The following is a 121896-nucleotide window of genomic DNA, read 5'->3' on the forward strand; positions in this document are numbered from 1 at the left end:
TCCTGTTCATACCATTCTGACATTGTGTCATCAAAGCTGCTGCTTCTCTGGTTAGCCACTAGAGTGAATGCAGTCACAGCAAATTAAAGCAACAAGATTTTTTTTTTTTTTTTTTTTTTTTTTTTTTTTTTGGCTCAGCTGAAATTTGCTAAAGTGTTAATATAAAAAATTTTAAAGGGTCAAATGGCTTGAAGAAACAAACACACACTAAAACTTTGTGCTAAACATGAAGGAGAAATAAGGTGCAGAAAACTGAAAAAAAATTAGTTAAATATCTTTGAATATGAAGAGATTTAAAGTTCCAAACCCAATGGAAAATCTTTTAAGTTTGGGGTAAAGTGGGACTTGAACCTGCTCTCTCTGCATTCATGGTCCAGGGTTTCTACCACTCAGCCAACAGGAGTCTCATACAAGCAGTGAGGTTTGCATGCATACATATTGGAGAGCTCCTCCAAGCTGAATGCTTGTAGATGAATGATTGGAGCTGAAATGCCAGGAAATGCTTCAGAGCTGAATTCTGATTGGCTGAAAGAGTTAAAGCAGCTGACAAATGCTGAAAATGAATTTTAAATGCAAAACAGTTGAAATTGTCAAGAAAGTAGCTAAATTAAACTTGATTTGCTTAAAGGGCAGAAGAACAGCCTGAAGAAATTTTAACAGCAGCTGAAGAAAAACCATAAAAGACATTGAAATGGGTAAAATGGGCCACCATGAGTGAGATGGCTATGGCAGCTGATGACCTTGGGCCATTTTTACTGTTTAAGTTTGTGTAATCAAAGTGCAATTCCCATGTGCAATCAGTAGGTGAGCACAGGATTGCCAAAGAGTTAAAAGATCTCTTTCTTCTTCAACTCAAGTTTGTTTAATTATCCCTCACTATAAAAGGTTGTATTAAAAAAAAAAACAATAAAGCCTGAAGACATTTAAACTGCAGCTAAAGAAAAACCAGAGAAGATATTAAAAGGGCACCACCATAACTCAAGTGGCTATGGTAGCAGATGACCATGGTCCATTTTTCATGTTTAAGCTCTTCCCGTTTTGTCTAAATTAAATGCAGCTTCTCTGTGTAAGCAGTAGGTGATCACATGAATTGCCAGAAGCTACAAGGTCTTTAATTGTAGTTCATGAATTTGACAAGTATTGAATGCCAAGAATCAGCCTGAAGAAATTTAAACTGGACTTGAAGAAAAACCGTAAAACATATTGAGAAGTTAAATCCAAGTTTAGTACTGTAGTTTAATGTCTTGCAACTGAAGGCTTTCAGCTGAATTGCTGTCATTCCTGAAATATTTGGGAATCTTGTTGCAAATGTTAAAATACACTGAATGATTCTCCTAAACATGAAGAAGAATGAAAGTGCAGAAAATTGTGGACAGAATGAATCTGCTGTTGTGGCAGCCAATGGGAGGAGCCACAGAAGCAGGGACTTATGGGAGTGTTTATGCTGATGTTTGGGGGTTTTAGTTATTGGTGTTTATCAGTTATTCAGTGATGTCTTGTTGGTTTCAGTGTGATTGTTGGTTTGTGATGTCAATGTGTGGTTATTGAGGGTGGCTGATAATGGGCCACCATGACTGAAGTGGCTATGGTAGCTGATGACCTCTGGCCATTTTTCCTGACCATGCTGTTCTGACTTTGTGTTATTAAAACTGCTGCTTCTCTGGTTAACCACTAGGGTGAGCGCAGTCACAGCAAATTAAAGCAACAACTTTTTTTTTTTTCTTTTTTTTTGTTTACCTGAAACTTGCTAAAGTGTTAATCTAAAAAGTTTTATAGGGTCAAATGGCTTGAAGAAACAAACACACACACAAAAACTTTGTGCTAAACATGAAGGAGAAATAAGGTGCAGAAAACTGTGAAAAAAGTGAGTTAAATATCTTTGAATATGAAGAGATTTAAAGTTCCAAACCCAATGGAAAATCTTTTAAGTTTGGGGGTAAAGTGGGACTTGAACCTGCTCTCTCTGCTTTTTCTGCATTCATGGTCCAGTGTTTCTACCACTGAGCCAACAGGAGTCTCATACAAGCAGTGAGGTTTGCATGCATACATATTGGAGAGCTCTCCCAAGCTGAATGCTTGCAAATGCGCCAATTGAAAACACCTGCGAGGTGCACTGCTTACCTGCTGAGGTGCGTGCACTCTGGCCAAATTTGACTCGGCGCAACTGTCAAATAAGTGCTTCTAAATCAAAAACCGTAGCTCCTATCAAAATCATTTTTGAACTGTGAGCACCACAAGGACCTGCTCTAAACAGTGGTGTCATTTTTATTTTCCTGGGCTCAAAAGTGTGGTTGTGGGAGCAGTTTAAAAAAGGTGCTCATTTCTGCTTTGGAGAAAATCACCTCTCAGAAATTACTATGGAGGTTAATGAAGGAGTTGGAAGGTACTCTCTCTGTTTGAATGCTTACAGTTTAAAAAGTGTACATTTGACAGGGTTTAAAGACACATTTTTTGAAAGTAGAGAAGCAGCTCTACATTTTGAGCAAAAAATCATGGCTGTAGAGTGAAGAGTGTGGACACAGCGGCAGTTTAGAAATAAATTTTCCATCTGAAAGTTTTGAAGTCTCCCACTCTACTAATCAGGCTCCCACTCTAGCAAACGCAATACACAACCATTATAAACTCTGAAACGCCTGAAAAACCTCCTCACACTTAAATGCTCACTGTGCTTAAACCGTAAAAGATTTTAAAACACAAAGTAATAGCTGAATAGCTGAAAGGCTTGGCTTCATTTTAAAGCTTAAATGGTTTCTCTAGCTTAAGGTATGCTGAAGTTATTAGCTTTTAAAGCCTGAAAGGATTTTTAAAGGATTTGAAACTTCCCCATTCATTTTCAATGGGGCTAAAAATTCAGAAAAATATTAATATAAAATCAATGCTTAAAGATTTGAACCAGAAAAGTAATAGCCCACTTCTCCTGAAGAAGCTGAACGTTTTGATACCTTAATTGTTTTTGTAGCTTAAGCGGTTTTTGAGTTTTTAGCGGTCAAAAAACGTACGGAAGAACATATAAATAACTAGAAAAAGCATTTCCTGAAGAAAATGCACTGTGAATGCTGCATGCTGAAAGATTGGAGCTGAAATGCCAAGAAAGGCTTCAAACAGCTGGAACTTTATTTGCTGAATGAGCTTCAATGAACTGCTGAATACCTGAACTGCTGAACTGTTGAATACCTGAACTGCTGAACTGCTGAATTGCTGAACTGCTGAATACCTGAACTGCTGAATTGCTGAACTGCTGAATTGCTGAACTGCTGAATTGCTGAATACCTGAATTGCTGAACTGCTGCATTGCTGAACCGCTGAATTGCTGAACTGCTGAATTGCTGAACTTCTGAATACCTGAACTGCTGAACTGTTGAATACCTGAACTGCTGAATTGCTGAACTGCTGAATACCTGAACTGCTGAATTGCTGAACTGCTGAATTGCTGAATACCTGAATTGCTGAACTGCTGAATTGCTGAACCGCTGAATTGCTGAACTGCTGAATTGCTGAACTGCTGAATTGCTGAATTGCTGAACTGCTGAATTGCTGAACTGCTGAGAAAACTGCTGAACAGCTGCTAAACTGCTGAACAGCTGTTAATAATGCTTCAAACAGCTGAAACTTTATTTGCTGAATGATTGGAGCTGAAATGCCAGGAAATGCTTCAGAGCTGAATTCTGATTGGCTGAAAGAGTTAAAGCAGCTGACAAATGCTGAAAATGAATTTTAAATGCAAAACAGCTAAAATTGTCAAGAAAGTAACTAAATTAAATTCGATTTGCTTAAAGGGCAGAAAAACAACCTGAAGAAATTTTAACGGCAGCTGAAGAAAAACCATAAAAGACATTGAAATGGGTAAAATGGGCCACCATAAGTGAGATGGCTATGGCAGCTGATGACCTTGGGCCATTTTTCCTGGTCAAGTTTGTCTAACTTAAGTGCAATACCTATGTGCAACCAGTAGGTGAGCACAGGGTTGGCGAAGAGTTAGAAGATTTCTTTCTTAAATTAAGTTTGTTTAATTGCCACTCACTATAAAGAGATGTGAAAGTTAAAAAATGATAAATGCCTAGAGACATTTAAACTGCAGCTGAACAAAAACCATCAAAGATATTGAAAGGGCACCACCATGACTCAAGTGGTTATGGCAGTAAATGATGATGGTCCATTTTTCATGTTTAAGGTGTTCCCACTTTGTCTAAATTAAATGCAGCTTTTCTCTGTAACCAGTAGGTGATCACATGAATTGTCAGAAGCTACAAGGTCTTTAATTGTAGTTCATGAATTTGACAAGTATTGAATGCCAAGAATCAGCCTGAAGAAATTTAAACTGGAGTTGAAGAAAAACCGTAATCATATTGAGAAGTTAAATCCAAGTTTAGTACTGTAGTTTAATGTCTTGCAACTGAAGGCTTTCAGCTGAATTGCTGTCATTCCTGAAATATTTGGGAATGTTGTTGAAAATGTTAAAATACAATGAATGATTCTCCTAAACATGGAGGAGAATGAAAGTGCAGAAAATTGTGGACAGAATGAATCTGCTGTTGTGGCAGCCAATGGGAGGAGCCACAGAAGCAGGGACTTATGGGAATGTTCTTTTTTGTTGGTTTCACTGTGATTGTTGGTTTGTGATGTCAATGTGATGTCAATATGTTGCTATTCAGTGTGGCTGATAATGGGCCACCATGACTGAAGTGGCTATGGCAGCTGATGACCTCTGCCCATTTTTCCTGTTCACACCGTTCTGACATTGTGTCATTAAAGCTGCTGCTTCTCTGGTTAGCCACTAGAGTGAGTGCAGTTACAGCAAATTAAAGCAACAAGATATATTTTTTTTTTGTTCAGCTGAAATTTGCTAAAGTGTTAATATAAAATAGCTTGAAGAAATAAACAGACACTAAAATTTTGTCCTAAACATGAAGGAGAAAAAAGGTGCAGAAAACTGTGGAAAAAAATGAGTTTAATATCATTGAATATGAAGAGATTTAAAGTTCAAAACCCAATGGAAAATCTTTTAAGTTTGGGGTTAAGTGGGACTTGAACCTGCTCTCTCTGCTTCTTCTGCATTCATGGTCCAGTGTTTCTACCACTAAGCCAACAGGAGTCTCACACAAGCAGTGAGGTTTGCATGCATACATATTGGAGAGCTCTCCCAAGTTGAATGCTTGCAAATGCGCCAATTGAAAACACCTGCCAGGTGCACTGCCTACCTGCTGAGGTGCATGGACTGTTTATGCTGATGTTTGGGAATTTTAGTTATTGGTCCTCATCAGTTATTCAGTGATGTCTTGTTGGTTTCAGTGTGATTGTTGGTTTGTGATGTCAATGTGTGGTTATTGAGGGTGGCTGATAATAGGCCACCATGACTGAAGTGGCTATGGTAGCTGATGACCTCTGGCCATTTTTCCTGACCATGCTGTTCTGACTTTGTGTTATTAAAACTGCTGCTTCTCTGGTTAACCACTAGGGTGAGCGCAGTCACAGCAAATTAAAGCAACAACTTTTTTTTTTTTTTTTTTATTTGTTCACCTGAAACTTGCTAAAGTGTTAATATAAAAAGTTTTAAAGGATCAAATGGCTTGAAGAAACAAACACACACACAAAAACTTTGTGCTAAACATGAAGGAGAAATAAGGTGCAGAAAACTGTGAAAAAAATGAGTTAAATATCTTTGAATATGAAGAGATTTAAAGTTCCAAACCCAATGGAAAATCTTTTAAGTTTGGGGTAAAGTGGGACTTGAACCTGCTCTCTCTGCTTTTTCTGCATTCATGGTCCAGTGTTTCTACCACTGAGCCAACAGGAGTCTCATACAAGCAGGGAGGTTTGCATGCATGCATATTGGAGAGCTCTCCCAAGCTGAATGCTTGTAAATGCGCCAATTGAAAACACCTGTGAGGTGCACTGCTTACCTGCTGAGGTGCATGCACTCTGGCCAAATTTGACTCGGCGCACCTGTCAAATAAGTGCTTCTAAATCAAAAACCGTAGCTCCTATCAAAATAATGTTTGAACTGTGAGCACCACGAGGACCTGCTCTAACGAGTGGTGTAATTTTTATTTTCCTGGGCTCAAAAGTGTGGCTGTAGGAGCAGTTTAAAAAAGGTGCTCATTTCTGCTTTGGAGAAAATCAGCTCTCTGAAATTACTATGGAGGTTAATGAAGGAGTTGGAAGGTACTCTCTCTGTTTGAATGCTTACAGTTTAAAAAGTGTACATTTGACAGGGTTTAAAGACACATTTTTTGAAAGTAGAGAAGCAGCTCTACATTTTGAGCAAAAAATCATGGCTGTAGAGTGAAGAGTGTGGACACAGCGGCAGTTTAGAAATAAATTTTCCATCTGAAAGTTTTGAAGTCTCCCACTCTACTAATCAGGCTCCCACTCTAGCAAACGCAATACACAACCATTATAAACTCTGAAACGCCTGAAAAACCTCCTTAAACTTAAATGCTCACTGTGCTTAAACTGTAAAAGATTTTAAAACACAAAGTAATAGCTGAATAGCTGAAAGGCTTGGCTTCATTTTAAAGCTTAAATGGTTTCTCTAGCTTAAGGTATGCTGAAGTTATTAGCTTTTAAAGCCTGAAAGGATTTTTAAAGGATTTGAAACTTCCCCATTCATTTTCAATGGGGCTAAAAATTCAGAAAAATATTAATATAAAATCAATGCTTAAAGATTTGAACCAGAAAAGTAATAGCCCACTTCTCCTGAAGAAGCTGAACGTTTTGATACCTTAATTGTTTCTGTAGCTTAAGCGGTTTTTGAGTTTTTAGCGGTCAAAAAACGTACGGAAGAACATATAATATATAATAATAAAGATTACAAGAACAATACTGTGAATGCTTGCAGCATTCACAGTAATAATAATAAAGATTACAAGAACAATACTGTGAATGCTTGCAGCATTCACAGTAATGAATGACACCCTCAGAGAGGCTCAGGAGCTGGGTAAGTGGAAGGAGAGGACCGCCCCTGCATGTACCTCATCCTTCTGTAGTGATGTGGCACTGACTCCTGCTGGCACTATAGAGCAAAGACACTGATGAGGATTTCCAGAGGTGCGAAGCACCTGGAGCATCAACATCCAGTAGGATAATATTTTGTAAAATATTCCAGCTTAAAGGTTTGCATTCAAAACTCAAGTAAAAAGAACATATGGAGTGAAAAAATATATTTTTGCTTTTTCATAAGCCTATTTGATATCATGCACGTGAATAGTTTTAGACTGAATTTAAGTCATCGCCTGCATTAGAACTGCACTGCAATCTGAAATGTGAAGAAGCAAAGCAGTAAAAACATATAAGTATTAAATTTCCATGATTCTATTAATGAAGCAGTAATTTTACACTGAAGATCATTTTTCTATTTATTGCATTTAAGTGGCCAAATTTTCTTTTTACTTGTGTAGCTTTTAGGATCTTTTGACAATATATCCTGTTAGTCAGTGCTGAAATGAGATTTGCCGTACATTTTTGCTAAGATTACCACTTGAACACTTCTAGCTCACATTCATCATTGTTTGAGTTAGCTGCATTCGACATGCCGCTGATTTTTAATGGTTACTGCAATGTGATCCCCTTGTTTTAAGGCTTATTTTTCTCTTCAGATCAGACTTGTTCTAAAAACAATACTCTTGTGACATACTTACTCTTGTGGAAACAAGCTCAAATAATCAAAGACGTAAAATTTTCAATGAAAGAAAAAAAAAAACCGGGAGCAGCCCATCCTCAGGTGATGATTGCATATTAACCTATTATAACAGATTATACCAGTAATATTTCCATGTGAAAATTAACTAACCCGCTGAAAATAAAAACCTACCAGTTATACCTGAGCGGTCACAAGCTGGAATGAGGCCCTGTGAGTGTAAACTATCTAAAATGGATGTCCTGCCAAAATGGTGGAACCTGCACTGTTTATGATGAAACCTTTCCAAGGTCGCTGCATCACCTTTTCATCTGTGGCAGCATTTACATGTTTCTGTTCCTTCAACAAGGTTTTACATTTCAACAGAGCAAACCCCAAAAAGGACATTTTGAAAATTTTTATTCAAGAACATTAAGATCAACCATTGGAGTCAGAAAAGCAGAAAACAGAAACATAACTTAACAGAACTTTTCATCAGATGACTGGGTTCACATCATCCATGTTTTTGGGATGCATCAAACTTAATTTTTTTGACCTAATAACAGTATTTTTTTCTGTGTGGCATTTTTTACATCATCATACAATGTTTTTAAAACATTTGGAAAGCAGTTATTTCATTAGTTCAACATTAAAGTACAAGGCGATAAAATGCAAATCCATATTCTCCTGCAAAATTTTAAGCTTTAGCTGCCTTATGTTTACAATTAGAGTCAAAATCCAAATTGCTGGAAACTGTTACATCTGTTACTTAGAATTTCAAAACAAATCTTGATTAGACTTAACTAAAAATGCCACACCTACAGGATACGGACGGTATTTGTTTTTAAAATCGATATAAAATGGATATGAATGTGAAAACAAAATTTTGTTACATCAAGTGCAAGCCAAAAACAAAACTATAAATGACATTTGTAATATAAAACTTGGTAAAAAATACTTATTTAAAACTGTACAATCACCAAGTACACAGAGTGAGCACATCAACCATTATTCATTTGGCTTCAGTGGCTTCAGCCTTGGGCTCCTGCAGACAGAAAGAACGGCAACAGCAATGTCAAAAGCATCATTTTGGTCATATGACAATATATTCTTCTATATCTGTATTCTATGTTTTTCCATCTTTACCTTTGCACTCTCCCGTGAACAATTAAAACACTCAAATAAGCACAAAAGACCTGAAAAAAAGTAATAATATCTGATTTAACATTTGTTTAATTGTAGAGTGAACAGAAACAAACCTCAGCCTTGGTGCTCCCATTCTCAGCAGGTTTGGCCTTCTTTGTTTTGGGTGCCCTCTACAAAATAAAAACACAATAAATTAAAACCACAGAACTGAATCAGGTAGACACGCAGCAAACATCTTACAGAGATGTTCCCATTGTAAGCATGTGCCTTCAGGGTTTATACCTTTGCAACAGCTTTTTTCTTAGCCTCCACTGCTGCAGGTTTCGGTTTCTGCAAAACAAGAAGATATTTTAATCCATTAGACACATACTGTGGAGTCTATGTGAAAACAAAAACTTATTCCAAGTTAATAAACATACACTTGACAATAGGTTTTGTTATTTCTACATGTCACAAGCAGCAATTAGGGAGTAACTGAGATTTTGATATAATGCAATTCAAATACCCAAGTGATTCCTATTTAAAGTGGTTCATATTGCTTCTTACAAAACTAGCAGATATTTAATAGTAACTGCAAAGATAAACAGCACTAATTCAAATATAGTCGATTGCGTTCATTAGAGACTTACTGATGCCAGCCGTGCAGAGGTTCTCTTAGGCTGTAGAGACACAAGGAAGTGAAACTTAACACACACCATCTTATTTTGCATCAATAGCAATAATTTTGTTTATATAGGACCTTTAAATAGTATGCAAGCATGCAAAAAAGTAAATTAAAACAGAAAGCAAATCAAAATGATACAAAATTGCAGTAGTTTGGATTAATACATTAACTAAGTACAACAGTCATCATCATAAATAAGGCTATAAAAAATATTAAATAAGTAGCAAAAAAAACAAACAAAAAAACATTAAAAACCAGCATTTTACCCATAAATATTAAATGCAACTGCAGAATCACCATAATATCAAATATATTTTAAAAAAGTGTTTATTTTAGACAAACCTCAGAGGAAGCAGGTGCCTGTAAGAAAAAGAACAGAAAAACGCATTAAAAACCGAAAAGCAGAATTACATAAGAATAAAATACACAGCAGCCCAAATAGCACAATATTTGAATAAGGCATAAAAACTTCCTATATGCACTGTTTTGTCTCGTATAAAGAGAAAAATGGTCGCAGAAGATCTAACACAAACTTCTCTACACCGCTCTTACTTTTCAAGTTCACAAAGAGCTTTCCCGCGCATATTTGAATTCAAATTTGGGCAGTCCTGTCACCATGACACCGCCTTGGCGCCTTGACAGCTTCCTTTGTTTTGTATCAGTGCGCGCCTACAGACAGCTGTTGGGAAACTGATAAGATTACTACTTTACTAATCTGTAGTTACACGACAAATGCAGCTAAAAGCGAGCTTGCAGAGGTTTAAAGGAAGAGGGGGAGAAAAAAAAAATTATGGTTAAATATAGGTTCAGATTTCATGGGGGGAAAAAATGTTATCATATTTTAAATCGTTTAATATGTATCTTTTTATAGTAACGCCACACACCCGAAATTAAACGCATTAAAAGGGAGACAAAATGTAAACAATCAAGGAGATTAAAAAAAAAAAATCGTATTGTTGCATTTGTGTATTTTTCCCCTCGCTGCGCACTTCCAAACAGAAACCCAAAGCCATTTGATTTTTTAAAAAATAGTGGACTTATTACTATTAATAAACGTGTTAAATGAGGATGCGTGATCAGGCCTGGCTCTTATTATTCAAAATCAGAGCGGGCAAAAAATAAATAAATAATCGCCACCTCCCCTCCCCCCACTCCTTCCTCAAATTTGCAGCCTGCGCTCGAGCTTATTTTGATTGCTCGACAACAGCTCAGTTCACAGTTATCGTTCACTAATTCAGATTACAAGTTACGCATTAAAACATCGGCGCGTTGGCTGAGAAAAAAAAAAAAAAAAAAGACATTCACAATCCCTACTAGAAGTTTGTTACTGCGTTTAACCCAGCAAGATTTGTGCCCTGCCTACTGCCAGAGAGGTGGGGGGGGAAAAAAGATGGTGTCAGAAATTTTGCACAACGCAATGTCAACGCTTGGACTAACAAGAGCTTGGGCGTTGGACAACAAACAAACAGATAAAAAATGTATGCAATCATACGTGTCTAAGTCGTTATGACAATTGTAAGTCAAGAGCAAGAATTTCAACTTTTATTTTCGACGAGTGGGAGGATGCTTGTGCTGCTCTCCACTGTCAGACCGCCATTGCTAAAGCGCTTGTTAGGGATGATGACGTTCTTAAGCAGAAATATGAGGCGCAGCCTAACGTTAACTTCACGCTGCAAATACGGATCCAACGCACAGACTTAAAATAAATTCAATTAAAAGATCTTACCTTTGCTTTGCCCATGTTCTCAGCGGGAAACGAGGAAAAATGTTAGGAAAATACAGCCGCGAAAGTGGCTTTTTTTCGAAGAGATAACACACGCCAACCAAGCGCTCGCAGCGGAAAATGGCGAATGTATAATGCAAACGAATGTTCTTGTAGTTTATACACTGAAATATAAGAACGAAACCGGTTTGAACCAGTTTTGTGTTTCGACTCTCGCCATTGGACGGAAAAGCATCACGTGGGTTGAGGCGCCTCCCATTTGTTAAAAAGGCAGGCGGCAACTTAAAGGAATACCGACCACAATCGCGGGGTGGCGCTGTATGAACGATTTCGATTAATTATCTTTACTGTAACCGAAAAAATAAATACGCAGATAGTAGCACCTCAAAGTCACTGCATCGTTTGTTTTCCCGTTTGTGGGATAAACTGAACATTTCTGCTGGTAAATCTCGCCATAACCGAATTTCTACGTTGTAGCTGATTCCCCGCGTTGCAATTGACCAATCACGTTGTTTGATGTCACAGCTTTGCGACTTGAGGCACAGGACGGTCGTGGGTGAAGATCAGATTATGGTGCTTTCTGGCAGCTTGTTGTGGATGAATAGATCTATTTGGCTTGGCCTGGAGTCTGAAGGTTGAGTCCTGTATAAAACCAAAAATGTTGTGTTGTTGCTATTACTGGGGGGGTCCTGGAGACAAAACTTGTACGTTGTGTAGGGTTAGTTTGTTCCATCTTTGCATGCACAGCACTATAGGGCACACCAACTTTGCATACATTTTCACATTTGACTAGTTTTCCATAGCTTTTGTGGTTATATAAGCATTTTCTGAGTCTTTTATTTCTAAGTTGCAATGCTTTACCATCACAACAGCACAATTTGCCAGCTGCATTGATGGTCCTGAAGCAACATTAATTATGTTGTATGAACAACACATGATATCAGACTAACTAGTTCAATGTACATTGGCCTACTATATGGACTAGTCAGTCTACTTTCACTATTTCTTGTAATAGTAAGAAATAGTGTTCTGTTACCATGTTTTGGAGAAATGTGCATTTTAGTCCATTTGACTTGAATAATTATTTCTTATAATTCTTATAATAATTTCATAAATAAAACTGGAATGGGCATGCATGAAGTGCGAAAAACACACACTATAACTGGTGCATGTTTAGAAAATGAAAGCTACTGGACCATATTTTAAATAGTTAAAATTAGGACACTTATTCAACATTAAAATAATGTTCACATAAGTAGTAATCCAGTATTGTATAACTGATGAGCAGTACATTTTCATCTGATTGTTCAGCATTCTCATTTTTTTGATTAGATGCATTTTACATTGCATTAATTTTCTTTTCAGCCTTGTTCTCTTAGGGGAACATAGGGAGAATTTTTGTATATTTGTTTTTCCCAAACAAATAAAACCCAACATAGTGCTGGAAAAAAGTAAAAGTCTGCTTGTGGTGTATCACCAAGCTGCACAATAGCGATTATGAATGATTATTTAACATTTGCAATACATATCTTATTAGTAGCTGATAAGTTGTAAGGATCAATACTTCCAACAGTTAGCAGCAGAAATTATATCGGTATAGCTGTATGTGTTGAAAGTTGTCTACTTGTCAAAAGAACCCATTAATCCAAACCAAATACAGTGAGTTTCTCCCAAGGGTCTAAAAATCAATAGCCTAGACCAACAACAACAAAAAAAAAAAAAAGTAGAAGAGAACAGTAGAAAAGAAAATAGATACCAGATACCAATATATTGAGAGCCAGATGGAGACAAAAACTTAGACGTGCAGTATGTAAGTACAAAACAGTGAATTTCACATCATTTAATAATATATGACATACAGTAATTTTATTTTGTTCAAGAAAGCTGGTCAAAATATAGTTATGTTGTCAAGATCACACTCAACAAACAACACTTTAAGCTTGAACAACGGTTTAAAAGTTCTGTGGACGAATGTTTTAGAACCAAAACACAGGATCCGTGGCGTCCGCTCACATAAAACGACCTTCCAGTCAACAGCATGCATTTGACAGACAATTTACACAATTATTTAACTACATTTTGACCAGATATTTCCACCTATTAGACTTCTTAAATCTACAATCATAAATAGCAGGATTATTCTACAGCCCCATAGGGGTAAAACTGCCCTCTCGTACAGATCAGCAACAAAATAAAACCGCTCCCATTTACTGCTTGTTCTTCCCTTTTCCACAGAAGCCCTTTTGGGAAGAGGATGGGAGAGGTTTCATCCCCGCTTCAGAGGATTTGTTCTTCTGTGCCTTCTTAGGATGACACAGCTTCACTGCATAAGTCATTAAAGAAAGAGTCTCGTTTGTGCTTCAGTGCTTCTAGGAAGTCCTGAACTCGTTCTTCTCGGCAGGCAGTGTAGTGCAGTAACGCCTCCTGTCTTCTCTGGGCATCGACGGGTTTTCCATTCCCATGGTGCTGCGAGAGCTCTGCTACACAAACACGGTCGGCTTCTAACTGCTGCAGAGCCTGATGCTCTCGATGGAGGTCTCTGGCTTTCTGTAGTAACACAAACACACCAAATTAGATATGCATTAAATACTTTAATCGCCAATTAAAATCGTTTTGCAAAGTAACACTAATCCAGGGTAATTGTGAATTGTTATAGATTAATGTTTTCAAGTCATAATCAGCAACACACAGCCCTCACTAAGCCCTTTTCAGATATAGAATACATAACACTGCTGGCTTTAACAATATTATTCTAAACTGGTGGCATTCCGGCTTTCAGACATACTAGTTTGCTTTCACAAAAATGTTCCTTAAAGCTTCTTTCAGGCATAGTTAAAATTGTACTTGTGGTATATTGTGTACTGTGTGTAAGATTTGGCAGCACATTAAGTGATAAATAATGCAGTGAGTTTTCCTATCATAGGAGTTATAATAGTGATTCCCATTAATCTGATCCATCACAGACTGTCTTCCCTGTCATAAAGGCTTTACAATAAAGATGTATGTTATAGGCATTTCCATTTGTAACAGATTTGAAATTGCAGTGCAAAGTAAATGTGTGAAAAGTCAACATACATGAAAGGTGTGCACTTGCACTTTTTGCCATTTAGGACTCTCCAAAACATTAATGTCTTTTCTTGAACTAAAGATCCCAGGCTTAAGATACAAACCAAGCCTCAGGTGGTCACAGGCTCGTGTACTCCCAGTGCCAGCTCCATGTTTGATCTCCTAAATCAAACATGCAGAGCCATCTGTTGCGGTGATCCCTTGGGAAGGAAAAAAGGGACCAGCAGAAGGTATCTTTCCTAGCAACTCACAAAAATGCAGGACGGACATGCAGCTGTAATCGCGCACCGTCTTCATGCCCTGTGTCTCACCTGGTTCTTTTTGTTTGCATTTGGCTTTGGTTTGCAATTACACTCAAGCATATTTGCCAACAAGTCCAGACACCGCTTTACGCCACTGATACTGACTTACACACTTCATGTTTATTCCTATTAAGTTAAATAAATATTTGTTCATTCTTTATTCTGCTGTGCCTGTGAGTCGGTCATATCAGCGACCAGGGTGCAACATGAAGCAGATACACTCAGCTGCATCACATTAATGAGAAACAGAGCATGGCTGACAGTGGGTGACAGGGGTCATGATTACAGTAGTACCTAAACGGCCGAGTTCAATACCAAACAGCAGTATAGTTCAGTTTTGATATATATGTGACACTACATTTTTACCCTGCTTCTAAATAATGGTAATAACTGTCAAGGGCAAAAAAAAAAAAAAATGTAGCAATGTGTTCATATGTTAAACACAAGCAAACTATACCAATAGCAGTTACACAGGACCTTTAACCACATTTAAAACCTCCCCCAGCACTGAAATGAAGGAGGCCACAAACAACAAGCATTACGACTTCAAAAATCCGCCATATTCTTCCGCTCTCAGTGCACGCCTTTCCCATATACAGATTCACACTTTGAGGACAAAGAGCTGCCTCGTACCGTGCCCAAGCATTTTTGTCCCCAAGTCTGCCTGACCCGTGCTCACACTGTTCTTGATGATCTGGACAATATGGAGTAAACTTCACTTTATCTAAACAAATAAACTCCTCTCTCACACTCGCTCTTTCTTACTTGCACAGGTGCTTTTGTAAATGGCACAGTTTTTGGTGTAACTGGGGCAATTCTTGGAAGCAGTGACACACGATCCCCTCACATTATAGATTTCTTAATCACTGAACACAGCGATTTTTCACAGAGAAAGCTATAACTGCGGAAGCATTGGAATTCTATGCTTGGACATGATTCATGCAGTGCCTGAATGAACCTGAACCTGGGCACAGCATAGCGTGACCACTCTTGTCAAACGAACTGGACTTCTGAGTGCCAAACATGCTCGGACACAGCGCACGGATGACACGGTGCGAGTACACCCCAATTCTGTCTCAGTATTATGCTTACCTGGATGGATTTGTGATTCAGCTGATACTGCAGAATGGCTTCACACAGGTTCCAGAACGAGTACTCTGGCCACAGAACCGACTGAAACACTAGGCAGGAGTGGGATGTCTGCAGAGGGGATACTTGTCAGAGCCATGAACCAATTTAGAAAAAAACATCTTAGGCGCAAACATGTCGTTAAAGACTCATATATATAAAGATAAGTGTGTAATACAAAGAATCCCCTCTGAGTCTGTTACAGCTGACTATTTTTTCCTTGTAAAAACCAAAGTATTTCTCTTCCCTGATGGTCACTACAGATAAACACTGATAAAGCCAATTAAATACAGACTGTACAGTAACTGTGGACAGAGACTGAAACACAGATTTGTTTCTTTTGGCATCAAAGACGGTTTTGGGAGATTATTTTCATGAGCAGAAAGCTTTGTTCAAAATGACGTTTGAAGATGAATGCAGTGACCAGCACGTCCTGCAAAACAAGCCTAACCACCACGGCTGCAATCTTCCAAAGTCAGAAAAAAAAAATATTACTCATCGAGGGTTTGGCCTTTCCCCAAAAGAAAAATCACCAAGCCTGCGATAAAAATATGTTTCACCTTTTTTTTGTTTTTGCTTTTTTATGTGGGCTAAAATTTAGTTAATTGACATTTAGTTACTTTTTTTTTTTTTTTTTTAAAGTAACACCTCTCCGTCCCTGAACAGTGTGCAGTGTCACTGTGAGCCAGGAAAAACCCTGCTCCTCATTCATCATCATCATCACTGAACATTCAGGCAAGCTTTTAAATTTAGTACCTCAATCATTCTGTGATGTTTTCATAGTTTTAATGAAATCTTCCAAGGGGCATATTAAAAAGAAAAACAACAGTCATCTTCAAACATAATTAAATTAAATTTTATACACACAGCTAGCAAAAGGTCATTTCAATGTGCTTTATATTGCAATATTCTATACAATATTAGGGACATCCTGATGGGAATTGTTCAAACAAACAATTCTTATGTAAATTATTGCAAATCATAAGTTTGCAGTAACTCTTTCAAGCGTTTGAAATAAAGGGCAGGTCAGTCTATAATTGGCTAAAACATCTGGATCAAGTGAAGGCTTTATACTGTAGGTAAAAAGTAATTACAGACCTTAAAATTCTGTAGTATGTAGTCAAACGCACTGATCATATTTACAATCGAAAAATTAATTAATGCCAACACCTCACTGAAGAGCCTAGGGGGTGACTGGATCGTTTATATGAAGCAAGTGTCAGACTTTGCTTAGAGAGCTCAGGAGGAGAAAAGCAGCACAAACCAAGATCAGTTTCTAAAACTCTTGCACTTGGTGAAACACCTGTGGGAAAGATGTGATTAATGTTGTGCCATCAGTTGTTTATGCCACCTATCTCATCCTCACCTGCCAAAGAAGAAAGTCGCTGAGGCGCACCTCTCCAGAGGTGCGAATGAGCAAATCGGGATTGGGAGAGTTATTGCTGTACAGACACTCACTTAGCAAGGCCTCCGATACGTCACTGCACACCACAGAAACACAACCAGCTTGTTAACACAGTGGCACCCCTGAATACCTTTCTATACAGTATTTACCAAAGGATGACAAGATGAGCTTAGTGCTGTCTCCTTTACCTTCCTTTGATCAGGCCTTGCTCTACTCCCCAGGCCATTTCCCTGACTGCGTTGGTGATTTCATATCTTGATGTGTAGGCAAAGCACACATTGACAAAACATCTACAAAACAAGAATTTGCAGTGCTGTGGTCATTTTTTATTGTATAGTATAAAAGAGCACAGCACTTAACCAAAAGCATGAACTACTAAACATACTTATTGTGATTCCTGGTTGTGAGCACAGCTTTGGCAATAAGTTGCTGAAGGTCTAGTGGCAGCATATTTAAGTCGCCCAGCACTCGGATGCAAACACCATGCTTCTCCAGGTTTTCACTGTGAAACAAAACAGGAAGACATTTAGAAGAAAGGCATGAGGATAAACAGGCTACACAGAAAGATTACTCAGTTTCTACAAGGCTGCTGAAATGTGTCTGTCTGGATTTTCTCCCCAGAAAAGGACCCTTCACAGGAACTTTCAGTGAGTGCTCAGTGTGTGCAGCAGACCTGAAACAGCCTGATGTCTGTGCGACGGTGATTTGTCATAAAGCAGCCTCATAATTTGATTATGTCAAATATGCGATACACAAGATACATTATCCAATATACAAGATTATGTCCAGTATAGCGCACCACTGGACAGATTACTCCAATAAATAAAGAGCAAAACATGAACATTTGACATGAACCACAAAGTCTTGTGTGCAACAAATGCAGACGAAAGGGCAACATTTGGCAATGGATTAAATGTTTCATACTTGTGTTGAAACGTGAAGAAATGACTTGGAGATTAACCACGCTAACTTTAAAAGCTATCTGTGGCAGTTATCAGTTGCTTTAAAAGTTAACTACATGCGCCACAATGACCACAGATAAGAGAAAATGAGAAAATAAATCCAAAGTTGTTGAATACATTTTCTGACATATTGCAGTACAATGAAAAAAGTCAGCACTATTTAAAATAGCAATGGAAATAACTGAGATTGTGCACTCCCTATTTATAAGCCAGCCATTCTTCCTCTTGGCTATCCCACCACCACTGACTCAATGCCTAATGCAGTAGTAAATGTTTCTGTGTCAACACTGTTGTTGTGTCTGCCTGAACCAAAAAGAGATTTCCATTCAATCCCACCCTAAAGGTGAACCCAAAGGACCTCGTGCCTCAGAAGTTGTTGTTACAAACACTCATTTACTTTAACTTCAGATTCAAGCTTGAGCACTCCACGTGTGTGTGTTTTTTTTTTCTTTCTAAACTTTACTTTAAGGAAGCTGTGAATCATATGATTTACACAGTGTGACCACAAGCAAAAAAGCAAAGTGGAAAACTCAACTTGAAACTCACCGTTCCTCCAGCAGCCTTTCAAACTTCTGCCTGGCCAGCTCCATCAACCCATCCACCTCATCTTTAGTGCGCTTGAAGTTCTCAATGCTGAAGGCGTACACCGTCACCTCTGGGATATTCAGATGCTTACACCAACGTAGTGTCTGGTGTGGAGAAGACAAAGGATTTGACAGACATCAGCAATTTATTTCAGCCCAAATCACATGCCTTTCCCAGCCCCAAACCCCCAAATTCACCTCTGCCAGCTTGTTGAAGCCCTGCATATGTCCTTCCTGCCGTTCCATGTTTTTCTTACGTGCAAAGCGTCGATTTCCATCCATGATGAAGGCCACGTGTTTAGGTATAGGTCCTGCCTGGAAGATAACAGTGGGGTCAAAAGAGATGCGGGACGACAGAAAATTGAGGTGTGTGACAGAAAATGCATTAATAACCTGTAATCTATAAAACCCAAATACTGTCTGTTTCTAATGTGAATATAAATTTTTGCTAGATAGTTCAAGTGCAAATAAAAAATAGAAGTTAAGAGTGGATGAAAACAAATCTCTATCCACTAATGTGTTTGCATTTTGAATCGTTTGTTCTGAAAAAACAAGGAATTTGAAGATGCTGATTTGAGCTCTGGAGAATTACTGTGAATATCTTGGATCGCTTCTGAATAATTTATCAACATATCAAGTGTAACAGCAGTAAAATAATCAATAACAATAATGAATAACTGAATCCCTGTGGCCCCTCAGTGGATCTGATTGCATTGGGTTACAGAAAATAGCACCAGCTTCTGCCCCTTAGGTATTTATATCAGTCAGCTGCTTAAGAACTATTATTCCTAATTTCTAATTTAGCTTTTTAATTATCTCTACAGTATTTTCTGACTCTTTTAAACATCTGAATGAAAAAAAAAATCCTGCAATAATTTGCTCTTCTTTTAAATGGCTCAATTTGCCACTAAATTTCTCATTCCAGTAGTATGAAATACATGCCTTTGACTGTAGTCAAGACACCGGAGAAACTGAAACACATTTCATGCAAATATATAAAATATAACATCTTCAAGCAATTTCCTCTTTATTGAGACCCTCTGCAGACAGGAGGGCTCTGCAGAGGGTCACCAGGACTGCTGAAAAGACCATCGGCTGCCCCCTGCTCCACCTGAAGAGCACTACCAACTCTCGCTGCATTAGCAGAGCAAAGAAAATCTTGGCAGACCCCTCTCACCCTGGTCAACATCTGTTCAACCTGCTGCCATCAGGGAAGAGTCTCAGCTCCCACAAAGGCAGGACGAACAGGATGAGGAACAGTTTTTATCCCTGGGTCATCAGATTCTTGAACACTACACAATTATACACAAGAGTAGCTTCACTGATTCACTCCTCACTTCTTCTTCTGACTGCCTCACTGTGCTATATTAGTACGTTAAGTATATCATAACCCTGCTCTGTGCAATAAATGGCATTTGCGCAATATTGGTATATTTTGTATATTTGTTACACATTTATTCCCCTGTAACTGCTTGTGTTGTTCGATGTACATATACATATTGGTTTTACAGTATTCTGTGATTTTCTTGTTTAAGTTTTATAAGGAAAGGCACTGAACTGTGGCAGCTGCTACATTTTTATCATACTCCGTGTTGGATGACAATAAAAGCTTTCTATTTTATTCTATTCTACCATATAGAATGAAACTGATATTTAATCACCATCTAGCAACTTGGAAAAATTCCAGATTTCATTTAGTGCACATAATATCCCCAGAAATGTCATGTTTTAAAAAGGGGGTTTTCCTTCTTTCTTTTCCAACGATACATAGCACCGCGAGTGAAAAGCAGAAGACAAACACGAGACTAAACAAGACAATCACCTTATATGGTACAGATTTACCCTACCTTTAGGATATTAGCAGAAATCTTTTCAAGCAGGGTCAGCTCACCTTCTTTAATCCACGACATTTTCGTGCTGCTGAAAGACATAAAAATAAAAAAAAAAAAGGGGGGGGGGGTGTGAGAGCACACATATCACACACACACACACACACACACACACTCCTTCTTACAGGAAAAAAACCCCACTGAGTTTCAGTTTTCAGGGCGAGGAAGACATGCGGATCTCGTTTTAACGTCCCATTTTTAGAAAATATTGCATTTCATTTGCAGCCACTTTTAGATTTCACCGTTCACTGCCATCCCGGTTCACGAGACATGCAGAGAAGTATCCTGCCGCGAGGCTGGAAAAGCACCAACGTGCGCTCTCATCGCCCAAAAAACACTTACACTGCTTCATTCATTCAAACTACTGAGGCACAAGCTGTTCTACTCACAAAATGCGATCATTTTATCCCACTTCACATACCTTCCAACTCACAACCTTAACGATGACGACCTCTTCCGTATTGGAGTTAAGTGACGTATTAGCGTGGTGACGACTTCCTGTCAGCGTTTAGTAAATTTTCAAAGCATGCGGATGGACACGCGCTCCGTTTCAATCAAAGTACGGCTGTGATTTCTTTAAGAAAGGGAAGTGGTCTTCTCAACGTTTACTGAAGTGAAAACGCTGCAATATGAAATAATTCACGACAAGCAAAATTTTTCTTTTTTTTTAATGTTAAATTGAATATAAAAAGCTAAAAGATGCAACTATGGGATAGCAATTTTTTATTTTATTTCTTTTGCTAATATAAATAAAATAATACAAAATAGTAAACACGTCAGTGAGGGTTTTATATATATATATATATATATATATATATATATATATATATATATATATATATATATATATAAAAATAAATAACTTTATTGATTCCAGAGGGAAATTCACAACTGACAGAGCTCATCTGCTATTTGTATGAGAATTGAAAAGCCTGATCGCTGTGGGTACAAATGATTTTCTGTATCACTCTGTTTTACAACGGAGAGAGAGATGAGTCTTCCAGTTCTGATGTTTTTGGTTCCATAAATATGTTATAAAGTGGGCGATAAGATTTGTTCAGGATGACTTCTAATGTATTCAGTGTGTGTCTTTCCAACACCTCTCTCAGCGTGTCCATTATGGCTCCCATTACAGAGCCAGCTTTCCTCACTTGTTTGTCCAGTCTCCTTGCCTCCTTGTTTCTGATGCTGCCAACCCAGCAGACTGCACCATAGAGCAACACCACTGCCAGAGATCTTAGTTTTCGTGACAAAAAGTAACAACTCTGCCCCTTTTTGTATAGGACGTCTATATTCTTGTTTGTTATCTAGCTGTATACCCAGATATTTATATTTTGTTGCCACCTCTATGTCCACAAACTTTCACAGGCTGTAGAGGGGGCCTCAATGTTCAGAAATCTGTTGTCATTTCCTTTGTCTTAGACGTGTTCAAAATGAGGTGGTTTTTGTGACTCCAGTCGCAGAAGGCATTAACAAGATCCCTATAATCAGATTGCTGTCCATTCCTGATACACGACACAATGGCAGTATCATCCAAGTTATTCTGGTTGTGGCAGGTCTCAGAATTTGTTTTGAAGTCTACTGGATACAATGTGAAGAGGAATGGAGCCAGGACAGTCTTCTGTGGAGCCTCCGTGCTCCTCATTAATGTCCCAGAAACCTGACAAACTGTGGCCTTTATGTCAAGTAGTTTGTGATTCAGGAAATTAATCTACACCAATCTCTGTGAGCTGGTCTTTGAGCAAATTTGGTTGGATGGTATTACAAGTGCTTGAAAAGAACATAACTTCCACATAAGCACTAGATTCCTTCAGATGAGCTAGGGCTCAGTGAAGCATGTACAGCATCATTTATTCTAATGTGTTGTTTGTATGCAAACTGCATGGGATCAGGTTTCCAGCTGTAGACTCAGGTTAAAGATCCTGTGGAGAGGTTGACACAGTTGGGCAGCATAGTCCTTAAGCAGCCTTGGACACACACCATCAGGACCAGCAGCCTTACTCAAGCATAGTTTTCCTAACTCCAATCTGACCCCTGCCTCTGTGACAGACAAGGGTGGAGGAACAGGTGTGAGGGTGGAAGTAGCTGCCACATTAGAGATGCGAGGAGATGGGGTAGCTGTGGTGGAGAAACACACTTGTGGGGGAGAAGACTGAGAAGCAGTGAAGATGCCCACATGTTGAGGACAAGACGGAGAAGAAGACTGAAGCGAAGCGATGGAAGTGGCTGGGTCTGTTGTTTCTTTTGTTGTATCCAGAGATGGTGTTGATTCCTCTCCACACCTCATGAATGTTGCTGTTTTATAGATTCCTTTCTATCTTCTTTTGCCATTTTCAGTCTCTTCTTCAGCTCATGTTGCGCCTGTTTGAGCCGTTCTCTGTCACCGTCCCTGAAAGCTACCTTTTTCTGGTTGAGGACTGCCTTTAAGTTACTTGTGATCCAGGGTTTGTTACTGTGGAAACAGCACACAGTGTTTGTAAGTATGACTGTGTCATATAGTCACAGCAATATAAAAAAGCTTTCACTACTCTTTCTAGCAGTTTTATTTGTTTACTTTTTAAGTGAATAGAGGAAAAAAAAGCCATTTATAAAACAAACAAATAATTGCTTACTTTTTTTTTGTTTAAGCCACCTAACGCTGACCTACGAATCATTCAAGCATAAAAAGACACCTAACTCAAGGAATGAGCAATGGTTGTCCACACATAACAGACAACTTAGCAAATTTTAAAAACAAATATAGATTGTATCTTTACACAAAACAAACAAACAAACAAAAAAAAACATAATTTGCTCCCATTTCTTTAGTTGAATCTATGGAAAAATGCCAAAGATAACACAGTCTGACAGGCATAAAATAGTATTTTTGTATCAACATGGTGACATGGTCCTAAAAAGCTATTAGCTGAAAACTTATCTCACCTTGATGTGCAGTGTGTCCTTAAAAAATGAGAAAACTGGATAAGTGGGGACAAAAGAAGCAGGTCAATAAATAAACACACACACACACACACATGTATTTTGATATCTTAACAGATGATGCATCATAATCAATCAATGAAGGACAGAAATAAAATGAAAATAAATACTGCATGGTAAAGTATTTAAAAAAATAAAGTCTTATTTCTCCTGAATTTGTTTCTTTTAATTTGCAAAGGTAACCCACAAAATCATTAAAGCATCAGAGCATTAAAATGTAGGGAAAAAAAGGATCGTGTTGGCAAGTAAAGCGTAGCTACTAATGACTCAGAAAGCAAATATGTAACAATCACTAAAAGATTTTACCAGTAATGACAATACTGATCTGCAACAACTGCTAAAACAGGTGGGAAAAAGACAAGTCAAAGGCTCAGCGTTCACATGTCAAACATGTAGGCTCATCGATTTACCTTTAAGATTAAATGTAATATTTGAAGACTGCAAATTGCACACATGCAATAGTTGTTAATGTGAAAATGAGTCAGACAAAAGGTCCGTTCTGATCCACTGGTTGGCTTCGCAAAGTTTAATATCAAGTGCCATTCCTTTCAAAGTGTTTTTCTGATTTTTGACAACTTGTTCAAAGACTAACATGCTATTGTTTAGTCCCCCAAATGCAATGTGAAGCATTATTTTTGCTGCTTTTTTTTGAGGCGGGGGGGGGGGGGGGGGGGGGGGGGGGGGGCACATATTTTTCTAAAGACCTATCAGAACATTCATCATCTGTTTTGTAAATGGATGGTAAAATAAATCAATTTTAGAATGTGCTTTAACTTCTTCACACTAACAGAAATACAGGTTATTATGCAGTAGTTTTACTGGTCTGTCTTTAAAATCAAAATGCGTTGCAGTTTGACACCTCTGATATTGTAACTTCATAACCATTGCTTTAAATGTATGAATTTATTTCAGAATGTGGTGGCTGTATTTTAGAGGGAAATACATGTCATTATTAGTTTCAAACCTCCGCTTTGAACACAGTCTCAGAAACGTGGGACATAATTTGGCCGTAATTGCTTATCTGCAGTGTAGTTCTACCTTCGACCTCTGGGGTGTGACAGCAAGTTCATCAACACTTCCCTCACACTTTTCAATGGCAAAGAAGAAGTTTCAGATTTTTTTTTTGAGGGGGGCGAGGGGCTGGCCTTTTTTGTTCCGCTGGAGAGTCCTGCTTGAACGGTGAGCAGGAGCACAACAGAACGGCAAGAAATTACAGCGCCGCGGACAATCGGCTAAATCACAGCACCGGGAAGGATCCGGCTGCGCCGCCGAGGAAGAGCGGTTCGAAATAGGACGGCATCGCCCTGCAGCTGCGCCGTTACTGGCTCTAGGGTCAACGGGCAGACGAGCAACTGGCAGCTATCGCCGTTAGCCTTAACTCCTCTGCGGGTCTGGGGGGGTTCTGGTAGGGGCAGGGGGCGGGGGTACACCGAGAAAGGAGAAGACTACACGCCGAAAGGAGGGGGCTGGAAGTCTGAGACGCTTCCAGTCTGAAGGGGGCCGGCGGTTTGGCCACAGCACCCCCCGGACTAGCTAGCTTGTACCCGCGCGGCTAAGTGAATGGGATGGAGCCGGGAACGTCTGGCGCTGGTAGGTTTATTTTTACTTCAGTGGTTTAAAATGCAAGCAATCCGGGTGTATACTGCGGTCCAAGCTGCAGCTGATAAAACGAGACAGCGTAGCCTGGCCTTAGCGTTAAGGGGATCTGCGAGGATGCTTGGTGTCAACCCTCTCTGTTGCATCGCAACGTTTAGAGAAGAGAGGGTGGGAGATGGAGAGGGGCTATCTTGCTGTCTGCATGCACTACACTCCATAGAAAGCGTTATTATCTATCCAGATTTTTAGATGTAGACGAGCCTTTTTGGAGTCTAACATGCGCGGGGGCAGGGAGGTCGTGGGAATCTTGGTGAGGAGGGACGAGGTGAAGCCCGCCTTCAAGCAGCAGCAGCAGCAGCAGCTGGCTGCGCCCGCAAGCCCCACAGAGCTTGACCAGTCTACCTTTTCACTGACAGGTTGCGATTGCTAACATAGTTAAGGTTGTCAAAAGAGTTCAGCACAGTGTCTTTACATGTTCACATTACAGACAACCTCGGGCCCACCATTTGCAGAGGTAAATGAATTATTTATTCATGTGAAATAAAAAAAAAACACGAATCTTCCTCTTGCTGCTGAAGATGACATACTCTGATTTTAGACTGAGGGAAGCACATGCAGATCATTATGTTTGTGTTGCGGTTTCAGTCTGCATCTGCAGTCCTTATCAGTTCCAGTCAGATCAGAAATGGTCTTTATTTGGCAGTTTTCTTGGTTGACACCGAGGTGTGGAGTCGAGCAGTTATAGCACTCACTAGGCTTGACTTAATGCCCAGGTCTGAAGTCTGTTTAGTGTGGAAGAGGGCAGGGCATTAATAATACAACCATGAATGTTTTACATTTGTATAAGGCATGGCTTTCATAAATATTTTTTAGTGAATGTGAAGTGTTGTGACTCTTATAATTTACCACGTGAACTGTTAATGATGGTAAATCCTCTTTGGATTTCTTCAGGCTTGTGTTTATGCAAAGGAGGCCTGATACTGAAATCACATCATCATTCCAGATCCTGAACCTTGAAATCCATTGAATAGGCTTGTTTTAATTTTTGAAGTTTGAGGGGGGGGAAGGGTCTCCGGGCCCTCGGGCCCCTCATTTCAAAGTCTCCTTTTGTGTTTTTAAGTGTGATGATTCAGTTTTGTATTTTGAAAGATTTATGTGGTTGCCACATTTGCTTCATGGTCAACGGCCGCATACTCACAAAGACACAACTGGTTTGGCCAAAACAATCGATGGCTAAGTGGCAAGTGCCTTGTAATTTGTGTACTTGGCTGATGGGGACCAGTCTGTCCAATTTAAGATTTTGGAGGTTCATTATTCTTTTTTTTCTTTTTTTTTAACTTTTAGTTACATTTGAATGTTATCACTAGCTAGACATGTGCCATTACCAGCAATTTTAATGTTGAATTGTTTAAAAACTACATACTGATTTCAGGAAATGTATTTATTTGTTAGAGAAATAGACACGCTGTGCAGTACTCACTGAAAGTGTGCCTAAAATTTGTTGTCCTGCAAAACTGACCAAGGGACTACCAACAAACCAAAACAAAATACATGCCATCCCAGGTACAACTTTAAAATAGTCATTCCCATGTGACTTGGTCTTTTGCTTATTACGTCACTGTCAAGGCTTTAAGTAGCGAGGGTCTTCATGTTGTCATTCAGCGCCAAAGCTCTGCTTTAAGTCTTACCGCCCGGGAAAGACTGCTATTGTGTTGGGATATGTGAGAGCGCTGGCTCCGCTTCTCACCATCTGCCTTCACTGGCACGAGGGCGAAGTGTGTGTCATTGTGTGCAAGTGCGCAACAATCACAACACGCTATAGACACTCAGCTATTCACACACTTACATGCTGTCTTGCACATAAAGTACGTGCGGTCACCGCATGTCTGGTGTCTGTGTTTACAGTGTTTGTCAGATGTGTTTTAAGAACTTGTGATTTTACACTTTGATGTTCAAATACACACACACGTGAACGGGTGACAAATTAAAGGAAAAACCTGAGTACTTGACCCGTACACTGAGGATATCTGGTGGCACTGTTGTGCTGCTGGCATGGTTTGGGTCCAAAGAGGGAAGAGACACTGCAAATAAATACTCTTCTGAGCTCGATCACCTTTATCTTATGATTGCTCTCATGAGAATGATCTCTTTGAGGATGACAGTACCTCCCTTCCATAGAGAACAAGGAAACACTGGATAGGTTAGTGTTAAAAATGATGTGAATCATATGCTGTGACTTTTACTTGCAGTCGCCAGATCTCAACTAAATTGAACACCTACGCTGAATCTTGGACCAAAGTGTTGGACATTGCTCCACCACCATCATCAGCGAACCCCATAAGGGAATATATTTGGAATGAATGGTGTTTCATCCCTTCACTAATCTTGTTAAATGATCCAGTTACTGATTGCAGTTCTAATGGTTGACAATACTTTCTATTTTCCTTTAATTTGTCATACACACACAGAGCAGAGAACCTGTGTTTTATGGCCATTACTCTTCCAGTTAGTTTAGCACGTTCTGAATAGTGAACATATGATGGAGTGGCTGTTTTTAAAGCAAGGCTTTTCCAGTTTAGGATGCAGATGCCTTGGCCTGATGTGGGAACATGCTCAGTGCAGGACCACAAAGGCCAAGGTCTCTTCAGCATGACCACAGCAGCACCCTGCCTCTTCTCATCTCCTCCAACAGCCGTACACACACACAGGTCCCCTGATATCCATGACAATGCTGTGTTGCCTTGGTGTCTCCATGGTGAGGCTGGGAATGTATTGGGGGGGGGGGCCTCCCTGTGTTTGTGTGTATGAGTGTGTTCATCATAGCAAGGGCGCTCCCTCTGTCGTACACCCATGAATTTGTGTCTGCGAGATGGAGGAGCAGGGCAGCTGGGGTCTTTGTTTTGGTGAAGGAGGGCTGTTCTCTGGGGACCCAGAGGTTAAGGCAGTGGGCCCCTCTCAGGCAGGAGTCACAGCTAGCACCCATTCTGGGACCCCCTCTATGTTAGACCTCCTGACTTGATGAGACTTTAACTTTTAGAACATGAAACTAGTATGGACATAACGTGTACTGTTTAAAAAGACAGCTTCAGGCCTAGATTATACAAGCTGGAGGCAAACTTAACCTACTCCAATGAAAAACGGACATGTGAAGCGTCCCCTGCACACAGACATTAGTTACATTTGAAAGTAAAACCCACTACCACTGAGATGCTGGCTGTATTGCGCTAAAACTCTGACATGTTCAGTTTAATCTTACAAGTAAAGTGCCCTAGTGCATAGCATGTAACTCAGGTTAGGATTTCTGTGGCAAGTTCTTTTAATGCTTCACTTATTGGTGGCTGGTTTTTCTGAATATGCACCATATATGTACCCAAACAACTTTATACTTCACACTGTACTTACCCAAGTACCCAACAGTACATTATCCATCTGTGTCATTAAGGAGAGTGAAGAACAAACAGACATGCATACAGAGATTCCTTTATTATAAAAAGAGAAGCAGAAAAATTCTTGCAGAATATCTGAAATAATTCACTGATTCTCAAAATAGCAATTATTTTAGCCACATGATTCATCTATTTTTCCCAGTTCAGTACAGTAATTAAATGGTATATATGTAGTGTCAAAATAATTATGTTCACAGCGGTGCCTCTGAAAATAATTTCAGATCAATCCAAACCTCCAGAATACTGAGCTGACGATAGAATTCACTAAAAAAAATCTTTAACTTATAGAAGCTAGATGGCACCTAGCCATTTAATTGATTATAATTTGCATGATGTGATCAAAAATCATGACGATGTGATGATTGAAGTTGAACTGCAAAAATCTTCGTCATACTTTTCTACATTTTTCTAATGTATTCCTGTTTTTCTCCCTTTTCTCCCCCACACTTTGACCTCATGTGGCTGTTCTTTGTCTTGTCAATATTCCCCTCGATCACCCCTTATCTTCCTCTATATACCTTTCTCTCTCTCTCTTTCCTGTCCCCAAATGCACAATCTGCTCCTTAACTTTTTCCTTGTTTGTTTTCTTAACTATCTTTCCTCTGTTGGCCTTCCTGTCCCTGCGGGCGACTCTTGTGGCTGCTTGTCATGCCCTCTTTGCCCCTGCCTACGCTTCCTTCCTGGCTCATGCCCACATTTCTCGCCCTCCTTGCCCTGTCCTCTGCTGTTCACAACCGCTTCCTTTGCCACCTCCTCACTTAAATGTTGATTCTTTGCTTTACCTTGGTTTATCCTGTCTTCACTGTTGTTTTGTGTTTGTACACTTTTCTAAATTCAAACTCTCTTTGATTTGAACCATATTTACTCTACCTGTCCTTTTCTGTGGCTCCTTATCTTGTTTCTGTCCAGTGCCCATGGGGGTCTTCCCCCCACCCCTGCAGCAGGTGTTCCATGCCCCTCGCCGGCCAGGCATGGGTACCGTGGGCAAGCCCATCAGGCTGCTGGCCAACTACTTTGAAGTGGAGATCCCAAAGATGGACGTCTATCACTACGAGGTGGACATTAAGCCTGACAAGTGCCCACGACGAGTCAACAGGTAACAGAAGATGTGACAGCTATTGTTACATCTTCACTCACAATATTTCTCTTTACTGTGATGTCCCACATTAATTTGAAAGATCACTACTTGTCATTTGTTATAAGCAGTTATTAACTTGTAACAGCGGTGCACGCATTTGAAGAAGTAATCAAGCAGATGAATTGCCTCCTGTGTGGTAATTGGATAATGAAAGCCCAACAGCCACCAACCAGTAATCTGTGTGTTGTCAGTCAGGAGGCAGTGATAGCAGCTGCTTCAAGCATGAAAAATGTATTTCTTTATAACCACTATTTACAAAGATTTTCTGTGTTTTTTGTCTTTGGGGAAAAAAAATAAAATGCTGCCAAAGCAAAGTTCTTCCACGTTTAACATCACCTTATGTGGGGAAAATAAATGTGGATTTGTGGTGCAAATAAATAGATATGAGGTTTAAAAAAAAAAAAAAAAAAAAATTGCCCAGCCAAAAAATTTGTATGTTTTTTGCATGTGTCATATATTAAAGAACAGCGTTTACAGGAGGTTGTGTTGGTATGAAAATCATTTTTAACTGCAACTCTGAGGACCTTGAAGAGCGCAAGCAGTGTGACAGAAGTACATGCATTTGTGCAGAACTGAGCCAAAATAAATAATTTACCATATCCTCTGTATGCGTTTCAGTTTTATATTAAGCAGACGGCAGTTTTCCACTGTGTAGTAGCTGTACTCAGGTGACAGGACAGATGGTTGACTCAAAAGTGAAACTGTCTTACCTGACTTTTTCACCTTGTTGCTGTTTTATGCTGCAGAATATGCTTGAAGAAGCTCTTGAGATGGGTGGCTGAATGTTATGCTTTTTTTTTTTTTTTTATCTGTAACAAAATTAACGTGATTTGTCACATTTGTTACTTTAATCCAAGAAATAAAGTGACTAAAAATATATATTTAAATTTTAGGAGAGAAATGCACTCTTTTTGGCTTGCAAAATTTTCATGGCTCCCCCCCAAAAATCAGTCTTGTTTCTGGGGGGAAAGCATGTCAGCCTGCCTAATACGTTTTGTCACGTTTGAGCCAGGTGAAAGGCCTGAATGCTATTTGTTTCACTTTGTACAGTGGTCTCTGCTTTTTATACCACCCTCAGATGGTGTCATGCCCCTGACTTTATGGTGGCTGTCAACAAGATGGGATTGGCCATCAGTTTCCACAGTTGTGTTATGTGTGGAGTCTTGTGCCAGGGGCTGGCTTAAAGCCTGAATCAAATATACAGCTGTAAATGTCAAGGATTCCTAGACTGATGACAAATTTACTCCATTTTTTACATCGTAATTTTCTGCAGCACAAATTATCATCCAACAGCCTGATCACATTAGTAAGTCAGACAAAGACCGTGTAAACTTGGACTGAGTTGATGTCAGATAATTGACAATAAAGTCACACCAGAGTTGACTGAGTTGGTTAGGCTTGAAGAACAATGGTAAGTTCAAAAAATGGTAAGGTCAAAAAATATTCTAAAGAGGTGACCTGAAGAGTACTAAGCTCAGATGTGATCATAAAGTAACAAACATAACTGGACAAACCAACAAAGCAAAAGCAAACTGAACCGACTTAGCAAAAGGGAACTTGTATGCTGACTGATTAGACAAACTTGGAGAACAGGGGAAACCACACTTTGCACATTCCAGTTTGGACTTCCTGTATTTAGGATCCCTACAGTCACAGGCCCATCTTTTCATTCAGGTGACGTGAGCAGCTAGTGAAACCCACAGCACCCTTTTTAAAGCCAAGAGAATGTTTTATATCTAGACCATTTAACTAAATGTGTGCTGAAACAAATACAACCAATACAGAAAGCTATTTTCTGCTGCTTCTTTGTAACAGGGGTTCACCACAGCAGGTAGCGCCACATGTTTGATTTGGCAGTTTTACACCAGAGGCCCTTCCTGACACGACCTTTTGCTTGCTAAGCAAATGTGTAAACCACTACACTATGGGAGGCACCAAAAACCACAATCAGTAGAACTTCACTAAATTCTAAATAAACAGAAGTTTTGCAAAATCAATAATTATGTGTCATCATTTATTTATCTATACTCAGTGTCTATCAAAACTAAAATGTGTCGCACAAATACTGGTGCATGGGGTTACCAGCTCGTCATGTGGCTCCACTTGCGGCCATCACACACGCCCTCTCTAGAGAAGCCTCGCTGGAACAGTGGGAGTAAGTGTTGCCGTTGTTTTTTCCAGAGGTGTGCTGCACTTTGAACCAGAATGGCTCCGTGGCAGGCTCCATTGGGTGATCTCCCATTCGTGTCTTTCATACCGTCTAGTCCTTGTAGTGCTTTATGATCACAGCGACAATAAAGCTTTGTAGTGGTTTCAAGAAATCATGGGAGGACTGACAGATCAGCAGAAGCTTACAGAGATTATCAGATAGGTCTGTTCCTGCACTTTTTTACAGTCAGGTGAATCATCAACATTTATACAAACATTGGCACCTCTAGCTTTACCAGTCGCAGGCACATGGTAAAAAAATATGGCAATCTGCAGATGACAAAATCTCTCTAGTTTTAATAATTTTGGTTCATGAAAGAATTGTAATTGACCTGAGGGAATATGAACTCTAAAGTGGTCCTCTGGTTTGACTTTACCTTGTTCTTGTTAATGGTGATTGCCCAGATCTGGATAAGTCTGTGTAAGTGGGCTCAAAGACAGGAAACGTGTCCTATAATTTCCCTTGTGGGATCAATGAAGTATCTATCTTATCTATCTGAAAAATAAATTGATTTAAGAACAAATAGTTAAATGGGTGGTCATCAGTGATGGGTGGACATATGCCTTTCAAGTTGACCAAAAAAGAAAAGGAAAAATCAACCAAACTAAATAGCCTGGAGGAGGAAGAGTGGTTGACAGGTCAGGGCCATATATTCTATCTAAAAATGTTTTAGCACCTCTCCTTTTAAGGCTACCTCTCTATTGACTGGGAGCCCTTGCAGCGTATGGGTGGGGCTTCTGTGCCCAGTGTGACTGAAATGACCATATTAAGATATCTCCTCTCACTGACATCACACAGAGCTCAAAGCAGAAAAAAACACTCTGAAATTGAGCCTTTAGAGTGGTTTTAGCCGACAGGATTTACATACACAGACGCTAAATTGATTATTTGAAACTTTTGCCATGATCATTAAGAGGAGCCGCTCTTTTGTATGTTTCCAAATGAGAAAGCTAAATCACATTGACCATTTTTTATTTCTGTCTGCTTAAACAGGCATGGTCCAGTACTAGTATCCTATAAAGTGTTTGATTACACCAGTGAAATTTTGTTAAAATCCTTTAACATCTCAGCAAAGGTTTCCAGAGAACACAGGAAGAGAGTCCTTCAGCTTTCTTGTCATTTTTAACAAGGCTGTGACCATAAACAAATAAAGTAAATTGGTATTTTTTTTTATTTGTAGAAGGTATTCAGAAAATCTGAAACTCTAAAGGAGGATCCCTGAAAATTGTGGGTTCTAGTGCCATCTCTAATATTAGGAGAGGATCATTGAGCTTCATTTCCTTTTAGGTTTGAAACACAAAAGGTCCAAGAAGGCATACAAGGGTCAAGCCCTTTGACCTTTTCTTTTTAGAAGGACCTCCTCATCCCCCACACTTGAATGAAGGTCAAGGCACCACCTACACCCACACTCTTTTTGTCCTTTCCTGTCCCCCTGTGACCACCAGATATTGAACTCACCAGCTGTATCCTGCCTACTCAATATCAATATCATGTCAATAACTGTACCTCCTGATGACAAAGGTTTAATTGGTGGAGTGAGATTTGCTCTGTGTTTATTGCACATTAATCTTATGTTGTGTTTGCATGTGTTGCTGCTTACAGAGAGGTGGTGGAGTACATGGTGCAGCACTTCAAGCCCCAGCTCTTTGGTGACAGGAAGCCAGTGTATGATGGCAAGAAGAACATCTACACGGTGCTAGCACTTCCTATTGGGAGTGAGAAGGTAAAGGTTTGCAGTGGTTTTGTGTTACACTGTCACTCAGTGAAGTCTGGCTTAAGCCCCGTTCAACTGGGAATTTCTTAACAGGGAAGCAGTTATTTGAATGATGGTGAAAAGATCTGCTGTGGTTCAGGTAGCAGAGTAGGATAGTTTGTCCGCTAATAACAGTGTTGGTAGTTTGATTCCTCCTCATCAATCCTTGGCCATGACACTGGCTCGATTAGGTTAGTTTTGAATGAGGATTATATACAAATCCCCCAAGGTTGAAAGGTTCTATAAAACAGCAGAGCGTGTACCACATATGCCTTTGCCATGTATTTTAAAATAATGATTTCTGCTATTTCTATACTTAAAGGATCTATTTGATATTTTGGGAAATATCCTTAGTTACTTTAAGTAAATGAGTTAAAAGGTGTCTGTCTTGAAAACATCAGGACCAGATAACCTGACTTTCCATGACATAAATGCAGGAAATGAGGAAGCACATCTTTCCAAAAGTATCTCTGCATCTTGTCTGTGGCAAGACAGGAAATCACTGTTCCCGGCCAAGAAATAGTCCAGAACATACCTCCTTCCAAACTCAACTTCTTTAATCATTTTGCACTTTTTTTTTATACACATAATGTGTCATTAAGTGAGATTTATAGGGTCTCTTAGGATTTTGCACTTTTGGACAGAAACACACCAGTTTTCTTCTAAGCGACCCAGCTGCTTGGTGTAGTTTTGTACTTTCCATACAGCTGTGAGAATGTGCTTGTCCAGTGCTTGTTTAGAAATGGACTGGTTCTTATATAGTGCTTTTCTACTCTACTCGAGCACTCAAAGAGTTTTAGACAGCATGCCTCATTCACCCATTCATACAAGCACTTTTTTCTACCCCTCAGTGCTTTCTAACATTCAGACACATTCACGCTCCACTGAACATGTTGGAGAGCAACTTGGGGTTCAGTATCTTGCCCCAAGGATACTTTGGGATGCAGACTGGAGCAACCAGGAATCAAACCACCAACCGTCTGATTAGTAGATGACCTGCTCTACCTTCTGAGCTACAGCCATCCTGAAGTAATTTCTTTAAACATTCACACTATTATTGTGGCATACAGTTGCACCTACAGATATTGAGAAATGCAAAAAATATGGCAATGTAAAACCATGCAAGCTAAAGCTGATGTAATGTCAGCTACCAGTAATTTACTGCTACCTGAAGATTTGATTTTGTTGCTATAGGTCTGTCTTTATTTCATTTGTTCTTTCCCTTTGCTCTCTGCAGGTAGATTTTGAGGTGACTATTCCTGGTGAGGGCAAGGATCGAATCTTCAAGGTGTCCATCCGTTGGCTGGCCAAGGTGTCATGGCGCCTGCTGCAGGAGACTCTAGTCAGCGGCCGGCTGCAGGTCCCCCTTGACTCAGTTCAAGCCCTGGATGTGGCCATGCGTCACCTGGCCTCTATGAGGTACATCATATCAAAGTTTCTCTTTTAGGTACACGAGTACTCACAATCAATATTGACACTCCTGTCAAACATTCTGTTCATATAGATGATCAACAATTTTTAAGGTTTTTGTGCATCCTGAAAATATTTTGTTTAAAAATTATGATTTTTTTTATTATTATTTTTGTTTGCTATTCTAAATGTACAGCTAAGCAGTGTTTATGGAGTCTTTCCCTCCACCTGCATCAGACCATCATAGCTCCAGGCATCAGAATCACTAAACAAAAGACACATGTTAGCTGACACCTGTGTGAAAGTGTCCACTGAACAATGCTAGGCAATGTAGTGGTGATAACTGGATTGAGGACTTAACCAGAAAATTATCAAAACAATGTTTTTAAGCCATATATATCAGATGCATGATAGAGTATCCCATTTTTAATAACCAGAAAAACAGCACTTTTTATCATACCTTCCATTTGGGTGTTGCAAGTTTTTTGTTTTCCTTGTCAGGATGATCTGTTCTGAAACATCAACTTTACTGGACATGAAGTCATGCTGTGGTCATGCCCTGAATTTGGACATTGATTTCCACCTCTTCAACCCTTCTAATTAGGTACACACCAGTGGGTCGTTCATTTTTCTCCCCACCTGAAGGATACTACCACCCACTTGGAGGGGGAAGGGAAGTTTGGTTTGGCTTCCACCAATCGGTGCGCCCCGCCATGTGGAAGATGATGCTTAACATTGATGGTGAGTCACTGCAGACAAGCTCACCAGAGTGTGTGTAGTCAGCCAGTGATCTCAGTGGGTTTTACTGACATTGCATGACTAGACAGAAAAACAGGAGACAGATATTTTGAAAAGGAAAACCTCCGCTCTGACAAAAGATCATCTGAACCATCAATATTTTATAAAAAGTTATGTCATAAATGTATTCTGGTGCTTTTTTTTTATTGCCTGTTTGTAACACTCATTTAGCTGTGAAGAAAAACTTTAAACAGTGACAAAGGCTCATCAAAGTTACAGACTTTAACGCACCTTTGTTCTTGGCCGGTTTCTTTGGGCTTATTTTTACTCTCTGTCTCCCTCTAGTGTCTGCCACGGCCTTTTACAAAGCCCAGCCTGTAATTGAGTTCATGTGTGAGGTTTTGGATATTCGCAACATTGATGAGCAACCCAAGACTCTCACTGACTCACAAAGGGTCCGCTTCACCAAGGAAATTAAAGGTAAGCTACTCAAAAGTGTGAAAGTATCTTCTGAAGAAAGGAAGAAAGATAGAAAATACTTTGAGACTTCTGTTTCCTTAAAGTGTACACTTGCTGGACACTTTTTAGTTACACCTTGCTAGTTCTAGATTGGGCTCTCTCTTGTCTCAGAACTGCCTTAATTCTTTGTGGCATAGATTCAACAAGGTGCTAGAAATATTCATCAGAGGTTTGGGCCATATTGACACGATGGTGTCACACAGTTGGCTGCACATCCATGATACGGTTCCACCACACCCCAAAAGGGATCTTGTTGGATCTGATGACTGTGGAGTAAAGTGAACTCACTGTCATGTTCAATAAGCCAGTTTGAGGTTCTTTAAGCTTTGGGACATGGTTTGTTATTCTGCTGAAAGCAGCCATCAGAAGATGGGTACATAAAGGTCATAAAGGGATCGACATGGACAGTAACAATACTCATGTAGGCTGTGGCATTTAAGCGATACTCATTTGGTAATAAGGTGCCCAAAGTGTGCCAGGAAAATATCGCAGACACCATTACCCCACCAGCAGCAGCCTGAACTGTTGATACAAGGCAGGATGGATCCATGCTTTCATGTTGTTTATTCTGACTTTACCATCCAAATGTTGCAGGTTTGACTTGTGCATTCATAGATGCTCTTGCGCATACCTTGGTGGCTTAAGTGTATCATCTGCCTCCATCGCCCTATCCCTAGTATCCTCTTCTGTCACACCAGCCCTCTGCATGTCATCCTTTACTGCAGCTCCATATTCAAAATCCCTTTCCCAGTATATCCACTGTCCTTCCTCTGCACATGTCCATCTCAGCCATACCCATCTCACTTTGTCTTCAAACCACTCAGCCTGAGCTGTCCCTCTGATATACTCATTTGTAATCCTGTCCTTTCTGGTCACTCCTAAACAAACCACGTCAGCCTAAATAATCTAAACTTCAGCTTGGCCTCCTGTCTTTTTGTTAGTGACACATCTCCAAACCATAGATCATAGCAGGTCTCACTACCATCTTAAATCTTCCCTTTCACCCTCGCTGCCATCCTTCTGTCACAAATCACCCCTTACACTCGTCTCCACCCACTCCACGCTGCCTGCACTCTCTTCTTCACCTTTCTTGTGCATTGTCCATTGCTTCGGATGTTGACCTCAGGTATTTAAACTAATCTACCTTCACCCCTTTCTCTCTAGGGCATACTTCCACCTCTCCCCTACTCTCACTGCATATCACCTTATTTGTAACGAATGGTTATTTGAGTTACCTTGCTATCAGCTCAAAGCAGTCTGGCAATTCTTCTCTGACCTCTGATCATCAAAGCGTTTTAGCCCAGAGAGCTGCCACTCACTACATATTTTCTCTTATTTGGACCATTCTCTGTAACCCTAGAGATAGCTGTGTGTAGAAATCCCGGTAGATCAGTCCATCAGCCACCAACAACCATGTTCACAGTCACTTAAATCACCTTTCTTCCCCATTCTGATGCTAGGTTTGTACTTTAACAGGTCATCTTGACCGTTTCTACATGCCTAAATTACCTGTTTTTGTGGCATGTTATTGGCTGTTTTGATATTTGCTTTAATGTGCAATTGGAATCGTATATCTAATGAAGTGGCTGAGTGTATTTCCTCATTATACACATAAGAAAAGCTTTTTAGAACTTTCTAGACCTTACATATACATTATTGCCCCCTGACATGTACCTTCTCACTTGTTGGTGCTTTTTCCTTTCACAATAAGCTCTTTTTAATTTCTTTCATTTTGATTATTTCCTCAGTCTTTTTGTGCCATCGAGTTAATTCTTGTGTACCCCACTTATTGTCGACAGGCCTGAAGGTGGAGGTGACCCATTGTGGCCAAATGAAAAGGAAGTATCGCGTATGCAATGTCACCAGACGTCCTGCAAGCCACCAAACGTAAGACTTTCCACATTTACATTCATTTAATTTTTTTTCTTTTCTTCCACACATCTGCATTATTAAAATATCCTCAAACTGACTGTATGCATTTTAATTGTGAATGCAGATATGAATCATCAGTTAGATCTGAAGACCATTCTAATGCTTGTTCAGCCAAGTAGTTAATGGGACTAAACTGGAGCAGGAACCACATTCTTTGTGCATTTTTTGTGTCTTTGAGTCCCAGATTTTACAAAGCAAGTAAAAAAAAAAAAAACTCTTATAAAAATGATACTGTTTTTTTTAATTTTTTTTATTGGTATGTAGTTTTAAAAAACACATTTCTCTTGTTCATGCTTTATTCTCTACCTGAAATTTACTTGACAGCTTTTTCTATCTTGTTTTATCCTATTAGAATAATATATGTTAAATATGTATTCGTATATTGATATTGCTGTAAGACAGCACTTCCTTTTTTATTCCACTGAAGTGCTGCAGCTGGTAGCTGATGCAGCTACCACATGTTGGACTGTTCACCAAAAGTCATCATTGCTAAGTTTGCCCCAAACCACTGGAAAGTACCTCAAGTTGTCTCAGAGGAGCTAAAGGAGTCTCTAGTTCTGCAGGTTAAATGCAGGTTCACACAAGTTTCTAGGTTGTCTGTAGAGGTTGTTGTTGTAGAAATGCTCTATGATAATGGTAGAAACAAAGTCCTTTCTAATGCATATATTTCTCAGTATGTCATTAAATTAACATGTTACACTGCTAGGCTATCATTTGTAACGGTGGCGTGGTGGTTAGCACTGCTGCCTCACAGTTAGAATACGATCTAGAAGGCCTGGGTTCGATTCCACCTTGGCCCGGGCCCCTCTCTCACTCTGTCTGGAGTTTGCATGTTCTCCCCGTGTCTGCGTGGGTTTCCTCCCACAGTCCAAAGACATGCACTTACTGGGGTTAGGTTAATTGGCCACTCTAAATTGCCCATAGGTGTGAATGTGAGTGTGGATGGTTGTCTGTCCTTCTGTGTTGGCCCTGCGACAGGCTGGCGACCTGTACAGGGTGTACCCTCCTCTCACCCTATGTCAGCTGGGATAGGTTCCAGCCCCCCTGCGACTGTGAACAGGATAAGCGGAAGAGGATGGATGGATGGATGTTTGAAAGATGAGCAGCTTTGCTTAAAATAAGGACAAACCTGCTATTCTTTCCTCTTTTTAATATCAAGCTAACTGAGGCAGCTAGCCTAAAATGTGTCATTTTTAACTACCTTTGACAATAGTAAGTCATTTATCAAAATAATTTGTACGTTTTCAGATTTGGACAGAAAAATATTGTACAACCCTCAATAAAACAGACAAAACCTGCAGATCAGGGGTTAGCCAGTGATGATAATGGTGCTCATGTTTTTTTTTCCCATACCAGGTTTCCCCTTCAGCTTGAAAGTGGGCAGACAGTAGAATGTACAGTGGCTCAGTACTTCAAGCAGAAGTATAACTTGCAGCTCAAATACCCCCACCTACCCTGTCTACAGGTGGGGCAGGAGCAGAAGCACACCTACCTACCTCTGGAGGTGAGGAAGTGTTCGTGGATGGCTCAACTATGATGTAAAAACTAAACTGATTGTTTAAAGTAGAGCATGACTAATGTATCGGTTGACCAATATAGACTCATCATGAGCATATCTGTATTGGTGTATATGATTATTATTATTCCTCCCAAACTTTTTAAATAATAGTACATAAGTGAGCAGGCAGTCATGCTGTTTTTTTTAAAAGTACATTGCTTTATAATATGATCTCAACAAACTGCACATGTGTGAAAGTGTAAAGAATATTGGCAGATACATATACGATTTAAAAACTTCCTGACATACCCTAATTTAACCTTCAAGTGACTGAGTGGGATCATTTCAGACCCCAGCCGTATATTTTTATGTGTCTTTGTGATATTTTTAGTCAGAAAAATGTTTCCAATCCAGTTCTACAACTGTCCATTGGTCCATTGGTCTGGTAAGGATAACACACAGTTAGGTGGGACCATTTATGACCCCAGAAATCTCTGTGTTTTGTAATATTATTAGCTTGATTTAGTTTAGTACTTTTTTTTTTCTTTTTTTTTTACTTCTAATTAATAAAATGTCATATTTGGCAGTGGACCATGGCTGACAATATCAGAGTAGCAAGATTTACTGCTGCAGAAGCCTTGAAGCATTTACTTAATGACCAAAGTAACAAGGGAAACAGGTCATGAGCTGGATTAACTCCTTTTTGCATAAAAATTATACCATAATTAATCAAAATAATTAATCAAATCATAATTAATTAGATTAGAACATTTCAGAATATTTGTCATAGATAGAGGAAACAGTATAGGTATCATAAACACAATTAGAGACATAAAAAAGTATTACTGTATAAAATATATATATTAAATGCTCTGTCACTTTAGGCCCTAAAATAGCTTGGTTGTTTAAGGGTTAAAGACCATTCACACAGACTCTAAACTATTTTTCTGTCTTCCATGATTAGTGCATATGGATAACCAGTGTTTACACAATCATGACTGGATTTACTCATTCCAGGTGTGTAACATTGTAGCCGGTCAACGATGCATCAAGAAACTGACAGATAATCAGACCTCAACTATGATTAAAGCCACAGCTCGTTCTGCACCCGACAGACAGGAGGAGATCAGCAGGCTGGTGAGTTGCAGAGGGAACTGTTGGATGGAGGCCACACATCATTTAGGCATCAGTCATTTACAGTGCAAGGTAAAGACAGTGAGATATAATACAAGTCACTCTCTCTTCACTCTCTGCAGATGAAGAATGCCAATTTCAACCTGGACCCTTACATTCAGGAGTTTGGGATCAAGGTGAAAGATGACATGGCTGAGGTGATGGGCAGAGTTTTGCCAGCCCCCATTCTGCAGTACGGAGGACGGGTAAAGCACGGTTCATTCATCAACCCGAACATATTGATTTCCATTTCATCAAGAATGCAGCCATTTAGTTGGGTGTTTTTCACACATAGCTGCCTGTTAACAAATTAAAGCTGAGAGCTGAACCCTCGACTCTTTCACTGAGGGCATTTGGTGGCTCTGTTATGCTCTGTGGGCGGTTTCCTGGTATAGTTTGGATACACTATGGAAGGTTTACTGCAAGTCAGTACAAAGAGTGATCACCTCTGTCCTATAAAGAATACCTGACAGGAGTGATCTCTTTGAGGAGTACAGTGACCTCATGCAGAGGGCACAAGGAGTCACCAAATGCTTCAGTGTGTGTTAGTTCGTGTGAGTCATATCCCATGGCCCACTTGAACACCTATGCAGGATTTTGATGTCTCAGACAGAGCTTTCCACAACATGAGGGGGAGATGTTTTGGAAAAATGGTGTTCTTTCTCTGTAGTCATGCTCCAAGTGGCGTTCACACAGGAAGAGACTCGTTTCGACATGTTGACCAGAAACTGGGGAGTATCAGTGAAATTCAGTGACTAACTGTTAGTTATGTGAAGTAGGAGGGTAGTGAGTTAAACTATTCTCAACTTTGAGGTGAACTATTTAGGTGACAACCAGTGGGGACAAAGGATACTTTTATGGCAGCATGTGATGGCCCAACACGTTACTGGATACTTTATATCTGTTTTCTCTTTCATTTGTCACCAGTCTGTACTCCTTCTATAGATGTGACCTGATTTGGCTTAAACGTTTTCCTCTGGTTCTTTCTTTTTTCCAGAATCGTGCCATAGCTACACCCAACCAGGGAGTGTGGGACATGAGAGGGAAGCAATTTTATAATGGCATTGAGATCAAAGTGTGGGCTATTGCCTGCTTTGCCCCCCAGAAACAGTGCAGAGAAGAGGTGCTCAAGTAAGTACTAATGAGCACAAGCAAATGATTTCATTGGGGGGGGGGATTAAATAATTTCTGCTCATGGCTGAGTTAGATATATTTTTAAATTAGCTGTTTCACGGAAGAAAAACAATCCTTCTCCACCTCTGTGTATTCCTCCTATGTGGAATATCCCAAAGACATTGAATAATTTGCATTTTTAAACCCTGACATACGTGTAAACCACTGAAATCAGAGTGTTTGTTTGCGCTTTTGTGGTTTCATCTTAGGAACTTCACAGACCAGCTTCGTAAAATCTCAAAGGATGCTGGGATGCCAATTCAGGGCCAGCCGTGTTTCTGTAAATATGCCCAGGGAGCGGACAGCGTGGAGCCCATGTTCAGACACCTGAAGAACACCTACTCTGGACTTCAGCTCATCATCGTCATCCTGCCGGGAAAAACTCCTGTCTATGGTAATTTTTATCTTTCTATTTGATACATGTGGTTTGCCACAATGAGAGAGGCTGCTATATTGTCTCAAACCTAATTAAATACTGTTGTCTAAAGTAGTTGGTAAACTCCAAAACATCTGAAGCATTCTATCAAAGGGGAGTATTGAAATGTTATACTTGCAAGAAATTACCTGTTCTCAAGAATCATGATTTTTTTTTTTCCCTTTAGCGGAGGTAAAGCGTGTGGGTGACACCCTGCTGGGAATGGCCACGCAATGTGTCCAGGTTAAGAACGTGGTGAAGACGTCACCGCAGACTCTATCTAACCTCTGCCTCAAAATCAATGTGAAGCTGGGAGGGATCAACAACATCCTGGTGCCTCACCAACGGTGAGCTTCTTTTGACTTGTTTTTAATGAGTTGTACATGTTCACAGGATCTTTATTGGTGATGGGTCATACTGTCACATAGGTACTAAGCACTCACTGTGGCAGTAGACTTGAGTTTTCCAACAAAATTGTGCTGGATGACATAGTGACCCATCTCAGAATTTCAGTACGTTTCGGTAATATGACTCATCAAACGCAGCCCTTCACTGCCTTTGTGAGCATCACCTCCTCCGTGTGCTCTCTCTCAGGTCAGCAGTGTTTCAGCAGCCGGTTATCTTCCTGGGAGCAGATGTCACACACCCCCCTGCTGGAGATGGCAAGAAGCCCTCCATTACTGCTGTAAGTCTCAGAGATTACACCTTCATTAAGCAACACTAACTGACTTTAAACACAATCTCAGGAAAAGGAAGGGAATGTGCAGTCATGGTGTGTCACAAAGCCTGGCCACTGTTCAGATCTGGGCGTGCAGGTTAAACCCATGGGTGGGCACTACTGCTGTGCTTTTGGCTCTGGTAACTTGTGAACAGCCTTTTTGATTATTACTTGTTACTGACTGCAGTTATTTACATGATAAAAAGACATAATGGAAATAAGTTTAATGAAGCCCTAATTTTTGTTTGAAAAAACTAAACAAACATTCACTTCTACTTCAGTAGAGAAGCAATGTTCGGGTTTTTTTCGGAGAAACTGTAGCAGAGCGTGCCTTGGTTATCATTTGGTATAGATGTGGCAACAAGTCAAAGTAATATACAGAGTTAATGAGTATTAAGGAACCTTAATCTATTAATTAATTAAAGTATATCTGCTTTTAAGGACAACAATCCTTAGATGAAAAATGATGTATCCTGTGGTCTTTGTTCATGCATTACTCTCAGAGTCACCGGTAGTACAGCTGTTGTAATGTGAAATACTGTAATAGTTAAAAGTTAAAAAAAAATACAGTAATTGTTAAAAATGTTTCTTGTGTTCTGTGATGGCAGCCCCGATGCCTCGTTGGCCGTGGCGCTCCTTTTCATAGGCAAATCCAAAATAGCAAGGGCATGTAAATAATGCAAATGACCTCAAGATGTCAGATAAAACAAACGGTGTTGTTGCTTGGTGACGGGGGGGCTCGACGTGCTCAGTAATGCTGGTGAGAGAAGAATACTGCAACAGTAGGTAGTGGGTTTGAGGCAGAAAAGCTTAAAGCTGTTTCTGATATCGTTGGACCAAAAAAAAAGTAAAAATCTGTAATAACCTTTCACTATATTGTAATTCAGCTATCTGAGAAGGAACTTGCGCCTCCTCTGGGGGCTGTTTTTCTTCTTTTAGAAAATGTTTTCAGGTGCATTTTCTTACGATTATTGGGTTGAACAAAAGTTTTTTTTTTTTAATTGAAACAGTGTGCAGCAGCCTTTGGGGTACTTTTTCTGATGTTTGGTCGACGTGTCAGAAGTGTTAACTCAGTCAGTGGGAATTTGCCAAATTAAAAAGGCAGTACATGTGATGCATCCGCTGCTATAGGTGCAATGCTTAGGTAACAAAACAGGGTGTTTAAACTACCCACATTTTGCTACAATGAGTGATATGAATGGTAGTAGTGCAGTGAAAAATGTGCCTGTGCTTGTGTTCTAATGACAGGGGCTTAGCCCACCTCCTGCTGCTCTCTCCTGTCTGTCCTGTTTTCATATCTCCTTTTTTCTTTTTCTAGATTTCTCCCTACTGTTGATTTTGATTGTAACACATATATGTTTCCTCTGTTATGCTTTTGGCTGTTGGATAGGGCTATATGGTAATTAGGATTTAATTTAATGTTTCTCTCATACTAATTGGTGCTAAACCCCCATACTCACCCTGCGCGGACAGTCTATTTCATTAAAAACACATACAACTGATATGACGTTTTGCTTCAACGTCATATCAGATACATAACACATGAGGCTGGACGAAGGGAAAAAAAACGAGGAGTAAGAGTGGAATTAGTGAGGTATAAAGGGAAACAAATGGCTCATCACTGACTCACATTCAAAAAGGAAATGACGTCAGCTCTCGTCCGCCCTTGACCTCAGCTCGCCTATGGTTGGCTGTGTTGTTGCCTAGCAATTATGACGAATAACTGAGTCATGAAGCGTGAGGACAGGAAAAGAGAGCAGGTCTGCGTTGATAGTAGGAACTGAGAGGAAAGCTGATGAAAAATGGTGATCGTAGTGTCGTGTAAGGATTTGAGGCAAGAAAATTAAAAGGTTGATGTGGAGCATCGCACACTTCCCAGCTGCAGCCTTTAGGGGATGCTAATGCTCAAATATGCACAGGAGGAAAAATGACTCGTGCATGTGAATCAACACTACGTTACAATTTCTGCATAGATTTTTATATAAGTAAAAAGTTCAGTGACAAAAGGTATATTGGCTGTAGCCCTTTAACATGATTTTCTTTGTTAAAGTGTCCTTAAGAGTGAAATCAGTGATCCTGATAGCATCATGTTCAACTGCTCTTCTAGGTGGTAGGCAGTATGGATGCCCATCCCAGTAGATACTGTGCCACAGTGCGCGTCCAGAGACCCAGGCAGGAAATCATTGAAGATTTATCTTACATGGTGCGTGAACTGCTAATTCAGTTCTACAAGTCAACCCGCTTCAAGCCCACCAGGATCATTTTCTACAGGGATGGCGTTCCCGAGGGACAGTTGCCTCAGGTACGTGGGATGCTGTGATTGATCTTCATGACACAAAATGCATTTTAACGTTTTTCTGTCTGACTGCTAATAAATGATGCTGTTACGTGCAGATTCTCCACTATGAGCTGTTGGCCATCAGAGATGCATGCATAAAGTTGGAGAAAGACTATCAGCCTGGTATCACCTACATCGTGGTGCAGAAACGTCACCACACACGTCTCTTCTGTGCTGATAAGTCTGAAAGGGTAAACTTGCTAGTCCCCCCCCCCCCCCTTGAATTCTTCCTCTTTCTGCTTTGGCAGGTTTCACGCTTGCTTACCTGTTTCTTCTCCTTGTGTTGTCTTTTGACAGATTGGGAAGAGCGGGAATATTCCTGCAGGGACTACAGTGGACACCAGCATCACTCATCCCTTTGAGTTTGACTTCTACCTGTGCAGTCATGCAGGAATACAGGTATTAATAACAAAAAATTAAAAAAAAAATTAATTTCACATAAGAGATTATAACACAATAAGAATGAATCCCTTTAACTGCTTTTTTTTTTTTTTAACCTTTTGGTTATTTTGCACGAACATCTATTATTCATTTGCCATTTTCTCCTCTGTCCTCAGGGTACCAGCCGGCCGTCTCATTATTACGTCTTATGGGACGACAATCGTTTCACAGCTGATGAGTTGCAGATTCTAACCTACCAGTTGTGCCACACTTACGTGCGCTGTACCCGCTCAGTCTCCATCCCTGCGCCAGCCTACTATGCGCGTCTTGTGGCCTTCCGTGCCCGCTACCATCTGGTAGACAAAGAACATGACAGGTTAGTGTGGCTACAAAAGATAGACTTCATACGAGTTTCTAACATATACAGTAAAAAAAAATAAGGACGTAGTTTTTGTTTCTGAAATCGTGAAGCTATTGTGGTAGTGCCTTAACCTGCATTCTTTTTAACTGTGGTTGAAGGTTATGGGAAAATAGTTGTAAATTATGGCCATTCTTAGAGTAATAAGGAAGGATTATCCAGCGTGTGCTCATTGGTTAATAACTCATCAATCACAAGTTGTTCACAGTCAGACACCCCCCCCCCCCCATGCTCATTTTCAAAACACTCAGCTTGAGGCTTAATAATAGAATGACGATGATGAATAGATGACATCACAGGTTTTACCTCCACCTTTTATACTGTCTGCGGTTTCTCGCTGCCGACTTTATTCTTACAAACACACAGAAAGCGTAACTCACCTTTGCTCGCTGTCTTACCACCCTCTCGTCTCTCTGCAGTGGAGAGGGCAGCCACGTGTCTGGTCAGAGTAACGGTCGGGATCCCCAGGCGTTGGCTAAAGCTGTTCAGATTCATCACGACACTCTGAGGACCATGTACTTCGCCTGAACGCTCCCAACCGTCACCGCCATCGTTCCCTCCAACCTCATTTCTACCTGAGTGGGCAAACGGCCCACTGCCACCACCTCATCCCCATCCCTTACTCCCTACAACTGCCCACTACACTTACTTCACAGCAATCAGTCACTCAAATCCAAGAAACACAGACCCCCGTCTCCTGTAAAACACAGGCAGACTCTGCAGCCTCATGCACTCAAAAGATTATGAATATTACTGTTGTTTTTACTTTACCGGGACTATTGATCTTTTTAAGTTGAATTTTTAAATCATGGGTATTATGTAATTGTATTGTATGCTACCTTCACACTCCTATGTATGTAAGTATGCAATACGGATGGGAGAAAAATAGGCGATAAAAAAAAAAAAAAAAAAAAAATCCTAAAAACTTTTTTAACTGCCACCACGATGCTGCCTCTACCCATCCAAATGCCGGATGCCAGTATTGCAAGCCCCTTATTAAGGGGATCCTCTTTAGAGGTGGTACTGAGCACGCACACTTACATGCATCATTTTAATGTTATCATGAACTACATTCATGTTTTTTAATGTTTTTGAAAAATGTTTTTTTTTTTGTTTTTTTTTTAAAGAACAGCCTTGAGGAGTCCGGGGTATGGTACATTAGCACTTAGTGTTAGCATGTAGGTGCCACCAGTCCTGCACATAAAGAGTTTGTTAGTACATGCGAGGCTAGCCCTCTGGTCTTTATATTATAGCAGACAACGAAAGAGCAGGTGTAGCATATCGTAGATCCAGGAGAGGAGTCCTGCCACACACCCTGTCCTGGTTGGCCAGTCCCTTAGAGATTTAGCCTTTAGAGGCAAGTTTAGCATAACAGTAGAGGGACCATTTGCATAGTGTGTATCAAATATACTTGCACCCCATGCACCTAAACCAGCATTATTAACCAGCCAAAAGTGATGCCAACCTATGGAAAGGAGGCACTCAAACAGGAAGATAATCTTTTATTTCTCTATACATTGCTCTTTTAGAATTTACGAGGCACTTTTAAAAATTTACTTTATTTTATTTTAATTCAAAGTGGTGAAACTAGTCTTTCGCAAGACTCGACAGTCTACTTTTGAAGTTTTTACACCCACACTTGCGTAGCTTTCAGAACAAAGGCAATAGGCAAGGTCAACACTATTCAGTAGATTTGAAAGCAGGCAAATAGTCTGTGATCACTTAAGTGCTGCAACGCTAAAGTCGCCTTCAGCGGTTGACCTTGCTACGATCGGTCCGCACATTCCAATGTGTATCAGTGGAAATGATGCCAAATGGTGCACTCCACACATCCACCTGCACTATTCTTTGCGTACCTATACCCACCTATCCTGCACCAGTCTCCTTTTTTACACAGAGCTCTTCCCCTCTGCAGGCACTTACAACTCGGCCTGGATAGCAGAAGCACATACATCCCTGCACTCTCACTCTCCCTCTCAGCATGTAGAGACATACCTGTTCAAATGCACTTGTCCCCTCGTTCCCCGTTTAAGCCAAACTCATCAGCCTTTCCGCCGTCACTTTCTGTCCTTGCCGTCTGTTCTCATTTTTCACATGACACACCTGCAGCATCCCCTGCTCCAATCCCCTATGTTGTGTTAGCCAATCCCTATTGGTGCTCTGTGTGCATGGGCGGCACAGATGGGGGATTGCTACATTTGACAGGGTGGGCCTCTATTACGACTATTTAACATGCCCTGCCTTTACATTGAGTCACTTTCTGGATTTGTGGAAGAAAAATGCATGTAATTATTTTTTATGACTGGATATTCTGAGCCACCTTACTTTGGTTTTCTTAGAGGTAGGAGCCTTGTGCTCACCACTGCCTGTCAGTCGTTTTGCCTCGATTGTGTAATGGTTATAAAGACTGCTTTTTCCTTTGTCATTATTATTATGAATATTGTGACTAGTGTCAGAGTGTATCCTCAAGAGGGCACTGTGGAGACGGTCCCAAAATTCCACCTCAGTTGCCCTTTAAGCGCCTCAAATCTTGTCTGATGGTCAGAGCCCCTTTTTAGTCGAAAGGGATCAAAAGATAAGAGATCAGATGAGTCTGATTTTTAAATCATGTTTATGAACTTGCATAATCAAAATGCCTTTGTACACCGTTTTACTGATCCTTCATTGTGTCCAAGGTGATTTGTATATATGAATATATAATATTAACCTGTTATGTATTTTGGCCCACCAGTTGAGGGGCCTTTCACTGTTGGGGCCAGTCTTCTACCCCTCATTCTGCATTTAAAAAAAGAAAAGAATGGAAAAAAATCAGTCTGGGGGACATTTCCCCAACACCACTGAAACCAGATGCAGTTCTTCACTCACTGAAGCCACAAAGCACCTTGCAAAGGGGGGGAGACGAAATGGCAGTCACCCTGGAAATGTATCATGTGGACATGGGAGAGTTCGCTCCCCTCCACACAGCCTCACGGTCTGACTAAGCAATATTGAAGCCACTGATCAAGAACAGTCCTTGTCATAGCACTTCCCAATAGATTTGAATGAAAGGACGTGGAAACATATTATTTTGGCTCTGTATGTGATAGTATGGGAACTCTGTTGGGGATGGTTATTTTTTAAAGAAAATAAAATTGTTTTTTATTATTCCTGTTGTTTTTTTTTTTTTTCTTTGATTGTAGGTTCAGTTTAATGCAGTTTTGTCTCAAAAGCTTTTACTCAAGGCAGAACAGTTCATATAATGGGATTTATCATTATAACAGAGATGTTTATGTCTCAAATCCACCATAACTGCTAATTCTTAGATTTTAATGTATGGTAAGATGAAGAAAAAAACCCTCCAAAGTCTGAAACGCAAATTTATTCATAAAGGTGGGATTACCTTTGGGTGAGGGCGGAACTGGTCGTTATGACGTCTGGTGATACAGGGCCCACCTCTTCCTGTCGGTGTCAGAAAGGCAACTTCACCATATTTAGCTGGCTTGCCGAAGCCTTGCAGAGTTGATCTGTCAACCAGACCGGAGATCGTGACACTTATCGGTGCATACAACGCGGTGCTGACAGCTTTATTTTTGGCACCTGGACAAATACTACAGAGGACGACGTCGTCAGGATACGGGGCTCGGGAGAAGAGGCCATGTCAGCAGCTGTTTTTAACGCAGTAAAAGTAGCCGTCGTCTGACAGAATTCCAACTATCCTACAGCCTAGCTAGTCAGCTAGCTAATTAGTGTTGCTTTCCCGACGCTAGATTTGCCGTAGATACGAATTTATGACGTCTCTTTTAATGATCAGATATCGGTAGGGATTCATTTGGACTCCATGACCTCGCTGTGATGATATCCTGACACCTTCTCAACCACTTTTCCCCCCCTGCCTGGCTAGTGAGTTAACTTGGCTAACTAGCAGGTTTTCACTGCCACAGCGCCGTGTTGAGCAGTCAGCAGCTTTCGCCGTGGCAGTGAAATCCGATTGGATACGTTGACCGTGTGCAAACGGCGGTTTGCGGAGACTCAAAAGACCCTCGGCCGGCGGTGCGACCGTGCCGGAGCCCCCCCTTTGGACACCACACAGAGAGACCAGGACCCTCGGCCACTCAGCGCTGCAGAGGCGGTGCACAACCGAAGGAGACACCGGATTGAACGGAGGAAGACTCCCAAACGTTTGACAACTGTGATCCGGGAAGTGAACCGGGCATTGACCTCATGAATGGAAATCGGAACTACAGGTAATTTATTCAGTGTCTTTACTGATTCGTTTGCTGCTTCGCTGTAGTCGTAGGAGTCGCGTTTTCTGAGAAGTGTTAATATTATTAGCTAACATTGGTGAAATGAAACATCGGGATGTGGGGCTTTCTTCAGCTGAAGGCGTTTAACCGTAACCAGGGAGTTTTTTTTCCGCCCTGCAGTTATTTTGCCTAAACATGCGTCACAGTTGAAATGGTTTCATTGAAAAACGCCAGTCATACCGGGCTGCATTCAGAGGTTAAATATTTGCCTATCTATAATACATCTCTACCGGGTGCTGAGGAGAGTTCTCAGTGCAAACTCATCAGCCAGCTGTGTGGACAGCTGCTGAAGATAAGCCCCTGCATTAAGAGAAGCCTCCAACCCCAAACCTAATGTGGCTTGTGACAGAGCGTGAAGTGCCCTTCCAAGACTTCCCAGGTCTTGGTCAACAACTGACCCCAGACTGACCTTTGTATGTTTTAGGAAGCACATCCTCTTCCTGCATCCACAGTCTAAGATTTGCATCGTCATGCCCATGCTTTGTTTATAGTTTTTATTTTTTATTTTTTTTGTAACCTTTCCTAATGAGTTCAGTTGTGAATCTTAATACCTGAGAAATTTGGTTTAAATTGGCTTTAAAGACAAGAAAACAGTGTTATTACACAATTTTATCTGCATTTTTTTTTTTTTTTTTTTAAATCTATGACCTTATGTAACCTTGCGCATTTTTGTCTAGCATCGGAGATGTCACCTGGCTGCATCCAGTTTCTTTCTTTTGGTGTTAGTGGCAGTTAAACAGTCGGAACCACCTGGCCTTTGTCTCAGCTGTAACGGAAGCTTTCCACTTATGTGGCCATAAACTGAATGCTAGGTACTCTTGATCAGCCAGTGACACATGATACAGCAGCTGGTTCACTGCCCTCCTCCTCCTTCTCATCTTCAGAGGAGATCCCTCTCTGCTCGTTATCATCTCAGATCCTCCCAGGTGGGACACTTCCCAGCATTGCTAGCAGAAGGGACCACAAGGTGTTTTCCAAGTAACAAAGTACCTGCAGTACAGTTAAACAGTAAAATGTGTATTTGAACTAGATTAAACTCGGTGTGTTCTCACAGGTCAAACGACTAGTTTATCTCCTAACTTTGTACAGTTCCTAACTGTATCTCCTAACTTTGTACACACACACACACACACACACACACACACACACACACACACACACAAAAACCCCCAAAAACCAACCCCCCCCCCCCCCCCCCCCCCCCCCCCAAAAAAAAAACAAAAAAAACTGGGCCTGTTTGGTAACTGGCCTACCTTGTGACCTGCCGTAGCGCCGGCGCTCCCGACTGCTTTTAAATGTCGGTAATATTGTAACCACATATGATAGAGCAATAAGTCTTTGTGCATATAAAACCAGAAGATTTACAATTACATATCATGCATTCAACGTGTCCCAGAGCGCTGTATCCTTCTTCTAAGGGTTCGCAAAACTCGCATAGAAAGCGCTAACAACAAAACGTACTCCATGTGCTCGAGTGTGTGCATTAGCATGCACTGCTATGGAGTTTCTGTATCTAACATAATAGGTAGATACAGAAAATGGTTTTCATTTTCTTTGTGGGTTAGTGCACTCTTTAGCAACCTTATGTAGTTACTATGGATTACCTTGATACATATTATTATTATTATTATTATTATTATTATTATTATTATTATTATTATTATTATTATCATTATTATTATTATTAGGGCTCTGAAGGTTCTATTGATGTATAGTTAGTTGAAATATTCCACACGATGGTACTACAGCATGTATAACTGTAATGATATGGTCTGGCGGACTTGTTCTATTAAAGGTCTCAAAGGCTATTGGTATAATTCTGTCTTTTGTGGAGCTTTTGTAGCATGGGTACCTCTGTATCACTCTGTGCTAGAACCATATCAATCAAGCTCCTCAATCAGCAGACTTGGACACTTGCCATGAGTGTATTGGTGTTTGCTCAGTGTCCTCTGAGAACACAGCAAGTGCAGTTTCATGCAGAGCATACTGCTAGCCAGTCTTACATTAAGTGTGTTAAAGAGCGTGCTTTCACTTTGGAAGACATTAATGCATCAATACAAACAAATAAACTGAGGCAGTTTTATGGTATAAGATTGTGGGTGCAGGGTATTGATATTGTGTCTTCACACTGGTTCACACTTCCATATCACTAACTGCCACAGTCAGCCCTATGTTTGGGTGAATAGCTGAAAGGGGGGTCCTCCATCCATCCAGTTAGTGGCTTGGAGAGTGGTGCAAAAATGCAAATTGATCCCATCATGCGCCAATTTAGAAACTGACAGCAACTCATGTCTTCAGTCCTGGTCTGAGCAGCAGCTCATGTGGTGTGGAAACCGTGGCTTTGGAGAGCTTAGAACGACAGGTTTAATAAGTAAAAGGCTTTTGAGTTTTAAATAAATCCATTATGATGTGTCGAACCCACAGTATGTCCCCAAACCTTTTTTTTTTTTTCACTTGATATTAAAATATTTCATTATGGTTTGCTTTTTAAGCCAGAATTAGTCACAATGTTCAAATCACAGGCACATTTATGGAGGACTCATATTTAAAATAATCTGTATTTTTTTTTTTAAAACGCAGAATGCAGAGATTTGAAGGTTTCAGTGGCACTGGGGGTGTAACACATCTGAATCTGAGACTGCAAACCGCAGCACAAACATCTCTCCGCACTATAATACCCATGTGCATCTGTTGGTGCCTACCTCTGAAGTTTCACAGATTGTTTAAAGACTGAACTGGAAATGCATCAGTATGATGGAGGGTTTTTTTTGTAGGGCGCTATACAAGAGAGGCTTTAAACGAATGGTGGATATTTTGGGAAATATATTGCTTTAGTGCTGTGATTTGTTGTGCACTCTCTTGTTTGTCCGCCAGTCATCAATCTCTCATGTAACTGTTGGCCAAGAAGGAAATAATCACATCAAACACATCGCTTTGCACCCAAATTTTGCCAGTTAAGAATGGAGAATTAAAAATAGCAACATTTTAGGTGAGGGAATGCAAAACTGAAATTCTCAAGCAGGACTTTGCCCCCTGTCCTTATCAGGCATTTCAACAAAGAACCTGTATGGTTTTTGAAATGAATTGTGTAGCGTTGTACAGTATGTGTAACACTGACAGTGAGTGTAGGATGTCTAATTTATGGACATTGGCTCTTTTGCACAGCTTGCTTGCTATCTATTTATGGACCAGCGCTTGCTGTGTTTTTATCAGTCTCTAATCAATATATGAATTATAATATTGTAATTGCAATGGGCTTTATTGTGCATGGGCTGATCAGGCTCACTGGTGTGCATCATCAAAGGCCCGTTCAGGGAAACCCCCTCACATTAAGGTGTTGCTGCCTGAAGAGAGCCAAATGATTGTTTAAGTCTATCATAATGAAAATCCTGTATGGTGGCTACAACTAGGGCAGCTCAATTTATGGAAAAAAAATAATCACAAACTTTTTCTTAGTCGATGCTGAGATCATAATTATTTAAGATAATTATTATTTCATTGTGAACTGAAGTAAACCTGCCGTAGAATAAATAGCAGGTAGTGAATTTGTACTTTATGAAAAGGTCAAAACTGAAGGGGAAAAAAGATGTGCTGAAGGGCAAATCAAGAGTTACTGAGCCACAAAGTGATTTTATCTTGGTTATCTCATTTTAATCATCACAGAAGGGGTGTTTGAAATTAAGGTTTCATCCACTGCAGTCCCAGTGGAAGCAACTGCACACATAAACATAGTGGGCTCACTAAAAGATGCAGTTTACTGGAAGACACCTTCCCCCCACCTTCCACCTGTCACACTACACTGTGCAACCAGGTGGGATTTGAGTTGGCTGGAGATGAGTCAGCTTCACATGAAAGGCAGCCTCAGAAGTGGGTTTTACTGTCCATTAATGCATTAATAGGACATGAACTAGTTTAATGAAGAGTGACTCTGAGAAATTAGTTTGTTTGTCCTGCCAGCACGCTCTCTGGTAGGTTGCTTCTCTCCATTTTGGTCCCCACTTGTTTTTCTCACACTTGTGCATTTCCCGCTCTTTTTTTTTTTTTTTCCCCTTTAAATTCAGACAGTTACCACCCCCATTCCCTCCCGAGTTAGTGCTTCTGTTTCGTTCTCTGTGCCTCAGTGGGAAACTCTGCCTTCGCTGTCATTCTCCTTGTAGGCTGATTCTCTGTGGATTTTCAGCAGACAGTGGGGTCGGCTTTGAGGGAGGGCTTAGTACTTGATTTGCAGTCTCTCCTCATAATACTCAGTCCATTCAAGCAGCCTGTTGACAATAGGCAGCCCCTGTCTAAAACCCCAGCCACCCATAATGCTAACTATCGGCATATTGTTGCTGGTTTCTATGGAGAATGCAGTTTAGCATTACTTTTTAGTTGTATTATAGGAAGATTTTATTTTTACCGAAGAAAACGTAATAACCTTTTTTCCTTTTTTTTTTTTTTTCACTTAAAAAAAAAAATCAGAACATATGCTCTTAATGTAATATTGAAATTGTTAATGTTAGCATCAATATTTTAACAGAAGCAGAATCTGCAGGAGTGACGATTCAGTCTGTTTTTCTCCAACTCTCTCTCTCTGACCTTCGTTCTTCAGATGGGGAAAATAAAGGTTGCTTTACTCAGGACTTTGATTATGTTCCCCAAAATCCAACAAGTAAGCGCTCCAAATAAGATGTCAGAACCATTTAAAGCCTGTTGCCCTCTTATTTTCATTAAAAACTAGTAGGCATGTGTTGCAGTGGTACACTGGGAGGCAGCTCAAACTGACGCATGTTTTGGGCTTGCAAATAGTGGGTGTGTATTTGAGAGAAGGGGGATCCGGAGGAGGAGGAGGAGGAGGAAGGCTGGAGGTTTGTGATGTGTCACAGAGATTAGAAGCCAGAGCAGCCAGACCATGCTGCTTTTCCACCTCTGCCTCCCCCTGCTTTTTTCCCCCCTTCCTGGGATCTGTATTTTGGGGGGAGCTGCAAGGGGCTCATTTTTGGGGGAAATTATAGACAGGAAGAAGGGGACTGAGATAGGGAAATCTGTGTGGGGTTGTTGTTGTTTTTAGCAGACAGAAATCTGCTAATCAGATCCAGAAAACTGTCTTCATTATTCCGTTCCGCACTCACATGAGAGTTGTCAATACGCAGTCACGTAAGTTAGAGGTATATTTTCATGGAAAAGAGGAGGCTGATTTACATGCTTCTCAGCTGATGTAATGACAAAATATTTCAACAAAACCAGAGGGAATCATTTAAGAGGCCAGTGATTCTCTTCCTTTTTAACCATCTGCTGATGTGTTAGTCTCTCACCAGAGGACCACAGCAGTTCTTCAGTACGCTCAGTTACTTCCATTCTTATCAGGGCTCTGTGTTTGATTTATCTTTTTGGCATTTTTAGATGTATATCTTGAGTAGATATAAAACTTTAAGCTGAAATTTTGGATGCTCTTTGTAGCAGTGTGGAAAATGGTCTAAATGAAAACTGTACAAAGAGGCTAAAAGACGTGTTGATGCTCGTTTTGTTTACCACAGTTGTATAAAGTTATTAACTGTTGTCCATAATCTTTAATAAATAATTGTTCATTTAATTGCAGCTATTTTTTTTTTTTTTTAATTTAGACAAACCTATCCCTTCGATGTGAGCAGGTTTTTATTAACACTATAACACAACATCACATGTTGCTCTGTTTTGGTTCTAATTAATTAATTAAAGTGCTTGAAAACTCTGAGTGAGAGAGCAGTCATGCTGTAGCCCAGGAACACATGAAAAGTCAGCAGCTCCTGGCAGCATCCGCTCTTCCACTCAGGGTGGACTAGCAAGACAGAAAGCTCCATTTAATCTGCCTGAATAAATTCTCCCGGTCATTTTAACAGAACTGCTACTTTTTGTGTGTGAGTGAGTGAGTGTGAATGAATGTGTGCATAAAGTATGTGTAGCCTGAGTCAGACAGCCTAACGCCACTGAGTCAGAAGAGCTTTCTCATAATGGATGATTCCTAACCCCCTCAAAATCCCCTCACCCGCTTCTTTCTTGAAATTTTGTCACACACACTTTTCCGCAAAACTGGGGACGCTGTATTAACTGTAAATGAAAACAGAATGCAATAATTGAAACCCCATATTTGATCAAAAATGGTACAAAAATAACTAATTGCCTATTGGAACTTAATGAACCTGAATTTAAAAATTGGAAACTGATGCCAGTAACAAGGTTAACTAAAGCTAAACTAAAACTGCATGTGAAAAAACATTTTAGTTAACTGAAATAAAAATGAAAACCATTTCCTAATCTGGAAATGAACTGAAATGAAACAGATTTAAAAAAAATAAAAAAATAAAGTCAATCAAAATTAATTAGAAAATCCAGAACTATAAATAACACATATTAAAAAGGTTGGAACAGGCGGAGCTTTTCCCTGAACAACACCAGCTGTTACAGTTTTGAAAGTGTTTTTTTAAATTGTTTGCTTAATAATTTGCCCCCCCCATGTCTGTTTTATTTTTTCAGATTTTTCCTTTCTTTCATTTTCATAATTTGCTGATTGTCTACAGCAGATTTAGCACTCAAATTCTTTCTCCACACAGATGTAATATGCATATTATGTGGTGTGGCATTTTCTTGCTGAAACAAAGAAGACCTTCCCTGGAAAAAGGGACACGTGGTGCCCCAAAACCTGTACAACCTATTGTTGTGCAGGGAAGCCGTGGGTCCTGGCATTCATATGGCTGCCACTTTGGCACAAATGACCCAGCTAAATATTATTACAGACCTTTACCAACACGGCAGTGGCGCCTGCACTCCCTTCAAATTCTCAAGATCCCATTTTGATTGACTGTCCGCAGGATCGCTTGAAACGTGCCACATACGTTCCCCTCTGCAACCCACAGCAACCAGTCACAATGTCTCATACACCGCAGAACATCCCCAGAGGTCAGAGCCGTTTTCATGATACAAGAGGAACCAGTACCATCTTAAGGAAGTGGCTTAAATGTGGTTGATTGGTGTGTGTCATTCAACATTAATAGTGTGGATCTCCTGATCTCCTGGCCTTTCTTTGTGGCGCTTGCATGTTCTCCCTGTGCCTGCAGGTATTCTGGTTGTTGTGGTGTAGGAGGTAGAGCAGGTCATTCACTGATCAGATGGCTGGTGGTTCAATCCCTGACTTACTTGCCCTCCTACTCTGCAATCCAAAGTGTCCTTGGGCAAAATACTGAACCTTCGATGCATCCATTGAAGTGGGATTGTGTTCTTGATAGTTAGCAAGTGTTTTTAAAAAAAAAAAACACAGAGTAAGAGCATTGTATGTGAATGAATGAATGTGGCATGTAGTTTTACTACATACCACAGTGCTCTGAGTGCTCAGAGTAGAAAAGCACTGTATAAATAGCAGTCTGTTTACCATTTTAATCTGGCTTCTTCCCACAATCCAAAAAAACATGTATGGTAGGTTAACTGGTGATTGTGAATTGGCTGTCAGCACAAATGCAAGGTGGATTAAGCACTTATGAATCTGTGTGGAAAAGGCAAAATGTGCTTTCTAGTGTAAAGTGCTTTGAGTTGTCTGTATGATTAGAAAAGCTCTGTATTAATGCCAGCCCATTCATTTTATTCCCTCAGAATCAGGCTTTTAAACTGTGCGCTGGGACTGAGCTGGATGGTCCCGATCTGTATTTATTTACAGTTTGTTCTTTGCAAGTTAGAATTGTAACCTGCATGTGTGAATGCCGGGGTGTACCCTGCCTTTCACCCTGTGACAGCTGGGCTAGACTCCAGCCCTCACACGACCCTGAAACGGATAAGCAGGATGTAAAGGATGGATGGATTTGTGAATGCAGTGATGAAATATGTTTGCTGATAGTGGGTATGAGAAATGTTCCTGAGCCCATGCAGTGATTTCCACTAGAGAATCTGATTTTTTTTTTTTTTTTAAGTGACATCCTGCCTTTTTAAATACATTTTTTTTTTTTTTTTTTTTTTTTGCATTTTTGGCCACAGCGGCTTTTATCACCAGTGGAGAGAGACAGGAAATGGGGGAAAGATACAGGGGGCAAATTGGCGACGGGCCGGGACTTGAACCTGCAACGCAACGCGGCATATGTATGTGATCGCCGGCTTCACCACAAAGCCACCCAGGCGCCCCAATACATATCATTTTAAATGATATTTTCCTATAGTTCAGATGTTGAAAAAATCCTTTGCTTCTTTACTTTTGAAAGGGTCACCTTCCCTGGGTTTGCTTCTTTATACCAGAGTGCGCCCATTATTGTTTCCAGCTTTTCAGACCCTGGCTGGTACAAAGAAAAAACAAAAGAAAAGCCAAAAAATATTTGCTTAAAAAAAAAAAAATAAAAGCTTTGCATTTGTGCTGTTTTCAGTTAAACACATGGTATTAATGATTTAAAATAATTGCATTCTGGTATTAATTACATTTTACTCAGCATTTACTCTTTGGCTCACATTCTGCATTAGTTTTGTCCTGAGTGGGAATTTTAGCATTTTTGAATGTTGTCGTGACTGACCAGGGACTTGTCAACCTGTCAGCATGTGGCAGCTTGTTAGTGTCTGTCCGTGGTAGAGAGTGGCAGCGACTCCCTTGGGTGCCAGATGCAACACTCTTGAGACTGATGTGGGGGGAATAAAGAAGGGAGGAGTCTGGCTGTGTGTGACGTGCATCAATCCTTCCCTGCTCACTGTCAGTCTTTGTGTGTGTGTGTGTGTGTGTGTGTTTCTAGGATCTGCCTGCTGGGACTGACGCCATTGTGCCTGGCCACTGAGCACTCTCCCTGTTCCCACAGCTCTGGCTACTCAGGATTAGAAACACAACAGCTGTATTGTGTGTGTGTGTGTGTGTGTGTGTGTGTGTGTGTGTGTGTGTGTGTGTGTGTGTGTGTGTGTGTGTGTGTGTGTGTTGATGTGTGGGCTTGTGTGGACATGTGCATTCGTTAGTAGCGTGGATGTTTGTGTACTGGGGGATGTGGCTAAGGGGGTTAGCAGGGACTGGATGTCAGCCGAGCTTCTCACCAGCTAGTTATTCTGGCTCTGAGCCCACTGTGTACAGTGTGACTGTGTTGTGCTGCAAAGCGGCAGAGTGAAATGAGTTCACATTGCTGAGATGTTTCTTGAAAATATTCATACGCTAAGAAAGGCATCCCAATTATTGGTTTATAATGTTTACTTGAGTCTTATTCCATGTGGACCGTTGCAGAGCAGTGCAGCACTGATGGCTCAGTAGCTTTGTTTACAATTAATAAACTAAGTTCCCCCCCTTGTCTTTACCAAACATTTCCCATTGATACAAAGAAACCACCAAGGCAGCTAATGCAACACTAATAAGTGCATGTGGATTTTTTATTTATTTCATCATGATGTGACAGTGGGAGTGGAGGCAGAAAGAGCCGAAGTGCTTTTGGCTGAGTTTGGAACAGACTGAACAGATTCAGAGAAATGCTGACTGTGATCTTTGATAAGCTCTCAAATAGGTTTAAACTTGAGGGCAATAGGGGACCCCCCCCCCCCCAAAAAAAAAAAAAAAAGCAGGTCTAATCTCGATTAGTATGTTGTCAATCTGTGTTAATTGGAAGTTGCAGCAACATTTCTCCTAAGCCATTTCGTTTTCACACAGGAGCTCCACATAATGCTGCAATAATCAGTTTAAGGAATCGCCCATAGTTGCCTTTACTTTTGTGTAGCACAAATAAGGAAGTTGTCACTGGTAGAAATACTGTTTGATTCAGATGAAAATTCAGTGTTTTCTATAACTACAGTAGATGTTTGCATTGCACCTCTGAGTATTGCCTTTAAAATGCCAGCTGGCTTGTTAGAGTTGGGTTGTATGGGATAGTACAATGGTGTAATCAGTTTACTACTGTGTGGAATTTGAAGATGTGCATCCAGGGAAAAAAATGGCAACAAAATATGAGTGGAGCATATTAGGCATGCTGATGTACAGTGAGATGTGCATTAATTTTGCACAAGGTGTAGGAGCAGCTTTGATACAGTTTAAAAAAAAAAAAAGGATGTGTCAACATTAACAGCCATGTTTGGAGCTCAGAGTGCAGCAGCATATTTAAACAGTGTAGATTCTGGTTGTCATATTGCTTTAAAAAACTAATATTTACAGTGTTAAAAACTAATTGATGTAAGGAAAGTCATCTGCTATCATTGAAACTGGCTTAATTCATATTCTGAAATATTCAGGATTATCTGGGGCCAGGTCGCGGGGACAGCAGCCTGAGCAGAGAAACTCAGGCCTTCCTCACTCCAGCTTAACCTGGAGAACACTGAGGCATTCCCACGCCAGCCGAGAGATATTATCTCTCCAGTGTGTCCTGGGTCAGCCCTGGTGCCTCCTCCCAGTACAACATGCCCGGAACGCCTCACCCAAGAGACGCCCAGGGGGGGCATCCTAGTCAGATGCCCGAACCAACTCAGCTGGCTCCTGTCAATGTTCGATGATCGAAAGGAGCCAGTTCTTAGTATTCCTTTTTCAAAACTGTGGAGATTCATAACATCTCAGCTTGGACAGCTGACATCCTCCTAACTCGCTGTATAAGTAGGAAGGACAGAACTTTCTTAGATTTAGTGACTATTTCTAACCTCTTAAATGGCAATCCATCCATTTTCTTCTGCTTATCCAGTTCAGGTTTGCAGTTGGCTGGAGGCTATTCCAACTGTCATAGGTCAAGTGGTAGGGCATACCCTGGACAGAACCCACGCAGACGCAGGAAAAAAACTCCACAGAAAGGCTCAAGCTAGCCATTGGATTCAAACCAGGAACTCTCCCACAAAACCACCATGCAGCCTGTTTTTGAGTGTTTTTTTTAAAAATGGTCAGCCGTATGCACAGTGAGCCATTCTGACTGGCTGAGAGGAGCGAGCAGCAGCACCTGTGAATTATCTGTTGGTGTGGTTTGTTACCCAGATGGAAGCTATGAGAGAAAAAAAAATTTAGAAACACAAAATTACAGCATGCTTATTGTCTCTGTGTGTGGTGGCTTTTGCTGGATCCTGTAATGGTCTTTAAAAATTACTGCCCTAAATTTAAACCAGAGGAGGGAGAAATTGATCCCAAGGTCTGAATGGCAAATTCCAGAGTTATAAAAATTTTTGTTTAATACCCAAATGGGGACCCTTTTTTCCCCTGACTTTTTTTTTTGCCATTCTTACATAAAACACGAACAGCCTGAGGGAAACGAGAACATACTGATAGATTAGATGTACTCTCATCTGTTTGAGACATCCTTCCTGTAATTACCTGAAAGCGCACAGCATACACACACTCATGCGTTGTGGCATTTTTCAACTCGAGGAGGTTTCCTCGAACGCTTACAGATGCAAGTTTGTGTGTTAGGGGTTGTACAGCTTAGCACACACTTAGCAAACCCCAAGCGTCCCGATTTTGACTGTCAGGGTCTTAGTCATCATATAAAAATATCAATGTTCAGATGTCATGAACTGAGTTGCCTCCGAAGTCTTTTATATTGCTGGTGGTATTTTACAACAAAGCGTGAGATCTATGCTGCTCTCATGGCCACACCACTTCCATCCCCAGTTAAAATTTCCTCTCAGACCTTCTCAGTCCCACTTCTGTCGATAAGCATGTTTGTTATGTCTGTTTGTGAAGGGAACTGAAATGCAGTTTTCAGGAAAGAAAGATACGGGGAAAGGTATCTGGGCTGTTGCTGAATGATTTGGGGTCAGGGTGGCTGTTCGGAAAATGCTGTGAAAACAGATCTGTGTGCAGTGCCTGGTAAATTTTCAACTTCTCAGCATGTTGCCTGGCTTGTGCGTAATGCTGTAAGGTCCCATCTCTGTTCCTAGCAAGTGGTAGTGTCTGCAAATGAATGCATTTTTCAATGCAATTTTTTTTCCAACATGCCGGTTTCACAAAGAAAATCAGATTATATTATATAAAAGAAAATATCTTTTGGTTTCTTTCTTTTCTGCAGAGAATGTTTGAGTCTTAAATCATTTTTTTTTATTAACAAATGAAGAAAATATGTCTCACTTGAATCTTTGATATTACTTTGAGCTTTTCTCCAGAAACTGAGATGGAGCTTGAAATATTTTCACTTTGCACGCACCATTACAGCATCTCAAAAGTGACAGACTCGCCCATAATCATGATTCACAGGAAGCTAAAGAATGCAGAGGCTGTCTGGCCAAATACCACAGTGATGGGACCAGTGTTTTGATTACAGTGGCACAACTTGTTGCGATGCCATGACTGCAGGACGCAGGTTAGTTTGTTTTAGGTACTCTTCTGGAGGCTTCGCTTCAGAGATTGGTTTGTGTCAGGAATATGTGACATTTATTGAATATGTGACATTTGTGCAAAATGCCAGAAATAGTAACTATATGTGTAACGTGGGAAATATAAGGCCCTCCTTTTAGTGTGTCGGTGCAATACCTCAGCTACAAATTACTGTACGTCTGTGTGTGGTTTTCATATCGAAACAAAAGTAAGTAGAGGGGGTGTGTGTGTGTGTGTGTGTGTGTGCATGTGTGCACGCAAGTGGGTAGAATACCAGAACTTGTCGCTTTGTGGTTTGTGTTTTTTTTGTTTTTTTTTTTTTGTTTCTTTGTTTCCTTTTTTCTTCACTGTGAGACCCCATCATGCTACTGTAATTCACCCACTGCTCTATCCAGAAACAGGATGCTCAAATATGTGTTTCTCTGCCTGTGGTGGCTCTGTGACTCACACTGAATGGAAGCCAGAGGTAGATGAAAGCTGGAAAAAGCTAACTCTGCCTTCTATAATCCTGCCACTCCCTGCTGTCCTCCTAATACTTGCCAACCTCACCAGAACTATCACAGAAAAGAAGTCCTTATTAATGCAGAGCTTCTTGAAGTTTGTATGAAGGACTTTGCTGAAATTGGTAGAATTAGGACACACCTTTATTTGTGGCAGACAGCTTATTTCTCTGGCTTTAATAGAGACTAACCTTCTCTTCTCTGTTCTGCTTGTGTGTGTGTGTGTGTGTGTGTGTGTGTGTGTGTGTGTGTGTGTGTGTGTGTGTGTGTGAAATCGGGCTTACCTCACAAGTTTCACCAAGGGCCCCAAGAGAATTACCATTACAAAGTATGTGCACACATAGTTTTGTGTGAGAGAGGACGGCCATGGCAGGAATTCCAGACTTTCTTCTTTTTCAGCATTTTACCCCAGCAGCTATTTCTAACAAGCGGCCTTTACCCTCCATCAACTTTGTTAGCCGTCACTCCAGAGCCCACCGGGGGAGTAACTGAAAAACGAAGCAGGGTAGAAAGCACCAGCTTCCAAAGCCCAACTGTAAATAAACAAGCTCGTGTTGTCAGCGGATTCGTCACAGAAGGTTTCTGTTCTGTTGTGGAGACGTTTTTATGAACTTCCCTTGAGCAGGGCCCTCAACCCCAGTATCACCCACAGATGTGAGCGCATGAGTCAAATCTGCGATGAATCACACCCGTGTATGACTCTCATTTTTCAGTGACACATTAGGGGCAGTTTTTGTTTTTTTTTTTGTTTTTTAAATAGAGACTGGAGAACACCAGGCCTTTAACACTGAAAAAGGTGGTTGGGGAGAGGCATAGACAAAGCAACACTAGACAGTCCACAGATGAGTCTCACTGGAGTTTTTGTGTAAAAGTGGCTGTTATATAACAATAACATAACGCGCAGTGACATCACAAGTTTAATCCAAACGTTGTATTGGCACATCAGCATCATCGTTTGGCCGAATGTGAAGGCAAGCCTATACAGAGCCAAAAATAGCCCTGACATGAGTGTGGTGCATTAAGTTGAACGGAACACACTGTCTCTGGATCCAAGTGACTCACGTCTAAGACATCTCGTGGCCTTAGTGTTACTTTGTGCACATGCGCAGTGTTTAAGTACAAATGTGTGAACGGTGTCACACAGAGGTTACTGTAGTTCCCCAACACGTTTTTGTTCTCTTAGTGCTACAGTATGCAGCTACCCTTCATTAATATTGCACTGTCCGGTTGTAGTACAGTTCCAGGAGAAAGTTTAATCATTATGTTTTTCCTACTCCTCCTTGAGTTGGAAAATCCGATTGCTGTCACATTTCAGATGACTTAAAAACACATCTGACAAGATTTAAATTTGGAAATCCTGTCTGTTCAAGTCACATTATTCAGTTCATTTTTTTTGGATGTTTCTGTTGATGTTTATACTGTTATTTGGATGAGAGCTTTCTGATGATGAAAGCTTTTTGTCTTGCATCATAAAATGTTTGTCATCATCAAGATTATTTCATCTTGTGAATCATGCACCACCTCATTTAAATTCCTTACATAGTTCAAATGAGCTGCACGCGTTTTATTTTGAGATGATGTGTCATGAAACATACTAGATTTGTTCCCCAGGTATATCTGTGTCATCTCTGGACTTTCCTCTATGCAGAATTAAATTAAAGTGTTGTTTAGATGTGGTTTCACTGAGTGACACACATTAGTGTGTTTATTTCCCCCGTGTACCACTACCTTTAGTAATATGCAGAGAAAAGTACCTTTTTAAATAATCTTGCCTCATTCAGTCCCCATGTGAATATGTGAAAAATGTTCTAGGCCTTATAGTATTAAATCTAATTAACTTAATAGTTTACTGAAAATAAACTGAAATCAGAAATGCTGCAGGTTTAAGACAGCATTAAAAATGTATGTGGTGTAACATCATCTTCGTTCTAAATGGCCTGAATCAGGCTTACACAAAGTTCTCTTTTTATTTATCTTCCCTCCACCGTCCTTCCCTCAGGAGCCGTTGGGGCCCAGTCCCTGTTCTCCATGCCTCGGCGGCCTGGCTATGGCACCATGGGGAAGCCAATCAAGCTGCTGGCCAACTGCTTCCAGGTGGAGATCCCCAAGATGGATGTCTACCTCTACGAGGTGGACATCAAGCCTGACAAGTGCCCACGGCGAGTCAACAGGTAAGATGGATCCACTGGCTACTTTCTGTAAAACCACTCACATGCAATATTTACATTACATTGGAACTAGAAATGTAGCATTCATGAAATATTGAGCAGCCTGAAGTGAGCAAGCACTTGCCAAAGGACATCTGGCTGTTGGACGCATTAAATATTGTTTGGGTTTGTTGTCTCACCTGTTCTGTAGGTCTTAACTGTAGAAGAGGCATGGGATAAAGTCTAATGATAGTTCCTTTAACCTGGTTCGTAGCTGCCAACTGCCATTTCTGTCAAGACCGATTTGGCAAAAAGATGACGACGGACATTCGTGTAAATTGTGCCTGTTACTCCTGTCGGCATGCACTTTTCTAATTTGACCTGCTTCAGTACAACTTTTGTGTTTATGTTGTGCAGGGAGGTGGTTGACTCTATGGTGCAGCACTTCAAGGTGACAATCTTTGGGGATCGCAGGCCAGTCTATGATGGAAAGAAGAGTTTGTACACAGCCAATCCACTGCCTGTGGCACCCACAGGGGTGAGCTGCAAAAAACAGACAAAAAGAAAACATACGGTGCATTCCTGCAGTTGTTAAAGCAGATGGACAGTATGCAGAGCATCTAAGTCTGTCTGCACTCCTTTTGTTTGGCCCACAGGTGGACCTGGATGTCACTCTTCCAGGAGAGGGAGGCAAAGATCGGCCCTTCAAAGTTTCCATTAAGTTCGTGTCTCTCGTCAGCTGGCACATGCTCCATGAGGTGTTGACGGGCCGCAGCATGCCTGAACCCCTTGAGCTGGACAAGCCTATCAGCACCAACCCTGTACATGCGGTGGATGTAGTACTGCGAAACTTGCCCTCGATGAAGTGAGCTGCTGATGTCTGCTTTAAAATGATTGCCTTACAATACAGCTAAGATCACATGCAGATAATGTTATTGAACGACCTTTCACACGCAACTTTTTCATCCTTATTTCACCTTTTACGTTTTTTTTTTTTCTTCGTACTTTCTTCAGCTCCATCTTCAGTCACCAAACACATAAGACATTGTAAAACCCTGTCCCTGAGATACTCATCGTAAATACTATGTATTTAGTTTGTCCTAGTAGCACCAATATCAGCACTCCCATCCCAGCGGAAATCAAACACCGCTTACATGGGCGCTCACAAGCACCTTACCACCTTTCATTCAATATCACTTCCCTAAGGCTCAGCAAACTCACAGTTGAACACAATATTGCCAGAGCTGTAATGAAAACCTTTTTCAAAGCATTATTAAAAAGTGGTAATATCGACACTTTTCATTTAGCTCTGCTCACAGGTGCTGGGAGCCCGGTATTACATTGACATTTTGACACATTGCAAATGTAGGATTCACAAAGAAAAATGAAGCCTATATACAATACATAATGAGTCTTTTGGACAGAGTAATAAGAGGTTAATGGGTCCAGGCAATGTCACCACCCTCTCATTTCACTGATGTACTTTCAGGCCATATGGAACAGCAGCTGAATGTGGCTCCATATAAATGCACATTAATCTACATTCTCAATTCATGACGTGTCAGTTTATCTTACATTTTCTTTCATCTCTTACACTGATTTCTATTGACCTTTTAATAGTTTCTCAGACTATTCTTTTCCATCCTTTTGCAATGGACCACTGTTATGGATTCTCAAATTAAACATAGCCATGAGCTCAGGGTATGATCAGCAAATCCATATGAGCCAAAAGTTCAGTCTTCAGACTGCTCTAAATGCAGGTTTCTAGCCAGAAAAGGCGTGTGCCGGGTGTGTGTGCGTAGCTAATGCTAATTAGCTTGCTAATGTAAATGCTAAATGCCGGGCCGCTTGCTAATTGATTGCTTGTGAACGTTAGATCGATAATTCTTTTTGCGTATAAACTAGGACTGCAGCGATTCATCGATGTAATCAATGACGTCGACTACAAAAATTAGTCAACGTGGAATTTTAACGTTGACGCGTCATATTTTAAAATCCGTCCATCTACTTTCTTCTGCTTATTATGTGATTTTTGTAATTGCATTACACTACAGGAACATATGAGGGCAGTATTGGCTCCATTGTCTGCCAATAACACCTGTACTAACGAATAACAACGCAATCTGAGCATCATAATGATGGTGGAACAGAGAGGAGGGTGGAGAAAATGGAGACGCACTGTCAAAGGTGTGGGAGCATCTGACAGAAAACCAAAATAAAGCTGAATGCAGACTGTACGGAGCAGAGCTTCACTGCAATGGTGAGCGTGTAAAACGCCGGCACCCCGGAGCTGTGACGTCAGTGCGTTTTAGAGTTAGTGCGTCGTAGATACCTGTTAATGTTTGTACAGGAATGTTTCTGTTAGTTTACCTGTCGGAAACGAGCTCTCGTGGATCACGTTTGCTAAGCGGCACCAATTCAGTTATGTTAGCTAACGTGTGAAGGACAATAGGAGCAGCTACATCGTCTCCTATTTTTTTTTTTTTCTCGCATTAATATTAGTATTCATTCTGAATAATAAACCTCTTTTTGAACTGAATCATCTGTTAACTTTTCAGCTGTTTTGGACAGAAAACTCTGATTTAATTTGAAACCTTATTTGAACTTTTGGACAGAGGCCATTTTTACTTATTTATTTGTACATTATATTTTCATTTAAAAATAAAAATTGCATTAATTTTAATATGGATTGTTTATATGATCTTTATTGTGATGGTCACATTAATGTTAAAAATACATTTGATTAGTTTCAGTATTTTTGTGGGTCATGATTTTAATTGTGCGAAGAGACAATCAAGGTGATATTAACAGGTGGACAGGCTTGAACAGGTGAGGTAAGATTGAAATAATCATTGACTAATCAACTAAATGATGAAAAAATTGTCAGACTTGTCGACTACCAAAATAATCTTTGGTTGCAGCCCTATTATAAACCAGAAGAGTTACACTTGCATATCATACATTCAGCATGTCCCTGAGTGCCGTTTTCTTCCACCAGTGGGTTTGCAGAAATCCCTTAAAAAGCATACACAACAAAAACGTTATAATCCAGGTGTTTAATCGATCCGATCAGCTGCTAACACTGTCACATTTTTAATGCAGGCCACTAACTAGCTACTAACAAAGGGAAGTGACATCATTTTGCTGGGAACTGTAGTTTGGTTTTTTTTTGTTTTGTTTTTTTCCTTTCCTTCCCTTCCCTCTCGCTTTCACACTGGTTGCCATTTTGCTTTCTGTTACCCTGCGCGTGCAGACTGTGAATGAAACTGGCCGTGCCTGGTGGTAGATTGCAAATTGCGGTGAGATAATATTGTAGCGTATAGATCTAGTCAAAAAAAAAAAAATCGGTCTGGTATCGGCAACGGGGCGTGGCACAGGACGACCTCAGCATGGCGTAGCGCCGGGCGATCAACTGCTGGCTAGAACCCTGAAATGTTTCCAAACTCTTGGCTCTGTGTGATAGTGTGAAGGGATATATGTTATCTCGGGAACACAGCACTGGCTGCGAGTGCAATAGCTCCAGTCACCCGCTGTTCAAATGTTCTGTTTGCAAGTGTCAGCCAGTCAGAAGAAAGTTGGCTTGATTAGTGGGTGGCTTAAATGAAGAGGTGCTAAAACTCCACCTTTCAGGTAGTGGGTGAACTAAGGGACTGCAGCAGGGCACAGATAAAGATAAATGAGGATTATTTTGAACTGTTAACCATGCAGAGCTACTCTAGAGTCCAGGAACAAAATGGTGAAGCTGGAAATGAGTATAATAGGTCCCTTTTAATATACTTACTTATAATGACTCTTTTTCTACAACTAGGTACACTCCAGTGGGCCGATCCTTTTTCTCAGCTCCAGAGGGCTATGACCATCCTCTGGGAGGTGGGAGGGAAGTTTGGTTTGGTTTCCACCAATCTGTGCGTCCAGCCATGTGGAAGATGATGCTTAACATTGATGGTAAGAAAAAAAAAAAAAAAAAAAACACTGTTTTTCTTGCTATCAATTTTCTTTTTTTTGTCTTGTCTGAAACACAGAAGAATAAACTCCATTAGGTTTTGCACATAATCCTTTTATTTCCACTGATATTTTTGTTTGAAGGAAATTTAATGACTTTATTTGACATTAAGGTTTGACATGCATCTGTTAAGATGGAGATCAGAAGTTTTTATGAATGCCTTCTGTAGTCTAAAGAGTTGCTTTTTGCTCTTATTTTGTCATCAAATGAGCTTTGAAACTTCAGAGTGTTTATATTCAGTCACTGGACAGCAGATTACATTTGCCATTTGAAGGAGTTAATTCACTCGGCTAAATGTGGGTTGTTTGGAAATGAGTGGAACTGTTGAAAAACTAAATCAATAATTGGCTCTAACTTGAGCTTCTTGTCAGTAGAGAAAGTCAATTTGATAACATGAGACAGTGCACTGCAATTTCAGTCTGTTATTATCTGTGGAAAAATATGTGGCAGAGAGGATGACAGAGACTGTGTCCTGCCATATGCTCACTGCAGGAGGGTTTTGGAGACTGTGTCTGGCACGGCTGCTGATAAGAAAGTGTGTATGTCAGTTTGTGTGTGTGTGTGTGCGGGAGAGAGAGCACGGAAGGTGTGTTCTTGGCTGGTTGGCAACTGACAAGTTGGTTGCTGTGGAGACAGAGAGCAGCATGTGTGTGTGTGTGTGTGCTTGTGCAGTTGTGCCTACATATGTGAGACTAGTGGGTGTTGCTGGGGTCAGGAGGGTGGCTGTATGGAGCATTTCCCTGAAACGGCATTTGTTTAGTACCAGTCGCTTTAAGCCTCTGTCTCTGAGTCTTTGCCGCTCTGCTGGCCTCTGATTCTTTCTTTGTCTTCTTTTTCTGGCCTCTCAAACAGAACAGCTGGCCAGCTGAAGTCTCTTGAACTCGTCTTTATCAGCAAACTAATATGTAGGTGTGTGTGCGCGCGCGTGTGTGCGGACATATAGACAGACATACTCAGCAGCTACTTCATTAGGTACACCTTCTCAACTGCTTGTTAGCTCAGAAACTGTTGAGCTACTGGGATTTTCCTAACAAACCATCTCAGTCCAATAGAGCACCTTTGGGATGTTGTGGAATGGGAGATTCACGTCATGGATGTGCAGCTGACAAATCTGTAACGACGTGTCAACGTGGACCGAAATCTCTGAAGAATGTTTCCAGCACCTTGTTGAATCTGTGCAATGAAGAATTAAGGCAGCTCTGAAGGCAAAAAGGGGGTGGAGCCCAATGCTAGCACCTAATGAAGTGGCCAGCGAGTGTAAATTATATTATTCTAAATACAGAGCAATAAAACTTTTAAATTAGACTTTTGAAAAGAGATTCTTAAATGTTACATTTACTCCAGTGACTCAGACACTTCTGCACTCAGACAAATGAAAAGCGAATGCGTGGGAGGGACAGCTAGGCATCACAGATGTGCATTTGTAGTGCTTTCAGAGAATCTACGTCACAACATCATCACTAGGTTACTCCTCAACAAGATCCTCATCCTCACCACTGCACTGTCCTCATCTCCCTGTGCCCATTTTTGGATTTCTTTTGATCTTTCTTTTAGATGTGCTGTACTTTATTTTTTTCCTTTGCATCTCAGTTAATTTATGTACTTCAGTCTTTCTCTGTACTGAGGAAAAAGCATACAAGGTAGCCTCGACATCTCTCTCTGCATGAATCACACTTCCTGGTTTTAACTAGTATTTCTGCCACTTAGCATTGTGTGCTTACTATGCAAATACTGAATGGACTTCAAGAACACACTTTGTTTCTTTGGGAGCCTCGCTCTCTGCTGTTGTAGCTCAGCTGGCTTTTTGTGCATTACCTTTGGTACTTTGCTTGGCAGGTCATCATTTTTAATATAAGAGCTGTGATCAAAAAAATGCTTTGACTTTGCCAGTAAAAAGCAAAAAAAAAACCATCATTTGGCTTCTCTCCCCTTCAAAATAATTTCCTTGTGAAGTGCTGTGAGTGTTTGAGTGGCACATGTCTCCACTGCCTGCTCGCAGCCCATTGAAAAAGCAGGAGTTTCTTAGTCACAACAACACAACCTGTTCTACTCACCAGATTTTGCTTCCTGCGACTTCCTTCTTTGCCCAAATTGAAAGTGAAATTGAAGGGTGGTGTCATTTTGACACAGAAGACAAAATCACAGTGCACTGTGGACAGCTAGAGACTTGACATCATGAGAGTTCAGGAAGCACTCTGAAACATAGTGGCAGTGATGGATGTTGTTCATGGGTGCACGATCGGCTTAAAAAAGTGATAGCAAATGTTCTTGTTTGGAAAGCCTTTAATTTTTATCTCACTTTAAATCCTGTCTAGTAATCAACAAAGCATACTGGAGTAGTAGCTGCAATAAGCTCCAATGCCAGATGCATGATTTTTGACTGCATATAACCTTTCTTTCTTTTTTTTTTTCCTTCCTGCAGTGCAGCATAATTTGTGCATTTTTTTTGTTCCTAAATGTCTCTTGTTTTTGCCTTGCAGTGTCTGCCACGGCCTTCTACAAAGCCCAGCCAGTTATCCAGTTCATGTGTGAAGTGCTGGATATTCACAACATAGACGAACAGCCTCGCCCTCTCACAGACTCGCACAGGGTTAAATTCACCAAAGAAATCAAAGGTGATAAGTTGAGTTAAATCGGATTAAACGGGGAAGGGGGACGTGTCACAGCTCATACAAAAACAAATATTTAATGCTACTGCAAAACCTTGCATTATTCACCAGGTTTGAAGGTGGAGGTGACGCACTGTGGAACCATGCGGAGGAAGTACCGTGTCTGCAACGTGACCCGTCGGCCTGCCAGCCATCAAACGTGAGTCAGCCTCTGGGGCGGGCAACAGAATAAGAGACTCTGGGCACAGTGTGAGATGAAGGCAGGGGAAACTGGACCACAGAGGATATGATCACCGATTCAGCACCAAACAAACCAGATAATGGCTGACTCATCTGACAACCATGCAGTTAGCATTAGTCATCCATTCGTGAAGCAGCTGTGTGGCTGCAGTGTCAGAATAGGACTGCATTGTGTGCTATAGCAACAGTTTTATTTAAAAAATAAAATGATCATGAATGAGTTTCCTAGTCAAGAATCATGTCACATATTACACAAAAAACCTGATCTAAATATCTCTGTAGACAAAAACATATTGCAGGATCTCAGCTTACAGGTCACAGGTCACTGCCCCAGATCATTTCTTTCACCTTTCTGTCACTTGCACAAGCAAATTATAGAAATTCTACATAAAGATTATGTAGCTCACTAGGGCTGCAACAACTCCTCGATTAACTCTAATTCGATTATAAAACACAAATTTGTTGCTTTGTTTAAACTCTGCAGCGCTCAGGTGTCACCGTGTAAGTGGAGTGTTTCACCCACAGTAGCAGCATTAAAGGTCTCCGTCGCTGTGACGGATTTCCGTCCTTTGGAAAAACGACCCTTTAACATTGAGAGTATCATCGCTGGCACGTTTTTCCACGCCTCCACAGCTCTCTACACTCGTGTGTGTGTGTGTGTGTGTGTGTGTGTGTGTGTGTGTGTGTGTGTGTGTGTGTGTGTGTGTGTGTGTGTGTGCGTGTGCATTGTGCTCACTGTGTTGAGACTTTCATCTGCCACAGTTTGCTAGCAGGCGCTGTTATTAAGCACTAGCAACCGTTCGTTAATGAGGGACACCCCCTCCCGAGGGGCTCTGTCAAAATAATTTTCATGCTTTAATCCCTGATTAGCGACTAATAATGACCTGCAAAAGAAACGTATGTAGGAGGGCGCATGTGGATACAATGCATTACAACATTAAGCTCATGCAGCCCCAAGTTTTTTCAACCAAAACACTGATAACACAACGGCCACAGTTGTTTTACGTGCAGTCTGTCTGCACACGTGCGGTAAGCACAAAGAGGCGTGGCCGTTACCCAGACGGTGAGCTCAGGTGGAGCGAATGGAAATGTTTTTCTTGCGTCCAAAGCAGCAGCGTTTTTTTTTTTTTTTTTTTTTTTTTTTTTTTCTCCTCCTGTAACCACCATTAAAACCTTTACTGGGAAACAGCTGGAAGGTCCTTCATCAACCACCTGATACGCAAGTGTCAACATGAAGAACAGAGAACTTTATAGCTGCTCCATCCACCGCTGTTTGTTTCACACAGCGAAAACTCTGCAGTTACGCTACGGAAGTTAAAACATGCTGATGAACTGTTTATTAAGACAAAAGTATTTCTTATCCGATACTCGATGGAATAATCGATAGAATACTTGATTACTAAAATAAGCGATAGTTGCAGCCCTGTAGCTCACCTTGCCTTGCTCATTGGTCTACATTGCTCTTGTGTTTTGACATGAAAAAACGATCTTCTCTGCAGGTTCCCTCTGCAGTTGGAGAATGGCCAGACTGTAGAGCGTACTGTAGCCCAGTACTTCAGGGAGAAGTACAACTTGCAGCTCAAATACCCACATTTACCCTGTCTACAGGTGGGCCAGGAGCAAAAGCACACCTACCTGCCCCTAGAGGTGAGTTATTGTCAGTTATTGGGGGTCTGACAGTAACTGTAACATCAAGTATGATGGTTTGCCGGTCAGCTCCCGGGCGTGCCCTTGTATCGAGGAATAAATAAGCAGAACAGCTGATGAAAAAGCTGAAATTTACACAGAAACAAAAAAAAAATGATTGGATCTTATTTGCTTTTGTTTTCTTGCAGGTGTGTAACATTGTAGCTGGTCAACGGTGCATCAAGAAGCTGACAGATAATCAGACCTCCACTATGATCAAAGCCACAGCTCGCTCTGCGCCTGACAGACAGGAGGAGATCAGCAGGCTGGTGAGTTCTTCTAATACAGGTTTCCTCTCACTTCTACATATGCAGGCTTTCAATACAAAAAATGTCAATAAAAGGATTTTGTTTATAAGCTGTGTTTTTAGTACTGAAGTTATCTGTTCAGTTTAAGGCGTTCGACATATAACGCTACATTTCTAAATGTAAGATATTTTAATTACATATTTAACATACATTTCTGTCTATCAGTGAATAGAAACTTGAAAGCTCGTTCAGCATTATATTATTAGTAATATTGTTGGATCATGTGATATATTTATTTTTACTGCTGTTAAAATCTAGTCAGCAGTGGAGCATTTCATCCCTCTGCAGTGCTTCAAGAATGCATTCCCAGTGGTTAAGTTTAGATTATAGAGGTCAAAAGTAAGAGCCACTTTTTGGGGTCATGGTGTGCCTGTCACAGCGCAGGAGGGGGGTGAGGCTACATCTGAAGCTAGAAATGCTGCATAGGATGCAAAACCATTATGAAATTCTCATGTTAGACTTATTAATGCTTGGTTGTTGTGTTGTTCATCTTCTGCGCTAAATTATTGGTCTTATAACCTCCTCAACCACATTCTCATTTAATATTGTTAACGAGGCATGTTGCACGTTTCTATATCCCATTTGGCCATTACAGAGTCAGCAAAATGCTGCAGCCTTAACAGCTTTAATTTGAAGCTGGTATAGTGTCTGCAGCATGTTGTTTAGAGAGAGGGTGACAAACTATAGAGTGGCTCCCTCTGGCCACCATCAGATCAGTAATGCACATGTAATACCTGCTGTTACCTTATTAAACTCTGTCTCACTATCTCTTGCCTGTGGAGCAAAATGACCAGACTTGCCTACAGGAAATTATTGCAGATGTCACTGCGCTGGCATTTTCATTATACGCAACATTTCTTGTAACTGAAAGAGCAATGCGGTTGGAGTAACAGAGTTATGTTACAGAAGGACAAAACAAGCAGATAAGCCATGTCTGTCAGAACTACATAATGCATTTTATAACATGTTTGGTTATTGTGATCATGGATCCTGTGTGCCTCCAGTTCTGTACAAGGGTGCTGACATTTGACATTTTGTGGCATGTCAGTAACCCCCCCCCCCCCCCCCCCCCCAGCATCATATGAACACTTGAACAGTTTTACTGCTCTAACTCAAAACCAGTTCTCCAAGTGTGGTTTGTGGTTTTATACTTGTTTTTATGTGAGCAAGTATAAGCGAGTATAAGGTGTTTAAATACTGAGCTTTAAAGACACTGGTAATCAGATTTCATTACCTTCACACAGACTCATATATCCCCTTTGTTTTCATTAGTTTTTAGGCTTTTAGAGTGATTGTGTTGTTTCAACAAATTTACTGCAGATGACCAAAGATGTCAATTAAATCTCAGATGTTTCAAATCTTACTTTTAGCAAAATAACCCAAAGTGAGTGAACAGGCAGCAGAGACTTTGGGAGAATACTTGCTCCTATAGTTTGTCCTCCCTCGCAGCACTGCGGCGGCTTTTATTCATGCTGTCAAAAGGTACCTTAGCCTGACCCTGCCTGCCTCATTTTACTACTCTCTTTGCTTCCAGGTGCGCAGTGCCAACTACGAGGCAGACCCTTTTGTGCAGGAGTTCCAGTTCAAAGTGCGTGACGAGATGGCCCACGTGACGGGGCGAGTGCTACCCGCCCCCATGCTGCAGTACGGCGGCAGGGTGAGCACAGAGCACTTTATGGTACCCTTCCTTTAAATCACGCCCATTCTCTCTGTTTGTCTGACACGCTTTCCCCCCTGTGCAGCCTTTACTCCACTCTCTCTACGGGGGAACTAACTCACTGGCTTCTGTTTGTGCTCCATGGTGTCACTGTTTTTGGTCTTTGTGGTTGAGTCTCAGTAATGCAGCCTTTTATTCCAGCTTTTGGAAAAAGTCAAATAAATTCACAAGGTTAAGCTGGTAATTTGGAGACTTTTTAATTGTTTGCAACAAGGATTATTTTGAATCCAAAAGATTGCCCAATTTATGATTGGATAGCTCTTCAGATATAACTCATAAAGGGAGATGGAGCCAAAAACATTGCCAGCATTTGTCTAATACTAGTTCTTCTTCTGTAAAGTAAAAAAAGCAGTTTATTGAGATTGAACTACAATACTGATTAACATCTTTCTGTTTATCTTTGAGGGACACACCAATTATTCTACATTTGGGTGCGTGCAGTAATGGAGACCATGACAAAAATACACATTATGCTTATGCACACACCAAATTACATCTGTAATGCTACAGTCTGCAGCACACTATGCAACAAAACAGCTTTGCAGTGACATTTAAAGTTAAAACTTTTTTTAATGTTTTAAAAAAGCATGTTTTTATGGAGTCAGTCTGTCAAAATGTGAGTTTATGTACAAACTGAGTGTGGGTCATGGGTGTGTTTGGATTGTGTGCATTTGAAGAAAGTGTTTACCTGTATGCAGTTGAGCGCGTGCTTGTTGAGCTGCCTGTTGGAGTGTGAGTCTGTGTGAGCAGCGTGAATGTGAGCGTTTCCCCAAATAATCATGAGTACAACAGCTGAGATTGTAGTGTCGTTTCAGAACCGCACTGTAGCCACGCCCAGCCATGGCGTGTGGGACATGAGGGGAAAGCAGTTCCACACTGGTGTGGAGATCAAGATGTGGGCCATTGCCTGCTTCGCCACACAGAGGCAGTGTCGAGAAGAAATCCTCAAGTGAGATCCTTTGCTAAAGTGTTTTGTTTTTTTTTTTTTTTGCTCCGTAACATCCTTCTGATAGTTTCTTTTGTCTCCCTGTGAATTTCGTGGTGATGCACAGCCACTTTGTCGTGCAGTGTATTTCTTCTGCATGTCTTGGTAAACATTTCCGTCTAAATCACAATTTATTTATTTTTTTTTTTGTTAATGGTTTAAACCTTCCAAACTAACTAAAACGCTCAACAGAACGCAAAGAAACAACTGGTGTGCCTTGCACCAAACTGAAATCGACTGAAGTTCAAATTAGTACCAGGTGATGGTGCAGCGAGACAGCCAGGTGATCATAAAAAATGCAATCTTATTTACAATGGCCGCTTGGCAAAAGGCAAGGGGGGGGGGCTTAAAAGTATTATCAAAAGTTTAAAAAACAGCTGCTAACACTTTAAAACATTATCTGACAACACTGCCCCCTGGTGGTGAAAGCTTCAGTAAACATTTGCAGAGGGTGATTTCAAAAAGTCCCTTTGAGCTGCGCTGATGTTAGAAATGAGCTCATCTGTTTACAGGTGCCTCCCCAAACTGCAGAATCAGTTCATAATTTCTGCTTCTTGGTATTTTCTGGTACAAATAAAAACTAACTAGAAGAAGTGGTTGATCTCAGCAGAATGCAGAGGGCCGTGTTGTTTGTAGAGGGCGTGTAATGGTTTCTTTTGATGTCCTTCTTTTTACTAGGCAATACTAGTGGAACAGTACATGCTCATAGAGTGGTTTTAACTGTAACATTTCTTGGATCTTAACACTGAAAACTCAGTACTGTAATTATCTAAAAGGATTTTAACACCTGCGTGAGAAATTGTAATGCCAGTGGAAATATTCCAGCTGGAATTTCAAGTACTCAAGCAGGATTTGATGAGGCTTTCAAAATGCAGTTTTGAGACATGAATTCACATTAGTTTGAGTTTGGGCATTAAGAGATAATGAATTGGGGGTGGGGGTGGGGGCTTTTAGGGAAACCTTTTAGGTAAGCTAATGGCCTTCAGACTTTACTGTGTTTTATTCCCCCCCCCAGCTCAGCTTCAGATGCTACAATCTTGGAGCTGTTCAAAAGCAGTTGTCCTTTGCTTGCTTTCATGCTTCATGTAGGGGTTTCACAGACCAGCTGCGTAAAATCTCAAAGGATGCTGGGATGCCCATCCAAGGCCAGCCGTGTTTCTGTAAATATGCCCAGGGAGCAGACAGCGTGGAGCCCATGTTCAGACACCTGAAGAACACCTACGCCGGACTGCAGCTCATCATCGTCATCCTACCGGGAAAAACGCCAGTCTACGGTTAGAAAATGCTTACAATGAAGTATTATCTTGGAGTCCAGAGCAGTTTTGGGTACCATTACTTTTCAGCCACAAATACAAAACAATGTAAAATGTTCTGGGAAGTAAAGGGTTTCCTCTCTATAGTCTTATTCGCTGAGCTACATGTGCACACTGATGCAGCTGTAGGATTTGATGCTGTCCACTAGTAGGCAGGAGTTGGAGGAAAACCACCAACAGTGTCAGGGTTTTTTTTTTTTTTTTTGGATTATTTTTCTTTTTTTGACATCAAAAGGAACAAGATAAAATTTTACCAGTACTTGAGAAACGAAGATCTGAACCCATACTGTTGGTATTAGTCAGGAAGTGATGACCCAACAGGCCGTGTGCAAACATGGTTATTTTATAACCGAATGTGGATGGAATTTACCTTCTTCCTTTGCTATCAAAAATTGTTATAATACGTAGTTTAAATCTTCTGCCCCTGACTTACGTTTTTTTTCCAAAAGTTAAAATACTGAGTTTTAATCTCTGATATTTAGAGGTAACACTTTGAATTAGGTAACTTGGGTTTGGTTATGTATTGTAATCTGCTGCTTACCTAATTTTTCATGTTCAGAGATGGATTATAATGCAGCCAACTTAAGGTGTGTGTTGCTTTCTTTTTTTTTAAATATGAAAAATGGTTGTTTTTGTTCAATCCCCACCCATAGCGGAGGTAAAGCGTGTGGGAGACACCCTCTTGGGCATGGCGACTCAGTGTGTTCAGGTTAAGAACGTAGTGAAGACGTCACCGCAGACTCTGTCCAACCTCTGCCTCAAGATCAATGTGAAGCTGGGAGGCATCAACAACATCCTGGTACCGCACCAACGGTGAGCCGCCATCTCCCCCTGGCAGTGTGGCAGTGTTGTTACAAAGCTGGTACTGGTGACATGACACTTTAAAATAGTTGCATTTTAACATATAATGTCTTTTTTTTGTTTCCGGATCCACAGACCGTCAGTCTTTCAGCAGCCAGTTATCTTCTTGGGAGCAGATGTTACACATCCACCGGCTGGAGATGGGAAGAAGCCTTCAATTGCAGCAGTTAGTTTCTCATGCATATATTTTTTTTTAATAGATTAACTTGTAGTTGCTGTCTTGAGATTAGTCCTCTTCACTAATGGGTATTACAGCCCCAGTTCTCTGGGGGAAGGTAAAAGCGGTAAAAACTATTTGGAAACAGGTGAAGGCAGAAATTATAATCTTTCAAACATGAAACAGGAGACCTGAGGGTCAAAACAATGAATTCAATAACTGTAGACTACATTAAAAATATAACCAAAAGAGTTTTTTTGGACTTTGTTCCTGCTGTATGAAGCGTAAATATTTAAGAAAAGACTTACTGTAGCCTGTCTTCACAAACTATCCACAGTGAAAACACCAGTGAGCAGCACCACTAAACCTAAATGATAAAAAGCAACAAATTCTGTGTGTGTGATGTTGGAGGTGTAACCTCATTAGGCACAGGGAAAAATATCATACTAAGATACAATATAAGCACTAATGAGTGCATGCAGAAAAGTACTGTATTAAAGGCACAAATTTTGTGGCTCAGCTGTAGCTATGAGAATGCATTTGAAGAGCACACAGGAAACAAACTAATGATCAGAAACTAAGAGGCACATCAACAAACTTTAAATTGCAGCCACCCTGACTAACAGCTTGGCTGCTCTTTTAAGCAGGCAAGATAATTGTTTATGCAGTCGGAGAGGTGAGAAGGCAGGCAGCGGTGCAGGCAGGGGACAGGATTGAGGAGGCGGCAGAAAGGTCTGGTAGAGGCGCTGATCCTGGATGAGGGCTGAAACATCCTAATTTGCATGCAGGGAAACATTCAGTGGGTTAGTAACAGAAAGAGAGGAGGAAATGCTGAGGAGCTGTAATAATGACACTGACATTTCTGTGATTAATGTTTCGCTTTCCCTTTAGCTTATAATCCGTTCCTTTTCATTAATGGTTCCTCTGCTCCAAACTCATTCTGTCAGGTGGTAGGCAGTATGGACGCCCACCCCAGCAGGTACTGTGCCACTGTGCGAGTCCAGAGGCCCAGACAGGAGGTCATCCAGGACCTGGCCTCTATGGTGCGGGAACTGCTGATCCAGTTCTACAAATCAACGCGCTACAAGCCAACACGGATCATTTTCTACAGGGATGGAGTTTCAGAAGGCCAGTTCAGACAGGTATGGCTCAGCTGTTTCCAGAAACCAGCTACAATTCTGTAGTGTATCTTTTATAGTTCAAGCAGGTGTTTTACTGTGTTTGGGTACCTGTTTAGGCATACTGGTACACAAAATGTTTACTCATATATTTCTAATCAAAATGTGCAAGCATGTTCCAAAAATAATTTTAATCTCAAATTCCTTCATGATGTTTTTTGTAAGTGAATGACAGTACACCCAGATTTCTTATTTATATAACCTTTTTGAAGTTAAGTCCTGTGCTATCCATAACATAACTTAAAAACTTAAATGGCATTTTCATTTGATTATAATTTTCCTTTTTCTTCAGGTGCTGTATTATGAGCTGCTGGCCATCCGTGAGGCCTGTATCAGCCTGGAGAAGGAGTACCAGCCAGGCATCACCTACATAGTTGTGCAAAAACGCCACCATACACGCCTCTTCTGTGCCGACCGCAACGAGAGAGTGAGTCCCCATCGCACACCGGCTCATGCTCTTATTTATTTATTTATTTATTTTTAGCATGACACAATGATGGTGCCCATTAAAGTCAGCTTGGTGTTTCTGTTCCATGTTGGAACATTAATTACTGAAAATGGGGCTCTTTAATTACCTTTTGTTGTCAATTCGACTGTTCACCCTCCTAACTGCTATAATTATGTTCGATTAAAGCATTAGGGCCCCAATGCAAACCGAGAGCTCTGGAGTGGCACTCAAGGCCCTGAGAGTGAGACCCGGAGAGTAACAGCCTTATTTTCAGTGCAGGCAGTCTTCTTACAGAGCATTAGGCTCCCTGGGGCATTAGGCTTTTAATTGGTTGTTTGGAAAGCACTTGGTGAACCTTTGCCTGGGTCTCTCCATCAGTTAGTTCTTAGAATTTGTAGTTCCTGACGTAATTTAGTGCTTTAAAAGCCCCGCTATCTGCTGTCTTTTTCTTTTTTTTCTTTTCTTTTTTTATCTTTTTTCCTGGTGAGCCATGAGGAAAACAAATGAAAAATCAGAAAGCATTAGTACGGAGGTAACTGAGATTCATTTTTGCTTTGCAAGGTTGGACGTAGTGGAAACATTCCTGCTGGTACTACTGTGGATACGGACATCACGCATCCCTACGAGTTTGATTTTTACCTCTGCAGTCACGCTGGAATACAGGTCAGCACAACCTCTTCTGTACCCGGTCTGCTGCTGTTCTCTACAGGATTTTATTAACCCTCTCCTCTGATTAAATGTGTGTGTGCTTTTGCAGAGAAACGTGCTGTTCTAATTAGATAATGAATATGATTTAGGAATAAAGCAAACAAAAAAATAAAATTTGACAGAACAATTGTCTAAAACAGATTTGCCTTTTTTTTTTTTTTTTTTAAATAAAGAAACTAGTAAGGCATGATGAAAAGTAAACTTCTATAGAGTTTTTTCCTTTTCCATTTTGTGCATGGCAGCAGCTCAGCACAGCAGATAGTTAAAGTAAATACTAATATTTTTTTTCCTATTAGCTTTTTAATCCATTATCTCTATTTGAGCTGTTCAGTTTAGGGGGTGTGCCAATCTAGTACTCAGTATCTTATCAGCCCCATACTTGCCAAATTGGACAATCCATTAAACTAAACTGTTGTGTTAAAGCCAACCTAGACTTTGAGCAACATGCTGTGGTGAGAGAGATGTTAGGAGTAACACAGATATTTGGAAATTGTGAAAATATTGCCACAATTATTTTCAGAGTCGACATCTGGAGCTTTGTCCAGGAAAATGTATTATTGTATTACTAACAGCTTTGTTACTTAAGAAAGGCGCTGTCTGTATTTTTAAGATGCCCTAGGTGGCGATATGGAGCCATCCCTTATTTGGCGACAGTAAAAGGAGCTCCTGTTTTTCCAGCCAGCCATCTCTGGAATATCTTTCTTCCAAGGAAGATTAAAGTTCAGCAAAACGCATGTGCCACTATATTTAATGCCACTCCACTTGTTTTATACTTAAGCGTAGTGAAGTGATGTCCTGAGCTTTCTGGGTTTTTCTCATGTGAATCCAACAAAGCAAATTGCTGTGAACTATGTTGCAATGATGAATTGAATCTTGAATGTGAGTCTCATTGCGATACAAATGTTTAACTCCCAAATCTCAGGGCACCAGTCGGCCCTCCCACTACCATGTACTGTGGGACGACAATTGTTTTACCGCTGATGAGTTCCAGCTGCTCACCTACCAGTTGTGCCACACCTACGTGCGCTGTACCCGCTCAGTCTCCATCCCTGCGCCAGCCTACTATGCCCACCTGGTGGCCTTTCGTGCCCGCTATCACTTGGTTGACAAAGAACACGACAGGTGAGGAGAATAGACACGTTCTTCCTTTTTATACTTGGTCTGTAAAGGCGCGAGAGTTTACAGAGGAATGCTTTGAGAGTAAATGTGCCGTTTTATTTGAAGCATTTTCTTAATTTTCCTGCGTGCATGCTGTTGTTGTTGGGCCGTCCATCATAACTGTCCCTTCTCTTGTTCTTTCTGAAGCGCCGAGGGCAGCCATGTGTCTGGTCAGAGTAACGGTCGGGACCCCCAGGCGCTGGCCAAAGCTGTTCAGATTCACCACGACACCCTGAGGACCATGTATTTCGCCTGAGCTACACCAACCCTCTCCAACCATTGCCACTTTTAACACACACATAAACACACACAGACACAACCATGCACACCTGGCATGCCAGTCAAGGAATCCTCATAGGTGCAAGTCCCACCCGCCGCCCCCCCCCCCCCACATGCCTAATCAAAACGGACCTGACACTGTGCAGAGGAAAGCAGGGAGGAGGGAGGGGAAGAGGCACCCCCACACTGGACTGAGGATGCAAACGCTGCTTTAAAAAACAAAAAAACAAACGAGAGAATCTCAGCACTATTATGCAATATTAAACCAGCCAACTAGTTTATTTTGACCCTTATCAGCCCCCCCCCCCCCCTTTTTCAGTGCCCCTCCTATTTTCCTATTTGTTTGTTTCCTTTACTCGTGGCCTCGTTTGTGGCTGTTTGTCTTTTTTTACTTTTCTTTGGCACAGTCTTTGTTAAATCTGCTTGTTTGCCTTCTTCGGTACCTCAAGTCAATTTGAGCAGCAGCACTTTTACATTCTATCAGTTTTACTGTAATTTGTTCTTGATTTTCTCCAATTTTTGAAATTTGAGAGCAGAGAAAAAAAAAAAAAGAGTCAGACTCTGGAGTTATTAAGAGGGGTCTGATTTATTTTGGAATATAGTTTCATTGACCAGAGGTCCTCCCAGCTTCTTATTTTCCCTCTTGTTTCCTTTCCTGTTGGTCACTTTTCACTAGTGTGTGATATCACCAGTTACTTGTATAGAGCTGTTCTTTTGAGCACACTGCCACCTATTGGCGATGAGGTATAAATGCCCCTTAAAAGTCACAAGGAGGAGCTGTTTTGGTGATCTCAGATCAGTTTTATTTCTGACAGTCAGTTGTCACATTTAAACGGGGCAGTTTATATTGGCTGATATATCAGTTTGCTGAGTTGCAGCCATCCATGGATTGTATTTGAAGTATAACACTGTTGTTTGAGTCTGGTTGATTTGTTTCTTCTACATTATGTGAAACATTTTAAGTATCTAATTCTTTAAAAAAAAAAAAAGGGGGGGTTAATCATGTTAGCTTTGGTTTTTAATTGCCATGCATTCATTTCTCTCAGTGCTTTATCTTGCCTTTCCCCCCTTGCATTGAAGATGGTGGCTAAATGCAGATGATGTCGATGGTTTCCTCTTGTGCAATAATCAGTCGAACGAAGGGAAGAGGATTTTAGGGGACTTAAACGGCTCAAAAGTACAGTTACATATTTCATTTGAAAGCCTTGAAAGGAGAAAGGTTTGCCACTTGCAGGGCACTTTCATGTGTTGCTCCTCCGTGAGCTGATTGATCTGCATGTTTCATGAGTTTGCCCTTGCTGTTGGGCAACCAAAAAAAAAAAAAAAGGTGCAACTGCAGTTTTGGTGATTTTGATGTTTTTACTTGAACTGAAGGACTTTGTGCGTCTCCGTGGTTTGAGAATACGTTCGGATCAGTGGGCGTGATTTTACAATTCCTGATCGTCAGTTTGCGAATGAGATTGAATTTTCTTAATTTGTAAGAATAACAAAGCTTTTCACTCGATGGCAGCAAAGTGGAGTTATAAAGGCCATAAAGAGGTAGTATTCAAGTGCCTGTTGGAAGTGAAGTGTGTAATGGTCAGAGCTGGTTTCAGGGGGGTACAGTGATCAAAGAGCTTACACCAACCGATGGACACCGTAAGACAGCGTGAAGCAAGAAAGTTTCACCCGATGCCTCTTATTCTCAACAACAGTCTACTGACTTTTCTATACATCTCATTCAAATCAACCTAAGATCAATATATTTATTGTATTTGTCTGTACAGCAGTGTTAGCTGTTGGCTTTGCTTTGGAGCAGCATTCAAGCAAAGTAGGCCAAGTTGTCTTTTTGCCTAATATTCACCAGACATGAATCCAGCTGCTACAGTGTGTTTGTAAGTGAAGGGCCGGCTTCGTGGGCATGGAGTTAGCCTTCTCGCAAACCATCTTTAGATTGACATCCTAAATCCAATGCTGGCTTTAATTCCTGCCCGCGTGGCCGGCTTGAAGTTGGGACTGGCTTCAGAACAAAGCTGAGGAGTCAAGTTGATGACCAACATTTGCAGATGTGCAGCTGACCGTTGGTGTGAAGTGTTTATCTGCGTAATGGGTCACCACAGAGCTCCTCTGCTGCTAATGACCTGAAGTTTGTTTGGGATGTTTTTTTGTTTTTGTTTAAAAGTTATCTGCACTAAAAGAAGCATGTGTTTCAGGACTGAACACAGGCGCGGTGCTACTCTGTCTGAATTAGAATTTGAAGCTGAACCTCAATACGAGACTCTAAATAAGCAGGCGGATTAGTGGGGGGGGGGGGCTGTAAACCTCACTCAGTGAAGGAGAAGAGAAGGTTCCACTGCTGTGGTTGTTGAGGGGAGTTCTACATTTATGATTTTGTTCGGGTTCGATCGACTTGGAGAACTTGTAAACGGTACAGCAGCAGACGTTGCCTGAGGTATAACTGAGGTGTGTTCCTGCCTCTGCTGTTGCATTCAACTGCCTTTCACAGGCTGGCCTTTCAGTGTGGAAGCCAGTGGGTTTGAGCCTTCGTGATTTCACTAGTATCTGAAAGCCTTTTTAAAAAAAAAAAAAGCCAGATTGAAAGTATATTTGTACATTTTACATTATGTAATGCACACCACTTATTTTTGCTAACAGAAAAAAATGTAGTCTAATTATTAATCTTAGTAATAAATGTATCATGACAAGTAATAGTTTAAAAAAAAAAAAGTATAACAAAGTTTTATTATTGCAATAGACTATTGACTTGTGCCTGTGTCACTGTATAACGTATAGTGTATGTGTGAACAGTGGTGGGGTTGTTGAACCTAGTTGTGTGTTTGGACTGTCATACTGTTATTGATAGGGATGTGGACTTTAACTGCCTCTTGCTTTGATGTTTGGAAAAAAAAAACTTTCAAGCTGTTGAATGCTTATTTCTTTTCTTTGTTTTTTTTTTTGTAGATGATCAAACAAAAGTTTTTCATAAGAGATCATGTGAGCATACTGTATCCAGAAAGCCTTTGTATTGCAGTTTTTCATAATTGCTAAGACAATTTTTCTTGAAAGGATCTCGTTTTCTCAGATCTGTGACTGAACAACATTACCAAAACCTCTGACTCTTCTCGCAGTATCAGACACGTGGCTGCGAACCAAACAGGTTTTTTTTTGTTTGTTTTTCATACACGCAGTCAGAAACAATGCTGAGCAGTCATTACATGCTGCATCAAAAAAAAAAAAAAGAGAGAAAGTTCAGGTTGTGTAGCTCCAGGAAAAAAAAAAAGAAGTTGTTTAAAATGCAGTAAATGTATTTAAAAAAATTAACTCAACTCTAAATATTTTAGAGTTTACCCACTTTAAGTACTGTAAGCAGTACAGTTATTGCAGTGTCTGTGGATCCAGAGACAAACCCATCACACTAAAGTATTGTTTGGTAAATGGGTCAACCTGCTCAACCGGGTGAGCTACAATTGCACCCCAAATCCTTTTTGATGCTTTCAAAATTGATGTTGTCTTCAACACGTTTGTATTGTTTTGAAGTCAGAAATGAGACCCAGTAGCTGTTAGAGCCTGTCTGACTGACCCGAACACGCTGGCCAGAGAGAACCTGTTAAGATCGCGTGGTGCTCTTGGTCCTGCTTCTCTGATGATTAATCCATAAATAACTTAGTGAATTAACTTCTCATCCACCTTCTACCTCTTAACCGTACCGTTTCTGCTCTGCCTCATCGATATCAGTGTCGACTCAATGCTCCATTCAGCCTGTATACTATGAACTGGAATATATGAGCAAAGAGCGTGAACTGTGACATCTGCGCTTTAACATTTGCCACTTGCTGTTTTCTTTTAAGTGCATCACGTTGGAAATGCCATTCAGTGAGGACGTGCTTAAAGTTGGAATCTGCAGACTGACGTGTAACTACAGAAACGTTAGGAATCAATTTGAAAACGTGGTTTTAAGGTTTTGCCAAAAGAATGATTGATTGAGTAAATGGTTCAGAACACACAGTGTTTGGTTCAGAGAATGGGATTTAATGTCTTAGCAATTCAGAAAAACTGTAAGAAATTACAACCCTATTGTAACAACAAACAGCAGAAGAAGAAGAAGAAAAGAAAAAAAAAAAAGGCGATTGATATTTTGAGCTTCTGCTCTTGAATTTTCTCGGGTTTCTTTTTAACTGGTGCTGATGCCTGCTCCTTATCAAGAGGAGAGCGGAAAAAGGAATGGGCAAGGGTGTGTTTTTTTTTTTTTTTTTTTTTGAAAGTCTTGGTGATCCATTTCAAAGACGAGTGTGATCAAAGAATAGCGAAACAAGGTTTTAGTAGTTCTCCATTCCTTTGTGTTAAAGCCCTGGGGAGGGGGGGGGGGGGGGTTTATGTTGGATTGCAACCTCTGTTGCTTTCCTCACACTGGTCTCTGCCACTTCACGTGCACACAAATACAAAGACGTACCCTTGCGGCAAATCTGCGACGTCACAAAGCCTGTTATCTTATTTTTGCTCACGTTCAAAACATTTACGCCCCTCGGTCTACATTCCACGGCCGTACAATCTCATCCAATCCCCCAGCGAGGCGCAAGGAAGGTTAAAGCTGAAGGACAATACTGAGGGATATAGTGGGTTCTGTGATTCATTCTAGTAAGTGTGTGTGTGTGTGTGTGTGTGTGCGCGCGTGTGTGCGTTTTGGAAGGAATCAAAGCTGATCAGCAAGAACTTTGTGTGGCAGGTTATGTTGGAAGTTTTGTGTGTGTGTGTGTGTGTGCGTGCGCGCATGTGTGGTGGGCTGATTGACTCACTATATCTCTGCTGTCTGTAATAGATGTTCAGGTGGTGTATAAACGACACCCTCGAGGGCAGTTGAACACATGTTTACATAGCAAATGTGTTTGCCTCGCTTACATTTGAAATGTCATCAGCTCGGCTTTGCAAATATTAGCTGGTAGAGAAATGACCTAACATGAGCGAGACCTTTTTGGGCCCGTGGAAGCGAATGCTTAATGGGATACAGAGATGTTATTTATGCAGCCGATTTTTTTTCTTCAACAGACAGGCGTGTTACATAAAAGTGGGAAGGTGTTGTTTGTCCGCAGCGTTCTGCTAAAAATGACTCAGTGTATTTGATTTAAACAAAAGGTACAGTAATCTCACAGCTGCGCCCTTTAGCGCTCACTTAGATTTGCTAAGACAGATATTTCTGAATGCTGTGAGTAAACATCTTACCTGCGAAGTGACGACTGTCTGAAGAAAACTATCAAATTTACTTTAAAAGGCCGGCGCCTCAATTCTTAAGTGAAGTAAACGTGTATTGTGTTTTGAGGCTTCAATCAGTATTCCTCATTTTGGTTGCTCTCTGTTTGCAGTGGAAGGTAGCGAGAAAAAGTCCACAGAAAGTGCCTTTCCTCTTGATGGTGCTGTAAATCGAAAGAGAAAATGTAAAATCAAAGACGTGGGATCTCCTTTTCAAAAACACACACACACACACACTCACTTTAAATGTGTTGTTTTTTTTTGTTGTTTTTTTGTTTTCTTTGAGATGGCAATGCAGACTTCTTTTTCATGTATTTAGACATTAAGCCTACATTATGCCAAGTAAATGGTTTGTTGTTGAGCTCTTGCTTTCTAGTGCATTTAGTGTCTTGGACCAATGGTGTTGGTACAGTGGAATGTGTGTTTGGGTGGGTTGGCGGAGTCTGGCGTCGGGTGGTTGGGGGGGGGGGGGGGTCATAGCTGACACTAGTGTGGTGTGACACAGCCCAGCCCACGAATGGCAAACATAGCACAGCACTTTAGAGACTGCCACTCTCACAGTCTCTGTCCCTCCAGTCCCCTTCTTCCTCCTGCTCAGGAGGAGGAGGAGAGGATCCAGACCTCAGCATAAACGAGGAGACGACGAAGGGATGCGTGTTACCAAACGAGGCAGTCGGTCATTAAATGTGCCTCATGCTCTTGTGACTTTGTTATTGGCTCGGTAGAGTCTGCCTGCTCTCAGGTGGCGGGTTTCCTCTTCGGGACTGCCACTTTTGACACTTTGTTACAGCTAGGGCTGGGTGTCAGGAACATCACTCATCATTACCTCCTAGTTTTTTTGACATTGGAGTCTCGGAGCAGCCCAGAAGTTTTTACAATACTAGATTTTTGCACTGAGAGAAAGCAACATGCGTGAAGAGGCAGAAAAGTGTCATTTATTTTACATCTAGTTCAGGAATGAAATGAACAGAGCCAGTGTCAGTATTGAGACTTTTCTCAAGATGCCCAGCCCTAGTAGCAGCCCCATGGCGTTCTTTCATCTTAGAGCAATGCCCTGCCATGTGTCTTGTCCCCGTTGGAGGGAATGTGTGCCCAGCAGTATCCTCGTCTCAAGCCGGTAGGGTGTCGACTGAAAACCAAGTATGGTCTGTAATTCTGTGGGTACCTTTTCAGTCCAGTGGGTGAAATCTTTCTATTACAAGAAATCTCCAAAAAACAAAAACAAAAAAAAAAAAACACTGCACCTCACTTACCTTGGTATGCTGCATATGTTATACTACATGAAAGAAAACTGCAAATTGCTTTTATGACATATAATGCTTGAGTAATGCCTGATTGCGATATTCTTATACAGTAACTATTTTAGATTCAAAATAAGTATAACTGTAAAAAAATATTCTGTTTTGTCTTAACACTTATCCAATTTTGAAATATTGTTCTTGAGCCGACTTTTATTTTGTTGTCCTATTTAAATGTGTTGTTCTTTAAATATATATATATGAAATATATATATGCGGAATATTTTATGGTGTATTTATTGAGTGCGTTCGAGCGGCTGGAGTGTCCGCATCATTTTTGCAGCATGGCGGGGGTGGAGCCAGGAGGGAGAAACCTTTAGCCCCTCCCCTTCCATGTTGACGCCTTATTCTCCTAGACACGCAAGCACAACAATATGGAGGGGGGTGCAAGGTGGCGCAAAGGGTGGAGGCGGATTTGACTTGTTCCGGTGCCGCGTCGGGCTCCGGTCAACTTCCCCCTCCTTCCTTTTCTAAATATCTCTTAACCCTCCACTCTTCTTTCACCACCTGAGAAGGCCAAATGCCAGCCCCCACATGTTGCAGCTCATCTCTGACGAAGGGAACCATTTCTGAACCACACTGACTTGTGTCGAATAGCTGACTTTTCACCCCGAGCTGCTAAATTGGTACGTTAGCCATGTAAATTCCCTGAGCCAGTATAGAGCAAGTAGTAGGGTGTAAAGTAAATTTTTAAAAAAAATGGCAGGGGGAAGAAGGAAAGCTGTTGGAAAAGCAAAATTCTTTGGATTACAGTGAATTTTTATTTTATTTTTTTTTAGCCTAGGCGTCGCTTCTTTCCTCTTTATTTGTCTCCTGTCGGTTTTTCTTGTGCCAGAATAATTTACAGCAGGAACAGGTCTCATTTCGCAGGAAAACCCACGCCTCAGCCTTAAGTGCGTTCTTACGTAATATTCAGAAATCTGTGTGACTTTGCGATGTCTGTGTTGGGTGGCCTACCAAGAGAACTAGCCTGTGTACTTGATCTACCCTGATTTCTTCAACCGGCGTCCTCATGTGTTCTCACTTCCCGTGTAAACCACTAACATTGCTACACAACGGAGAGCACGCTGATGTACTCTGAACGAAAACTGCTCTGTTTCATTTGTACTGATGTCGGAACAGGAACCGGGTCTGGGTCAAACTGCCTTTGGAAGCCCTTTTTTGGTATTTGTTGTTAACAGATGAGCAGTGCCTACTGCCCGTGGGCCATTCGGATATCATCATAAATTCTGAATATGCTAATGTACCCATTAGATTTTTATGCACTTGCCTGTATGTCGTAACCTTATTGGTTGTCACTGATCCAAAGAAGGATCTAAAGAACAGTTTGACCCAGGCCTGGGGGTTCCCCAGTGTGCCGGATTAGAGACCTGTGCCTGTATGATGAACCAAGGATGAATTGTGTTGTGATTTTTTTTTTCTTTCTTTCCTTTTTGTTTTGATTATCTGTTGGTTGTCCCTCTGGAGGATCAGAGACATTGACCTTTGAGTGTTGTCATTCTTGTTCCAAAGTGAGAAAGCCCTCTGTCCTTTAAACCAAATCCGCTTTGGTTTATTAAATGTTTACTCCCATCTGATGTTGAACCTGTTTTCATTACATTTGCATTCCAAAATGACTTCAAACCAAAAAAAACAACAAAAAAAACCGCAGAAGAGATTAGGCTCCTGATGCCGTTTACCTTGTATACACTTAATGGTTTTGAAGACAGATATTTGAGAGTGGCCAAGGACATAAACCATTTTGTGTACTCTGATTGTTCAAAAACAGAAAAACCTTTTGTTCCAATGCATCATCACTCTTGTGTCAGTCTTATTTCAAAGTAAAGATCTTGAGCTCTGATACCTCTGAGTGAGGCACCAGCAAACTGATGTATACATGAAGCCTTCACCACCAGATCATCCATGTCTGTCTGTATTTTGCAAAGGCTGTGTTGTACCAACAGTTCTATTCCTTTCAGTTTTAATAGTCTTTCTTTTGTTTCCCTTTCTTATAGGTTGTTGGCCTTTTTAGTGTTGCTTTGCTTCAGTTTGAAGTGTATCTTTGACTAATACTTGCAATAAAAATGCTTTGCTTTACCTTGGGTGTCTCAGTGGGGTATAGTATTTTTTTTTATATGTAATAAATGGAATTGCAGAAAATGTTGTGGGCAATAAAAATCACATATTGCCACCACGTATTTAAGAGAACACTGGGTGGCTGCAGGAATGTGTAAGCCCCTCAGAGTTCACAATTATATCTGTTATACAGAAATAAGCTACAGTTTTAAGACAAATATAATCTCAGACGAGCGCCCCCCCCCCCCCCCCCCCCAACTGCAGCTAAATTGGTTTAGAATTAGTTCACGTTTTATTTCACTGATTGAACTCACTCAACAGCAGTCGTGAGGCTCTATGTCTGAACTAAAACACCACTAATAGATGCTAACATCTTAATTTAATTTTACATGTTAACAATGCATGCTAACTTCTCTCAGTTAGTGCTATGAAACCAGCCTGATTATTCTCTAATTTCTCTGAGGTGTGCCCCATCCCTCACTGTGCAAATACTTTTTTTTTTTTTCTTTCTTTCTCAGAATAGTCAAACTCAGGGTGCTCAGTATTCGTCCTCTCAGCATGTAATTTATAACATTATATTATTTACAGCATCTGAGTAAATAAGATGCTGGACTGACAAATTCAGAGATTCACAGATCTTCACTCCGTCATCTTCTTTTGGCTGCTCCCTTTAGGTGTTTCCACAGCAGATCATCTGTCTCCATCTCACCCCTTCACTAGTATTCTCTGTCACACCAACCCTCTGCATGTCCTCCGTCGCTACATCCATGAATCTCTCTCTTCCTCCGGCCTGGCAGCTCCATCTTCAACGTCTTTTGTCCAATATATCCACTATCCCTCCTCTGCACATGTCCAAACCATCTCAGCCTTGCCTCTAACTTTGTCTTCAAACCACTCAACCTGAGCTGTCTGGTATAATCATTCCTGATCCCGGCCCTTCTGGTCACTCCCAGTGAAAATCATCAGTGCCACTGTCTCCAAACCAACATACATTTTTTTATACAGCTTCTCCAAATTTGTTAAAGTTTAAATTGAGTTCACCCACATGGCAATAAAACTTCATTCATTCATTCATTCATTCATTCAAAAGCATCGTTCTTTCACTTGTCTCGTGCATCTCGTGTATTTTAGCAGGTTTGCCAGGGTTCTTACTTTACTGTGGTAACCGCAAATGAGAGCTCTGCGTAGGAATCAACAAATACACACTTAACCCATTGTTAAACAAAACACAGAACAACGATAAGTACAACTGTCACAACTTTACAAATACAGCAGCATTCCCACTGAGTGTATAGTGTCGCTGTAAAGATACTTTCACTGCACACTCGTACAATATGCGTGGAAGACAAAGATCAGTAATTGCTCGTCAACAGCAAAACTGATACACTTTGCTCTGAGACGCTGTTCTCACTAACAAGCTGAGAATTTCACGAGGTTAAAAGAAAGGATGGTCTGCCTGAAAAACACTGCAAACAGGAAGGATTGTTGACAAGCCCGTCACGCCTGCAGCCATGGTAACGCAGCTGTTATCACTTATTCTCCCTGATTTTCATCGATGGGTACAAACTATCAATGGTTATGGCCCGTCCTTCCCCTGACATGAATTATGTCTTTAAAGTTAGTATTAGTACATAATGTTTGAGCTCACATAATTCCCGACAGGGCAGACCTGCCTAGCAGAGGTATAATTAACCACAGTGACTGAAAACACCTGTGTGGGAATTAAAGCAGCAACCCCACACTCACTGAAATGCATTCCTTCATATTATTATTATCATTATTAAAGCAGGATCTGCACAATCTGCACACATCTCCTTTGCATTTAATGAGATTTTATAAATTAGCAGTAAACAGCATGAAACTAAACACACAGGATCTAGTCCAAACTGAGTCGGGTGGTTTATTGGCTGATTAAATGGGAAGCTCAGAGGTCATCACTTACACTCAGCCGAGACTTCATGCAAAAACTTCTTTTCCTGGAATTTTTTTAGTTTTTTCGTATTTGAGACATTTAAATTTTGTTTGCAAGCAACTGGGAAGACATTAAGCTACAGCAGCCTAATGGCAGCACAATAACAAACAGGAAAAAACGATCAGCTCGGAGCCGCAACATCATTAAAAACACGGCAAGATGAATTCTCAGCGAGAAATCAGACGCTCTGCAGGGTGGGACTAAACACTTATTATGTTCACATCCTAACTGTCAATCCCTGCGCGCTCAGCAACATCAAAATGACAAAATGATGGTGTTAATTTCCTTATATCATTTAAATAAGGCAGAGCCGCTGTTTAGTCAAACAGACGTCCCTCTGTGGGCCTAAATGCAGCTGTCACACTTTTTCTCATTCATCTCTCGTGATGTTACAGCAGGACTGTGACAAAACCAACTGTTAAAGGCTTAATCGACACTAAATGCCAACCAGAAAATAAGCCAGCTGTAATTTTTAGGCATTCAGTGAACCTTGTGTTCCATGTCAGGCAACTGACAAGTAGATTTAGGGTTAAAGTTCAGCTGAACATTAAAAAAAAAAAAAATAGTCACGACGGTTTGGATAAAAACATTGGATAAAAGACAAATGCCAGGAAATGCTTCAGGGAACAACATCGTATCATTCGAGTCATGTTTCTGGCTACCTTGGCTTTCTTAATTTGTTTGTTACCCTTAATTTGTTTATGTAACAGAGGATCATGCACATTGTGTCATCTAAAATATGTCATTTGTATGCCAGGTAAAATAAATAAATCACTGCAATCCACACAGACTGTTTCAGAGACGTGAACTTCTGCAAATCCAGCAAAAAAAAAAAACCGAGGCTCAGAGTGGCACACTTGACATCCACGAGGTAATGGAAACATCTCAGAGGATGTTGAATAAGTTAAAGCCCAGGATAAACTGATTTGTGGAGGTTTGTGGGGGGGGATGCAATTTCTCCTCTGACTGACTTAGTGTAGCACTGAATTCCACCCCAGCACTATTTTTCCACCAGCCACTTGCTGACTTTGTAATTTCTCATAAATGATGGACAGGTAGTGGGAGTTTATGGCTATCCCTGTAAACAACAAAACCTCGTAGTGATGCATGAATATTGTATGCGGTTTAGACACCTTGTGCATGTAGTGCAGTCATTTTTTTTCCTCCTATAATCCTGAAACTGCAGGTTTAGCAATCTAAATTTCACCGAACAGCAGTTGTGCTATTGATCAAGTAAAATACTGATTAATTTTGTGCCATCAACAGCTTCTGGCGCTTACTCTTACAGCGATTTTGATAGAGTTTTACGCACTTCACCCAAAAAAAAAGGATAACTGAAGAATTGTAACAAAAAAACATGATTTGGGTCACCAAAAAAATACTGTTTTAGACTCTTCAGGGTTATAATTTTTGAAGTTTTGACTGTACAGACTCAGCTACAGTTGCACCAGTAATTCAACACTTTATTAGAACTACCAAGTCAGCTCCATAACTGATTCTAATTAAAAGAAATACCAGCTGAAACCAGGTGTCACATTTGATACAGCTCTTGATATAAATTAGTTTAGAAGGAAATTAAATGTAGAAACAGTCTGCCCGAACCACCAAGTGAATGGGATTCACACCCTTCATTTATAGCATATTGCTTTGATCTTTCTTACCATTAACAATTGTTTTGAATAAAAACTTTGGAATAAATCATTTTTCTGCCCTTTGCTGGCATTTCAATCATCTGATATTCTTGTTTTTCTTGTTCGCGTCTTGCTGTCTTCTCAGCAGGTTTCCTTAATCACCCATCAGTGATTAGGTGCTGTTTGTAACACCTTGACCCAGCAGCTAGAAAACAGAAAAGAAAAACAGGCTTTTTTTTTTTTAGAAGTGTACGGTTGCCTGTTTTCTTTCTTTCTTTCTTTCTTTTTAAAGCAACACTGCTGATGTGCTCGCTTGGTTAAAAAAATAAAAAATAATAATAAAAATTGTGTAGGTTATCTTGTGACAAAAAAGAGCACAGAAAAATGAGGCACAGTATGTAAAACAACTCCAGTGTGATGTTTGTCTAAAATGAGAGATGAATTGTGGCCTCACTAAACCTGAGCTTAATTGCATAAGGAAATATTATCCAGTCTCAAATGCAGATGGCATTTTACTAAATATGCATTCTGTCTGTCTCCTCGGTGTTGCATTCATCACTGGTCTGAATAAAATATATCCTGCAGTTCCACCTCTCACCAGGAGTGGGAACAGTTCACCAAGGAAAAGTCTGGTCAGCTGAGACATGGATGGAGAGCTGTGCTCACTGTTAGGTCTCATGCAGAGTGTATAAAAGGATGCAAAGGTGCTTCCTGTATTTGTTTGAGGTTGGAAGCTTGAAGGAAGCCAGAGTGACAGCTGAACTAGAAACAGAAAGGACTCAGGACACAAGGATGTGTGGACATGTGGACAGAGACCCAGATTTTGTGTGATTTGTAAAGTCCTTCTATATATATATATATATATATATATATATATATATATATATATATATATATATATATATATATATATATATATATATATATCACATCATGTTGATATCTATTTTTCAGCCCTGTAACTTGTGTTCATTTTACCTCTAACCTCCCCCACTGTTTCTGTTAGGAGGGTGTATGATGTGCAGGGAAAACCACTTGACTCCCAGGCCACACACCACTATCTCCTGTCTCACCGATGACAAACGACCTGGTAGTGCAGGGAATTATCAGAAGTCAACCTGGAAAAAGAATCAACAAACTGCAGAAGGCTATCCTCACATGAGAGTTGGCATCTGCACTGTCAGCAGCAAATATTGATTTAATAATACTGCTTTACTATCTTTGAGTATGTAAATTGACTGTCTGCCCAGAAACATTTTTAATAGATTTTGAAGAGGGAATAAGTAATCCATAGCAATTTTTATGCACTTTGATTCGGTGGACATCTCTTTTTAAATTGGAGCTAAAATGATAATTGGGAAAATGCATTTATTCACTTTCCTGCTCTGAGCTGGAAGACAGATCGATGCCACTCTTCAGTTTGTTTATAACCAGCAGCTGGTGCTTTTCAGTTCAAATGAGGCAATTTTTTCGTACTTAACTGGGTGAGTTATTTTTTCATCTGCTTTTTTGTAAAGTTGGATTGTTTCTGCCAACAAAGCGTGATGCTGTCTCAGTGAATCTGCCTGTCACCTCCTCTGATTATGGCTGAGACTGATATGCAGTGACTGTCAACATAAGAATAACCTGTTGAAAACTTTAAACGAGTTTTATCTAATACACTGACCTTTAATTAAGTTATGCTTGAATTTCACTTTATTTTGAAGGGCAGGTTGACAGACACATGCAAAGCCTAATGAAATCTGCCTGCCCACCTATCAGGACCTATAAAGCTTGCTAAAGAACTCTTATCTTTCATTATCACTTTATAAAAAAAATGTTAAGAATGTGAAAGGTTTACAATGAGTTCTGCAGAGTTCCCCTTGTTCTCTGGATTCATATTTACTTTGCAGATATGACAATGGTATCAGTCTTCTTATCTAATACTCACTGAGACATCAAATAAGCCTCTTTCCCCAAAATGTCAAACTGATGCTTAAAAGGTTAAGAAGCTCATGGGATGCCTAGATTATAAATCTAGGCACTTGTCCTTTCACTGACTGGTCCCATCTATAAACATGAGTGTGCACAACTCTGTCAAAAAGTAAGAGTAACATGGCTGGAAGGACAGATGTTTATTAATTGGGGTCAGCAGAAGGAGGACTCATCGCTCATGTTTCTTGTGCACGTGTCATGAATCTGTGCACTCAGCCACATGCCTATAAAGCTGTCCGGGATCAGACGGTCTTTTCTATTTAATAGATTCTGTGAATAATGTCCATTTAAAATGTTCTTCTCAGCCATAATTTGATTGCTTGTACTCTGATTAATCTAATTATTTATAGATTATCAAGCTGGAGATGCTGACATGAAAAACTTTAGTGGTATTCTTAACAGCAGTCTGCCAGTTGCCTGTGTAGGTTTGCAGTCATCGAGAGCATCGCAGTGTTGAAAAGAAGGAAAGAGTGGAGTCCTTTATGGTTTCACCTCTCATTAAAAAACAACAGCTGTATGTCTGCGCACAAAGGAGAAAGTACACGCTTGATGGTTTTACTTTGTTCTTCATATATCCCATTTCATTCTCTCCTCTTGGAACTCCTCCCTTCCCACTAATTAGCAGGTATCTGCGTCTGTGTGATGCAGTAATACAGCCTACGGATACACCTTTGACAACTTTGCACTCGACCTTCACGTATACAAAAATTCCAGCTCCAACAAAACCCAACATGGTGCCACCCAAAGCGCTAAAACTGAGTTACATCACAATTTCCATTAAAGGAGGAGGCTGATGATATTTTGTCAGTCTATTTCTGTAGCGCACTAGTAGATGTGCCTATTTTGGGCTTGTTTCCTCTTACTGAAAAGTTTCATCATCAGTAAGAGCAAATCTGAAAATGGATTACTAATTTATATTTCCAGTGATTTTCTAATTGGCGACAAAGGCAGCACAGCTCTGAGTAAGCATAAATTTAACATAAAAAAGAACCCACTGTATTTTTGACCCATTTTCAGCCACGTTGCGTGGCATTGTATGAAAAATGCAGCTGCAGATTTCATCACTGAAGAAATGGGTCCAGATATGATGCTAGTTGTTTGGAGTACATAATGATTATGGGTACATAAACAGTAAACTGATAAGTTTGGTGTTTAATTGTTAGACAACATTAAACTGTGTAACACCTACAGATTTATCTTCTTGGGTAACTTTTCTTTTTTATTTTCCATTACAACTTTTAGATCTGTGCAACTCCAAAAACACCTTGTAGCACATTTACTTTTTCTACATCCAGCTCCGGCTGTGAAACTTTCAGGCTCTCTTCTTGATGATCAGTGTGCCTCTCCTGCACCTCCATCTTCTCTGCAGTCTAGTGGGAGGCACATGAATGCAAGGTAGCACAGGGTAGGCTAACAGCACAATGGGAGTAGTGCTAATGGGCGAGTGACAGACAGGATTTTAGCACAAATCTGACTGAAGGAGCCATTTGAGAAACGTTCCGCCTTCCTTTTTTTCCTGCACTTATAGAGTCAGTGCTCCTCAGATGGATTCTCTGCACGCTGTTTATGTAGACTTCATATATTGCTTTACATTTGCATTTTGCAGACTCTTGTGAAGCCTACATTTCTATTTCATATAGCATGGCACATTAAGAAAGCAGGTGCACACAGTCTGACTTCAGCAGTGTGATTTGTATTCCACACTTGTAACTTCAGTTTTCTTTCCATTTTCATAATATTTCATCATTATCTTTTTCACCTCTAGATATGGCTTAAGGGAGCTGGAAGCTATAATAGCTAATATCCTTGTATAAATTTAGGATTTAGCAATATTGAGGACTTTTGTAGAAAACAGAGTGACTTTTCTTTGATATCTTGAAATATGCGGGGCATAGAAAGCAGAAACTCTTTGGCTAAAAGTCCCAGAGGCACACCTAACTTTCATGTTGATGTTCTATTGCCTTTTCCTCCCACACCCAATAAAACCTGTCCTCCTTTTCACCTCTGGCTCTCTGGTTCCTTTTCCTCCATGTGGATCACTGTACAGCACAGCAATAACATTGCTGGAGGTTAGAATATTTTAGCGTGATGGGTGTACCGTGAAAGCGATTATGTGTCCACAGTGTTATTTTGCACACACAATCAGCTTCCTGGATGAACACCAAGAACACTTGATTCAGCCAGAGGAAGAATAACAAAAACAAAACTGAAACTAACAGGAATCCCAGAGGATAAATTTACCCTCCTAATCACACAAGTTGAGATCATAGTGGGCTGGGACCGTCATCACACTGAAAACATGGACTCAACATGGATTCAGCACTAAAAACAAACAATCCAGAGGATTTCAAGTTGGCTCTTATTACAGAATATCATATATACTCTTCATAAAAAGTCTTTTTTCCCCATCTGTCGAGGACATCATTTGAGGGAATTTCTTTCTTTTGGTATAATTAACAATGTGATGAACCCCCCCCCCCCCCCCCCCCCCCCCCCTCTTTTCTTTCTGCTTATCCACCCAACCAGTCACAGCAGATGACCCCCCCCTCCCTCAGCCTGGTTCTGCTGGAGGTTTCTGCCTGTTAAAAGGGAGTTTTTCCTTCCCTCTGTCACCAATTGCTTGCTCGCAGAGGGTTGTCTGATTGCTGGGCTTTTCCTTATAATATTGTAGGTTCTTCATCTTGCATTATAAAGTGGCTTGAGGTGACTGTTGGTGTGAACTAATACCATATAAATAAAAAAGAAATGAATTTTAGAATTTTGTGAATCTCACTTTTTGGTTACTTTAATAATAAATTCCTAATAAATACCTGTTTGGTTTACTAAAGACCATCCATCCATCCATCCACCCTCTTGACAATGTATCCAATGTAGGGTTGCACGGGGATCACTGATTAACCTCACATGCATGTGTTTGAACTGTGGGTGGAAATTAAAGTACCTGGAGAAAAAACCTCTACCTTTATCACACCTTCCGACCCACGAACGTATAATCAGGGTGCCAGATTATGTACCACTGATTAGAACATCCTTAAGTGCTGACAGGTGGGACCTGTTTAATTTAAACCTGACATCTTGGTATGGTGTTATCTTTGTTGTTAAAATATGTACAGTGTCAGTATGCTAAGATATGGAAAGTTCTCTTAGACTCTAAGAAAAAAAAATAGCTATGAGTCTGACAGCAGATTTTTTTAAAGATCTCTATATATTAAAAATTAATCTGGGAAAATCATCTACAACTGGTATCGATTTCCACTGCCAATCTGATCCATAGTTTGATGCAAAAAAGAAACAAGTCTCCAAACTTTTCATCACAGGCTCTGCAGGTAACTCTTTAAACTGCTGCCATCAATGTGGGTGTTTAAAATCAGAAAAAGATTGTACAAATCTGACCTGTACGGGAGGTGTGCCAAGCAAGAGATAAACTGCAGTTTGACAGTGAGCAAAGACCAGGCCTTCTGGAATAATGTGCCCTGGACAGACAAATCAAAGATAAGAGTTGTTTGGTGCAGACCAAAGACAGCTTCTCATGATAAGAACCACATGGCATCTGTGAAGTATGGTCTGGAGTTGCTTTGCTGCCTCGGGGACTGGGCAACGCATGGTCATTGATTCAGTTCTAAATTCTACATCATAATAAAGCACACTTGAATAATGTGTTAGCCCATTTGCCTGAAAAATTAAGCAGAAAGTGGGTATTTTGGGAGGATAATGATCCAAAGCACACTAGCAAGTCCACCAGGGAATGACTCAAAATGAGGAAATGGAGGGATGTGAAAAAGCACAAAAACTGCAGGAAAACTCTTAAAGATCTTGCCTCTAAAGGAATTTTGCATGTAAGGCTGGTAAAATTTTCAGTAAGCTGATGTCAGAGTCTGGATAATTATGCAAAGAAACCTGCCAGAATGTATTTTAGCTAAAGGGGGTAATACTAGCTTCTGGTGCCAAGGGCTGGCTTACTTATTCCACAGCAGAACATCACATGGATCGAAAAAGACATTTTTTTTTTTTCTTGCTGTTATTCAAGTTGAGATTTGCTGAGTATCAAAGAGGATCAAATGTTTGCTTGTCCAAGTATTTCAAGCAAACAAAAATGCTGCACGTGACTGATAATCGCCATCAGGGATTACAATTTTCATTTACATTTCCCCCCCAGAAAGACACCAAACCCTGCTTTCAAACTTTATTGGAAGGGTATTACGCTTCCCACACAGCTTTGAAAATACATGCATGAGGGAAATTTAAAAAAAAAGGACCATTCATTAAAGAAATGGAAGCACTCTTTCATAATGTCTTTCAAAATCTTTTTGTGAATTGTTGAATTAATTTTTTTCTGTCACATTAGGTAGTGGGATTTCAGAATGAAGGCAACACTGTACATTTGGATGCAATGCATAGTTAATGCAGGCTTAAAAAAAATATGAATTCTTATAAAACAGTTCCAGGTAAAGCCCAGTGGGAGGCAGTATAAGGCTCGCCCTTCAATCCACACATCCACTTTTTAATATATTTTTTTATATCTGTCCACAAGCAGTTCACTCTCCACATTGTTTCAGTGCAGTGAAAGGTCATACTGCTCACAGAACAGGAAGGTCCTCCCCCACAGTCCAGCCCTTTCCCCGTTCTCCTTTCTGAGCAGCATAAGTGTGGCTCAGGCATTTTTCAGATGGTGTCATCTGTGTGCTCGTACAGCCTTTCTCCTCTGTTATTGTGCCTGTACCTCCTGAAAAGAAACCAAGTGTTCAATTTAGTGCAGCAACAATGACAAACTGTACACTGGCTCGAGTAAAAATGACAATTGTTTTGTCAGTAGATGCAGCCCGGCCTGTCATGCCTCATGTTCACAGCGTATTGTGTAGGAGGATGCCCGTGTCACATTTTGCTGTTTCATTTTGTACCCTCGCTTTTTTTTTTTTTTTTTCCTGTCGTTTTCTAAAGCATCCGCTACCAGTGTCTTATTTTCTCGCAGCATATGGCTTTATCATCTGAGCATAGCCTGAAATGAGATTTGTGCTTGTGTCTGCCAGTGTCTGTGTGCTTTACTGTACCTCCACAGCAGAAATGCTAGCACTCCTCCCAAACTCAGCAGGAGCATAAGACAGACTACAGCTGCCGTCGTCCTTCTGCTCTCAGTCTCACAAGGTGCTGTCAACCAGGAAAAGACAGCCAATGAGGAGAGGGACAAAAAAACAAAACAAAAAAAACAACAAAAACAGGGGTCACCTGACATCTCTGCTCTTGGAGGGCACAGAGGTCTCCTGCAACCACTTTGTACAGTCACTAAACTGACTGGAACAGCAAAGGATAACAGGAGGCACCCTAAAATACCCAGACTGTCACTGGATCATCATGCCTCTTGGCAGATACAAAGAATTGCATTTGTCTTGCCTGTTTAGCAGCAGTGGTAGCGGCAGTGGCAGTAGTGTTGGTAGTGATTTATTGATCACACTCTGGAAAATCCTTTATCACTGAAACACCACCAGCGATACAATACACAGAACAGAAGAGCAATCAGGATACAGCGCAGATAGACACAAGGTATTATATACAGGGGTCTGATTTCTGAATATCCATGACACGGCACGATAAGCTTTAAATAAGATGTCAACAGGCGTAGCCACCTATACATTGAACTGAATGCTCCAGCCAAATGGGGGTGGGGGTGGGGTGGGGGTGTGGGGATCAAGCATTGATTTTTCTTTTAGCTCGTGTGGAGAAATGTGGATTTAGATCCCACGTAAAAGCAATGCATCCATGTAACAATGCTGAATTACAAGTCAGAGTTTGGCATGAAAAACATTTACTTAAATGTATTTTTTATTTTCATCAAAACTGTGAGTGTGAGTACTTAAATAAACAAGTGATATACTGCAACATTATCCTACTGTAGGGTGTATTACACACCATGCAGCATTTTTAATATCTAAACAAAATGGAGTAAATTCTACTTTATATTTGATCCAGAAATATGCACTGCTTTGTCCTAGCTATGGATGATTTACAAATACTTTAGGATAATTTTACAAACATCGCAATTTGTAAAGTAACGGCAGTTATCACATAAATGTGGAGGATTTTTGAGGAGTAAATCGATGTACCTCAATATTGTGCAAGCAGTTGTAGAAAAGTGAAATAGTGTTACAATGAGAATATTTAAGGGCTCCCTTTTAGCTCTATTACAGTCTCCTACCCCTGATAACTTTAGCTGCTAAATGCTTCATCATGTTTATCACTTAGGCTCTGACTTTGTATCTCTGCCTTTTGCTGTCAGATAGGAAGTGTTCAGTGTTTTTTATGATGACAAAAATACTGCTGCAAATTATGCTAAGAGCAGTGACAGCGAACCACAACAGCGAAGCTAAAAAAAATAATCCATAGACCCGAGAGGTGATAATTATCAGTGCCTTCATCCCTGCAAGGGAGACATTTCATTTTACACTTCCATTATTAACACTGTAAGTGCTGATTGAAAAAGGGTAACGCAGTACCTGCAGCGTAGGTGTCAGAACTGTATCCCAGCTTGTTGCTAACCACGCAGGTGAAGTGGCCACAGATGGGGGAAATGGTTATGATCAATGTTGCTCCATTGTTGGAGACTTTTCCCACAGCCTGGGTGATGGCGGCTTTCTCGTAGAGCCAGCTGAAGCTGGGGTCAGTCCCCCAGGCCTCGGTACAAACAAGCAAGGAGTGAGACACATTGATGCTGACGGTGACGTGGTGAACCGCCTCTGGAAAGACAGATGAACAGAGGTGAAATATGGAAATGTGTGATAAGTATGTAGGTAAAAAAAAACAAAAACGCAGAGCTGGATGGAAAGAAGAGGATATATGAAGTGCTCAGCCGTGGGCATCTATCTGTTATAGAATAAGAATAATGGCACACGGCTGTCCAAGAGGGTCTCAGACAAAGAATCATGAGAGACATTTAATGCTGTCAGGAGAAACTGGCTCAGTTTCAGAGACAATAATGAGATCAGAGAGAGAGGCATAATGTTGGAGAATCGGATGATGGAAAACCCTGGAAGCTGAGAGAGCAGATGTAGAGGAGAGTGGAGCTGATGAATTGATACTGTTAGAGCAGACAAATGAGAGTAAAAGCACAGAAGCTACGATGAGACTGGATCCATCTAGAGGGACAAACACAAAACAGAAAGACCAGGAAAGCGGAGCCTGTAGGCAAATTTAATTCCAAGTGTTACATTATTAAATGAGACATCTACCAACAGAAGAAAACAATGCCTTCTACTGTGAAATTAAAGCACATTCGTTATACTGTTGGTAATTATTGGCGTTAACACTTGAAAGGCCACAACAGAGTCAGCTGGAGAGCATTTGATGTATTCTTTCTTTTAGATAATTACTCAGAGAGATTCATGTAAAGAGGCTGAGTCTTACATGATCTGCTGCTGCAATATTTTCAAATAATTTAAAGCAAACAACATTTATATTCATATTTCCTTATTTGGACTGACTGTTGGTATTCTCCAACAGTCCCATTATACAGTAGGACTTTTTCCTGGGATGTTTTCCTGTAAAGTCACTTCAGCTTTAATGTTCTTACTGTAATCTAGTGCATGTACAGGAAGGCTGCTGTATTGAACCTTTAAACAACTACCAGGTGAAAACATGCGGCATGGATGTAAACACATCACATAACCATCACGAGGCTTCTAAATGAGTGATTTAAACTTAAAAATGTATTCACTTTCATGAGTCTTTGCTCTCGAGAAAAGCAAAAATACTGTATTACCCTGTAATAAATGTACAGTAGGTTGCTGACATCAACATTTACAGTGCTCATCTGCATTCATTACTGTACGTTTTCTGTATTTCAGCGTTTTGTGTTTAAAAAGTGGAGGAATTAGCCATAATTAGGACCGTATCAATGTTTACATGAGATAATCCATGCATTAATTTTTGCAATTAACCTATTGTTTACTCTTAATAACGTTTCGTAGGGCCGACAATGTTGTTTTAGTTACTTAATTTACTAAGTGGATTCAGTAGGAACTGTTGTTTCCTGACTATTTCAAGATGACTGAGGAAAAAGAAAATGTTTTATAATCAAAAAAATCTTTTCCCTAAATGAAAAACTTCAGCATCTATAGAGCATCGTAACACTCAAAAAAATGCCATTTTCCCCAGGTTGTGGCCCTGCACTGTAGCAGCACACGGTGCCTTTAAAATTCTCCATAACTTCTATTACAACAAGCCCTTGTGGAATGGGGACCTACAGTAGATAAATGGACAGTGCACTAAAGTGACTGTGCACATAACTTACTAACAAAAGGGGATTTATCTAAGGTTGTCACAATAAATCCTCTCACGTGCTGCTCGTCATACTGTACCATACTCCCTGACGATGCATTGTCTAGAGGTGTTGGCTCCTTGGTGATCTGTCACAGTCACAGTGTACACGCCGCTGTCCGCTGTGCTGTACCCATTAATCTGGAGTGTCGTCCCCTGCTGCTCAGTGTTCACATGGACATTTGGCCTCGTACCAGCACACTTGAGACTTCTGCCAGGGCATGCGGCCAGTATCACTCTCTCCGAATTAAACCCCGTTTCAGGCTCGTATTCCCAGGTTATCGCAGAGACCTCTTCCAGGGGTCCATATTTGATGTGGGCTTTCAGAACCAGGCTGGATCCAGGGATTACATATACTGGCTCTTCATTGATGATGTGCACTGACATACAGTGGAGCTCACGTGGCACTGAGAACAAAGATTGAAGTATTCTTTATTACATCTTCTTCTGTGTCCCTGCCACTCACATGACTCGTACAGTATATATTTCCGCTCAGCTGGCCAGAACGACCCGCAGTATTTAATCACATTTATACTCCTGGAATGTTTGCATTATATGAACACAATGGAAAGCTAATGAAACAAGCAATAGCATAATATGTCATCTCCACCATTCTCAGTATGTGCTTTGTGAATATACTATGGCTACTTTCTGTCAAATAATGTCAAGTTATGATTTATAATGCGTGACAGCCATGCCTAATGTGATATCCATCAAACCACATCAATATCCTAAAATCTGTGTCAAAGCCTAGTAAGCCTGTATGCATTCACCACAAAGGCTATTAATCATGTGTCTTAACTTGAAAGGCAAAGGATGGAGGAAATGTAAATAATGCAAGTGCAGTCATTAATGCAAGAGGCAGTTTTGCGTAACAGTGCAATGTCTTCAGGTTGTTTTGATCTTTCTTTGTGTGGTGAGAAACTGTTCTGCTATCTCAGCTCCAACAAAGAAAAATGGGTAAAACAACACAGCAATACTTTGTTTTCCTCCTTTTCTTTTTTCCGCCTAATGACAAAATCATTAGTATGGTGGGTACAACAAAAGGGCTTACTCAAGAGAAACAGTGGGGCAACTCTCCAGCACAGGAAATACTGTAGATCCATAACACCTGCTGATGTAGACAGAGAGGAGAGAAAGAGGAATTTGTCCATGACCTCAGCAGCAGCACGCAATTTCCTCTGTACTCAGGCAGCAGGGGTGCCAGTGCAGCAAGAATAATAACACCACCTCCAGAGAAAATGTGAAATTAAAATGAGAGCAAAAACAATTACAGCCAGCATGTCCTTCTATTAAAAAAATGCAATCCAAATGTTTAGGGTATTCTTTTTTTTTTTTTTTTCACCCCCTTAATTTATTTGTGAAGTATCCAAAGAACAACAGTATTGGCATTGCAGACTGCAGTAAAATCAGAAGTTGGAACAAACCCGGGATGTGTCTGCTGCCAAAACTAAAATGAAGGCCCTCAAGCACAGCTGCTACAGCAAAAACACAGAGAGAGGGAACAGAGATAACAGTGCGAGAACACAACCTGCATGCATTAAATATAACCTAGAATTCCCCTTTTTGTTTACCTTGAAGTTATCCACATCAAAACCGTCTGCAGTGGGACTCACCTACCTTTCTAAAGCTGAGACAAACAGCACAGTTGAGTCAGAGGTCGTCTGCTCCACGTTGACTTTCTCAGGGGTTAAAGTGGGGCACAGTTCACGTCTGTGTGAAGATTTATGGCCTAGAACAACGCGATGCCTTTAACGCGCTCGCCATTGTAAGAAATATTCCCGTTTCAAACAGCAGCAAAGCCAAATGTTTCTGCAGGTTCTTCTTTCCTTTCTGGCCCTTTTCTCTTCCCATCAGGGCTATCCATGCGTGTCAAGTAGGCGTTGCTTTCTTTTCAAACAGTCCCCATCCCCACCCCTTCCTGTACAGTCAATACTCTTTTCTGCTTTGTCCTTTAAATAAGTTGAACTTTCTATTGTAAAACCACCCCTTTTATTAGAACCACCACCCCGCTCCTTTCCTGGACCTATGGCCCCAGCATATGTTCTCTGGACAATACAGCTTGTTTGATTTTGGATTTTCACACAGCTGATGTTGAACTGTTTGTAAACAGTGATAAAAAGAAATGGTATTCTTTGGAAGGAAACCGGCGACAATGTCGAAACGCCGTCTTACAAAACAGGTTTTGTACCGCAGGCTTCTTATCCGGCACAAACACTAGTTGCCCTGCAGACACAATGCATTGTTTTGGTTTTGAATTGTAAAGAGTAAGTAATACATGATTTACTCTGTTCTTATTTCTTCCAATAATTGTCCCTTGCTTGAAACTGAGACACCTCTTCAAGCACGTTAAGGGGAATGCCAACAGTTTCATTCCCTGGGAAAGTTTAGCTTTCTGTTAAAATCTGACCCCCAGCTGTTTGCAAAAACTGCAAGGAGAAAAAAAAAATATTAATCCACCAAATAAGATGATTTGATATGATTGAAAGCTCCACAACAGCCTCTGAACCAGCTCTGAGATGAGATTGTTTTGCCACACGCGCCTTTCACACTACTAGAGCACTGAAGCATAATGACATCACTTAGTCAGAGGTTAGCGCCACTGTTTCTCACTTTGGGAAGCACATCCTGGGGCACAGATATAATGAGCGATTTAAAAATGATTATAAAAACATTTGTATTTGCAAAGGATTTACGAATAATCGTGGGAATCACAGCTGTGGCCCCCACTGAGTGCCTTGTCTACAGAAAAGTGCTGTTAGTTGGAATTAACCAGTGGGTGGCACTAATACAACAGCTGAAAAATACCAACACTGTTAACCCTCATATAAGCATTTTTTTTTCTTTCTTCCTCAACAGACATCATCTATACACGTCTGGCTCCATATGCAAATTAATTACTCGCTGGGTTTGGTTCAGTTTGCTCATATGCCACTGCACAAGTGAGCAACTGAATCACAGAGCTGAATGTATAAAGATGCTGGTGCAACCATATAATTTATCTGCTGCTCTATGAGAACATCTTCTTCTTCTTCTTCTTTTGGCTGCTCACTTTAGGGGTCACCGCAGCAGATCATCTGCCTCCAGCTCACTCTATCCCTAGCATGCATCCTCCTCCATCACATCAAACCTCTGCATGTCCACTTTTATTACATCCATGAATGTACTCTGTAGTCTTCCTCCTGTCTGGCAGCTCCATATCAAATATCCTTTGCACAGTATATCCACTGTCCCTCCTCTGCACACTTCCTGTCTCTGAACTGCTCAAGAGAGATCACGGAACCAAAGGAAGATTAAAAACTACCTTGAATGATGAATGTGAAAAGGAAAAGAATCACATTTTATGAGAATATAAAACAATTCTCTGCAAATGAGGTAGTTTCTCTATAACTGCTGTTACCCCTAAGCTAGGCCCCCCCCCCCCCCCCCCCCCCCCCCCCTCTACTGGTTGTTCTTTGTAAATAAATGGCTGCGGGCTCTTTAAGAGAACAGGTGTGTCCGTCACAGGTAACGACAGGGATGTAGGAAGTAGCTGTTTAGTTTTGACGTTGTTTCAGGACAAAATGAATATAAGGACAGGGGTCATAAACATAGGTAAGCCTATTACAATTCTAACCTATATTACTTTAACGAGAGAATGTTTATGATTGCTGTTAATCAGATGTTAACCGAACTGGATGGTGTATAGTCAGCCAGCACAGTAAGAATATGGCAGAATGTCCATATAGAATTTGTTGGTCGAAAATGGCTTTAGGAAATTTAAAAAGAAAAAAAAAATCACCAGACTTAATGGGGAAAGTAAACTTGTATACTAAAGCTTTTAATCTCCCAACAGACTGGCCTGACTGACGACATGAGACAACCTTTGCTCCTTATCAGCCTGTCGCTGGCAGGTAAAACAATTTGCACTGACAGTTTCTTCTCCTCCTGTTCCGAGTGTAAGGTTCAGACAGCCCACAAAAGTCTCTAAAGTCTAAAGAGTTTCCGCAGAGTCTGTACTGAGAACGGAGGGGGAAAAAAAAACAAGCCTGGGAAAAGAAACTCCGGTATTCCAGGCACGTATTAAAACAATTGCATTTCAAGCAGAAAGCTCGTCTTTAACCGCTCTTAAACCTGCGCGGCTGCATTCCCGTCTGTGCACTGACTACTGAGTGACGTGATGCCTTCAGGGCCTCCTCACAGGCTCATACATCTGAGCTTTCAGCTTGTGATTCGAAACAAGGAGGACGGTATTGTGTCTAAAAACAAACAGAACAGAAGGCATACACCTATATGGTTTTGTTTTAATGGGAAGGGCGGTTCTACAGTAAAAGTATGAGCAACGGAATTATCAGTAGCATCGATACTTGGCTATTGTTTAAAAAAATATGGCTTAAATATAGCAAATGCCTGTGTAAGTCCCAAGAAAGGCAGTTTGCTCTTGTTTTAGTAATATTTAATAATAAGAAAACTGCATTTCTTCGCTGTTTTTAGATCTACTGTATTTAAAGCAGAGAGAGAGCGAGGAAGTGAGACTATGCATTTGTGAAATGTTTTTAAAGATTTATGAGTTCAGCAGGAACAAGTGAGCCCAGCAAAGGTTCAGAGGCATACTAACGTGATTTTTTTTTTTTTCTTCGTGAGATTTGTTGATAGCAAAAATCTAAAATAATGCCAGCTGTGTCTCTGGTGCACTTTTTCTGTTTGTGAAAAATATTTTGCTTGAAAATAAAGATCAAGCTTCTGAAAGAGAATTAGCACCAGGAATGTAAATTATATTTTAATTTGTTCATTAACTAAGGGTTGTTCTTCATGCATGAAAGATAATTATTAAAGTAATAATCATTAACATTTTCATACAATTAAATATTAATTTTGCTGCTATCGGCAGCTGCTTCTGCACTGCTGTGAGTCAACCTACGCTGCTCATGAAAGCATTTTCCTTTTTCAGTTCCAGTGCCTCTGGTTTGCTGGATGTGTTTCTGATAAGTCCTTTGGTAAACAAGAAGCTATTTAGTTTACATATCCAGAAATGGTGTTGAGCTGAAACTAAGTTGAAGAGCTGGACTGTCAGAATAGACTGTTACAGCCACTGGACCAACCCACAGATCTAAAATTCAGCATTATTGGGTACAAGTTTATCTGTGCCGTTTAGTCTTATCCTCACTTCACTTTTACTGCAGTTGACGTGACGTCTGGACACTTTACTGCTCTTCATTTAAATGTCTATATGTGCAACTGTTTATCTAAACTATCACTTTAATAATAATATATTAGTCAGTTGTTACTTATTAAAGTCTGGCTCTTAATGGTGTCATAAATACATCTTATTTTACTTGCCCTTGTGCTCCGGCCTTGTAAAAACAATCCAACAGCACATGAAAGCAGCAGCCCTGCACTGCCTCACTCATGGGCATTTCTCACTTCTGACTCATTACCCTTTATTCTGAGTTAAAAAAAAACAAAAAAAACAAAGCCACAAACCTAAAAGCCTAAAACACTTTTGTTGTCTTTAACAAATCAGAGGGAAAGCCTGAACACAAGCCATTTCACTGGTGTCATTTTATTCTCTGCTCTCCTGTGAAAATCGTGTAAAGGCAGTCCAGCGAGACTGATCAGGACCATATTGATTTATTCACTATAATTCATTGGCTGGTGCATTGTTGCATGGAAGTTTTATACGCCAGTTAAAGGGAACTGAAAATTTCCAGCCTCAATCTGCAATACCGACACAAAACAGAAGGAGGAATGGTTGCTAAATACAGAAGCACGCATTCTCTTCTTTATTTGCATGCAGATTTCAAATGGACAAACACGCAAACAGCAAAAATACTTAAAATCAGTTTGTCTTTAGAACATAGTTGTCTAAAAAAAAAAATGCTTGTGCACCACTGATCTTGTGAAGAGACACAACAAATACAATTATGACATGGCTTACGCTAAGTCAGGCTAACAAAAAACACAAAATAGATGTTTAGTTTGGGATCACTTACAATCCAAAAAACATGGTGTGAAATCGATGAGGAAGGAAAGAGTGTGTACCTTACTAATGGGTTTTTACCCCCTGAGCCCAGCGTGTGTATCTATAGATTTTCTCCTCTGCAGTGGTGAAAGATGTACTCTGATCCTTTGGGTAAAAGTACTATTTTAAGAATACGCTATTACAAGTATTCCAAAATCCCCACGTGAGTGAAAGTACAGAATCCCCTTTGCACCTTTAGAAGTGCCTCAGTTCTTCATGACGTGCTGAAATCAGTCCTCAGACATTTTGGTCCATATTGATGTGATAGCATCACACAGTTCCTGTAGATTTGTTGGTTGCACACCTATCTGCACACCTATCTGGTGGACATCTGGTGACGGAGGTGGCCATCTGAGTACAGTGACCTCACAGTTATGTTCTAGAAATCAGTTTGAGAGGATTTGAGCTGACATGGTGTGCTGTCCTGCTGGAAGAAGATGGGCACACCGTAGTCATAAAGGGGTGGACATGGTCAACAACAATACCCGGGTGAGCTGTGGCTCAGTTGGTACTAAGGGACCCCGACATCGTTACACCACCACCCCGAACCTCAACACAAAGAAGGATGGATTCATTCTTTAATGTTGTTTACGCCAAGTTCTGACCCCATAATCTGAATGCTGCAGAAGAAATTGAGGCTCATCAAACCAGCAGCCCTTCTGCTTCAAGGTTTGAGGTGTGCTGCATTTCGAGATGCTCTTCTGTGTACATTGGTTACAGCAAGGGTTTATGTGAGCCACTGTTGCCTTCCTATCAGCTCCAAGCAGCCTGGCCATTCTCCTCTGACATCAGGCATCAACTGCAATTTTTTTTTTTTTGCCCAGAGAACTGCTGCTCACTGGATATTTTCTCTTTCTCGGATCATTCTCTGTAAACCGGCTGTGTGGGAATATCCCAGTAGATCAGCAGCTTCTGAAATACTCAGACCAGCCTGCCTGGCACCACCACCAATGTCAGATTCAAAATCACCTTTTTCCTCCATTCTGATGCTCACTTTGAACTTCGGCAGATCGTTTTGAGCATGTCTACGTGCCTAAATGCATCAAGTTGCTCTTTTGTGATTGGCTGATTAGATATTTCCATTAACGAGCAGTTGAACAGGTGTACCTAGTAAAGTGTGAGTGTATTTGCCCATAGACTGTCAATGGCACAGTCAACTTTAAAGGAACCATCTCTTTTCCTTATTTACTACTGTAACCAACACTAGATGATTTTTTTCCTGTAAACACACCAGAAACAAAATCCAGCTCGGACATAAATTTGACCAATTTTTCACTGTGAAAAATGACCTGAACACGACCTGCCGCCTTGTGGGAGTATCTAAGTAATGTAGGCTGTTGCAGTAGATGGCCTTGCTTTCGCGTGGCTCCTTTGAGGGTGAATTTTCTTCTGAATAGTTAAACTGGTGCTCCATTTTTTAGCTAGGTGGCTGTTTGAACTCGCTCCGTCTCAGCTGATCAGCACTGTCTCGGGTTCTGGCTGAGCCCACAGCTTCACAAATGACACCTCACCATTAAAGTGTGAGGAGCATTTAGCTGTTGAAGTTGGTTTTAAGTAGTTCTGTAATAAAGAAGAAATAAAAGGGTCATAAACTAATTGTATTACTTAGACTTTTCTAATCTTTGCATGTTGTGCATTAAAGAGTCATTCGGATCAAACTGTTTGGGAAGATTCATGTTTGGTGTCTGCAGAGTTGCTCTCTGAAAGACTGAAAATGTAAAAAAGTTTTAATTTAACATGTTTTTTTGTGTTGGAGGTCACAAAACAAAAAGTTTAAGAAGCACTGATTTAATTTAAAAAATAAATAACTGGGTTTATACTTATCGTTGCTCAGATTGCCCTTAAATTTGGTGCAAACAGTCATGTGTCCTCCAGGAAAATTTGATAGTATAATGATGAGCTCTTATCTTTTAATGGTTCATTTCATTATCTAATGCATTTATTTTGGAGAAAACTGAATCTTATCAGCTTCTGCTATACATTGTTTGGCTTGGCAAATATAGCTAAACTAAAATGATGACCATTTTAAGCACTGTCTCTCTCTTTTTTTTAAGTTCTCCTCCTTGCCAGTGTACTGGGTCAGGACAAGGTGCCGGTCCAGTTCCAGACAAATCCAGTGCTGGTTCAAACTGGTACTGGAATAGTGATCACATTGCTGAACCCACCTAGTGTCCTGTCCATCACATGGAAGTATAACGGAACCGCTTTGGGTCTGTGGGCTGGAGGAACCCAAACGGTTGACCCACCAGCACAGTTCACAGGCAGGGTCACCATCACTTTTACCCAGCTCCAAATTGGAAGTGCCCAGCTCCGAGATGCGGGGATCTACCTGGCGGATGTGCTCCCCTCTCCTAGCACAGGTCTGGCTGAGAACTCCGGATCAGTGCAGCTGAGGGTGTTTGGTAAGAGATAAAGAACTGTCCCTGTGAGTTCATGTTAGAGGGACGACGATGAGGAGGAGGAGGAGGGTTGGGAAGGGAAGGTGGAGGGCTGGTAGAATGCATGGGGGAGAGAGATTTTGAGAGAAACGATAATGTTAGGGAGGAATACAAGTGAGTAAAGAAAGAAGAGGGAGGATTCAGGAAGTAAGAGAATTAGTCTGGGAGGTATAATGAAATTAGTGACCCATAGTAGGCGAGGTAAAATTAATGAAAAAAGAGGAGGGGATGAAGCCAGTGGCTCAGGGCTTTATGCTAATTAAAACTTATTTAATATGCAGCATTCATGCTCTTAGATGTTTGATATTATAGTGGTCTAAATGTAGCACTGCATTTGCATACAGTACATACTGTATTTGCATTCATTTATATTCAGTACTGTAATGGAGCCTGAATAGCTGAGTGTCTCTCTTTATTTTCAGTCAGCAGCCCACGCTGCAGGGATGATGTACAGATTTTCTCAACCTTCTTACCACCAGCGCTAATAGGGTGCCAGAGAGACCAAATTGTTAGAGGCACTAGTCTATTATTGCTGAAAGGTCACATTCTCTAAGCTCACCACAGCAAGTTCATGTCATGGAACAGCCGAGTCCTTGAGCACGACTCTCAGCCTCCTACTTACTCGTTCATGGCTTCCTCTTGAAATGAAAGGCAGCTAAAATCCTAAAATATAAGTCCTACTGCTGATTCACAGGCAAGCAGGTGATCGCCAAAAAGGGAAGTGATTAGCGCTATTTAGCAGTTGCTTGAATGTTTTTGTTTGTTTGCTGTAGCGGCTGCGGTTCTCTCTTAGTCACCACTTCCTCCTCCTCCATCCATACGCCCCCTCTTCTCCCTTTCCAATTATTTAACTTAGGCTGCTCGCCAAGAGGCATTTCAGCTACCACTCACACCGTCTGCCCCCTTATTCACCATCTGTGCTTCTTTCTGAACGCTGTCCCTTTCCAGCTCTCACTTCCTTTGATTACAACAAATTATCCTCAACAGATACATAAAGCTGCCCTCTATTGTTCTGTCAGTCCAACTTTTGAAGTGTGTGCTCTCGCGCGCTCTCTCTCTCTCATACACTCAGACCCTATACTTACAACGGTCCTCACAGCATTTCTACTTTTGCAGTTCTTTGGTAAAATGTATTTATTCTCCCCATAGATGCAGTAGCCGGAGTGAGCCTCTTTGTTCCTTCAATAGCGTTGGAGGGGAGAAATGTGTCTTTGAGATGTACATGGACTGCTGGGACGGAGATTACAGTCCAGTGGGGGAAAGGAGGCTCAACAATCACCGCTGACTCCAGGATCACCATCTCCGGTGGCTCTCTGGTCATTAACCCAGCCAGGCGGAGCGATGCGGGGCAGTACTCGTGTACAGCCAGCAACCCTGTTAGTGCCCAAACTGTCACACAGAGCCTCACTATCTACTGTGAGTTTGCACTGATTAAGACAAGAGGAAGCTAATCTGCTGTAGCCACTGCAAATAGCAGTAGCTTATCTGCTTACCCACGTTGCACCGCATACAGTGTGCTGAACTGCACTCAGGACATTGTCCAAAAGCTTGTTGTGCTGCTTCTGGCTTTGTCTCGATAACATCTTTAATTCAAATATGATAGCCTAACAGTAATATTATGACTACTACCCTTTGTATGATTGTCCTCACAGATCTAACGTTTTTTTTTTTTTTGCCCAAAGTAATTCACAATCTCCATTTTCCTTGGCCACAGAAGTATTCATCAGCAGGGGCTGTTGTAATGCGGCCGTCTGATAACAGCTTATAAAACTAAAAGTGCAGCTAATGATTATTTTCACTGACAACCTATCACTTGATTTATTTTTTTCTCCAATAATTTGTCTATGAATTAATCAGAAATCTTGAAAAATTGCACCCACACTTTCCCACTTTGGTGAACTGGGCAGTAATTGACAACAGGAGTAAATCATAAATCTGTCAATCCTGCATTTGAGACGCTATAACAAGCAAATAATTAGCGTGGTTTTCTTTCTAAATTAGGAATATATACATTTATATTAATGCATGTAAAAAAATGTTTTGAATTAAGCTGTGTTCACATCAGGGCAGTTACGTTTAAGGTAGCAATTAGTGTTTATCCACTGCATTGCTGATGGTTTGATCCTTTGACATTTAACATGGCAAAGTGTCCTTGTGAAGGCACAGCAGTTTATAAACAACATGCACAATGTTTAATTGATTCATAGTTAATCCTACTAGCTTATAATTATGCTTTATGAGAAAAATACAGAAGAGGCCACTTGAATGAGTAAATTATAGTATGAATAATGTCAGCCATGCAGTACATATAAAAGTAACCTTCCACATGGTAAAACTCCATTAGCTGAATAACTTACAGACAAGATTAAAGACAGTTATCTTGATGACTTAAAAATAAAATAGACACAATGATAACCCCTTTAGCTGAACATCCAATCTGTGCCTCAGCTTTTTGAAATATAAAATTGCACTCATTGTGCTTGTGAAGTAAATCTTTCTGATGCTGATAACGTTGCCCTCTAATCATCAACAAACCAGATGGCCCTGACACCCCCGTGCTGACCAAGGACACCCCAAAGAGCTGTGTCGGGGGAGGGGACGTGTTGGTGGGACAGACAGCGCTTCTCACCTGTACAGCTGGCTCGCTGCCTCCTGCCCTCTTCTCATGGCAATTCAACGGAATACCTATCACATCCAACCCGCCGAACAGCGGGGTGCTCAGCCTTCAGACTTTTTCAACCAATAATAGCGGCCTGTATGTCTGCACGGCCAGAAACAGCATCACTGGAAACACGTCGGCGCAGAGCACAAGCTTGGCCGTCGTAGGTGAGTTATGGTGAACGCTGACCTCTCTCTGACTGATAATGATGACAGTTGGTTTTGGACTCCGTCCTCATATCCGTCTTCACGACAGGAGAGGGACAGAAAGTTTCCTGAGAGATTGATCTGCTGAGAATGCGGTCAAAGTCATTGAGTGAACCGATCCGACTCATCCCTTCACTTTCTCTTGTTTCCTCGCCCCTCTCTTTCTTTGCAATTACTTTATCATCCCCTTTTTTTAGAATCTTCACCTCCTCCTGTCTCATTTTTTTTCTTTTCCTCCTCTTGTTTGTCTGAGCCTCCAGACTCATTATCTTTATTAATTCTCCCCCCTATGACACCATTCCTTCTATTTCAGACATATGCTTGAGCGGAGGGGAAGTGGCGGGGATTGTGATTGGTTCTATCCTGGGCTTCTTAATCATCGTGTTCCTCATCGTGATCATTTTCTTTCTCATGCGAAGGAGGAGGGGTAAGTCCACGTGTGTGATCACAAATCTTGTATTTATCTGCTTTTTTAGTTCATTGTATATTTAGTGAAAAAAAAACAGTTTTTTTTTTTCACAGTCTTTATGAACATTGTTATTCTATTATTATTATAGCACCAAGACAAAGGGAAACTGTGGTGGTTCAAAAGACCAACCCAAATCAAAGGCCTGTGGTAAGCCACTCTAAATTTTACATACATGTCTGAATCACTAATGATTCTTTGCTGTCCTCATTTCATCTTCCTTTTACTGTCTCTTTCCATTAAGCCCCCGGATCCACAGCCTAATGGTGTTAGGGATTTGGATCAAGGTCCCAACCCTCCCCTCTATCAACACAACCCTGTCCACGTATACAGAGCCCCACGCCAAAGCCGTGACAACCTGCAGACACCGCAGCTGAATGGCCTTCATAACTCTGACATGCGGCAACACAATGGCCGTACGCATACAAATGGACTCCTGCACAATACTATTCAGAACACCAATTCAGACCCACATAATGGCATTGACAACCCGGCTTTCGTGGACACCAATGCTCAAAATGCAAACACGCTCCCAATCACACAGCAGCAAAATCCCAGCATTCTCATACAGACCGGCACTGGCCAGAGTGGCGGTCAGCCGCAGGCGTTTCACGTCAGCCTGAACACGCTGCCGCTAACTACCCAGCCAAACAACAATGCACAGTTGCCTGCCATTCATGTCAATCTTAACTCATATCCAACCAGTGGACAACAGACACAGCAAGACAGCTCTTTTCCCCTTAGCAATGCAGCCAATAATAATGCTTCACAAATCCAACACAGCCCGATGCATACAGGGCAGTCTCATTCCAGAATGCAAAGTGGCGTGTCCTATCCTAGTGACCCCCAACTGAATGGCCAGGTGAACGCATATCGACAAGATCAGTCTGGGCTTATCCCCACTGGACATACACATTATAACAGCAATAACACTTTACAGCGGAATGCCAATACACAGACATACCAGCAGGAACTCGAACCTCACAGGAGGTCTGATAGGAACTCAGGAAGACAAGAGGCCACTCCCAGCTCCTCCCGTCGACAGTTGTCTTGGGATCTCCTCAGGGGGACGCCAGCATATCCCAGTGGCACACAAGAGAGGGGACAAACATCATCTGAGTACACCACTGAGACTACAGACTATACCAGCCATCCTCCCATACGAGAGGGGAGGACGGCAAACAGATCTCAGACCCGCACTCAGAGACAAACTGCTTCTCACAGCAGAACTCCACCCAGACAAGATGCATCATTAGCTGACAGACGCACGCGGCACCACTCAGCTGATTTTCAGCAGGTATTCTCTAGCATTTTAACACAGCACGAGCCCTTACACCGCACACAGAGAAGCCCCCACACACAAAGGGAAAGTGCTCAGCGAGACATCAGAGGTTCACCTCATAGCCAGACTGCCCCCAGGCAGGAAGCCACTCACAGGAATAACCCCCAGGCACTTCCTCTCACTCCCTCTGTAGGCCACTCTGCTGTGTCACAAGGCTCCACCATACAACAGGGACTGACTGCACCGCAGGCTGCAGACGCTAGAGCTTTGGCTGATCCTAATCATCTTCAACAGGCACACATGGTTCAGCAAAAGAGAACAGCACCAATTCAAAGAGCACCAGAAGGCGTGGGCACACAGAGAGAGCCTGTCACACATGGTGCTGGTCAACCTCCTCGTGGGGGCGCTGCTCCAGCCCCGCACCCATCTGCCCAGCCCAAACCTAGTAATCTAACCCAGGCTGCACTTAAAGTCCACGCTGCAAGAGCTCAAACATTTCAAAATCGGAGAGAGCAGACCAAGGCTGCCCTGCTTCACCCTGGAACACAGCCTCAAGCTCCAGCTGCTGGGGCTGAGCGCCCACCAACTCCTCCTCCTGTTATCCCCCTCACACAGTTTCAAACGCTCCCTAAAAAACGCACCCACCATAAATCCCCCACGAGAGGCCCTCAGCCCCCCAGACCTCCTGTTAACATGCCAGTGGCCCAGCGGCCCAATGTGCATCACACCACGATGCCTACCAACCGTCATCAGCATCCTCAAACTGGCCACATGCATGTCAGTGCACACAGGCATGGCCACACCCATGTTCATGGCCGTGGGGAGCCTGCCCACTTAGCCCATCAATGGCAGGTGAGTGTGGGACACAGCATGATATTTTGAAACTGCAGCCAACAGATGCCATATGTTTGATATTACAGATTTGCAGCACATGGTTCTGTCTCTGCCATGCACTTAAGGCTGTGTTGTCCTCCTTCCTGTATACTTGCATTTGTGCGAGGCCTCTTCCTTCGAACACTGCCTACTCAACAGTTGCTGCTTCTGTCTTTTTTTGAGAGATGCTTGACAGCACCGTGAAAAGTGTTGCATTTTTTGGATGACAGTCTTTCTCAGTGTCATAAAATTGTATTTAGTCTTGAGTGTTTGTGACACTGTGGCAGTTTTTAAAAGTAGCATTGTATGTCAGATGTACTGCTTTTTTTTTTTTTGTGTGTGTGTCTGTGTGTGTATGTGACATGTTGGCAATGAAGGGCTTGTTGTGTGTTTCCAGCAACAGGCTCACAGAGGGAGACCAAGATGATGACAGATGTCAGCAAACTACACTCTACAACTGTCCTGCGAACAAACAGCCAACAGACGTGATCCAATATACCACCAAGCAAGACTGACTGCACAGGGTTTAGCACTCTAAAAAGCTGTCATACCCTGTCATAACTGACTCCTAAAGTCAGTTATTTTTTTATATATATATATAAAAAGAAGACAAACGTGTCTCCTGGGCTGATAAAATGTAAGTTTCCTGAAAAGTAATTGTAAATTATCTCAAAGGAGGTTTGAGCTCCCATTTTTAAGGAAAACAAACAAACACAAACTAAAAAAAACTCCATAATCAGTCAACACAAATATTGTGTCCCAGACGGACATATTTTGTACTGCTTTGTACTTCTGCAGCACTGGTCATGTATCAAAATTTGCCCAGGGCCTGTTTTAAAAAAAAAGCACTGTGATCCATGGCTCCTGAACAAGTGCATGTCCTCTCATCCATTCATCAACAGGACTAAACAACACTGCCTTTAATAAAAGGCACTCGAAGTAGTTGCATGAGTACCCGCGACTACCTGAGCTGATAATGACAAACAATAAATGAGAAAAGACCCTGCACAAGATGGACTCAGCCCCAGGGAGCAGTTATAAAAGATGAAATTAGCAGCAGGGGTGGTCTTGATTTACTCTGAGCTATTTATTTTGTGCCTTCTGTTTACAGATGCCTCTTATGACACTTCTCAATTAAAGGGATTCGCTCCAGTGGTGCTGGGAAATAATGCTCCGCTTACTATGAGGGGGGAATCCCCCCCCAAATGGATGGGCGCTTATTAATTAAATGCTTTTATGTGACTTAAATGACTTGGAAAATAATCATACCCATGCATGAATGGGGTCAGAACAAAAAGAAAAAAACCTGAGCTACTGCACTTTCTGCTGAAAAAGCAGTCTGACAATTTACGGGTTCATAGACAGCTCATTAGAAATGAGGGGATGTTATTATCTTAACTGAGAATGTATTTATTTATTTTACAATATGTATATATTTTTAAACTCAGGTGTATAATTGCATATCGATGGTTTAAGTTGCACTAATCAATATCAGCATGAAGCTAATGATGTTCTCCGTTTCTCCTGCCAAAAACAAACAAAAAAAAACAACAACTTGGGCACTGTGTTGCATCAAATGTGTAAAAAGTTTAGAATCAGTTGTGTCACATAAATTTTGTGCTGGCGAAATGTTCAAAGAGTTTAAAATTTTACATCCTGGTCCCCCAGCAACACCTGCCGGTGTCCATCTGTTCTGAGACTTTTGGACAACAGAGCATGTGTTTGTGACCTTTTTTTAAAAAAAAATATTAGCAGACCAATCAAAGCCTCAAGTTAAGAAATTGAAAATGTATTCTTCTTCACGTGGAGCTTTTTGACATTAAGAAAACAAAACACAGAATATCCCCATTATTTTTTAAATATTAAAATGAATAAGCTCAGTGTTAGAAAACCTACCTGAAGAGCTGCCCGGCACATATGGAAGCTCCAACCAGACATCTGGAGCATCAGGTTTCCTTTACCGCCTTGAAAGTTCTTTGGTTCTTGTTTTGGAATATTAATGCTTGCAAATAGTTCACACAGATGTTCCATGGAAGATGATAAAAATACAGTATTTATTTTGAGTGGAATTTGTATTTCTTTTGGGATTAATGAATTGATTTTTCACCTTATTTTGTCAATAAAAAAATAAAGATCTTTTGCTACTATGCGTGTCATCTTACAGCCATCACAGTAGAAGACACCTTTCAAGGACTATTCACAGCCGAATGCACTCTCAATAACACATCCTTCCAAACACGAGGACTTTTGATTTTCAGCGCGACCCTGGAAAGGATGAGCAGAAGAGACTGGATGGAAATACCTCCAGAATGCATGCATGTTGACAGTGAGTCAATCCATATAAGCACCTATTTATTCTGGTATCCCTCTGTATC

The 121896-nt window shown here is 40.8% G+C and overlaps 5 protein-coding genes across 10 annotated transcripts; 3 read left to right on the forward strand and 2 right to left on the reverse strand.

The window, feature by feature from the left end:
* Window positions 1-12959: 12959 nt before the first annotated feature.
* On the reverse strand, window positions 12960-20985 carry dhdds (dehydrodolichyl diphosphate synthase). 3 transcript variants are annotated; one of them, XM_030750015.1, is made up of 9 exons: window positions 20906-20985; window positions 20443-20515; window positions 18794-18910; window positions 18558-18700; window positions 17435-17551; window positions 17238-17339; window positions 17011-17125; window positions 15609-15716; window positions 12960-13695 (listed from the first exon to the last, which is right to left on the reverse strand). In XM_030750015.1, exons 2-9 carry the CDS (start codon window positions 20503-20505, stop codon window positions 13453-13455), a joined length of 1008 nt encoding a protein of 335 aa, XP_030605875.1. In that variant the 5' UTR covers window positions 20506-20515; window positions 20906-20985; the 3' UTR covers window positions 12960-13452. The 3 variants fall into 3 exon arrangements, with proteins under 3 accessions (XP_030605875.1, XP_030605876.1, XP_030605877.1); XM_030750016.1 differs by having other exon boundaries at window positions 20443-20512; window positions 20906-20974; XM_030750017.1 differs by having other exon boundaries at window positions 20874-20918.
* Window positions 20986-24908: 3923 nt separating this feature from the next.
* ago1 (argonaute RISC component 1) lies at window positions 24909-49462 on the forward strand. Its single transcript, XM_030749618.1, has 19 exons — window positions 24909-25053; window positions 29415-29601; window positions 33455-33575; window positions 34843-35024; window positions 35620-35756; window positions 36099-36233; window positions 38072-38159; window positions 39561-39708; window positions 40720-40839; window positions 40959-41081; window positions 41873-42006; window positions 42258-42442; window positions 42651-42810; window positions 43058-43148; window positions 45289-45483; window positions 45576-45710; window positions 45817-45918; window positions 46077-46276; window positions 46738-49462. The coding sequence occupies exons 1-19, from the start codon at window positions 25029-25031 to the stop codon at window positions 46844-46846; spliced, it is 2577 nt and encodes an 858-aa protein (XP_030605478.1). The 5' UTR covers window positions 24909-25028; the 3' UTR covers window positions 46847-49462.
* Window positions 49463-49778: 316 nt separating this feature from the next.
* Window positions 49779-83213, forward strand: ago3a (argonaute RISC catalytic component 3a). Of its 2 annotated transcripts, none has more exons than XM_030749706.1 (19): window positions 49779-50541; window positions 65339-65510; window positions 65904-66024; window positions 66143-66351; window positions 69295-69431; window positions 71970-72104; window positions 72210-72297; window positions 73838-73985; window positions 74174-74293; window positions 75867-76010; window positions 76865-76998; window positions 78124-78308; window positions 79001-79160; window positions 79284-79374; window positions 80313-80507; window positions 80836-80970; window positions 81553-81654; window positions 82622-82821; window positions 83005-83213. In XM_030749706.1, the coding sequence occupies exons 1-19, from the start codon at window positions 50523-50525 to the stop codon at window positions 83111-83113; spliced, it is 2604 nt and encodes an 867-aa protein (XP_030605566.1). In that variant the 5' UTR covers window positions 49779-50522; the 3' UTR covers window positions 83114-83213. The 2 variants fall into 2 exon arrangements, with proteins under 2 accessions (XP_030605566.1, XP_030605567.1); XM_030749707.1 differs by having other exon boundaries at window positions 75867-75989.
* Window positions 83214-101505: 18292 nt separating this feature from the next.
* On the reverse strand, window positions 101506-107460 carry LOC115794804 (uncharacterized). Of its 2 annotated transcripts, none has more exons than XM_030750459.1 (6): window positions 107217-107460; window positions 106651-106707; window positions 105638-106003; window positions 103778-104017; window positions 102338-102434; window positions 101506-102012 (listed from the first exon to the last, which is right to left on the reverse strand). In XM_030750459.1, exons 2-6 carry the CDS (start codon window positions 106700-106702, stop codon window positions 101952-101954), a joined length of 816 nt encoding a protein of 271 aa, XP_030606319.1. In that variant the 5' UTR covers window positions 106703-106707; window positions 107217-107460; the 3' UTR covers window positions 101506-101951. The 2 variants fall into 2 exon arrangements, with proteins under 2 accessions (XP_030606319.1, XP_030606317.1); XM_030750457.1 differs by having other exon boundaries at window positions 106651-106710.
* A 1633-nt stretch (window positions 107461-109093) lies between these two features.
* Window positions 109094-121601, forward strand: LOC115794777 (serine/arginine repetitive matrix protein 1). 2 transcript variants are annotated; one of them, XR_004021200.1, is made up of 10 exons: window positions 109094-109190; window positions 109432-109489; window positions 113652-113999; window positions 115185-115451; window positions 116574-116861; window positions 117214-117327; window positions 117458-117516; window positions 117611-119500; window positions 119919-120158; window positions 120633-121601. XR_004021200.1 is itself a non-coding variant. In XM_030750425.1 (9 exons), exons 2-9 carry the CDS (start codon window positions 109450-109452, stop codon window positions 119946-119948), a joined length of 3036 nt encoding a protein of 1011 aa, XP_030606285.1. In that variant the 5' UTR covers window positions 109094-109190; window positions 109432-109449; the 3' UTR covers window positions 119949-121601. The 2 variants fall into 2 exon arrangements, 1 of the variants encoding a protein (XP_030606285.1); XM_030750425.1 differs by having other exon boundaries at window positions 119919-121601.
* Window positions 121602-121896: the final 295 nt, after the last annotated feature.

This window comes from Archocentrus centrarchus, chromosome 16, assembly GCF_007364275.1.
Source record: "Archocentrus centrarchus isolate MPI-CPG fArcCen1 chromosome 16, fArcCen1, whole genome shotgun sequence".
Classification (NCBI taxonomy): Eukaryota; Metazoa; Chordata; class Actinopteri; order Cichliformes; family Cichlidae; genus Archocentrus; species Archocentrus centrarchus.

What these genes read in the sequence shown, in the direction of transcription:
- dhdds (XM_030750015.1), bottom strand. Translation starts at nt 20,505, where the DNA reads ATGTCGTGGATTAAAGAAGGTGAGCTGACCCTGCTTGAAAAGATTTCT. An exon ending in GAAAGGCTGCTGGAGGAACG is followed by an intron (nt 17,552 to 18,557) that starts GTGAGTTTCAAG and finishes TTTGTTTCACAG; the next exon opens with TGAAAACCTGGAGAAGCATG. An exon ending in ACAACCAGGAATCACAATAA is followed by an intron (nt 17,340 to 17,434) that starts GTATGTTTAGTA and finishes CTTGTTTTGTAG; the next exon opens with ATGTTTTGTCAATGTGTGCT.
- ago1 (XM_030749618.1), top strand. Translation starts at nt 25,029, where the DNA reads ATGGAGCCGGGAACGTCTGGCGCTG. An exon ending in CGTCACCTGGCCTCTATGAG is followed by an intron (nt 35,025 to 35,619) that starts GTACATCATATC and finishes CCTTCTAATTAG; the next exon opens with GTACACACCAGTGGGTCGTT. An exon ending in CGTCCTGCAAGCCACCAAAC is followed by an intron (nt 38,160 to 39,560) that starts GTAAGACTTTCC and finishes TTCCCATACCAG; the next exon opens with GTTTCCCCTTCAGCTTGAAA.
- ago3a (XM_030749706.1), top strand. An exon ending in GGGAAAAACGCCAGTCTACG is followed by an intron (nt 78,309 to 79,000) that starts GTTAGAAAATGC and finishes CCCCACCCATAG; the next exon opens with CGGAGGTAAAGCGTGTGGGA. An exon ending in AGAAGCCTTCAATTGCAGCA is followed by an intron (nt 79,375 to 80,312) that starts GTTAGTTTCTCA and finishes TCATTCTGTCAG; the next exon opens with GTGGTAGGCAGTATGGACGC.
- LOC115794804 (XM_030750459.1), bottom strand. Translation starts at nt 106,702, where the DNA reads ATGGATCTACAGTATTTCCTGTGCTGGAGAGTTGCCCCACTGTTTCTC. An exon ending in ATGCATCGTCAGGGAGTATG is followed by an intron (nt 104,018 to 105,637) that starts GTACAGTATGAC and finishes CTGTCTTTCCAG; the next exon opens with AGGCGGTTCACCACGTCACC. An exon ending in CTAGCATTTCTGCTGTGGAG is followed by an intron (nt 102,013 to 102,337) that starts GTACAGTAAAGC and finishes GTTTCTTTTCAG; the next exon opens with GAGGTACAGGCACAATAACA.
- LOC115794777 (XM_030750425.1), top strand. Translation starts at nt 109,450, where the DNA reads ATGAGACAACCTTTGCTCCTTATCAGCCTGTCGCTGGCAG. An exon ending in CACAAGCTTGGCCGTCGTAG is followed by an intron (nt 116,862 to 117,213) that starts GTGAGTTATGGT and finishes CTTCTATTTCAG; the next exon opens with ACATATGCTTGAGCGGAGGG. An exon ending in ACCCAAATCAAAGGCCTGTG is followed by an intron (nt 117,517 to 117,610) that starts GTAAGCCACTCT and finishes CTTTCCATTAAG; the next exon opens with CCCCCGGATCCACAGCCTAA.